Raw genomic sequence first — 105,497 nt, 5'->3', positions numbered from 1 at the left:
AAACAGGTTATATCCCTGGGGTCTATCAATTAGGCTGTACTTCCCTGGATTATGGTAACTCCTCTTCCTTCCCTGACTGTACAGTCAGCTGCAGATCAAGGTTATAGTTTTTGCAGCCTTAGGGAAGGAAAAATGCCTCTCACATCAAAAAGGGCTCTGAGAGAGCTATGCTCCCTAGCCCCACAACAAAGGCAGCAGAACAGGGTGGGTTTTTGTGCCCCTGCCAGTCCAGTTCATGGTCCTGTGCAGTAACACAGTAACGGTTTACCCTAATACACCCAACTGCGAACTGGGGTAATGGTGTCAGCAAGGCATTTTTACCTCCCGTGCTGGCTGCTGCCTGTTCCCTGCTGGCACCTGAACAAGTGCTGTTCTACCAAGTACATGCATCGGCTCTCCCCAGGGTTTACTGCTTTTCACGACTGAAGCTCCCTACCCCAGGCCAAAAGCTGACTGCTCACGTTTAGACTTGCGCTTGTTTCTGCCACGTGCTGAGCAACAGTAAATTTGTGCTGAACGCGGTGGGAAATATGAGTGAGCAGAGCCTCCAGCGCCTACTTCTGCACACTGACCACACAAGTAAGCAAGGGTGACTGGCTCAGAGGGAGCTGCTTCTGCTGGACACACCTGAACTCAGGTGAGATGAATCCTGCCCCAGGCGGTGCTCTTAGAGCCTAAAGTTTGAAAATGGCTGTCAGTAAAACGTGGTCTAAAGCTTGATTCCCCTCCCCACCTGCCACGCACGTATGCTTTGCGTTAGCTTTTATTGCAGATGGTAGTTTCACTTGAGTTTCCACAAATTGTTTGTGGTATAAAATGTTATTCCGTATATGTATGGGAATAATAGTGACATGTATGAAGGGGAGAAAAAGAAGAAGAAGAAGAAAAAAAAAAGCTGCTATATTCACCTTGTATGTCAGGCAGGTCTACATTCTCCAGTCTTGAAACTATGGAAAAGATAAAGCTGTAAGTGGGAAAAAATAGTATTGGAGGACTATAATTTCTGCTGCTTTTAAAGTACATTTATATTAACTATACTCTTTTTTTGTCACTGTTTTCTTAAACTTTTCTCAAGAAGATTGTTGGGCATCCTGTCACTTTGTATTTGATAAGGCATTCAGTCCTCCCAATCAAAATTAGCAGAAAGGGGTGCCTCTTCTTTGAAAATTGGGGTAGTGTGGTGTGTATGTGGGGGAGGGGGGGTGATGCCATCTGTATTTAGGGTTGTGAGCTTCCCAGCACTAATCTGATTAGGGGCAATCGGCTCCCTCCAGCTGCTTAGCGGCAGCCTGTTCAGGCAGGAGGTGGGTACGTATACATGCAGGAGTGGAAACAGCCCGTAAGCAGGGGTCGGAGGCAGCTTGTTGTTAAGGCAATGGCAAAACAAGCAAGTGGGGTAATTTAGGTCAGAGAAAGTTATGACGTTCTGTTTTCTTTCTGTTTGCCAGACAAGTTTCAGTGAAGTATCCTCAGCTCATCAAAAGCAAGATGCTTATTATTTATGACTTTTTCTGCATTTGACTGCAGCATCTTTGATAACTTTACAAGGTCGTTACTATTCAAGGTTGCTGATCTAGAAAACATAGACAAGGTACCGCTAACCAAGGCTGAGAAACATACCAAGGAAGAGTAGATGCACCTTCTTGCCTGATGCCACCAGTCCCTCTCTTCCTTCTGTTGTTAAAGTTTTCTGAATTCCTGGCTTCCCGCAAAGCTTCAGATTCTAAAGCAACTTCTACAACAACTTAAATTCTGAGCATGTGATTCTGCGGTGTGATTAAAAAAAAAACCTAGAAGAGTATCAATAACAAGACTTTCCACAAATGTACTCCATACTGTTTACTATTTAAAAAGAAGAAAGTGAGTGCTTAAAATTGGTTTAGTCCCCAAAAGAGTCTTTGCTTTTCTTCATATCTTTTTTCCTTTTTGTTGAGCAGTAGCATTTCAATTAAGAGATCCAGTACTCCAAGAGCCACTGGCAGGATAACAAGCGGGCCTTATATGCAGATTTTTGTTGTCAAGTATTACATCTAAGTCAATAAAATAACTGATATGAATTAACTTTGAAAGTGCTCCAGAACTATCAAGGTCCTAGGAAGGCTAATGACTCTCCTGGACCTCACTTCATCTCCTTTGCCAGGTCAAAAAAAGGCCAGTTTCAACACTTCCTTTGTGTTGAACGCTCCCCTGAATTGAACTCCAGACCTACTCTCATTGTGGGGTATTCTGGGCTTTTGCCCATTCTTTTGATTCTACTTGGAAAATCCCAGTCAGACTTATTTCACTGAATTCCCCCACCCCTCGTTCTCAAACACCTTTCAACCACTCACATCTCCTACCTCGTGTACCGTTGCTTAGGGGAAGATATATGCACAACACTATTTAAAGGACCATCACGATTTGTACAATTCAATAGGATTACTGATATGTTTAAAGCTAAGAGTCTTTGTAAGGATCTGGGCCTTATTAAGTAACTGTGATTTCATTATTGTCATCCTCATTATTCTCCCATCCCTCTATTTTCTGATGTATACTGTGATGCTGAATTTGGGGTGTGAATTTTCAAAGTGCTGAGCTGCTCGAGCTTCAGCTGATTTGCATCTGCTCAAGGCATCTGAAAACTAGTTCTTTAAATGTAAGCTCTTTGGAGAAGAAAACATGCCCTTGCTTGTTTTGCAGAATGCCTAGGACATATTTATGCTGAAAACTGCATGAATAAACTGTCTAACAGTATTCCAATGTTTTGTATGTTATAAGTGCTACTTTTCTCACTTTTGACCTGGTTTACAAAATTGCATATGAAGTCCTCGTTAGATCCATCAGCACATTTTACCATGGAACTTAGAAATAACTCAAAATTGTTTCTAAGATCCAAAAGACTTCTTTTTACTTTTAATAATGTGTCTGGATTTTTGAATCCCTCTGTCCTTTTATTCCTATTATATTAAACTGTCATTTATTCTGTATTAGTCTGTTAATTACTGTGCCTATAACATCTTGAAATAATTTCTTAAAATGTAATCCCTACACAGTTCATTTGATCTGTTTATACTCTTGATTGTGTTTTAAATTTCAGTTAACTCTTTACAACTCCTACGGTTTTCTTCCTTTCTAAGACAGGATCGCTCTGCACTATTTCTTCTTGAACTTAGCCTCTAATAGAATTCTTATTTGTAACTTTCTGTGTACTTTTCAAATTATTATAGCTTTCAAAATAACTATAGCTTCAGGAATAAAACAATACTACAAAATAGTCATAAAATTATTTGAATAATTGCATAGGTAATCTAAAAGTAGATTACCTGTGCAATTGAGAGATACGTTGATCATTAGTACTTGATTATCAGTGTGTGATAATTACAGATTGACTTGTATGCTTACTATTAAATCATACAATCTGTTAGAAAATGGATCACTTCTATATGTAGTTCTCTGTAAATGAAGATATAGTTTGAAAAAGTTCTGAAGTGAAAGCTATTTCATACACTGTAAAAATAACTTTGGAAATAACTTTTCATATCATCAATTTAAAAAAAAACTTATGCTTTTGCAACCCTACAGTGAGAGGCTGGAACAGCTAATCCTCAGAGGTCTCTTCAGCCCTATTTTTCTTTTGCTTAATTCCAGTGTGAAATTCCCATGAAATCTATGCAGCTGAGTAATTCTTTTTTGAGTGCGTTTAACGAAGCTAGTTTTTGGTACATAGTGCTCTAAAAGCGATGACAAAGGGGAGGAAAAGCAGGTGCAATATCCCTTGGGATAGGGTTACACACAGTTTGTTCTGTATGAACCCAGGTCCATTTCCCCCCAATGTTCATTTTATTGGCATGAAAGACGTACAGCAGTTTCTCTTCTTGTGTGTGTGGTTTCCTCTCTTTCCCAGGATTAGGAGCCCAACCTTACCCCTTCTATTAACAGTTTTCATGCTAACAGTTTTCTTGCAGTTTTTGTTGTTATTGCATTATATTTGTTGCTCCTTTTCAAAAGCGCTTACCCACAAAACCTGTTTGTTCTCTGGCCCTTGTAAAGGAGCTCTACAGTAAATCAGTAACCAGACATCTTATTACTGATTGCTCCTAAAATAAATGGCTCATTTACCTCTGCTATGCATAACTCTTTCTACTTAATTGAGGAGCTGACTTACCAGAGCATAGTTTAAAAGTCAGTAAGAGGTACATGGTAACCTGCTCTCTTGCTATAACGAAGAACGTATCATTGTTAAGTCTGGGGTAGTATCCAAAGGTGGCAGTGACCTTTGGAGTCCAATTGTGCCAGGCACAGTGCAAACATAGGAAGACACATTCCAGAGTGACTTAGCATCTGACTGGGGACGAGCCGCAGTAAAGGGGCATAATGAACAATGGGAGAAGAGGGAGATAAGCAGAAAAGGGAAGAGATTGTGCTGATAGACATTTAACAAAGCAACCGATCTGAATCAGTTATGTGAGCTTTGTACGTTACCTACCACTTTTAAAAGACGCTTTAGCGAGCCTTAGCTGTTTTGGCACCTCAAACTCGTTGTCAGCCTCCTACTAATATTAGGGTGAAGAAACCTGAACTTCACTACATATAAGTACAGTATTTTATTTGCATGTTTCTTCCCTGCCCTGGGAGAATTTCTACTCTTTCAAATACCAGCAGACCTCTGAAGAACAGTCCAGCTAATTCTACTGCTCCTTCAGACGGCAGGTCCTTCTACAAAAAACACATTATGGGACAGGGAGGCTATCTGTACCTTAATGATTTCTTATTCTCTCTATTGCGGATCCAAGGCAAAGAAGGATAGGTCTCTACCAGTGACAGAAAGACAGAAAAACAAAAAAATGAAAAAAGGATACTGAAAGTGCAATGAATGGTGTAATGTTACATCATTTGGTGCTTAAAAAGTACTGGTAAATGCAGTGAAGCAATCTGTTCAATTTTCTGTTAGATGCAGCTCTCTAGGTTGTGCTATTCAAGACTTCTTGCTATGGGAGTCAGAATCGTGAGATATTTTTAGTCCGTTGAACTGGAAATTGCTAACGTAGGTGGTTGATGACACAGGCCATTGCAATTCATTGTATGCTATTGGCTGCAAAAGCTGAAAAATACATAGAAAAGTGATCCACACAAAATGTTCTAAGTCAACAAAAAACAAAACTACGGTAATGGTCTTATAAGATGTATGTTTGCCCTGGTAAGGGCTTGGGGAAGGGTACCAAACTGAAGCATGTATGCCAAGGACACTTGGTTACTGTGGCTGCTGTGGCTATGGATGCCCAGAGTCTGACAGGGAGGCAGCTGTGAAGACTAGAGGTTTCAGGAAGGAAAGCCAGGGTGAGGGCTTGGCGCTACAGAGGTGCGAGGGGCTTAGCAAGCAGCACTGTACAGCCTCTGGCCTTCAGGGGCACAGAGGGAGGCTTGGGAAAGGAAATCTCACAGGGTGTCTGGGGTAATTCAAGGGATGGAAGGGGAGCGAGCTGGAGAGAAGCATGGCCCAGGCATGAAACCACTTTCAACAGCTCTAAAAGGGAAAACGCCCTACTTCTTGAGAGGTTTGCGGGAGTTCATCTGCTCAACTGAACAAAAAGAACAGGGAGGAGGGACTCCAGTAGAAAACACTAAGTGCTGAGAGATTTCTCCATAAAGTGGAGATAAACTTAACAAGAACAAATGGCTGTCAGTGCGAATCAGGCAAATTTAAGCTAGAAATAAAACATACCTTAAATAGCATCTAGTATCAGAACAAACTGTTAAATAAGGCTAAGGATTTTCTTTATACCTGTTTTCTTTTTGGGTACAGGCTTTGCTCAAATTGAGTTTAAAGCAAAAGTAGCAAGGTAATGTGTACTTTATATGGTCATTTTGAGATGACTGGCTTGCTTTAAAGACAGTCAGATCTCTATCTCAGGGAGGCTTTTTTAAGGAGAATGTATCTACGTACAAATAGTTAACCTAGGCAGGCTGCTTGGCAGATAGCAAGCACTTGAAAGAGGTACATTGAAGAGGATTTCTAGAGAAACCTGCTGGAGACTCACACGACCTCCAAGGCTATAGGACATGCAGGAGTTAAAGCTCTTTGGACAGCTGGTGAAGGAGCCACCAGTGACTGAAAAAGTCCTAGCTTTGGGAATAAATCAGCAATGAGTCTTTCCCCCCTGCCAAAAGAACTGGATTTGGAGCAGAAGGACTGAAAAGTAACTGGCATACTTAAGGTATGTCCTCCTACTTAGTTTGAGAATCCCTTCCGCGTTCCTGTAGACCCCAAGGCTGTGTTGTTGGACCATCATGACCTAACCAGCAAAATGAAGAAAATATCCAAAATATTATGCCATATACCTGGTGTCCATGCTCCATGGCAGGGAAAGAATAAACATGAATCAAGTTCTTTTTAATTATGTTTTAGATTCAGATGGAGTTTCTCTGAAAGTCTGTGAATATGTTGGACATGTTTTCTGTAAACCTAAGGAGCTATTTGGTTATGGTTTAAGAGGCTGAAATTTGCAGTTACAAATATAAGCAAATAACAGGTAGCACAAATGTTTCAATGTAAGGAAGTAGCTGAGGATATGTGTTTTTGTACTTGCAGGATATAGGACTAATTAAGGTATTTATTTAGTAGCTGAAATTAATATAGATTGTCACTAAATGCATGTATGAAATATTCATAGCTTTTGTTAAAGTCTGCAGTCTAAGAATGATTGCGGTGCTACCTTGCCAAAAGGCTTCTATGAAGGAAAAAAGCGCTCCGTCTCCTGAAGTATTGTCACTGACAGCAGCACCATGTGTTTAAACTGCTAGGTACATTCACCCATGTGTGGCAGCTACAGAGGTGCATTGAAAATCTATTCTGAGGAACATTAAATAAAGTAAGACAGTGGTTTAAATAAGTATTTTGGATATAAAGTCTGCCCACAGGGCAGCCTGTTCTGCCTTTCTCTAAACATTTTGCATTTAGATTCTGTGCACTTAAAATTTCTTTTCAGCAGGTTTTTTGATGCGGGTTCGGGATAGCTAATTTTCATTTGAAGTGAGGATTTTTGCGTGCAGGTACATGCAATAAAGGTAGCCCTTTTGAGATGCTCTGTGCTTTTCCTTCTACCACTAGATGGCAGTGTGTGATGTTTAAAGTGCACGCTGGGTAAACAGTGTTATTTCAGCAATTCATTCACCTATTTTCACCTATGAATCTGACACTTGATTTACAGCCACTAGCTGGAGGGTGGCTCATGCCATTACACCCGTAGCAAGTAGATGAATGTTTTCCACTGGCAAGCATAACAGCAAGATGGCAGACTGAAATTAGAGGAATTTGCTGCTGGTGGGATTTGCTTCTTGTTTGCACGTTTTTAAATATATGTAATAGTAGATCTCCATTCAGATTCCTCAGGTGACGTTTTTGTAGAGGGCTGGAACATCCAATGCAGAGAATGCAGGTAGCCTCTCTTTGAAGAGGTGAATGTCACCACTCACGTCAGGAAGCAAATTTGAGATTAAAGAATGAGCTTAAAAATGCACTAGCTTGTCTAGAGGTTGGAGTAACTTAGCACGTTTTAGGTTTTTGTGTTGCTATTTTTCCAAACTACTGTGAAAACTGGCACGAGAATGTATGCAGACTTAGGGCAATTACAGCAATTAGTCATGAAAATACCCTGATTCTAAGACGACAGCTTATCTCCCTGAGAAAGGCTTACCTGGTTCAAAACAGATAGATTACAGAGTCTGAAAAAACTTCTAAGAGAAGAAGAGGGGGGAAGGCAAATGACTATCTCTTCACTTAGCATTTTTCTCCTTCTTGCTGTATCCTCAAAGATCCCATTAGATCAGTAACCCATCAGTTTGACGCCTTTGATCTGTTGGGAAAAAAAAGGTCAGCGCTAACTCTAAGATGCGATAACAGTGGTATCTCAAGTCGTGGGGTTGTCATCTCTGCTGCAAACTTTGCACAATACAGACTGTTAAGTGGGACAGCGTTTCCAGCTCTCAGTAGTTTTTCAGAAGTTCTTTTCTTTACCAGAAGTGTTTTGTTCTATGCTACGTTTTGGAAGAGATGATTTGTAAGAATATCTTAGTTTGAACACCATTGAAAGTATTTGCCGTATCGTATTTTAAACAACTTATTAACACTCCTGAACAAGTGACCCATTATAGCCTGTATGAATATGTTTATAGTCTGGTTGCAAAGTCTAATGCTGTGTTTGGAACAGTATTTTTTTTTTCCCTAAGAGCATGCTAATATGTGTTGTCTTAAAAAAAAAAAAAAGTAGTTTAGAAATTCATGATCTACAATATTAGACATTCTGAACTGAAATAACTTCTTTTAGTTTGGCTAGATGGTGCCTGATGATACTACAGTATGTGCAGTGAAGTGTTGTGTTCTAAAAAACTTGGGACTCCGTGGTATGTTATTAAATGCCAATTGTCTCCTCGCTTGTGTATATGAGAAGTTTCTTGTAGCCTGGAAATGAGACCTAGGATTTGCCTCTCAGCTGGCTAAGAGTGACTATCCCATAAGAAGAAGGAACTCTAATGTTCTACCACCGGTTATATCTAGTCCATTACAGGAGCTCAAGTACATTCAGCTAGTAGCCGTGCTTTGGCTCTTGAACAGGTGTCTGAGATAAGAAAACCATTTCTTGATTGATGGTTCTTTCCACTTTTCAGACCTCATTCTTTCTTGTGCAACCCTGCAAAGGTAGAATATTAGCCTAGTATTTTGCTAGCTATTATCCAGCACTTTCTCACTTACCACCTTTTAGTATCCTGTATATAGGATGCTTAGGGGAAAATATCAAGTGTCACAGTAACTTTATAAAGCTGTGATCTCTGAAGTTCACTTCTGGGTGAACTAGTCCCCTACTAGCTGAATGTACTTGAGTATACGTGTCCATTTTGTAAGAAATGTGTTTGTCTAGGTCAGTCATGTTGGACTAACCAGCTGTCTAGGAGGAAAGGCTAAGCACATTAGGTAAGCTTTATCGTCCTGTGTAGGAATGTCTGATACAAGCAGCTCCTTGAGCCTAGCTGGGAAAGGATAGTCCATCTTTCATAGACTTTTGACATATGGGAAGAGAGAAGGGTTGTAAGATGGTGCCTCCTCCAACTCTAAGGTAAGGAGGTATGGAGACAGACATACGTGGCTTTTCACCATCTTTGCACGTCTTTCACAACTGTATAAAATCAAAGCATATTTGGTTTGGCCCAGCAGTGACACCTCTGATGAAGATGGGTTGCATCATTCCTTGGCAAAAGATGATGCAACTGTCTGAACAAAGTTATCACAACTTTTTCCTTTCTTTTCCCCAGGCTTCCTTTCAGAAGCGTTGTGCTCTGTGAGCTGTTTGCAGAACAGGACGGTTGGTTGGCTTGCTCTTGATGCAGGTAAGAGAAATACGATGTACGTGATTGCAATTTGATGCAGACTTGTAAGTGTCGGGGGGAAGGTTTTTTTATTATTATTATTCATCTGTTTCTTACATAACATTTTTTTGTCCTCTGAATCAAGATACTCTGTTCTGTGCTCCTGTTGCGGTGCAAAGCACAACTGCCTGACAGACAGTGCAACTGAAGCAGGCCTTTGGAGCTAAACCTGGCCCTAGGTTACTTGTGGTTACCCGTGACCCGACGAAACACACCGACGCCCACGTTCACCAGGCCTGTGCCCAGCCAGGTCCCTGCTGGCCTGCCTCAGCTCGTGGGTCAGGGAGGGGATGACCTGCCTTGACCCCCCCCACCTCTCACACCCCCTGCCCTGACTGATCGTCCGCCCTAGGCTCGTGCTTGTCGTGTGTGTGCAGCTGCCACGAGTTTCAGCGGCCCACCACACGAGGAGGGGGGCCCTGCGGCTCCCCCGCACCACGCCGCAGGGCGAGGACGGCTCGCCCAGTGCCCTCACTCAAGATGGCGGAAGCGGCGCCTCGCTCGGGTCCGCCACCTGTTGCCGTGGCGGCGGCGGCCTCCCATTGGCTCCCCGGGTGCGCGCGCGAGGAGGGGGGGTGGCGGGGGGGATAAGAAGGAGACGGTTAAACCCGCGCGGGCGTTAAAGAAAGAAAAGCGAGCGGGGTGGGGGGGGGGGGGGGCAGCGGAATACAACGGCCGCCGTCGCCAGGCGCTCAACGGCGTCTCAACCGCGGCCGCGCGCGCGCGCCTCCGCCGGGCCCCGCCCCGCCCCGCGGGGGCTCCGCTCGCCCCCGGCCATGGAGAGCGGCGGCGGGAGGGGCCCGGCGGGGCAGGAGGAGCCGCCGCGCCAGCAGCAGCAGGCGCCGCCGCCGCCGCTTGGGGAAGGAAGCGAGGAGGAGGAGGACGGGGAGGCGGAGGCGCTGCCGTCCGCGGCCGAGTCGGACTGGAGCTTCCTTGACCGCGAGATGGAGGCGGTGGCGCTGCAGGACCTGCCCACCGCCACCATCGCCTGCAACCTGGACCCGCGCGTCTTCCAGGACGGCCCGTGCCGGGTGAGAGCGGCGAGCGGGGCGGCGGCAGGGGCAGGGGCAGGGGCAGGGTCCGCCCCACGCGGGGGGACCGCTCTGGGCCGTGGCTCGGCTCCCTCTGCTGGCGAGCAGCCGCCGACGCTGTTCCCCCGGGCTCGGCTCGGCCGGTTCTCACCCGCCCGGGCCGCTGCTTCGTCGCCGCCGCCGTCTCCTCGGGCTCCTGTGGCGGGGGCTGGCGCTGCGGGCCGGCGCCGTGCGGCTCGGCACGCCCTCGCCTCAGGCTCGGCGGGCGCCTCGGCCTCCCCCAGCGCCCCCTCCGTCAGCAGGGGGGAGGCCGAGGGGAGGGCAGGGGCTCTGCCTCCCCGCCCGCTGCCCTGAGGTGAAGCGAGTGCGGAGGGGACGGTGGTTTTATGCCTGTCGGCTGGCCCAAGTCTTTCTGCAGCTGCCGGGCCTCTCGTTTGATCCCAGGGGCCCGGTCTGAGGTTAACCCGCAGGTTAGGGCAATTAAGCCCCTAGAGGAGAAGGGGGAAAAAACCTGCCTCTGACCTGTTTGTATTCTGCTTAGAGCATTGCAGTTACTGCAGAAGTTTGGGCATGCACCTGAAGGCATTTGGCAGGGTACAAGGCAGAAGGCAGCGTTTGGAGACCTGGGAGCATGCAAGGCAGACAGCTAGTAGGCAGGGAGCTGACAGGGTGCAGAACCTTTCTGTGTGCAAGCAAATGAGGTGCCATTGGCGTGAGTTCCCACCGTTTGTTTGGATACCCTAGAGACTGTCTTATTGACAGTAGCGATAACTTCCAGTTCCTTGCTGGTACAGATAGGAGCACAGGGAGGCATTTACATGCCAATTTAAAGTGGCTGAGTATTACACAGGTCTGTAGTGCTTCTCTGAGGGGAGAGGCTCTTCGTTTAAAATACTGTTCCAGAGCAGAGAAAGGTGATAGTGGCTGTCAGAGGAATTAAATAATTCTATAAATTGAAGTAAGTTGCAGCTGTAGATGCAATAAATGAATATTTCAGAATTACTCCTCTTAATGTTATTTTTTGGCTGTCTTGAGGTGAGAGGAATTCAAATCAAGCTTAATTTTGTACTCTTCACTTCCTTGTCTTACCCTAGTCAACAAATAAAAGAATGAATGAAATTTAATTTTTCCCTTGGTTTTATGTTTGGTTTTGCTCTCAGGCTCTTATTTTTCTAATGAGTTTGGTACTGAAGGGGATATTCTGTTTTTAAACAGATTTAGATTAATGAAATGGACTTGAAAAAATAGGCAATACTCGTTTAGAATCCTATTAAATAATTGGCTATCTCCTTGTGAAAAACAATTTGGAATTGTTACAGAAGTAGTCCAACAGCTGAACTATGCTAACAGTCCATTATAGTGCTTTCAGAATGAGCTGGATATTTGAATACAATGTAGCCGCATCTTGTGTTACTTTTTAAGGTTACGTCATTTTTTAAGAGCAATATACTCTTGTATCACTCTTGTGTGATACTCTTGTATCACACGGGGTACCTGCTGGTGTGGTGGGATTGGCACCTTTACTAGCATTTACCCTCTTTACTTTAATTCAAGATCATTCCAAATGTTCTCAGGGTTGGTTTGTTTGTTTGTTTTTTGAGGAAAATATCTAAAATCACTTCTATGTAAAATCATCAATAGCATGTAGAGGTAGTATTTTCTCAGATGGATTCTGCAAGGTTGAAGTGTGTGTTCTGAAACAGCAATTAGATGGATGACAAACTAGAGGCATAATCCCTTGCATGACTAGGGAGTATCTAAAGCCTTGAACCATTTTGTGTCTTTCTAGCCTTCATTCCAAGGAATCTTTGTCTCCAGACTCCTAATTTAGATCAAAGCAAACTCTTACTTATATTTCTTAAAACTTTTTTTTTTTTCATTGTAGTTTTAAACTGCTTATTTTTCTTACCAAGAGTGGCATCAGGAAGGAATACAGATTGCTTAAAATAATAAAATAACTGGAGATTCAGCATAAACTGTCTCATTCTAACCATGGATAACAGTATATATAGTTTTCAGAGCATCGTTTTTGCTTTTAAAATGGTGTTTTATAAATGTGCTGGGTATGCATGGACTTTTAATAGATTTGAAAAATGCTTAGATCTTGCTATTATCGGTCTCGGCCGTTTAAATAAATAACTTAGCTTCAATTAATGCAGTTAAAGAGATGGCAACAGCAAACTCCTTAAAACTGAAAATGTACCCCTGCTCTGCAGGAAAACAGTAGATTTCTTGGACTGGATACAATTTTAACATGTTCTGTTAACATGTCAAGCAGTTGTAAAGAGACAGAAATGTGCTGTGTATTCAATGAAACAAAGGAAGAAGTTCCACTTAAAACATGCAGAAAATACGCAAAGCTTCAATAAAGCAATAGTTTTCATGCAGCGGGAGTTAGAGAATATTTAATTTTGCTTTCAGATGGAGATCAGGATTATACAGAACAGACATTTCAAACTCTGGAACGCAAACTACTCTTAACTGTATTTGTGAAGATACTTACCTCAGTTCTGGTGTGTAGAGTTGTTTACCACTGTTCAGTTGCGGGAGGTGGGATGAGGCACTAAGGCGGGGTCTCAGTCTGTTTGCATGTGTGAAACATGGGTTCGGGTAATGTTGTTGGACTGTATGAAAAGAATAAAGTTGTATTAAAAAGAGGAAGCAATTTCATTGCTTTCCATGCATGCATCTTGTCTTACTTTAGCAGTCACTGATTCTGGTATCCAAGAAAATTGAGGTGTCTTGATCTTGAGTGACAGCTTACTATCTTGAAATCATTTTCAGATGCTACTAACTTCACAAATCTATACTTGGAATTTTTAAAAATTAATTCTTTAATGCTTGCTTATTTTACTCTAGAGCAGATACAGAAGATCAAGCTTGCTCTTTAATTAGAGTAGCAAACACTTGTGCTTAGCTTTGTTTTTGTGATGATGCGGGAACAGTAAAGGCGTCATAAAATATAACATCACTAGATTTAAGAAAGTATGTATAAATACGCTGTGAGTTTTGATCTGTGCAATGTGTTTCCTTTTGTTTTTGGAACTTCCTAGTTTTTCCAGTATATGTAACACTCTTAAAATACCTGGTCTCCATAGCTGGGTTTTTTCTCTGTAATAGGCCCCTTAATAATCCTGGATTGCCCTATTTGAGGACAGTTGATCCAATCAAAGGTGAGATAGAAGGGCAGCTAAGAGAAAACTGACAACTATTTCTGTTTTGCCCTCCCCCTTCTCAAAAAACAATTTGAATATGTGTGAAACTCCCTTCCTCTGTACCTGGATTTAGGTAGGTATCTAGCTCCAGCACTTCTTTAGATTACTGTTGTCACCAAACTGCATGGGAAGAGATGTTTTTGGAAATTAGAAAACAGCTAGTGTAAGCTCTGTGAGTGGGCAGGTTGTCTTTATAGAATGTGAGAACATTATGTTTTACTGTTCTGCTGGATTTTCAGCTCCCAATTCTCCCAAGTTTCATATGCCATCAATTGGAACAGTCATTTGACCTAGAAGTAGCAGGCAGTGCCACAGTTGATATTTTGAAAGGATAGGTGGCTGGTCCCTGAACAGATGGATGTTTAACATGAAAGCTTATTCGTGTAGGATAGGCACCTATATAGCTTGGAAATAGTTCCAGGGGCTTAACAAAATAGAAAATGATTTCAAATGCACTATTTATTCAGTAAGCATTGTTGTGTTTAAAAAAAAAAGTTTAAATGTGAAGTAGAAATGGCTAAAGCAGATGGTGGAAGTCAAGATGTTGGACTTGAGACTACCTGATGCCTCTGGCTGCAGTATTCTCTCAAAGAGTTATGGTCCCTGCCGTAAGGGTGCTTTCTGTTCTGTTTGCATTGGTCGTTGCTCTTTGTTTAACTCCTTATCTCTGAGTAAGTTTGCCTAGGAGCCATTCAGTATTGTCTCTCACAGCAACAATTATGAATGCATATCTTCCATGCACCAGAAAGTTATCAGGAAAATGTGAGAGATAAATATGGAAATATTTGTTATTTAAGGTCTTAAGAATGTCCTGGATCTTAAAGTCCCAGTGAAGTCACTGGGAATACATGCTGAGGTTAGATATCTAAGATAGAACATCTCAAGAAATTTTATTGGGTTTAGCTGCCACCTTTCCTGAAAGATTTGCACTTATTCTTGTTCCTTTTGTTATCACTACTTGTCCTTGCTGTGAGAAATTTTATCTGCAGAATAAGAAGCTAACGCTTCACAACTGCTAGTTTGGTTATGCTAATATAGTGTGCCCTGCTGACCTCTGTTGACTGACTATATGTACTGTTTTGAATAGAGAATTGCAGGCTAGGGTCTGCTGTCTCACATCAGAATTCATATGAAAGAATTCAAGTATGTGATGACAAAAAGCAATTTCTGCTGAGTTTTGTTGATGGTACAAACCAAGCTGACGCCTCTGGAATCAGCATCAAGTTCAAGTCAGGAACAATAATTTTCTTCTTCCAGTAGGTTCTTTGAAGTCAGCATTTTGACTTCAGAATACATCTTTGAGAAAGTGATTAATCTTTTGTTTTTGCCTTGTTAGACTTCCCCTGTTCTTCTGACAGGGAAACTATTGAAATAAGCACTTATCCAATGAGATTCTTTTTGTGATACTGGTGATACTACAAAGGTGAATTTATATGATCTTAACAATCTCAAAATGAAACATTGGTTGCATGTTCTTCCTCTTTTTTTTTATTGAGATATGCTGATGTTGTAGTTTAGAAATCTGATTTTTTTTTTGACCAGGTTTGCAATAAATTTATTGAAAACAGACCATCCTCTCAAGTAAAATAATAGACCTAGTAAATGAGAGTTTCTCCTCTCCTTTATTCTCAATAATTTCTCCTCTGACTGACTTAAATGCCTCCCAGCTGGCTTTTCAATGTTAATTTTAAAATCTTTCTGAGAATGCTTAAACATTTGTTCTCCCTCTCTCTCTCTCTCTCTCTCTCTGTGTCTCTCTGTCTCTCCCCCTCCCCAAAATACAGTTGGAGGAATTCCTGTAGGTTCTGCATCCTCTTCCCTGTCTTTTCACAACAGTACAAGAAAAGCTGTCTCAGATCTAACAGAAGCTTTATCTGGTCTTCACAGTTGGCTAATTGCCTCGGAAAAGCGTTGTTCCGATTTCCTGAAATGTGTTGTCGTCTTCCCCCAGTTTTTTGGTCATTGTGCTGTTGACTTTGTGCAGGAAGAATCATAATGCTTACTTAGGAAAGCAGTATTTCTTTATACAGCATGCAGATGAGTTTGATCTGTTGCAACTGTATTCCTGCGTACTCATTTTAAAAAAAGTACCTGATTACCAGAGGTAGCAATCACATGTTTGCACACCTCTGTCCTCCTCAATTGGTATTCCATTTTTAATAGACTTTTTTTATGTCAGTAGAGGACACTTTTTTTTTTTTTCTTTTTTTAATAGAACTTACACTGTCAAATGGCAGGTACAGTAGATAATAGGCTTGGTTGTATCTTGTAATCCTGGAGGGATGTGGCATACTTCAGTAATGATTTTAAAGTTCTGAGTGCAGCCACAGGGGGGCTAAATAACTTCATTTATGTCCTGGTAGTCTCCTGCTAAGTAGGTTACCTAGGCCTGTTTTAACTGTCAGGTTTCCATTTCACCTTAACTGTAGACAAGAATACCACTTCTTTCATTTGTGGGGAGCAGAAAAGGAACATAAACCATATCTAGGAAGAATTCAACTGTGGGAGACTGAGGAAAGAAGAAGAGGTGTTGTTTTGGAAAGACTTTTACAATACAGCTGTTCTCCTTAGAATGGTTTGAGTTCCTTAAATTACTTTAAACTGCCTGTAATTGCATTAATCTGCTAAATCTTCTTGCAAGTTACTGCAAACTAATGAACGTAGCATAAAGTTTCTCCTGATTAAGCAAAACTTACATTTGTAGATAGCAGCCTATCGTCAAAAGATATATCACAGTGATAATTTTCCTCCAGAGCTTACTAGCAAAAACTTCATTGAAAGCTGAATTTTTAAAGACATTTAGCTTGATTGTTTTTAAGTGTGTTAGAAGTGTTAGGAGAGTGCCTCACTCATGCTTCTATGTAGTCTTATGTCCTCACATAACCTCCCCTGACGTGCACAAGTAGAACTGCCTTTGAAAGTGTCTGTGATAAAAATCATGAAGGATCATGCTTGTGTTTGAATATTAGGCCTGAAGAAGGTCAGAAATCTCTGTAGTAGTGGTAGCTTTTAATGGCAAATATATTGCATCTTGTTAATGATTATCATAGCTTTAAAAGTCTACCCTTCCTTTACCTGTAGATAGTTTTAATATGGAAAAACTTGTTTGTGAATTGATCTGAAAATAGAGTCATTGTTAAATGACCCATGCTTTCGGAAATTTTTAATTGACTTGCAGCCTCCTGAAATAGTCATGAGATGTTGAATGTATTTTGTATGCCATTAAATATTCAGAGAATTACTTCTACTTTACAGGAAGCTTGTCATACCTCTCATGAGTATTTACAAAACTTTCTTTAAAAATAGTACTTGGGTTTTCTGGTAATCTCTTCCTGTTTCAGTCGCATGTCTCATTAATCTTTTTAATCACACATTTGGTAATCCTCTTATGTCACATGTTTAAAAAATATTATAGAAGCAAACCTCAAGAAAGTGAGTGTTTGTACCTGGTTGTATTTGACCAAAACACTGTTGTCAGTGAAATGTTCCCTTAATGGGAATTTAAACATTCCTTAACAGAATGTTGACTCTTCTATATATATTCTAAGAGTTTCAGTTTTCTCCCCTAACATTTGTCCAAACCATTTTTTGGTGCCAGTTTTTATAATTCTTTCTATGCTACTGCTTTCCAAAAAGGCCAAGGGTTTGATTCTGTTCAAAACCAGATCCCAATGACCGGTTTAATATGTTGAATAGTAAAATGTTTTAAAAAAAAAACAGCCTTCCACTATGAAAATTTTGCCATAGACTAAAATTTCCCAAAGTATTAAGCTCCTGTCCTTTCAGATGATGATGTAAGTGTATTCTGTAACTATTAAAAGGTTAAGGCAGACATCTGAGCGGCTTGAAATCTGGAAGCCATATTAATACAGTACTATGTATGATGTCATCTTCGTTACAGTAGAGCACGATACCATGCTAATGCAGTTTTATGGCTCCTGGGTTGCATCCAGTCTGTAAAGCATACAAGCAACACTTGTTCATATCTCTGCATGTGATAGCAGGTGTGAACTGTTGAGAGTCGCCAGGAGGCAACCTTCTCAGCTTTTTTAGGGACCTTGGAAAAACTTGCGTGTTATGTTCTTAGAAAAAAAGACAGCCTGCTTTATGAAAGATGTGAAGAGTTTTAACATTTTATACTGTATATAGAGTCTATATGAAAACTTCAGCAATAATCCTAAAGATACGAAGTATCCAGGAGTGAAGTGAGAGTATTCCTCACTCTGAAGTCAAGAGCTATACACTGTGCAGACTTAAAGTAAGTAGGAATTATGATACCTGTAGTTTGCTTGGTGACAGTGCTGTCCTCTTTTGTGTGTGTGTGTGTCTTCATTCTTTCTATCCTCCTATATCTTTAACAAGAAAATGGAGTTAAAATATGATTGTTGTTATATGCTTTAGCAAGTACTAAAACTGTATTCAATCTTAAGTTGTCTATTTAGTTTAAGGGTAGTGCCCTCAGTCTTCTCATCTGAGTGATGTTTTCTTGTCTGTGAGCCCAGAACAGGTTTTCTAGTTGGTCTTGCCAGTTTCCATGTAGGACATTGCTTTGGTCCCCATCACAAAGGTGTGATTTGGATAAGTGATCTTTTGAGCTGAATATTCCATTTCTGGAGTAGAAAGGTCCGAAAAAGCTGTACAGCATAAAGATGTTTAATCAAGCATTGCATGGCCACTTTTTTCATACGCTTTTTGGGGGCCCTAAATAGTGATTTGGATGGCTTCCTTTATCTGTCTTTTTCACAGGAAGGATAACCAACACAGGGATAACAGATAATGTCATTAAACAGTAGTAAAAAGCCTGATTCCATGAGGGGATAGAGACTTATTTTCACTTCTGTAGCTCTTTATGCTCAAGGCATTTCAGAGTGCTTTTATTACAAGTATTTGAATATCAGTTGATGTGTTGATAAAACAAGTAAGCTATTAACAGAGAACCCTGATGCTTACCCTCATGCTTTGATTATCTTGTGCGGAGGAGGTATCTGGGGACCTGTTCAGGTTTATAACATGCTTGGATCCTCTCTAGGTCTCCTACTACGTCAGTTGAAAAGAGTGAAATCCTTATTTCTGTGTCCAAAATCCTAGTGCTGGGTAAATCCTTTAAAAAAAAAAAAAAAAAAAAGTACACGGCTAATTCTGTTCCTCAAGAACAAAAAAATCTAAATACTTTCATACTTACATAAATATGATGCAATTTTATTTCTAATATGCTAAGAAAAGTCATACATGGGGTGAAAATAAGAGTTAAAACATTCAGATTTGGCATAGTTGGTTATAAACGGAAACAATGTCAGTAATGCTGCACAGGATAGTTGTTAGGTGGTGTAAAAATGCTTTTTCCAAAATGAATATTGTAAAATGATCGTTAATAACATAGATGATGTAGGTATTAACATAAAGTATTCTCATATGAGCTCATGCTCTAATCGTTAGCCTCAAGTCACTGCAAAAGACCATAAGCAAGATCTATGCTAACAGAGGATTTAGAGCTTTAATCTACCTAGAGAATCCAGTCGAAACTTGGAAGAACTTTGTCTTGTTTCAATTGCTGTTTTCTGGTCACAGCAGCAAGTCCAGGATACATTAAGACAGTGTGGAGTTTCTAGTTCCGGACTCCCTGGTACAAGAGAGAGGATGGAGGTACTGGAGTGAGCCCAGCAAAGGGCCGCAAAGATGATGAAGGGACTGAAGCATCTCATGAGGAGGGGCCGAGAGAGCTAGAACTCTTCAGCCTGGAGAAGAGAAGGCTCGAGGGGGATCTAATCTATGTGTATGAATATCTGATAGGAGAGTGCAAAGAGGATGGGGCCAGACTCTTCTCAGTAGTGCCGCATGACGGGATGAGAGTCAACCTGCAACATGGGAAGTTCTGTCTGAATATAAGAAAACCCTTTTTCACTGTGAGGGTGACTGAGCACTGGAACAGGTTGTCCAGGGGGACTGTGGAGTCTCCTTCCTTGGGGACACTCAAAAGCCATTTGGGTGCAATCCTGGGCAACATATTCTGGGTGACTCAGCTTGAGCAGGGGGGTTGGACTAGATGATATCCAGAGGTGCCTTCCAATCTCAACCATTTGGTGATTCTGTGAGTACCTTTCCTTATGTCTTTTGATGTCTTTTGTAGGAACAAATTGACCTGTTTCCCAGGTGCAGACATGTACATGCCCATGTAAAAAGAAAATATGAAAATAAGAAGTAGAGAGGGTTAGATGTGATACTAATCTGAAACTTATCCCAAACACCTCTCAATAAGATGTTTTAGTATTTGATAGTATAAGCACGAATACTTATGTTCATCAGTAATGACTAAATTTTCCTATGTAGAATAGGTTTAAAATTTAAAAGACTCTTTTCAACAGCAGTCATGCAAAAAGCTGCAGTGTCCAACAGTTTGTCACTGAAAATCTTTATCCAATTGAGCAAGCTTCAGTAAATAATATGTCTATATTCATATTTCTATAAATTTATTTCTATAAATTTATAAATTACATTTATATGTGCAAATGGATAATATTGGGCTTAAATAATATGTTTTTTAGTGTAATAAGTGAAACTTCAAATGAACTGAAAATGTGTTGGTACCCAAAATTTCAAGTTCAGTATGGTACATTGAATAAAAATGTGATCATAATTTGGAGGTTTTTAGAGGTACATATAAATACGTAAAATGTATTTTTAAATGGAAATAAATAATGGCTTGTAATCTTTGTCAGCAGATGGATAGAGAGATTGTTTTTTCGGTTGTTTGGGGGTCTGTTTTGCTTTTTGTTTTAAACGGTATTCTGTCAAAGGTATGGCACCCTCCTCAGATGGGATGTTAAGTAGTTTTAGTTGGGGTTTGTTTTTTTCCCCGCTTGTTCTAAGTACAGCTTGATCCAAAGCCTCACTATACATGCTTCCAAAAAAATATTTTTTAATAGAGGTGCTTCTCAAGTTATTGAGGATAAAGCTTTTGTTGTTGTTGTTGCTATTACTGCAACTAATAGATAATCCAAGAGCTCTTATTCAGATGAGTTGATTTGACACCAATATAACAGGTAAAACTGAAAGCAAAAGAACAGTTTGCAAAGCTTTTAATGTCATCTTCATATTTTTTTTTTAAATGTAAAATATTAGAGAATTCAGAAGCTCTATTTTTCACTGAGTCTTCAGCTTGGTGAAACAAAACTCCCACAACCATGTCATGATGATGTGTGTGTGTGTTTTTTTTTTTTTTGTTTTTTGACTTGATGCAGCTTGAGCAACCTGACTGAGACCCTTTTAAGTAACATAAGGACTTTATCTTGACTACGATAAAAGCCTTCCAGATGCTTCTGGCATAAAATCAACTAGGAATGGCTTTATAATTTGTTATAGGTTTTTCCATTTAGATAGCCAGGAACACCTCCCCCCCTCCCCCCGGAAAGTGTATTTTTAAGTCTGAAGGGATTAATAATACAGTAGAAATTATTATAACCTAGTATTTATGAAGGATTTTCAGACTTGTATAAAAAATACTTGGGCTCCATCAAATCCTGCAAAAAGACTTTGAAGAGTAAAGGACTGTGATACTCTTTGGGAGAGGGAGCAGTGTGGGAGTGAGCTACCTCATGGAATATTTCTAGTCTTATATTTCTCGTAGAACACGTGCTGGAAAAGCATTAGGGAAGCTGAAATCTTCAGCTGTCTTCAGTGAACCTGAAATTGAGTATGAGATCTGAAATATAAATGATTCCCCCCTCCCCCAAAGTAATGCATAATTAAATAGTGGAACTCATTGCCCTAGCACGTTATGGAGGCCAGAAGCCTAATATTAAAAAAAAAAAAAAAAAAAAAAGGTGGGGCTGATTCATGAGTAGTAGTTATCAAACATAGTGGTTGGGGTAACTTGATCTTTCTCAAAATCCATGAAGTGCCATTGCCAGAATATGACGGGAGAAGAGTAGTGTGTTTTTGCCTGGCTTTATTCCTTTTGTCTCTTCCTCCAAGTATTTGCTACTGATTACTGCCAGAGATACTAGAATGATAGTTGTCTTACACACAGTTAATGAAAAAGTCATTTATTACTGCTGCTACTCAAAAGCTGAGCTATCAATAAGCATAATATCTGCACTGAATTTTCTTGATTTAAAAAAAACCCACAAAACAAAAACAAAATTCATTATCCCAAATAAGCTTGATTCTTCACACTGGCATAGAAGACTTTTCAGATAGTTCAGACAGCTATATCTGACCCTTTGATAATTGAATCATTTTAATTGTTTTGAGATTTTCTCTTTTGGAGTTTTATCCTGTTGGCATAGTTCTTGAAAGGGAAATACATCGTTACCTGTTGAGCTAAGAGTGCATTACAAACTTGATGAGTTGGATTTTAGTTAGTTGCGTTGTTTCTGTAGTACCAAATATATTACAAAACTGCAAAACAAACAAACAAATCTAAACTGTGAGACAGTGCATCTTTTTGATGAAACAGTGTGTGGGTTTTTTTGTTTGTTTGTTTTTTTAAGGGGTTGTAAGTGCGACTGAACTGCCCTACTACAACAGTGAACTAGGAGAAAGTTTGAAGTACTGCGATTACTTCTTCCTGTCTGTACTCAGCCTGGCCAAAGGTTGTTTCTGACTGGAGAAATCTGAGTCAATTGGCAGAAGACTGACAATGAGAAGAAGGTGCTTTTGGCACTTCTGTTCTGGAGATTACACTGCAGTTCCCATATTAGGAAGCTGCAGAGAGCTTTTTTGAAGCATACATGGGAACTGCCATAAAGCTGAATGCTGTAATAGGTTTGTCTCTAGTCTTTTAGCAGCAAATAGCTTGTTACTGTGCTGTATCCTATCTTGGCTTTGAGTGAAGATTATGGTGAGTTAAGGAGCGTTTGACAAATGGAGATATATATATGTGTGTGTGTGTCATGCATATGCTTTATATATATATATATATATATAAAATATTTATAAATATATTCTGTATGTACGCACATATACAAAAAAGTCTTGATATTCACAAGAAAAGTCAGACTTTGACAGAGATTCCCCTTTTAAACACTGTACAGGATAGCCAAATCACTTTATTTTCTTTCATTGGCTGAATACCGTTCTGGAAGCTTGCGTGAATGTTTGGGCCTGCTTTCAAATCAAGGGACTGTATTGATGAAAAAACTTAAAAATCAGGATGCTTTCCAAACACACGCTGACTCAAAGCCATGGAGAATTGTTCCTTTTTTCCCAGAGGTGCTGCTTTCTTTCTGTGTAGAGATTGAAAGCTAGCAGAAGTGAGCTAGAGAACTGCTGGAAGACTCAAGTCCTATTTTTATGAAAAATTAGTTTTATCCTATTTCCAGTTTATGTAGGTGAAGAAGCCAGTCAGAATCCACATATTTAAATAAAATACATCTTCTGTGAGACTTCCAGTGAAAATATGAGAAAAGGAGGGCAATCTAACAATTGTAGACTGTTATATTATGGAATGTATTATGAAGAACTCAATCTCTATTACTTCTTTATGGAGTACTGATAGTTTATTCAGTGCCGATGGCCTTGCTAGGAAGCCGCAGTACTAATGTGTCAAGTCCCACAGCAGGCTGTTTCTTTTAGTCCTGCTTGTTGGCCAAAAGTGGGAATACGTATGTTGCAATCTGGTTTGCTCTGTTTGCAGAGAAGGATGGAATTAAATAAGGGCAACAGAAAGAAGGAGTAGATAAGAATTAGAATGTATATTTCCTGCAGATTATGAAATTATTTAATAGGAGATGGTTTCTTGTGTCAAGCAGGCCAATATACTTGTCAAGTATTGTGCAGAAAGCTTGTGTACCTGGCTTGTTTAAGCAAGAGGGAGTTCACGGGAACCAACTAGCAGTATTAGTCCAACTTTTGAAGTATGTGGGCACCTTTTTACAGGATAGATTTTTAATCAATTTCCTGTAGTTAGGCTTCTTGGCACTTTGGCCATATCACTTCAAGCTGGTAGCAAAGATCTGTTGGCTAATGGAAACAGTGATTAAGGGCTTGAATTTTCCTGAGGCTCCAGAGTGATAGTGAAACAGCTGCTGTTGCAGGCAATGGAAAGTATGAATAACTCTTGCCCGGAGTTGTATAACCAAAAGAATAGTTGGATCAGAGACTAGGTTAAATTATCATGACTTCTGACTATTAAAAACACTGTTAGTCCATGTGTTCACGCCTCATTACAACAGATAATTTAAAGGCACTAAAGAGCCCCCCTATTAGATGTAAATAGATAAAGATCTCGCATCAGGAGTCAGATATTTTTCTCTTTAAGAAGGGAGGGGGGGGGGAAGGTCATTTGCCTGAGAGGTGTATAGCTTTAAACAACTTCATGAAGTTTGTTCTTTGATATACACCAAGTGAACTTTAGAAGTAATATTAGTAACGTAGCCCACAGCAGATTAAGTGCAATAATTCTTCACAGGAGACAATTCCAGGAGAGATTGTTCCTTAATTAACCACTTGAGATGTGGCTATGTCTCTTGTTTCTTCCTTGGTAAGTTGCCAAAATAAAACCCTGCTCTTATCTATGAGTGCAATGATGATCTCCCCTGCTGAAAAAGGCAAACCCCAAAAAATCATAAAGGTGGGAGAGAAAGCAGAAGATGGAATGACATGTTGAACTGTATTTCGTTTTCAGCCATGGTAATTGAAGTATAAGTTTATAAGGAAAAACTGTTGCCCTAAATATTCAGGAAGCTGTAATGCTTTCAGGAGTTATTTTCTAATAGTGAAGAGGATTTTTTTGGTTGGTTGGTTGAGTTCCCCCCCCCCCCCCCCAATCATAGCAGATGACTTTTCACCAAATAAGCAAAGAAAGAAATTAGAAGTATCCCTAAAGTTACACTGTTAAGTACAGCAGAAGCTTTAAAGGTCAAAGTGTGTGTTGTACGTGCATGTGTTTTCTTGTGGTGTTTCAACAGCAGAATTATCCTGAGGCGTCTCTGCTTGGATCAGAGGGTAATGTGTCTGTTTTCCTGTTTGGGGGTTGGTTTTTGTTTGTTTGCTTTTTGTTTTTTAATGCCAGAAAAATTCCACTAGCCCTTGAAGTAGTTCAGCCTTTGCGATGCTAGCAGGTGGCTGCTGAAACAAAAGGGTTAGTTACACTGAAAGCTTCACAAACTTTGCAGAGAGTTGGGCTATTTGGTTGTCAGAAGGCTTTAATTGGTATTATTTTAGTATGTTCCCAAATAAAGGATATATAATTTGTTATTTAGCATGTCACTAATTTAACATGCCTGAGAACGTTGCGGTACACCAGACACTAACCGTACCAAAAATGCATGTGATTTAGGATAAAATGCAGCCTCTTCTGCAACCCCTTTTTATTAACTTTATTAGCATATTTTAAAAATACACTTGAAATTTCCAGGTGCACTTAGTGTGTCCTTAAAAATACAGTAACTAACTGCAGTTATCTCCATCCCCCCTCCACCCCCCCCCCCCCCCCCGGCCACCCAAAGCATTCTTTGAAAATATTTTGATACCATCTTGCCAGTCTTCCTTCCTTAACTTCAGTGGAAAATTTCATTCTCTAAAGTTCACAAAAATACAGACCTGCTTCTTAATATTTGCTGTGGTTTTCTAAAGACTCTTGAGTTGCAGAGTATAATTTTTTTTCCTTGACTTATTTTTCCCTTAGTTACAGAAAACGTAGAGGAAGAGTGGTCAGAAGAGAAACACTGTAAAGTGCATTGCTTGTACTTAGCTATGATAATATCTGTCTTTCATTCAATTAAATATGGCTATGTTGTTATAAAGAAAAAATCCCTTTAAAAAAATGAGGGGGGGGAGTGTTTTGGGGGAGGGGGGAAAGACTTTCAGACAGTTCAGTCCTCATCTTTCCCCTACCCTTCCGCTCCCTCAAAAAGCTTTTTGATATACAGTTGCATTCTTTTTATGATAATAAAAGTAGTGAGGTAATTGCAGAAGTATGTTCAATTAAATTGCATTAGGAATATAACCATATCTTTGCTCAACATTAGGCAGTTCATGTGTTTGTTGCAGTTGGGGAAGAAAAAACACGTAACAATTTAGAGAAACATTTTTTGGGGCAAGTCCTGTTTCCCTTTTCAGAAGGGACAGCTACAAACTGAAAGAAAAACAACTAAAATCCCTGCTGCAAGCTAAAAAAAAAAAAAATCTAGACTTACTTTCACCTGTTACCATTTCCCAGTTTTTAAAGGATTATCTGGGTAACTTAGGTAAAATCTGGCACCTTACATATACGCACACCAAATTTTAAATACATGTTAAACGCATCAGAATGACAGTTGACAACATGCAGCAGAGAGCAGTTGTAGAACTGGCCCAGGCTCCCAGTTTGCTTCTAGAAAACAGAGGCAGCAAAGGTGCCTCTCAAAGGGGAGAGGAGAAAGTTATTGCTGTCTTATGATGACTACTGAGAGCAGAGAGAGACGTGCTGATGAGCTAGGCCACTGCAGAGGCATCCTGGCACGTGGGCCTTTCCATCTCGGAGGAGGCCATTCTTTCCAAGCAGTAGCTGCCAATCTGCACCCTCCTGCCCTTAACACTAAGCTAGGGACTTACAGGACTTTTGGAGGCTCCAAAATGGGCAAAGTAGATAAAGGGGCCACAGCTGATGCTGCTGACACTTTCTAATAGCACAGTTCGGAGTTTACATGAAATGCACCTTAGAGTTGTCTTAAAATTTTCAGCGTTCCTGGCATTGGGTTGGATCTGTGTGCAAGCTTGTCCAGTGCTGCTCAGTTACCATCTCATTCTGGCCTAAATGAACTAGCCCTGCCTGAGAGCTTTTCCCGTTTGTCTTTCATGTTTTTTCCATCCCTTCTGAAAAAGCCAAACATACTCTTAAAGCTCTTGACAATTCTGAGATCCGTGCATGTTCACTGGGAACAGAATTGAAAATGCCAAGTTTTCATGGGAACCTCTGAAGAGCTAATAGCTTCCAGATACCACAAACATTAGGTAATCTTAGTTTGCTACCTGCAAAATTATTAGAAGCCTCTAACCCCTTGCATGAGGCCTTCTTGAAGGTATATTCAGGGCCTAAAAGATGTGCATAATATTTGCTAGTCCAAGTGGATTAACCAGATTAAAATTCTGTGCTGCTACATATCCTGAGTAATCCTGCATGCAATTCTAGATCCCAGTCATGCTTAGTCCCATGGAGCTGCTTAGTTTTTATGCACTGGTGAGTCCATTTTTTCCCTTTCGTAATGTACAAGAGTTCAGGTGTTGTTACATGATAAAGGTTGAAAATCAGTGTGATAGCTCTCTGAATACATTTGGCACTAGCTTTTTATCTAAATGGTGGGTTTTTGTCAAACTTGAGAGTGTTTTTGTGGCCACCTTTTGCTAGATTCCTACAGAAGTCAGTGCAGGAAGTAAACAGAAATATTGAGCAATCAAGCCCCATTGCAGCCCGCAGTACATGCGGAGGCCATGAAGATGAGTCTTGTATGATGTATCTGGGGCCTGAAGTGATGCTGTTTAAAAAGTCCCTTGCTAGTCTGGAAATGAGATGATTACACTGCTCTCTGTTTTGTGGGGTATTTCTTTTTCTCAGTTAATCAGTTGTTAAAGTTATTTGTAGTAGATCCATTCTCTTAAATGCCATACTGAGTAATGGACCAGAAGGCGTGTGATGCTTTAAAAAGTAAAGTCTAATATCACTTCTAAATACATAAATAAAAATCCTAGATCATAGGAAAGCAAGGCTGAATGATCAGAAATAATTTGTGATTACGTAGTAGTGGTTAGTCATAAAGTTGCTTAACTTGATGAATCTATGCTGTGTTTGCTTCCATACCTCCCTCTCCTAGTATATCTGAAAAAACTCCTGAAGCTCTGTGTTTGGGACCTACGGTTTAACCGTAATTACTAGGAGTGTCAGTTGCTCCATCATCTCAGCCTTAAAAATTGCCCAGGTATTTGTATAGCAAGTATAAGCTTTAAATAGGAGGCGAAGGATCCTATGAAAGCCAACCAAAAGGAGAACAACAAAGCAGCTGCCAAGCTTGTGTTTCTAAACCACAATGCAGTACGGCCACCCTCCAGATAAGCTATCAGCAGTTTGCTCTGACTTAGTCCAAAAGCTGAGGTTGCAGCAGCAGAGCAGCTTCGGCCCGTGCCAGGGCACGTGTGCCCAGCAGGTGCGGGTGCCCTGGCCACTCTGCGCGACCAGCAGCTGCCTGTGCCCTGGGGGAGCACTCTAGTGGCCCAGCCTTCTGCATGTGGCCCCCTGGAACCGGCACGGTGCCGGGTGACAACGGTGATGTTATTTTGGAAAGTCTACCGTGTTGTTTATAAATTATTGACTGTACCTAATGGGAGGGAAGGATAGGAAGACAGAAGTTAGCTGTGTCACAGACCATGAAGGTTTGGGGGGAAATACTGTTTGGATCTGTAAATCTAAAACCACAGTCTGACAGTAGGCAAATAAATACTATAAAAATCTTGACCTGACAATCTGTCCAGCTCTCTCCCTTCTTGAAATGAAAAATCTTTTTTTTTTTTTTTTTTTTTTTGCATAGGCTGGACGTGAGACACCAAACTTAAATACAGTAAAATCTGTCACTTCATTATTAATGTTAAAGTATATTGCAGCCCTATCCATATCGGACTGAAAAGGGATTCTTGTAATTGTTATGTACTGCAGTTGCATCTAATTAAAAGCTTTTAAAGTTTAGTTTTGTTTCATTTTTAAACTGCATTAGAGCAATTTAAAAGAAAAATTCGCTTACTTTAGCAATGTGGAATTTTTTTTCCTGTAAGGAAAAACATACCTTGGAAGGCTTTGTAATTGCAAGCTGATCTATCTTTAACGTAACTAGTAGTTTCTGAGCCTCAAAATAGGCAGCTGACTTCCTGTAACCGTTGACAATATAGCTCTTGTAGGTACTCAGGAGCACGGTTTAAGAGAACTGCTGCTAGCATTCTTTTTCCCCTCTTGTCCCCTTTTTCCAGGCCTCTTAATCTTTTCCTGTCTTTGCACATTGTTGCTGGGCGGTATGCCCTCTCCATGCTTTAGGTCTAGCTCTTTTGCTGGCTGTTGCTGTTAGTACTTTGCATTGTGCGTATTGTCTTATCTGAAGACTGTAATTACTTTGCGTTTAAAGCTGCAAAAACCCTGTTGTATGTTTAGGTTGCATAATGTAGAACTAGAAACGCTTGTAAGCTCCTTTTTGCTCTGCTTGAAAGGTTTGAAGTGTCAGCTAAAAAGTTTTTTGATTGGCTCTAGAAACAACTAAAGCATTGCTTTCCTTAACAGGCTGTCAAAATTAAGTTTGAGAGGAAGTGTGTCCAGTCTCTGGTGCTTAAAAGTAGTGTTTATGAAACGCTGACTCCTAAAAGTATATATTAATCTTGCGTAAAGTGTTTTTTATAATGAACACCTGGGCTCATTAGGGTTTTTTTTTTCTTCAGTCAAATTTTGTGAAATAGACCATTTGATCTCTGAGCTTTTCACAGTAGTAGTTCAGTCGAAACATAATTCATCTGGAAAAATGGTAAGCCTTAAGTGTTCTCATGGGAAAGAAGTATTTTTCCGTATTTACTTAAAGGCTAGGTATACAATGATAATCTTGCCTTTGACTAGGACTTTATTGTTGCAATAACTTAATGAAGTTCCTCAGAAATACCTTGGAGAGTGGCATGAATAGCAAGCAGACTAAGAATAGCTTAGGGCAGCGCCCTGAAGGGAGCCGTCTGCCTTACTTCCTTGGCCTGAGGAAAGCCATCAGGGCTATGTTTTCCATAAAAGGGTTTGGGGGACTGTGAAAGCAAATAAACATGAAACTTCAAAGTAATGTGGAAACCTAGGAAATTACATCCATGCTTAACATCCATATTTAATATCCAATTGACATTTCATTTTTGTTTAAACTTCACGGGGAAGTAGGAACAATTTTACAACACTGAAAACCTATTTTTATAGTACTCTTATTTATACGTTTATGTTTCTAAAATTAATAAATGTGAACAGAGAGGAGAACTTAAACGCTTTAAATGATTTGAAGTGGGGACTTAATGGAAGTCCAACAAAACCTGTTTGAAACAAGAACTTTGAAGTTCTCAGCAAAATAAAATTCGTAGGTCATGTTCAGGCTGTGAGAAATGCCACAGTACTATGGCAGACTGTCTGGGAAGGGAGGATTTGGGTAATCAATTGACTTTTTAAGTGGGAAGCAACCTCTGGTCAGGGAAATGAACCTATTAGCCGTTGAGCTATACAGACAGGGCAAGCCAGATATAAACCATGTACGACAATGTTGCTTATAGTTTCGCTAATACCCAGAGGTTATCTGCATAGTAAATACAATTAAGTTCCCTTAACTTTCTTAATGAAAATGGGAGGAAATGAGGGTCCTGGAAACTCCTTTGAAAAGACTCATTTGTTTAAGTAATACCCTCCTGACTGAGGCGTGACAGGGAGAGGGAAACCAGAACTTTGATCAAGTACTGAAGTCAGCCCTGCTGGTGTGTGCTGCGTTGAACAGATTCCAGAAGGGATTTTAGAAACCAGTCTGGCAAGTAGATTTCAGAGAACAGATAATTACTTTACAGTCCGTCTATGGAAACAAAACTCTTTGTAATGTTGTGACTTCCAAGAACAGGAGAAACTTTAGAGGATGTAAGTATTCAGAGAGGCTCTTTCTAAATTTCCTTACCCCCCAAAAAAAAAAGGTTTCTTAGGACATCTGAGAATGGAGTGGTAAATGACTTTATATAGGAAATTGAGGGAAAATATGTATCTTTATTTCTTTTGTGATGTATTTTTGGGAGACTGATCTTGAAAATAAGGGTTCAGATTCTTTTTGGAAAAGAATCTCAATTCCCACCCTACCTCCCCCAACACCTTCCCTCTTTCCCGGTTTTCCCAGACTTCCATCTTGGACAATTTGGCAGAGATCGTTTCTTCAATGATATTGCTCTTAAGGGACCGAGACAGTGCTTGTAATTGTCACACTTCTATAAGGCAGCAAGAATGAATTGGGAATCTCCTGTCTGTATGAGTATGCGTCTATAGATTTGGGATTCAAATACGTAACACATACTCACTGATACTAGATACTGTGTCCTGCTATTCAAACGCAGTAGCCCTTACTGGGTTAATGGAGTGGGCATTGTGTCTGCTGACAGCTCTGCTCTTTGAGGCTTCTTTTGCGGGAACTGTTTGTACTTTCATGGGAATTTAGCAGCCTCTGGTTTTTGAGGTTTCCATATAAACAAATTGACATAACCTGACCATATAGTCTTACTTTCAGTTGTATTAAACAGATAAATTCCTATTTAATGTTAGTTTCAGGTTTTTCTATCATTTCAGCATTGACATCTAAACAGTACTAAACTCCTGTTAAGAGGAGCTTACAACTTGATCCTGCTTTCATTTAGGAAAGTGGCAATGTTATCGCATTGACTTTAAACGGGAGCAGAATTAAGCCATAAAATAAACTATGACATCAGGACCAAGATGGGCAGGAGAGGGAAAAAACAGGCTATTAAGGGGTGGACTAGGTCTAATTACATATCTAAGTAGAAATGTGTGTAAGCACAGTGTAAGTTGTTTTTTCTAAACAAGTGCATGCATGTTTGCCATGGTAATTATTTTGGGTATGGGACTGCTTGAGTTACCCAAAGGGTTATCTGATAGAATAAGCTCATTTACGTGCTTTTTGCTTTTAGAGATAGTCTTGAAGATTCACAGTTAGAAACTGGACAATGGATGTATACTGTTTTACATACTGTACAGACTTTGTGAAATGTTTTCCAGGAAAATAGAGTACAGCTGTGAATCACTTGTGGAAAACCCAGTGGAATGAATTAGTCAGATATTTGAGTGACCACCCTTTGCCTTCTGGTATCAGGAAATAGTGCGACTTTCCATGATTTTATACAGATCATGTGGCATAAATAAGAAAAGCTATAGTTAGAGTAGCAAGCAATTGCAGTTGCTGCTTTTTGACTTTGTCATGGCTCTCTAAAAATGCTTATTTTGGAATAAATATGAAATTTAATTTTGGACAAAAGGTATATTTTCTTTCTCTTGGAAAACTTCATGTTTTTAAGATGTTCAAAGAATTTCTTCACTTTCTCCCTAATCTTTCCACTTCTGCCTCTGTTTCCCTGTTGACATGATTCAAAATAGTTGTCCATTTTCCCCATCTCTTCCAAAACTGTCACTTGTATTCTCTCCTTTGACTTCCAGGCTTTTCATTTCAGGGTCACAACTGAGCAAAGTCAAAGACTGCACAGTTAAAACAACTGTAAGTGTAGAAAGGAAGGCTTCTGCATCAGTATTCCACAAGCTGTGTATTAGATAGTGTACATACATGGCAGTATTGGTTTCTCTTTTTATTGTTCTAAGAACTGACTAAACACAGCATCCTTAAATTCAGTAAATTGGCCAAATATTTCTTTATTGCACAGTAATGGCTGCTTCTTTTGATGTTATCAGCATAATTGACAACTAGGTACTACAGTGCGGCTTCTTTGTTTCTCCTATGCCAATACACTGAAGTGAGTGGATTGTCATGCTTCTTGCACTGGCAGGCAAGTTTGGTCTGAACAGTGTTGCCGATTTTGATATTGGAATGCTAAAATGGTATATCAGAAATGCCAGAACAAGTGTGTGGCGTGAGGGAGTGTGGCTTGCATATTTCCTTGGAATAAATCCTACGGTAGTTTTTGTGGCTTTACCTGTTGATCCAAAAACCCAGGGAGGCTACTGATGTGAAAAGGGGTTGCTGGACTCCTTGACATCTTTACATAGGTGGGAAGCTCTGAGCATTAACTGATGACAAATCTCACTTTTTGATACTTCTTCTACCTTAACAATGAGCTGATTCTGCTAAAGATGATTGCACCTAAGTTCTAGGAAGCTGTGTAGGAAGGATTTTTTGTGAGCTATGCAGCTTGTGCGTGGATATGCTTTGAGAAATTCTTGATTAGACCAGTTTGGTCTACAGGAATGGATTAAATGATTTGTAACTCAATAAGTAAAAGTTGCCACATGTACTTTTTCTGTTCAGTTGTACTGAAGTTTGTCTTGCTTACTTACTGTGCTATTTCTCAAAGATGGCAGTGTAGAGGAATGGGGCTTAGGCAGCCTTAATTCTGGATTCCTTTGAAAAGGAGAGAAATGCCTTGTTTTTAGCTGAACACATCCTAAGAAACTTAACGACAACAAAAGCCTTTGAAAACAGTTAATTCCAAGTAGTATAAGATGCCATTGAATTGAACACTGACTTAAAATAACTGGAAATGAAGTCCTGTCCTCTCCCCCTCTCCGTACCCTGAACCAAGCTTGAGCCTCTTGCTGCACTCGCCATCCATTTGGATTCTTTCTTTTCCATTTTTTTTCCACTTTAGGCATGCCCCAGGTAGCTGTTCTGATACTTTGTCACTTCTGACTTTTGTTCTCTTTTTCTTAAACAAACCCAAAAGCGTGCATATTATGCCAAATATAGTTTTCAGATTCACATTGTTTACTCACTATGAGTTTCTCTGTGTGTGTCTGTGTATATGAGGCAGTTAGGTGGTCTTTCTAAGTCATCTTCATCACATAAAAAGATCAGCAACATCCTGAGCCCCTGACTCATTCTTAGCTCATATTTTGAGCTCTGGAAAATCCTGGAAAATCAAGACAATCTTCTTCCTAAATCACTGAAGTGATTTTACTTATTTATTTATTTTATTGTAGTGAGTGGCTTAAACAAACCCCTAAAAGTTAAAAATTGCTTTGCATAGTAAGCATATTTCATGGCTTGTGGAACTAATTCCTGGCTTACTCGGCATTTGTGTGCTTTGCCACCTGCTTCTACGAGGTTCTGAATTTGTCTGTCTTTGTATCATGTGGCATACACCGGTACTTGCTCTAGCTTCTCTGTAGGCTCGTGTAAGCTGACTGACTGGCTTCTACCAAGCAGAATAGCTGACAACTGAGTTTTGCATGCCTCTTCCTTGGTCTTCCTACTCTGCCCAGCCCCCGATATTTTCGGGCAACTTTTTGTCGCAAACACTATCCTTTAGGCCTTTATCGCTGTGTTGTATTTAATTGAAACTTGTTAAGAAGCTCAAGAATAACCCATTCGTTGCCTGCTTTCTGATGACTTTGAGAAAACTCCCCGTCACTTTAAGGGACACTTTTCTTCTGTGAATTTGCCTTTACATGAAGGAAGTCTTTCAAAGTACAGAACAGTAAACAGTGCCTTTTTCCAGATAATTCTTTAAAGGATTAAGTGATGTCCTGAGGAGATTATCCCTAAATGGAGTCTGAACATAGGGTTATAGGCTCTTAGTAATCCTCCCCTCAAATGAACAAAGAGTGCTCCTCTGAAATTTGTAACCTTTTAAGACACTGTTTGCCAATGACTGTTTTCTGCTTTCCAGGTGAGAGTGTTTTGTGAACTTTCTTACATGCTTCATAAGGATACAGCAGCCGTAAATGTTCTTTGCTGTGTTGCTATGTTTCCCAAAGAGACACCAGCTACTCTAGACTGGGTAGTTCCTAGCACCCATCCCCAGGCCTTTGAGGTCTAGATGAGTAGGATGCAATTCTGGTGCTGATCAGGCTTTCAGGCACCATGAATTTAATTGATGATAACTGAGCATCAAGGTTGCTCAGTTTAGGTTAACACCTTCCAAAATGCCTCTTATTGAACAAAGCACAGGGGTTGCTTGGAGATTTCTCTGCAGAAGGTTCTGTTATCCTCTGAACAGGTTTATTGATGATTAATTTGAGGCACTGGTGTTGCATGGGTGTTAGAGCATTTGAATAGCTTCTTTTTGTATAATCTGTCCATATGGACTGACAGAATGCTATGCACATCTTTTTACTTGTTCTGGTTTTGTCGTTAATTCATTAAAAATATTTTCCTATACCGAACAAATTTAATTTAGCATAAGTTGTTTATCTCTTCTAAAGTACTCCTAACATTTGAAGATCCTAAAATACTTTTTCCCTGAAGTCCACTGTTCCACTTGGTTGCTGCAATTTTTCAAACTTCTGGATGCTAGCTTTTAGCACAGAGAAATTGTTTTTCTGAGTGGAATAATGTTTAAATATGATTAGAAAAGTGATTGCCAGTAAATATACTGCATGAAAAATACTTATTTCATTCCAGGGTACTTGCATGAGGGCAACATTGCAGTTAAATTTAATATGAATTGCTTGAGTGAATTCTTTGCCAGGGTAGAAACAGTGTTGAAGAAATATTTTAAATTTTGGAATATTGGAATATATTTGCTATATTAAAAGAGTTTGCTAAATGTGTCTAGCCAATTACTCAGATACTCTGTAGTGGAATTTCCAAATTACTAGTTTAATATTACCAATCGGTGAACAGGAATTTAGTGTTTAATGCTTGGAAATGGAAGTGTAAGTCATGGATTTTTCCAAGGAAGGAATAAGCACGCTGTAGGTATTTATTTTTCTGATGATTGATTGGAAAACTGTCATGCATTCAATCTGTAAATAGCCTTTTTGTGCCAGAGCACAACTTTTTATATTCTGTTTGGATGCCTGTAGCCTACATAATTCAAGTGTAACAACAATTCATATACTTTAAGCTTTTAAAAAAAAAAATTTGTAAGAGTCTATTCAGAATAAACAGCTACTTTCCTTCTTGGCAGTGCTGTTGGAATCTGTGTTTAAAAAAAATTGTCAGTGGGTTACTGGGTTTTTTTTTCTTCTTTCCTTTCCCCCCCCCCCATCCCTTTCAGTGGAGTAATTGTGGAGAGGATAGCTTCTGTGGTGTGCTGACAGTGGGCTGAGTTCAATACATGGCTTCATAGAAACCTCACCAACATCCATAGGTGAAACACACTTTGGTCAAAATTTTGGAACCCTTGGCATTATGGATTTCTGCTGAAAGGACATATGGCTTCAGGGTACAATCTGTAGTTTCAGATTCTTCAAATAAGTGTTTTTAATTCCATTAAGGACTCATTTGAGTAGGGTTACTTCTGTTTTTGAAAGAATAGCAATACACGAAAAAAATTCCAAAGAAGGTTGCCTACATCTATCTTGTGAAAAGCTCTTGAATTGAGATCAAGGAAAACAGTTAGGTAACTGGCATTCACTAGAGCCAGGTTGTACTGCAGTTCACATGTCTTCAATAGGTGAAATTTTTAAGTGGAAGGAGAAAAAACAGAGTCAGAAATTTTAAGGGTTATTGATTAACCAGTAAACAAAATTGTCTTACAGTTTGTGGATATCTCTTGAGGAAATGCTGTTTGACTTTTCCAAACCATTCTCCATTTTATTTTTTTTCTTTTTTTTCCAAAGGAAAACACTCCAAAGTTTATGTAAAGTAGTCAGACTGCAGGCAATTCACTGTTACTTTCCCAAATGTCATCAAAGAGTAATAATAGCTCTTGCAGCTTTCAAATCATCTGTATTCCATCTGTGAGGGGGAGTAACCTACACACTGACACCTGTGTATTATCTTTGGGTGTAAGACTACACTCAAATTCTCAAAAGTCCACCAGAGTAATGCTGAGAAACAGCTTTGGAAGGAGGGACTCCCAAGACCACTGGTTTTGAGTTAATGTCAACATAGGTGCTACCCTATGTTGGGAGATAGGGGAGTAAACGAAATGCTGCTTTCAGAAATTACCCAAGCTGCCTTTTTTATTTTCATTAGCCTTAGGGAGCATGCATCTATTCTAGAGAAACTCCACTTTGCAGAATTTCAAGACCTTCAAATAAGAAAGTACAGGTGAAACTGATGAGAGACTGTTGAATCCATCCCTACTAATTCCTGTCTATCTAACTAGGCATGGTGAACTGATTTGGTTTCCCAAATATGATCATGGAAGATTCATTGCAGCTCAAAAGCTGCAATTCTGTTTGAGTAGAATTATATAGGAATGACTGGGTTTTGTTTTCCACCACCAAATGTCACTTATTTGTGTTGAAATTTTCATTTAAGTTATTATAGGCTATGTTGTATTGCAGTACACTCGGTGAAATGGAGGAGTAGGGATAATGGTGCAAGTCTTACCAAAAGTGGATGACATGACCCTAGGAGCCTCCAAAGTCGTCAGTAGAAATGACTGTTGGCTTCTGAGTTTTCTTGCAGTTAAGAGCTTTGGAACACTTTGTCTAACCTTCTGAGAAATCCTTGCTTATAACAAAAGTAAAGGTGAGGCTCAGAAACTGCTAAAATACTATCTGACTGTGTCAGAATGGATTTGAAAGCTATATTCAAGCTTTGTTACTCAAAGAAAAGTAGTAGTTATGTTTCTTGGTATAGCTGAAGCTTTGATATGCAGTCATTCATGCTTTACAATGGTAACTCTTGTTTTAAGCTTTGACTGGGGAATCAAGGTAAGCTGATACAGGTTCTTTACTTCTGCTTGTTCTCCTCAGTCTTGACCTTATATGATATACCTCATTATCTAGAATGTGTAATGAAAAACATGAGAGTTAAGAATATCTTGGCTGTTTGGTCTTTCCAGAGAAGCTTCAATGGATATGGTAGGAAAAAACAGAAATGTCACCTACCTCTTTATCCTGCTGTGGTGGTGTGTGCCTCATAAAGCCACAGAACTGAACAAATATTTTCTTTCTCAAACAATATTTAAAAGACTAGAATGCTAGGATGAAGCTTTTGCTGTGACTAAGGTGTTATACCCCCAAAAATGAAATTTCTGTTTAAAAGATATAGCCTTTAATTATTTGAATCTGGATCATAACCCACCCACTCATCTCGGAATTCAGTTTTTGAAAGCTCCTGTTTTGTAAAATATAACATGTCGTCATCAATGTATTTGTAAGAGTACATATCGAAATAGACACCAATTTAACAGATTTTTATTTAATCATAAATCAAATTTAGGTTCAGTGTTCTGTTGACATTCTTCATTTATATTGTTCATCCTTCTTTTAGCTCCAGGGTGGAAGGCAGGTATTTTACAGTTGTATGAGTCCTACTAGAACATCTGAATGTTGTATAGCTTTCATCACCCTAGCTTCATTTTTATAGGGTTTGAATAAAACACTCTGGGTTGTGGGACTGAAGTTTGATGAACTGCTGAGTCCCTTACTTTTCCTCTTACCATGGGAGATATTTGGAGAACTTAGTTCTCGTCTCTTTCTTTCAGTCTGCATCCTTCTGTTCTTGCTGTGTTGTAAGCTGTCATGGCTTGATCACCTTTATTCAAGAACTTCCGTTCCTTATCGCTTCTGGTTCTAGTAGTAGAAGATACTTCTATTTACCTCACCACCAAAATATAAATATATTATGCCCAACACTGAAGGCCCATTTCTTTGAAATACGGTCCCTGTTCAGTCTTCAGACATGATATCTTTTAGATCAGTGTGCAAGCCCAGCGCACACATTTCCTCAGTGCCCTTTAGCTCACCCCTTTGTTGGGGTGATGTGCAGAGGCAGTGCCAGTGCTGCGCTCCAGCTGTGCGAAGAGTCACAGTATGAATGACATGCTTAAAGAATGCATGAATCCAACTCTAAGCATGTGCCCTATCCCCTGACCTCCTCCTCTGCTGAATCTGATTTATAAATAACTTTACAGCTGTTCCCTCTCTACGAAACAAAGCGTTCTTTATCCTGAGAAGGTGCCCCCTCACTTGAGAAATAATTAACTGAAGGGCCATTTTTGTTTTAATAGCTGATGTGTGTAGCATGAACCTTCTTCCTTTCTTAGGTGGATTTGCAAGATGAAGCAATTTATCAGTTAAGTACTGGCTAGATTTTTTTCCCTGCACTAGTACTCAAATAACCTTGAAAAAGCCAGACTGCTGATGTTTTTTACCAGTTACAGTGGTAGGAGGAATACCTCATACTTCCTTTATTTCACAGTTACGCAGTGCTTAAAAGAGATATAACTTTATATCTCGGGGTTGGGGGTGGGTATTTTTATAAATAACTTCCTTCAATTCTGCTACAAGTAGTTTACAGATTCTTTTTATTTATTGTGCAGAAAAAATGGCCTTGTAAGGCATTTTGGTTTAAAACCCCGTATACTTTTTTAGTTGATAACATAAGTATAGAAGAACTATGGAAATTTTTAATTTTTTGAAAAATCTCTGCTCTGAAGAAAGGATTTATATAGGTATTTATATTTATGTAAGTCCTCAACAAGTTTAAGTAAAAAGGAAGAGGGTTGTTTAAGGGTTTCCAGCCCTTCCCTTTCCATAGTTAGCGTTTTTTAGTATGGCATGTGCCCTGTTTCCATGATGAGTTTGAGACTGCACTATTGTCTCCATCACCTTTTCTTTCCCTTTTCCCCCGAACATAAATAAAAATCAACAATGCCACTGTTTCTAGCCGTGGGAACAATCTTAGTTACATTTTTCCTGGAGAAAGATTGTCATTGTGATCTGTGGCTTTTGTTCTTTGCGTGCTTTTTTTTTTTTTCCACCCCCCCCCGGACCTCACATCCCCAAATATGTAATGGATCAAATTATAATATGGCTGGAGAGTGTTTTCCAGGTATTTTCATCCACTTTCAACAAGCAGCTTATCTTCATGAAGGTTGTTCTGATTATATGAAGCCAAACTGTATCACTTTGAGGAATTCTTTGGGGTGGGAGGAAGAGAAACCTCACAAGAACTTTCTCCCTCCCTTTTCAGTACTCCTCCCTCCCCCAATTAATCTGAAGGGATATGCTCTTCCTGCTGTGCTTATGTTACCTGAAGATAAAGTAACTAAAATTAAAAGCTAAGTTAGTGAATTTAAACAGAAATATAAGACAAAAATGGAGTTTGGGTTGTTGGTGAGGTTTGTTTTTTTTGTTTTGTTTTGTTTCATTGGGTTTTTTGTTTGGTTTTGTTTTGGAAAAACTTGTTTTGATTGACGTTTATCTCTTATATACCTTTATATACGTAAAGTTATGTCAGAGTCTTGAGGTTTAAGCACGTGTACCCACTTTAGTAACCATGCAGAATCTTCATAGCTGTTCTGCTTGCTTTGACATGTTTTGCTTAAACCTTTAGAAAATTGTTACTCATGTTCTTCTGCTATGTTTTGTGATTGGAAGAGCAACAGCGTTTCCTGGAACAGTTAAGCCTGAAACATAGGTGATATCGCACCCCAGATGTGTGGCCTTGACTTTTTTCGTGTGCTTAGTCTATCCCTGTCCATCTCCACTAAGTAACTACATCAACATCCAAAAGTATGTTAGTGGTAACTGTGCTGAACTAGTGCTCTGATAAATATTTCTGTGACAAGTATTCTAGCTTCATTTCTGAAAAGTTGTTTTTAATATATGAAAATACTGTCCAATAGTTCATGATTTTATAGCAGTTGAAGACTCTTTTTTTCAAAAGGCGTTTGTATATAGTGTTTTATATAACTTGGTGTAGTACACCTAAATAAGCCTTTGTTGTGTACCTAACTATTATACGGAATCAGATGCTTAAGTTTTATTAAAATTGAACAAATATTTATCTTTTTTTCCCCCTCCCTCTGGTTGGAAATTCAGTGGCTATAATACTTACATGCATCTGAAAGAGTGAACGATCATGTTTTCTGTCCCTGCCACAAACAAAGTTAATGAAAGCAGTTGATGATGACAGTCTTAACTCCATTTCAACACCCCGTTTCCATTTTGTAATCGTGTGGGCGTTACCTTACTCAATATACTGCACGTTGGTCTGCGTAATTTGGAAAACCAGTTTGTCTACTTGTATTGATGTTTTGTACAATTCCTGTAAATACAGTTGCAAATGTCCTTTGTGCAGTTTACTCCCTGATTCTAGAGACTCTTCTTTCACTTTTTAAAAGTTTTTTGCTGCCAAATATTTCTTTGCTGGCGTACTAAGCGTATATGCTTCTTTTGCAATTTCTCTCTGACAATCTTACAAATGAGTAGAGCGTAAGTTCATATGGGCACAGCTTTTTGAAAAACTTAAGATCTTTCATAACCCCTAAACCAAGGAAACTCTCCATTAGAACTTTCAGTTATGTGGTGATTCTGGCCCCTTCCCCTGCCTTACTCTCACATTGCGCTTCCGTTTCTGATACGGATTTGCCTGACATGGGAGAAATTTGTATAGCTACATTAAGGGCTGCATAGTTGCCTGACTGCATCACTCGGTGCGCAGCCGTTTCAGTGTTCCGGATTAGAGATCAGGGTCGTCTCAGTCTCCCAATGTTCAGTGTAACGTAAAGATTTTGAGGAGAAAAATATATTCACGCATGACTGGTTTGCCAGGTGTTTTTTACTTCACAACAAATCCTGTCAGACTTGCGCAAGGAAGTCATGTCCAGATTCCCTTTCGGTATTAGACATTGAAAAACGCTCTCTGCCACTTTCCTCTCTTATTTATTTATTTATTTTAGAGGAGTAGAATGAGGCTAAGAGCTCCATACAAACATTTTAAGGCAAGTGATTTTTGGGTGAGCCAACTGACGATGGTATGACTTCTTTTGCTCGTTAAGTAGACAAAATAATAATTTAAAAACCCCAGACTCCACAAAAAACAACCCACCTTTTGAGTCTTAAGGGCAGGAAGGTTTTCCAAAGATGTAGAATGCTGCCATTTCCTGACTGCAGTGCCCATTTTCAGAGCACCCTCAAAGGCAGTTGAGGAAAAATTCACTGTCAGGGGCAAGTGTTCATTACCCCTGCACATGTTAAATTTTCTTACTTCTCCAGTAGATCTAAGTTCTGGGGATTTTTTCCAGAATGCATTTTCCAGAATGCCAAGCTCTTACCTAGTATTAAGTTATAGAAAGGAACATCCATTGCTTTTTTACCTTCTCTCCCTCAGAGCTTCTGTCACATACAGATATGTAACATTCCTGTTCCTGCATTGACATGGAGGTTAGAAGGTCACTTAAATTCAGATGCATGCAGTGTGCACGGAGTTTAAGTAACTGATCCGAGACATGCATAGATAGGTCTGGAAGTTGAGTTCATAACTAATTGTCTTCTCCTCCCTCTCCTTTCCCAGCTACTAGGAAGATGAAACCAGTAAGTAAGATTATCCTTTCTAGATCACTTCAAGACATTTACCTGTGTCCTAAGAGTTGAGGTAAGATAATTAGCACAAAGACAGAAATGGAAACTGTATGCTGATGACAAAATATCATCAAGCAAATACAGTAGGAGTACAGGGACTGCATAAAGAGCACCCTGCAAGGGTGTTTGTAAAGGTCTGCCAGTGATGAAAGAAAGGAATGGACCATGCTGTTCTGATTTATGGGTTGTTAAGGTGATTGTTTTGTTCACTTATGGAATTGACAATGCATTTCTTTCCGTGCTATGTTAGTTTTCTTCCTTGGATCCTTAATTTTGCTAACATAGATATCCACAAGGAATAGTCATTTTTGTGACTTGCTTAATCTACGACTTTTTTCTACTTTTATCTTATGTGGTCTCATTTCCTCCTCTTACCTCCCTCCCTCACTTATTTTACTGCATGTGGAGATTAAATTATAGGGCTATTTATGGTCTTTGATGTTATATTCCCGCTGTTCCATGGGCCTATTTGTGAAACCTTGTTTCCCTTCCCCCCCCCCCCCCCCCCCAAGAAAGCAACCCCAAAATTGTCTGTTAATCTTTGCCTGGGAACTGCTACCAGTGGAGCATGTACCAGAAGCAGTTGATGTTATGGAGTATTTTAGGTCTTCAGTGAGCCTCTTGTCTGCAGTCTTTAGAGACAAAACTCAACTTGCAAAACTTGATCTCCAGAAGCTGTACCCCTGAATTCGAAAGGAAAACACTGAGAAAGCAGGCTGTCCAAGTTATCATTTCAAACTGTTCTTATACGTTTGGCATTTGTGATTCTCATTGACCAGGATCCTGTTGCACTGGTGAGGTTTATGTTGTTTGTTCTCAGGCACCTGCATTGCAGGACATATTTTTAGGCAGGTGATCAGCTTGCCCTTCTTACTCTGGTTTTCTGTATTATAGTCATGGGGTCAGTAGGGAGTCTAAAAGAGAAGACAGCAGCAATAACCTCTCTGAAGAGTAAGGAAGAAGAAAGACAGGATTCTGATAGTATCAGAATTACAGGTCCTGAAATTCTGATAGTCTTGCAGTTCTTTCCAGATGGTTCATTAGCATGTGGCTGATAAATGTCATAGGATGTGAACACTACAGAAGAAATGTTGCAACACTGTGTCAGGATTTTGTAATGTGTTTTGTAACTTTGACTGTTGGCTTCTAAAACAGATTTCAGGGTTCTCAATGTTGGGCTGCTGCGTTAATTAGCATTTCATTAAGTGAAACAGGAGCTCTAGCAATGAACTTTTTTTTTTTTTTGGGGGGGGGGAGGATGAGAGAGAGAAACAAGTCTTCCTTTTGTTTGTTTTTAACAATTAAAGGTAGCTTATTTAATCCTGCAACTGAGATGTTGAAGGCTGCATTTTTGTTCTTGTCAAGCTTGCTAGTAAGCATATTAGATTTCATTTCACGGTGATCTTTTTTCAGGATACCATTTCTCTTTATTTTGTGTTGGAAATGGAGCTTCAGTCTGCAATCTTTTTTTTTTTTTTTTTTTAACCCAAGTTGTTTCTGTAAGAGTGACTAGTGACATAACCTTATCAAAAAATAATGATAATGGTAACACAGAGCAGACCAGGACTGTTTTTTCCCTTTATTTTTCTAAACTAATAGAAAAAAAAAAGTCAAAATGCTAGGTGCATATCTATGGAAAACTTGATATCTTTTAAATTCAGAGAATACAGTATGAGAAATCTATTGTGAGAGATGTTAAACCTCAGAAATGGTTGGTTTGTTTACAGCTAATCCAGTAATACAGCAAGCTATATAGTCCTGTTTTCGATTACAAGGTTAAATTTAAAAGATGGCAACAGTAAGACTTGTAAACTAGTTTTCCTTGGGCCTTAGCCTCAGGATTAGATGGCCTAGAAGACAGCAATCAGAAGTATTTTTAATGCCTTATTCTTCATGGGATTTGGATCTCATAAGTGTAGAGTTACAAAGCGTTATTAGTACCTAGAGTCTGCTTGTTCTACTTTAAGCTCTGAAGCCCAAAATCAGGGTATTGAAGACCTTTACAGTCGTCAGACTGCTAGGAAGTTCTGACGAGCTCAGCTGTGTAAAGGTCTGCAGCTGGGTTGCCCAAGGCTTCACTCTATTGACTAGCTTGAAAGCTGCCTTGTATAGGCCCTGTGGGGTTCTGCAGATGAAATAGTCTTTCCACTGGTCACCTGCAGAGACCCAGTCACCTAGGTAGCCTCCGAGTATGCCAAGTGACTCTGACTCAGTAGCAGCTGAAGGGAGGACCTTTACTTTCTTATCGGGAGCTATAGCGTTCACCTAGGAGGTGGAAAACCTGTCTTCAGTTTCCATTTATGCCCAAGTGATTCATGGCCATGTTTTCCAGACGAGCATCCTGACCACTGTTCTATAGAGTCATGCTTGGTGCTTCCACTTCCGAAGTCTTTAAGACACCTGACAGCGTAATTTCAGGGCAAGGACAGGATCCAAAGCATACTCTGCATGATTTTCTATGTTAGCTCAGGTGGTTTACTGCTCAGCATAATTGCTGTTTATGAATCCTGTATCTCTATTCCTGGATGCAGGGAGCTGAGCTTAGAACTCAAACCTGTTCCCACTGCGTGTGTGCCTAGACAAATCTTGAAGTGTTGAGTGGCAGGAGAGCCACTACGTCCCACAATCCTGTGAACTTAGGAAGAGTAAAGGGACTGTTCTTTCTGCCTGTCTCTCTGTGCTGCGGGCACCTGGTTTATTAGATGCTCCGGGAGCACTGGAGGCCTGTTTTCTGTCACTTTATTTCAGAGTTTGGGTTTAGTCTCACTGACAGCATCTATACCAGTCATTAACTTCCTTCAGGGGCCCTTCTCTTTTTCTGAGATGAGTATATTTTTAAGGATTGGCTTCTAAGGAAAAGTGCTAGGAAGTAGGCCAGAGTAGTTTTTTCCACTGCATTAGCTGAGAATTTGACTAATAAATAGTGATTTTTGACCTGTGGCACGGTAAACATCTTTAACTACAAGTGAGTAAGTAGAGCCCATGGAAATGAAAAGGGCTGTTCATGTGAATAGTTATAGTTGGTTAAATGTTTATGAAATAAGATTTTTCATTTATGGCTTTTTTGTTTGTATTTCGTAAAACTTGGTGATTCTGTGATGCTGTAGCCCCATTTTGTAGTAAAATTAGCTAAATGCATGTACAATTTTGACTTCGTTATACATTTTGATCTAAAGCTGCATAGCACAGTTTCAAATAGCTTGTAAAAGCTTCAGCATAAGCTTAACAAGTTACTCTAAACTGGTAATGATTTTTTCTTAATTGTTATTTTAAAAAAAAATACTGTCCCCTGTGCTGCTTTAAGGGAAATGTTCTCAAACCATAATACAAATCCATAAATCAAAAAATGTCGTAAAGGTAGATTTTTATCCCTCACCACTGCAGCGGGTAATTCAGGTTGTATCTTAAAACCTTGCTAGCAGATTACTGCTGAAGCCTCCCTGCCAAAAAAAAAAAAAAAAAAAAAAGTCAGTTTACAGGGCTCAGACTGAGCTTCTAATAAAGTGGGAATGGGAGTTGATCCATAAAGCTGAAGTGAAGAAAGCTTGAAAATGAATTTTCCCAGCAAAGGAAAAAGTATTTTCCAGAATCAGTTCCTCCTAATCTCTATACTTCAGTCCTTTTGTATTTTTCCAAAAAGTTAACAAAGGCTGTTGACCTCGGGGACTTGTTTTCCATTCCAAAGCCTTACAATTTTCCTCTTGGCTAATTACAGCTTATTACTGTAGACTTTGGTCCTTTAGCAAGTAACATTTTCCATCTTAAGATGGGTCGTCCCATTCCAGCGAAGAGCATGTTGTCTGAGCGCTGAATGGAATTACTACCAGTGGAAACTATGCTGTGAGAGGGCTTGATAAAGCAGCTGCCGTGCAAACCTCAGCTGTTTTTTCCATCCTCCCCAGCACGGGTAATTAGCATAGGGAAGCTGACTAACGTGCTGACGTCACCTCTTGCCAGCCAGAGCTTACACTTTGTTCCTGCCTGCCTCCAAGCATGCAGGACTTGGGTCAGGAATTCGCTGTCACACACAGGATGCTCTGAAACTCTTCCCCCCCCCCCCCCCCCCGGAGGGGCTGGACTTGATTCCTTTATAAACTCTCTCTGCAGCACCGGCAGCTTCCTTAAAAGTAATCGGTTTCTGCCGAGGTGCAAGTATTCCTTCAGAGAAGCACAGCATGCATTTTAGAAATTTTAACTACAGTTTTAGTTCTCTGATTGCCTGTGTGGCTGACAGTGATGTCTTCAATCAAGCAGAAACAAGGGTATGCTTTGGTTCTTGTGTTTTTGTTCGAGTGAATGACTGTGCATAGGCTGTTGTGAAACGGTTTGAAGTACGGTATAGCTTTCTCGCTTTTTGACCTGTAAGAAGCTTTCAGTTTGACGTAAGGGTCTTGGGTCTCGCAAGTCTGCAATGGTATGCTCTGCTCTGAATGAATCTTACTCTGGAAATGGCAAGATCTTGAGCTCCGTGTATTTGAAAAAGATCAGAAATTCGCCTGCAAACATTCTTTGTTGCCAGTATAGTATATTCTTCACTTTCGTACGTGTTTGCAGCGATGTTTTGATTCGGACTTTGGTAGTAAGATTCAGGTAACTTACAGTACACTCTACACTTTTTCAGGCTTTTGGGGTCTGGCACTTTAAAGGTTAATAGTTTCATGCAAAAACAGTAATAGTTCTTCTCTGATTTGTACTTAACTGATTAGAATTATCATAATGTAAGTAATCCAGTACTGATACCGTGAGTTGTTGACTACTAAGTACTTAAAGGGCAAAATAACATATAATTTTGTTTAATGTCGTATTGCAAACCAGTGACCTATGTAATTCACACATGCTTCAAAAAATTACACATACTGCACAAGTCTTGCAGACAATCTCTGAATTCAAAGTAGAACATGAACACTGAAATACAATTCAGCCTCTCCTTCCTTCCCCCTTTTTCCACATAGCATGTGACTAACATCTTGGAAATGTAGGCTTAGTTTTCATGGTTGCATCCAGCTCACTTTCCAGTACAGGAAGCTAACAAACAAGGACTTGTTGTGCTGAGGGTTCTGTTCTTGTCTCAGATCTCATTTTGAAGAAGCTTAAATGTGACTTAAGAAGCAGGACAACTCTGATTTTAAAATCTTTTCGAAATATAGTGGTTATGTACCTAGCAAGTAGGTGAGACAGAGCTCTTCAGAAAGGCAAATGAAATTTCGAAGTAATTACTGCATTCAGATCTTTGCTTTTTCTACTAATTCAAAATGTAATTGGAAAAAAAAAGGGGGGGGGGAAGAGGCAGTGCAGTTTTATGCGTTTCTTTATTTCAGCCTCGTGCTTAACTCTTTGTAAACTTTTATGAAGAGAAAACACCCAAAATGCAAACAATGCGTAATCTATCGCTATTGCTGAAGTAAGGCTTGTGACTGTTTACTGTGTTCTTAATGTGAGCCTGAAACACTTCACAAGCATGTGCCAGCTTCAGAACTTCTTGCTGCTTTCTCCTCCTGTGGTCTGGCACCGTGAAGTAAGAATAGAAGCATTCTTTATTTAAAAAACAGACAAACAAAAACAAAAAACGTCTAGTTTGCATAAATGCCTTAGGAGCACTCTGGATGCACAAATACTAAATGCTGAATGGGGGTCCCCAGCTGCTGGTAAGTGTGCTGTAGTCCCTTCCCCCCGATGCAACACTTAAGTAACTCATCCACAGATTCTATAAAGATATGAGGTTTTGGTCCAGTTCCTACTCTTACCACAGAATCAAAATAGAAAGTGTGTCAAAGGCCCTTCAGGATCTGTAGGGTTAGTGCTCCAGACTTTTTAGAGAAGGTGATGAGAGCCTTTTTAGAATTTGGTTCCAGAAATAGAGGCTGTTTAATTAGAATTCAGTCATAGGATACCTTCTTAAGGTTCATTTTCCTACATGAAAGCAGCAGATATTAGAAAAGGTGATGATTATGAACTTTATTATGGGTGCTTATTCACTGAAGAGAATTACAATTAGCTTGCAAATACACTTTTTCATTTTTCTCTATTAAAACAGCTAAGTATTGATTACCTTGAAAATTGCACACTTAAAAAAATCTAACTCTGCCATTGTCTAAGGTCTTTGGATATTAATTTTATAAATAAGTATTCATCTTCAATATCTTGTCAACACTGCTATTTTTCTTGTGCCACTAAATCAAAGTATCACGTCCAGCACTTTTCAGTGATAATAAACTATATTATGTAATAAGAAAGAAAAAAGATGCTATACAGAAAATAAGTGATACATTAGAAAATAAGAAAACAAAACCAAGCCATTACATGTAAACTGATAATAAAAAATATTAGTATGCCACTAGTAATAACTGCGATTCACTTCTGTATTTCTTTGGAATGTTGCATGTTCACTTTCTTGTTTGGTCTTTACTTTTCAGGCCAAATTTGAATCGCTCTTTAGAGCATACGACAGAGATACCACGTTTCAGTATTTTAAGAGCTTCAAAAGAGTACGAATAAACTTCAGTAACCCTTTATCTGCAGCAGATGCTAGAATCCAGTTGCACAAAACAGAGTTCCTTGGGAAGGAAATAAAACTGTATTTTGCTCAGGTGGGTCTTTGTGTGATTTCTCTACAAGGTGATAAAGCTTAACGCTCTTAGCGGTAAGCTTCCACAGGTCTTGAGTCTTGCTAATGAATACCGTGAATTTTCCAGTTTGATTAGAGAATGACAAGTTGTTCCAAAGCTAGAAGTGTTTGGAGGCTGTTACATGTTTTGCATTTATGCCTACCTGTTTATTGCTTAGAGATCCTTGAGGAAAGGGAATAGATGATGATAATCAGCACAGTCAAAGACAGTTTGATGGGGTGAGGGAAGAGCCAAGTGTCTTTTGCCAACCAGACAGACAAACACACGCACGCGCGCACGTGCACACAGTGGGAGGACTCAAACGGGATCTAAGGGAATCGAAAGTGTAGAACTAAAACGTTCAGGAGTCTGTAGCCCTTGATCTTACACTTAGTACTGCAGATCATTTGTTTAGCACGCATTGCTACTAGGAGAACACCATCAATGCAGCTGCAGAGCTAGCTACTGCCTGCTAAAGGTGTGAAACTGTTTCGGGTTCTGGTAATCTGGGTGCCTTTTGGTGGCTGCTCTGTGTTTGCCTCTGTAAATTTAATGGGAAAATTAATCTGTATGTATCTGTTTCAGATGTCCCTAGGGAGCCAATATATTTATATACCTTCTAGAATTCTCACCACTCTCACTTGTGGTAATAAGTTTCAACACCATTTGTCATTAGGCCTTAAAGCCCATATCCAGCTTCCTCCTATGTTAGTATTTTAAGGGCAGATATTTTCTGGTGAAATTTTTGTCAAACTCCATAATGAGAAGATGCAGATATGCACACTTCATTGCATGTTTCATCAGAGTTATGAATGTGGTGGCTTGTCTGTATTTTGTATACTGGGTCTTTCATACAGCTCTCTCTAGTGATATTGTTACATGCTGCCACCTTGAGTGCTTGTTACAGCATAACATCTATGCAAACCTTAAAATTCCTCATGAATGATGAATTCATTGATCATAATGAAATAGCTTTGTGTTGTGTGTGTGTGTTTTTTTTCCTAGACTTTGCACATTGGAAGCTCACATTTGGCACCACCAAATCCAGACAAACAGTTTTTGATTTCACCTCCTGCCTCTCCACCTGTTGGTTGGAAGCAAGTAGAAGATGCTACTCCAGTCATAAACTATGACCTTTTATATGCTATCTCCAAGTTAGGGCCAGGTAAGAAGGATTAGGAGCGCTAGAATTTTGCTGATATAGCTTCTAAACTTTTCCAATTTCTAGAATTTTTCAAATTAAATGGTATCTATCAATTTATATTTACATTTTCAGAAAAAGTATTAGTTGGCTTCTTATTCATTGATACATTTTTTTTTTCCCTTCACCCTGTGTCTTGCCTCAAAGTGAAACATGCATTTAGGGGGGCCCAGACTGCAATAATGCAGCTTCCTAAAAGTGAAGAGGCACAGTTGTGTAGTTGCATATCTTTTGCAGGGATGGGAAAGTCTTGTTTCTGATGAGGACAATAAAGCAGTTAACAGTTGTGTAGCATTGCAGCTAAAATTACCTCTTTGCTCATCTGAGACAGTAGCATGAGTAGGAGGGAAACTACCAGTTTCAGCCTCTGCTTTGAGGCATTAATTTTCTTTTGGAATTAAGAGGGAGAAGTTTCTGCCACTCCCAGCTCCTCCGTGTTTTGATCTGCTGCAGTTTATTCTTTTATCAGAAGCTCTGAGATGGCTTTGCCATTTTTGTTTATTTACGGGTTCCTTCCTGCCCTCCCCACCCCACCCCCCCCAGCAGCTTTTAACAATGAACCATGTTTTTGGGAAGTGCTTTGTAAAATGCACTTCCCCTTTATTTCTAGTGCTATCCCATAAGCTAGTTGTCATTTCAGCTAACCCTACTGTGTAGGGCTGCTTATGCATTTATTTATAAAAAAATATATAGCATCAGAGAGATGAGAAACAGTTCTAGCTGATATCTATTTTTTAAACCAAGTATTACTTTCAGAAGTAGATGTAAAATTCCACTAAACTGAACTAACTGCTATTTTAAACATGATTCTGATTTTCAGAGATTAATAGGATCACATCCCTTGATGTCATTTTATATTTCAGTTAAAACTGCCTTCTTAATGAGAGCTGGTGCAAATTTTATTTCCCAAAATCTACAATTGATTGAATCAGTCTGCAACTGTTCTATTACATTTAGGAAAGAGAGGAAATGACTACATGTAGCATTATCAAAGAGGATATAAATTGTAGTCTGAATCATGTTATTGTAATTTTGATATATCTGTTTACCTACCAGCTTTGGAAGCAAGGCTTATGTCAGTAGTATGGGATGGAGAAGAGAGTAGAGAGAGAGCTTCTAGCTCCTTGTGCGTTGGCTTTCTGTGTATTAGGTGATGGTTGATTGTATGCTAGTGGTATCCATAGATGCTAGTGGAAATGATTATGTACCCCATATACCACTAGGGATTTCTTTTTGTCTGTGAAGATTCAACCTCCTGCTGTTTGTGGAGGGGCAAGAATCTATGCTTATGGTGGGATAAGAACTGGGGGAGGTCACTGTCAATTTTAAATAAATGCCATATTTTAAATAGTATGTGAATTCCATCGCTTAAAAACTAACAGCAAGAACAATTTACAGCAAAAATGTAGCAGTTAGAAGTGAAAAGGGGTAAAATGGTACAGCAAATCATTTGTTTATCCAGACGTATGTGAAGTAAGCAGGCAAGCCTGCATGTAGTTATTTGAAACGATCTGTCAAGAATAACACCGACATACTAGAAGTCTTTATCAAAGATTTTGTTTTCCTGAAATAAGTTTTTGAAATAGAAATTCGGTAAGAGTATACTTGTCAGAATGAAAGTAATTTTTTACTGAAGCACATGGAACAAATAAATTGGATTGCGGCTTGCTGATCTTATGGAAGTTCAGAACTTGCCCAGAGGTTGCTGCTTACCTCACTACAAGGTTTCCTTTTAAGTTTTAGCAAAGCCAAAATTATTTAAACTGAAATTCGTATCTTTTAAAGCAAATATTAAAAAGGTTACTAAGCAGTAAAAGCTACTCTTCTCTCCTCTGCAAGTTCTCTTATCAAGATACGCTGCAATAAGCTCACTGGCAGATCTGTGATCCCTTTCCCTATGGTGTTTTTTTTTCATATGTATTGCAGACAGTAAATCCTACAAAGCTGTACCTATTGATGTTTAGGCTTATTAGAAATTGGAGTAAATGGAGCTAGTTGCAAGCAGGGTTACTCTAGCACAATAACTTGCATGTTTCTGAAGACCTGGAGGCCCTTTCCTCTGTGGAACCTGCTGCTCTTGCCAACTCCCCCAACAAGGCCTTAGGGAAACTTAGCAGAGGATACTTCAGAGCCTTGGTGCACTGGGGAGCGCAGCTTGTCGCAGCCATCAGCTATCTAGGATGGCTGACATCCAGATCACTACAGCGGCCTCAACAAAAGGAGAGAACAGTCTCTATTAAGGTAAAGAGCTTGAAGTAAGAAGAAGAAAAAAAAATTAAGGAGAGCTGGTCAGAGAAGTGCTGGAAAAAAGTCATCTACTCTTTCTTTCTCTGGTCTAATGTAAGATTAAAATTATCTAAAACCTAGTTAGATTTAAAAACAATCATTTATATCATGGGGAAAGCAGGTCTCAAATCAGTGGTCAACCAAATGCATATCATAACATTTCTACATGCTGGCCCTATTATATCTGAATGTTTCACATTACATATGCATGAAGCTGGCTGTCTAGCCCTGTTGCTCCACGGAGTGCCTGAGCAGTATTGGAGCACTTACGTGTGAGGTGGGAAAAACTGCATTCAGCTTTCTTAACATAGAAAGCTTTATGGGAGAAGGAAGGTCCTGTGGTTTTATGTCATCATTCAGGAAAATCATTTCTCCATGGTTCAGTGGATGGCTAGTGATGACTGTATGCTTGAAAACTACAGCTATGTTTAATATAACAAAAAACAACCATGAAGACTCATGAATGCCCATGCTGAACTCTTACTTTAATACCTAGGATAATTTATATAAACTTGCATGTAAGAAAGCACCTCAGTGGTTCCAGATGTAGACATGAGTGTTAGCAATGCACCTGCCTGTGCCATCTAATGCATTGTGGCATCAGGCTTTTGTCATTAATGTTCTACTTACAAATTTTTACTGAGTCTTTCCTTTTTAGTCATTTCTTCCATACTTTTCCATAAAATGGATCCTTTTTAACCAGTTTTGCTAATATTTTAACTTTTAGGAGAGAAGTATGAGCTCCATGCTGCAACTGACACTACTCCTAGTGTTGTTGTCCACGTGTGCGAGAGTGACCAAGAAAGTGACATGGAAGAAGAAGCGAAGAAGCCCAAACCAAAAATTATTCAGACAAGAAGGCCAGATTATACTCCTACCCATTTAAGTTGAACTGCTCTAGTTTTTGAAGGATTACAAGCAGACATATGCAAGGGAAACATTTACTATGGAAATAGCTGGTCACAAATTTGGTGGCGACAGCAGCAGTTGTAGTAGGAGAAATTCCAGTGTAAGGTTTGCTCAGAAAAAATATAGGAAGTTTCCTCCTTGTTTCTAATGTTGCCTGTTGGTTGATGTTACGAGCGTATTCCCAGATTGCTGGGAATGAAGATAGTCAGAAAAAGACATTTTTGAGAAGTGACAAAACTGAAACTGATATGGGATTATTTGGGGAGGTACTATTCCATTAGGAAGCAACTGGGGAAAGCTTTCTTCATTCTGTCTCACATAAATCCTCAAACATATAGGCTAGTCATTTTGTGAAGTACATAGTGGTGGTTTTAAAGATTAAGGTATGGGAATTATAAACCTTTTTCTTATGATAGATTTTGTGCATGTATATTCTTGCTCTTCTAAAACAACTTTGCATTATTTTCTAAAATTTCTCACTTCACGTTTTTGGAAATCTGGGAATTTGTTTAAAGTATTTATTATCTAAACATCCCGGAGTTATTACTAGATGTGTATATACATATATATTTATATTTGTTTTTATTGGCACTCCTTTTCCAGCAGGCATACAATTTATTTGGCACCTTACTTTGGTGCTATTTAACTTGTGCTTTTAAATTTTTAATCTTTTAAATGCTTGTATAGGGTTTTGTCTGGCCAAGTTATGGAAAAAATGTGCAATAGGAAAGTTATTTGAATAAGTTGGTTTTAAATTATTTAAGTTTAAATAATTTATACTTTCAATAACATTTGTTCAGTAACTGACTTTCTCCTTTGGAAAAAATAATATTCTTAAATGTATAAATAAAGCTAATATTGTATATTCACAGCAATGTACTTTTTCAGTGAAAAGAATGGCAATGGAAAGAAACAGATGAACTCTGCTCAGTATGTGATCTACAATGTTGCAAACAAATGTTTTAATAGTGACTGAAAAATTGCACACAGTAGGTAGAACAGTGAAGAGAGATGGAGTGCCTTTTCCTCATTCATTCCTGATGTGAACTGTTCTATGAGCTGCACATTGTATCTTTTTCTAAATGGCTTTGTGTGTCCATAACTATATACTTTCTTAGCATTGTTTCCAAAACAAGCTAGTATTTAGAAATGCTTAATGATAAGTGATGATGCATACCTAAGTAACGGTAGACATGGGAAAAGCTTTAGAGTTTTTTATATGTTACTGTTTAAAGTCAGTGTTTGTGACATACAAATTTTGAGGAAGAAACAGCTCAGAAGTGTGTTATCTTACTTGTTTTTAAAATGGAGATCCTCACTTTGAAATAGACTACGGTATTTTTTTGTAAAGATGGTACTTGATATCTTTGGGAAAACACCACTTACATTTTTAGAAAGGGGATGTTTGAAGCCTCTCATTGTGTTTTTAGAAGTGAAGAGCCTGGTTCTCTCCTGGTTGAGTATTTCCAGAGTTGATCTGAAAATGAGTTTTGTAGATGAAGATAATATTTAAGAAAAAAATCATTCTATGCCGTTGGAAACAAACATTAACTTGGATGCCCGGGTTCACACCACTTGTTAAAAATACATAGTGTAGCAAGATGTGTAATGAAGCTATTCCAAGCTATGGTGCAGTGTTAAATGCAGCGTTACTGAAAGCTGGTCAATATGCTAAGCAAAATATGACCTAATATCTCATGACTGAAGAGAACAGGAATATATTTAACTTAATAATACCTGCAGTAATGGCCTTATTCTCATTGTTTTGATCTACAGGGCATACCAAACACTAATACTTGGCGTGCATCTTGAATCTGACTCATGTGGCACTCTCTCCTTGTTAAGCTGTAGCTCAGGATGTCTGTAGGTGAAGAGTCAGTGCAATATTGCTGAATCCATGTTGCATGGAAATGGAGGTGCATAAGCTTTTTTGTGTTAGTAAGGTGTAACCATCAGCTGGACATGTCTACTGCTTAATCAGCACACATACACAAAAAAAGTCGGAGGGGGGAATCTCAGATGTTTACCACAACTGCCTTTAAACTGTTCCAAGACTTTCTTGTACGTTTCTCAAGTTACTACTAGACTTACAGTATTTTACTTCATTCAATTAAAAATTGTTGGACTAATTTCTGCTCTGTCCTTTTCCCATCTATTCACAACTACCAATCAAAGCATTAGTTAAGCATTAGTTTTGCATTAGCAACTTAGCTTGCTGCTCTTGTGCTTCCTAGCAATCCTGAGAAAGCAGTACTAATCTTTGATTAAAAAGAAAAGTGTTAAATATTGATGTGATTTTCCATTTTGATACACTGGTACCTGCCCAATAAAGGCAGGCAACTAGAAACCACGGAAGACACGGATGGCTGCAATGTATTCCCCTTCTGATCTTAATTTTGAACAGAGATTTGTGAGATAGTAACTTTTCCTGTCTTTCTGGTTGTGCATCTTGGCTTGTGCTACCTTCTATTAGCATTGCTACAGTGTATTGCTTGCTCTTTCTGGTTGTTTTTTTAAAATGTTCAAATGGATGCTTAGTTGACATTTTATACAATTGTATAGTATGGGGCATATTTAAATTAAAATATTTTGTTGTCTTCTTATAAATGTCATGGTGGTATTTATGCGTGGAACTAAAGGTCAGATTTTGATCTAAAATCTTCAGCTACAAGTATCCAAGCACTTCTGATTTGAAAAAGATTAGTGTCCCACATCACATATTTACCAACCAAATGAATGTATCTAGAGAGAAAAACTTTGCAGCCCCTATCCAAGAGACCTGCATGATCTCAATTCAAGTACGAGAATCTTCTAGGGGATAAAATACAGTACAAAAGACTGATTTAAAAACTGATTCTTCTGTGCCTGAAGTTGACCTGGTACCTAATAATGGTAGCACCTTTTTAAAAATAATCTCTGAGCATTCCTAGTATCTTTACCAGTCTTCTACAACATTAGTAATTCTATTTTTAGGCCTCTTTAAATATGAAAAATATGTTTATGGCAGCATTCAGATGGCTTCACCTAGTAACTGTAAGTCTTTGGGTTGAAAAAATTGCCATGCAGAAATGCTATGACCGTTTCACTCTGAGTTTAAATATGAGTAGAAATTCTTTTGTGGCACAAAGGAGTTACTGATATTAACGCTGGTTATTCTTCTCAATACTTAAGGCTGGTGAATTTGTAAGAAAATTTGTAAGAAATTGTCCTATACACAGAAGTGGCTTGAAATAGCAAAGTTCTGCTGCTCGTGATATCAAGCCCATCCACTGGGAATTCTTGTGTTGAGTAACAGGAGTAATTTGGTCCTGAAGTGATGAAATAAAAGGTACAAATTGAAATACCAATTTTAATTGAACTATCATGCCTTAAAAAGAGTAAACCTCCTTTATCTTCTTTCTGGAAGTGTAGGTCCCTCCGTTTTATTATTTGCTGTCTGCGTAAGGGTAGCATCCATGACCTCATACATCTGGAAATGATCACAGGTATTCGCCATTTTGCAAGACTTGTTGCCAGTTGATACACATAAAGTGTGTATCATTGGTTGTGTGTGTGTGTGTGTGCTGCCAAATTAAGGACCTTGTTACCAAGGCTGATTCCAAAATATATGACTAAAGTTTGTTTGCAATTGGGATGTTGTTTTTCAGAGCAGCAAGTGTAATAACTTTGATACTTAAAATACTGGACAAGTACGTTAGCTGTTGTTGTGTAGTCCAGACTTGTCAAGGGTGGGGAGAGGAATGAACTCCAGCAACTCTCTTCCATGCCACTTTTCACAGTTACAGCGTGGATTTTGCCTTTGGCATAAATCACCTGTCTAATCAAGTCTTGTTTTGTCACACTAGAAGAGATGTCTTGAGGAAGGCAAGTTCTTTAACTTGAAACTGTGATTCCTATCTATAAAGCTTGTTTGTGTTTAATGTCCCGAACCCTCTCCCACTTCTCACTATCATTTCATGCATTTGGAAGTAGACTGTTACTGTAGACATAGACTGAGCTTGGGAATTCACTCACTAGCTCTCGTTTTTAGCTCTTGCACTTCCTCTTTCATCTTTGCTCTAATCCTGGATTAAGTTCAACAGACTTTAGAAACATTTTACAGAAAATCATACCTGCTTAACACTTTCAGTAATTCACGTCTGGATGTTTAGAAAGACAAACATAGAGCAACCGATAGTAACAAAGATTTGGCACCTTGTATGAGATAGTGATAAAGCAAGACCAGAAAGGTGACTCAGTTGATGAGCAGATGACAGGATGGATCTAGCAGGACTAAATTTATCTTCTCTGGCAAAATTTCAAATGATAAGGTAATAACTATCGTATTTCAAACCTTTTGTCACTTACATAACTAATATTTAAATATTTAACGTTACAGCATTTCTATAATCTTTTTTTTTTTTTGAGTAACTGGCAATTGGTTTCTCCTGTGGCACACTCCATCTGAGGCATAAAAAGAAAATAACAGAAGTTTAAGTAAGGAATATGCAGGAGGAAGAAGAGACAGAGGCACCTGAGGTGGCACTCTTTCACTTGTTGCAGCTGTGTTGTCACTCGCTCTGTTTTGGACTCCCTGGTTCTCAAAAGCCGGTCCTCGAAGCTGCTGTTCTTCCTAATACTACTTTCTGCTCCTACGCCTTCCTCAGGGTGGTATTCCATGTGTTTCCAACAGACTGAGGTTCTCTGAGGCTCAGAAGCATTTCTCGGGTCTCTTTCTGAAATCACTTTTCCCCTTACTAAAGGGTAGGCATAGCTCAATATCTGGCTTCAGACCTACGTTACAGGCCTTTGCCTAGTATGCTGGCAGCATAGCATGGGGGGGAGCAGCAGCAGGAAGTCTTTCAGTACTCTTCAGGCTGGTGCTGCTTTTGCTACCAGCTTCTGAGCCTGTCAATAATCACTTTCTTTCATGTTTCAGGTGATTTTGAAGACTTTTATAGCTTGCATTTGTTAGCCTCAGTCCTTTTCCTAGAGCATGAATTTGGTTTTTTGATTTGTAACTTTGTTCCATCTTGAACTCTTTCTTCCACTTTACCTTTTTTTTTCCTTCCCCCTCCTTTTTCCTACATATTGGATTCCATTGTGTTCCATCTACCAGGCAGGGCCTTTACTTCTTTGGGTTTTATTTTTTATTTGTGTGAATCTGCATACATTTGGAGTGTGCACGTATCTTCTTGCTGCTGAAGTATGCCATTCATTCTGTTTGTGGTTTTGTCAGAACCACATCCCACTGCATGAAACTTTTAAGTGCTGGTAAGAGCTTTTCCTCTATGCACCAAATGCTCAATGTGTCATGCCCCTTATTAATCCTAATGAAACGATATCTGGCTTGCTGTTTGCTCTGTGTTATGTGTCTGCTACTGTCATCTGTCCATGCCTGTCCTTTTATTTCTCTTACTGGCCCAGGATGTAGTACTGTGCTCTGATGCTATGCACCCATAACTCTGGCCGAGCCATAATCAGTTCCCTATTTCTCAGCATGTACCATGCATTGTGATATCCTCAATACTTCTGTAGGCCTGGGGAGAAGTCCGATTCTCATGGGTGCAACACTGGCTGCTAGTACCATCACCCTAGTATCTGGAAATCTTGAAGTTGTTTGTCCTTTGCTACCACCTTTCAAGTCCGGTGAAGAGATCCTTTTTCAAGGATAAAGAAATGTACAAAGAGCCTTACAGGAGTTTGACTCATCTCTTTTTGTTCTTTAGTGTAACATCTTTTAATTGCTTTTTGATTTGTTATACTAGTGACTGTAACAAGTTAGTCGATATAGGATCTTTATATATTTCTCTCATCTAGTCCTTGATTCTGATATTGAGGGGTTCTGCAGGTAGCCAGTGTTTTGATCACATACTCCATTGTTTACAAGTCTATTTTGTTCAGTTTCATGCCTGGAGCCTTCCCACTTTGAAAGTGTGTGGAATGGGGCTCACTGAGGCATTCCAGAGCTCTGGAGAAAGAGGCAGAAAATATCTGTTTGAGTCTTTTTGTGCTACCTAGGGTTATGCCTTGAGTGAACTGCCAAAGATGGGAACTGACTGTGTGTGTGGAGTTACTCCAATATCAAGCAGTCACCTAAGCCTGTGGGAGTGCCAAAGAGGAAAAGCTATCCTTTAAGAGCCATTCAGGTAGACAACACAATTATTTGGTTTGGATTTCCCTTGTGGGGAATATGTTGTGCTTTTTAAGGTGCCCAGGGAAGTCACTAGATCTAGGCATGTAGTTCTTCCTATAGCTCCTCTTCCAGCTTTCTCCGTCCGTGCATTTAAGCAGTTGAAAGTTTATCCTATGGTGTCTGCCAAAATGCCGTTGTTTTCCCATCTTCCTCACATTGTGAACTTACATCCCCTGATTCTTAAAATCATTTAATTTTTTTAGTAATAGTAATGTAATAGTTCTTATAAATGTAGTAGAATGTAATACTTCTTATGAAATTTTGTTTAAGATGCATCTTTCAAAACCTGATGGGCTTAAATAGATTTTGGTGAAACCATCGCAGTGTTGTTTCCTTATAGAGTCTGTTTCTTGTAAGGAAAAGTAAATAAAATACACTTCATGAGGAAATTAGACTATCTGCGGTGTTCAATAGCTGAATAGAGGGTAACCTACTTGTAAAAAGTAGCCATTTCTGGTTACGGTGTTACCAGTGTTTGAGTTACTTCTGAGGGAACTGAAAATTTAAGTTTTATAGAAGTTTTATGCTTCTATTTTGTGACCTAGTGTGCAAATGAAATTAAGAATGGCTTTCAGTGAACTGCTAGTTCATATCAGGTTGTTTGAAGAGATCCAAATAAGTTTTACAATAAAACTAGAGATCTTGAGTTAGGTTGTAGCTTGCAAGTCAGCTTTTGTTTCAGAAAGCTATCAGAATTATTTTTAAATATTTTTTTTACAATAAATCTTAAAAGCTCAGTGTTTAGTGTACTAGATCTTGGCTTAAGAGGGATAACTATTGGGAGTGACTTGGAAAACAGGTTATCTTTCTTTATTCTCTAAAAAGAGATACTGAACAATTTTTTGTTTTCATTTTAAAGATGCTGTTATATCTAGGTTGCTTCCTTCTCCCCCTTTATATTAAGTGCTCTACATGCTGCATGATTTAAATAAGAAATTAGATCCTAACCTGAATGTAGTTCTCAGCAGAATTTTACATCTGCTTTTCTTTTCTTTTCTGTCTTTTTTTCTTTTCTTTTTTTTTTTTTTCCCTCCTGGAAAAACTTGTACAGTAGAGCCTTAAAACAGAACTAAATTGTTTAATCTCAATGACTTGAAAGAGGTACATGTAGGTGCCCAATAGGTGGAGCTAAATATCAAGCAATGTCACGTTGCATACTGAGTAGAACTAAAGGTTCAACCTGCCGCCTGCTAAGGCTCCTGTCAAAATAGCAGACGTGGAAGAGAAATAATTTTACTATTAGATTATGAAAGCAGTCTTTTGTGTCTCTGATCACTTTGAGTATAGTTGATTAAAATATTTCTGTGGTATATAGTAAATTTTGTAGTGAAATACACTTTAAAGGTTGAAATTAAGCATTTAATCGTGGGCAGTTTCAGCAGTATGTTGCAGAATGAGTGTGCCCAGCACACTGGTGTCACTTATGAGAAAAACTTTGCATATGCAAAGTGTTTGAATCAGCTAATAAATCTTCATTTTTCAGATGAGTGGAGGTTATCTACAAGAAGCTGGGTAGCCATTGGGTTCACATCTGAACTTGTTGAAGGCCACAGGGACGTAGTACAGGTTTTCAAGACTTTCGTTTCTTGTTGAACAGTTTGTGCTTTATAACCTCTAAAGAATGCATCTTCTGTGCACACCGTGAGGGTGTGATATGTTACAGCAAGGCTGCTTCCAATACTTGAATAATTTTGTGTATCCCTGTATGGTATCCTCGTGTGCAAGGTAGGCGTGCATACTGTAAAATGGGATTAATTCTGATGATATAGCATATGCTATGGGGGATCTTCATGCTGCAGTGTAGCGTGGTTCACCTGGAGAGAGATTTTTCTGTGCTGGGAAAGAGAGTAGAAATAATCGCTATGATGCTTATGTAACAGGAAAAGAGAGTTATAAAAGGCTGGCGCACACTGCAGGCTTAGAGCGATGGTTAATGCTTTTAATTTTGATAATGCCTTTAGATTATACTTTTTCAAACTGGTGTTAATCCAAATCCCACATTTCAGTGAACCAGCCCAAAGGAAATGTAACCAGCAGTGAAACTACCCGTTAAAAACGGGGTGTGATTTTATGCTAGAGGAAAGAAACTGCTATCTGGAATATAATTCTGTTTGTATAGCATTATCATCTACAATATTCTCTCCGCTAGCTTCCTTGGCTCTCAATATGGATTTGTGCCACATAAATGGGAGTAAAAATTGCTAGTGGTATGTAAAAATTAGACATATTTAAATTATTATGAGAAAAATTTCAAAGGGTTTTTAAACTTTCCTTCTTAAAACTGTGTGCTTTAAATGGACATGTAGAACATTTATGGTGAAAACTGGCTGATTGCAAACTTAAAAGGTGAAGTGGAAATGTCCTGCTTTTTGTGGCCACAAATGAAATAATGATGATGATTCACGAGGGGTATTTAACTTAAAGCAGCAAGGTAGGTCATGGCATGTAGTTCATCCAAAAAGATTTCTTAATGTGAGTTGCTGTCAGACTAATGCACAGAGAAATAGCTGCATGAAGTGCTTTTAACAGCCTTGTGAGTGTTTTGTTTATTGTTGGCCTTTTCCAGGGTTGCAGTTCAATGATGTAGGATTGGGCCTTTGTTATGATAAGTAACTAATGATCAATTTAATCATTTTATTTGGGCCAAGAAAACACATGACTTGGTGTAAAAAGCAGTTGCACAGCCCAGCCCTTTACACCTCTTGCTTTCCAGGTCTTAAGGTTTTGCCCACACAGTAATGTGGAGTTTGATCCTGATGGCCTGGTGTGGTCTGAAAAAGCAAAGTGCTGAGGTGCTCCTTAAATTGAGAAGTGACAGGAATGGTTCAGGTGTCAGGTGCTAATGTACTTCAGTGTATTAGGCCAAGGGTATTCAACACTGTTTTAGTTGATCCCTTGCTCGGTAAGGACAAGTGTGTATCAACAGTCATCTGGTATTTAGCTGGCACTTTATACAGAGCAAATCTGTGGGGACTTTGTGTACATTTATTCCTTAGAAAGTGCCAAATATTTCAGTGCTTTTATGGTGCAAGTCCATCAGGTACCTGATGACCCATTCAAATGGTTTTTAAAAAAAAAAAAAAAAGTTGGTTCTGGTCTCTTTAGTATCGCAAAAATGGACAGCTGGTGAATGATTTCTCTCTATACAATCATCTCTCAGACAATTTGTGAGTGCTGTGTACTGTATTTGAAGGAGGGATAGTATACAAAGAAAGCATATATATATGCTAATTCATTTGTTATGAGAAGGAATTACTGTATCTTCCTTCTTCTGATATAGAAGGTCAAAACTATTGCATGTCATAACATGCAGTACTCTGGCTGGGGAAATATAGGCTAATTTGTGATGGACACCTAGAAGGAGTTTTATGTCTTGTAAGGGGAGGGAGGAGGAATAAAAATGCTTCAGGGAAAAAAATCTTGCCTGTAATTGTTTTTGCATTCTGCACAAGGTAGCTGTTTCTGAAACAAGGTAGCTACCCAAGCTCTCTTAAAATGTGCTTCTTAGATATACTCAAGGGTCAAGGTCAGGCCTGTTTTTCCTCACCCAGACACAGGATTTCATTTAATGAATCAGAGAAGTCTTTCAAGAAAACTCTTTGCATACTTAAGTCCAATGCAACAGACGTTCTTTTTCTTTCTTCCACCTGCTCCCCACCATGAAATTTCCCAAGTTGAGATTTTTAAGGAAGAGCAAGGGACAGTCAGACCGAGACAGAGGGAAGAAAGGGAGCATAGTGTGGTAGAAAAGGTGGTAGGAGGTGGAAGAGGAACAGAAGAAAATACTTGGGAGCAGGTGAAGTGCTTTGGAATTAGGAGACTGGGAGGAAACCCGTACATAGAGCAGCCCTCACTTATGTTTCTTGCTGTTTTCCTGCTGCATATTGAGATGGTATAAGAGCTGGTGACCTGATCCAAGACTAGATCCAAACCACTTCAACAATTGCAAGGCAGGCGCATAGGGAAAGAAGTGAGCACAGTTGAGGCACCGACCACTTGTCTAATCTGTGATTCCTGCTGGTAGGGAGCTGCGTGAGAGATAGGCAGCCTCATCAGTCCTTACCTGAGACTCTGCTACCCTTGTTTCTCCTCTCTGGGTAGCCATCAGGGTGGACAAGTGTCAAGCATCTGAGGTTATGCAGTGACATCTGTCACTCTCACTTCTGCCTGTGTCCCAGCTGGGATGGCCAGCAGCAGCTGCAGTTGTTCTTAGTTGCGGGAGGGTGTGAGGCAGCTGGATAGTTGCTCTGTCGTCTTGGCTAGTGCCAGGCCTGCATGAAACCACTGAGCAAAAGGAGAGGCAGAAGAGGTTCCTCAGGCTGAGGTGAGAAGTCTGGGTAGGAAAGAACCAAAACAGGGAGAGTCTGGCATGGATATTGGAGGAAGCTCAGCTCAGATTTCTTCCTCCACTATTTCTCAGTTCCCCCAAGTATGGCTCCTTGCTGCAGATGCAGCAGTCCTTTGGGTTCTTCCTACCCACTGACAATACTACCTCTGCAGACACTGTGACACAATCCTCTTTGTTATAGCTCCAGTTCCAGCACCCAGACCTTGCTGGCATAAGAGCGCTTCACCTTACACACGCTCCACAGCCCCAGGTTCCTCTCAGACAACACAAGTTACCTCTCAACTCCCCACCTTCCTCATTACTTTTGAAGTGCATCGAGAACAAGCCTGAATTTCCTTGTACTCCCATTGCATATCCATAGTTCTCTGACCTTCCTAACCACTGAGCTTGAGCCACATGGGAAGTTCTAATGGCCTCACTGGTCATGGTGCTGATCAGGATCTGTGTTTTTCAGGATTCAACCAAGCACAACCATGGTATTCATTTTAAAAGTACAAACAAATACCATTTTCTTAGCTTATTTTTAAAGCTAAGAACTTCAGTGTTTTCTGTTTGTTTATTTGCTTATTTTAAGGATAATACATGATTCAGTCTGATGGCAAGTGTGCATGCAAACATGATCTGTGTTACATAGCTGAGCTCATCGTGTAAAGGACCGGATCAGAGAAAACCCAAACTGCATCGCTGCCTGGGAAGAAGTGTGCTTAAATGCAGTGTGCTCACAGTAAAGAGGGGAAAGCTAACTGGCTTATGCTGGAGGAAAAGATGGTAAAGTAAGTGGAGACTTCTGCCTTAGAAGATCAGTTGAGGAAAGGCAAGATGAAAAACTTTGCTGTTATGAAAATAATGCAATCTGTGCTGTATGAAATCTTCAAAGAAGGACAAGGGGCTCTTGTATCTGGCAGTGAGGTTTCGAATGTGTCTGGGTGACTAACTGTTAAGTATTCAGTTTGAAGCCTCACCTGTACTAAACAATACTCCAAGCAATTTGTGTTTAACCATGAGTTCCCTAGGTAACCTTCAGCTCTGTATAGTCTCTCCTTCTAGGGCAACATTAGAGAATGGAAACTTTGACACAACATTAATTATAGGCTAGTGCTGCTATAACATAGCTCCTGTAGGTAGGTCAAAAAGTTTCCTGACCGTGGTGTGATGTTACAGCATGTACTTGCTGTAAGGTAGCTCTCATAGCTGGCTACTGATGAAGGAGAGTGTTCTAGCAGTCAAAAATTTTACACGAGATCGAGAAGAAGGTGTGTTCATGATACTATTAATCTCTCTGCCAAATTGTATTGTGTAGGAGAGGTGTTTATCAAGAACTCTTCCATCCTTTGTCGGTCTGTGGAACCATCCAGGGAAGGAATAGCACTAATGTTTTGGGAGTTCATGTGTGCTATGCTGGTTAGTAAAGACCCAGTCCTTCTCCACATATCATAACAATGAATGAATGGAGGTGCAGCCTCATCCATGTGTCTTAGCTTCTATTTCCAAAGGTTTCCAAAATACATTTGAGTAATAACACAGCTCTGTATTCCATCTCTCTGCACTTGCTTCCTTTACACGTCTGCTGCATTGCCAGAGCCATTCTGGGGCTCGTTTTAAGCATAGTCTAGTTTCTATGTCAGGGAATGTCAATAAGAAAGCAAGGTGTTGCTGTGTTGTTTTAGGGGTACGTTGCTCATCAGATATCAGGATTATTGAGAGCTGTGGCAGATGCGTGGGCTGTGTGGAGGAGGGAAGAAGAATTGCTAAGGTTAAAAGCTATGATTAATTGTTGTTCACTGAAGTTCACAATGACGCACGTGCTTTGCAAACACCAGACTCGAGAAGGTCTCTGTCTTGAACAGCTTTGAGCTACAGTGAGCAGGGAGGATCAAACACCCAGGCATGTGAAAAGAGATGCTAAAGAGGCCAGAACGCATAAGTCATTGATCATAAGTGGGGTTTCAGTAGAAATGGCCCAATCTATGACCCAGCTTCCAAAATCCCCAATATGGAAGAAGCTCTTACGGCTATTTATGAGAACACTTAAAAATGAAGTCCTACTGGAAATCAAGGGATGAAGCACGTATTTTAAGCACATGAGCAGAGGCCTCTTATGAATGGTGCTGGACATAGCAGTGCTTACATAGGCTTTCTTGGGAGGAGGAGGAGGAAAACTACAATCTTGTTTTTCCTCCAGGGTTATGATGCAGCTACTATATGGATGGGAGTAGAGACACCTATACTATTTTTCATTTGTCCTGTAATCTGGGGAACACATACAATCTTCAGTAATGATAATAGTAAAGAATGCGTGTGTCTGTCTCTCATTTTTGGGGGCGTGGAGAACAGGGCTTTTACAGCCTCTTTGAGTCCTTGTCCGCTGACTATCACATTAATGAACAGAGCTTCTGACTAGGCCTGTCATAAATATGTGTTTGAAAAGTTTTCCAGATTCAGACTCAAGTGAAAAAGCTGGGTCCCTTTCTTTCTAAGACAGCCTTGATTTGAATATCTTGTATGCTAAGGGAGATTAGAATTGATCTGAACTTCCCTGCTGGGCCCCTTTTGCCAGCTGGGCTGCATGAGGTGGTGGAAAACAGGAGTACAGTACAGGCAGCAGACTCTAGAGAGCTCTTTGTATCACTTACAGTAGATATCTTCATTTGGTCAGCCAAGTCGTGCAGAACAGCTTGGGTATCTTAAGTAGATGCTGACTTGATGGAAAAGGAAATGCACTGAAGAGGCTCATTTGCCGGGTTACCCAAGGGGTAAGTCATATAGCCCAAGGATACGCTAGTGGTGCTGTCACCTTCTGCCTAAGGTGAGTGGGAAGTGAGAAGGTTGCCATTTTGCTATTGTTAGTCAATTAGAACAGCGGTGCAGTCCTCAGACATCTTGAAAACAAGTACTTCCTCAGCTGATGTCACAACATCAGCGAGGCTGGTTGTGGAACTGGAACTGGCAGACTTCTGCTGATGACACTGCAGCTTGGCTGGCTATGATGCTGCTTGGTAGCTGCAGATGCTAGCTATTTTGGTTCCAAACTCCTCAATTTCCCTGTGCTCCACTTGATTACATAATGCCAGATGGCGCAGCAAATTCTGCACCAACTCCACAGACTCCCCAGAGAGGGATTCAAACAGAAACTGTGCAGAGAATTTATACTGCAGATAATCTTGAGGTCTAGCTGGGTATTATCTTCTGATGGAAGTTTCACGTAAGTAGCTGGGTTCAGGAGAGAGACCCATTAGCACCTCTAATGAGGACAAAGGAATAGAGGAATCTTTTCTTTATCAGAGTAGAAAGTTGACATGGAGCTGTGAAACAAAATAAGGGAGGGAAATGCACACAACAAACGTCCTACCTTTCTGGAATGCTTCAATCACTTTGTGATTTTTTGGAGCATCAAAAAATCCAACTGCAGGACAGATATCCATAAGGATGCAAGTTTCTTTGATCCTCCTGCTTATGGAACAATTTTTTCAAAATACCATATTTACCCACAATAGATATTTTCCAGTGATGTTTCTCTTAAAGTGCTTTTAAATGTAGTCAGGAGGATGACATTTTGAGGTATGGTCCATTCACAGAGGTCCAGATTTTTTTCTAGCTGTGTCCCAGCCTGTCCAACGTGGCAGCAATATTGTCAGGGTATTATCAGAGCACCATAAGCACATTAGAAGACTGACTGCATTAAACACCTGAGCTCATCTACTGTGCTATAACGTCAGCAGTAACTGACTTGGAGCCAGTTAAGTGTGTCACCAGCTTAGGCCTGCCTTCGCATGTGGCTGAAGTCCACACTTGCAAGAGTATGAAAATTCAGCCTCTTGTGATCACTGCCTTATCAGCAAATCAGACACCCATGTTGTGCATCTTAAAATGGGCTTAAAAGCTCTAGGTGGGGCAACAGATGAATGCTCAAGCACAAACAGTTGCTCTCAAATTTTCTTTTCCCATTATTTCCTAAGCAGGAACATAACTTTCCCATTGGGAGGGTTGGAGGAAGGAGGGGGGAAAATCTGTATGCTTATCCAGTCCCCCAGCATGCTGGATTCCCCAGGTAGCACTTCTAACCCAGCAGCCATCAAGCTCTTACAGCTAGAAGCCACACTCACAGCTGCTGACAAAAATTTTTCAGGTAGTAAAAGCTGAATTTGGTTGCTTGAATGTGTTTTAACTGTAACTAGCAGATTTGGGACTGTAAAGTGTTACTCCCTGCCCCTCTCACCAGCTCAGATCCAGTTCTATGAATATTAAAAATGGAATTAAAAAATATTTGGATAATTTGATCCAAATATATTTGGGAATAGGAATTCTTTTTTCCTTTGTTTCTTAGCATATCTAAGTGTCAGGGCTAGATCCAGAAAACCGAGAGGGAGGATTCATCCTCCCCTTTAGCCTCTGGCTGCAGTGACTTGACTGCCAAGTCAAGAAATATATTGGGAGCATCTTAATGGAAATTACCCCATATCTTTTTTTCTCTCTCTTTTTTTTTTTTCTCTCTTTACAAGCAATTGGTGGCACAGAGAATAGAGGAGAAGAGATGTCCCTGTGCATGTGCTACCACTGAAAATGGTGATAGACACATGCTTAGAGTCCTTGTATCACAAATCAACATACTCCCAATATTTCAACCTCAGTTAACAGGATATCGTCAAATAAAATGAAACTCCAGGGGATTTTTCCTTCGGTAAGAGAAGGCTTTTCTGTTTGATTTGTTCTGGGTGGAGAGGGAAAAAAAAACATTCTTTTCCTCTTTCAGTTGCTGATCTGAAAAAAAATTATTTGCACTAGTCTGACTCTAAATCCTGGTTGCTTTGTTGGCTAATTGCTGTTTGAGCAGGTAGGTAAATTCTGACCAACCTTAAAAGAAAGCTCTGGTTTAACATATCTGACCAGCATCAGCTGCTGGAAAGTTGTCCTGACAGACACAACCGCATAGTACTTGACAGAGAAACGTATCGGGATGCTAGTCCCTGAGCTGCCTGGAGGCTGGCCAGTGACTTTGTGCAAGACTTGCACCTCCCGAGGGCACAAGTGCCCTCTGGCGGGTGGCAGCTTTCTCCCAGGAGCGCAGGTACCCAGCTTGGAGTTTTGAAAGAAACCACTGATTTTTATCTTTACAGACACCTGGATTAGTTTGTGCAAGTCTGTTTATATAAAGGGCCCTTGTGGTTGTTTGGAGGTACTTTAGTGCCTGGTGTCCTGTTCCTCTTGTACGAGCAGAGCTAACAATTGCTGCTGCCCAAAGATTTTGGTCTGTAATGTTTCCTTGACTGAGTCATGCCCAGTGGTAGCAAGGTAGCTGTAATGGAGCCTAAGCTGAATTCAGCAAGTCGTAAATGAAGTTCATATAAACATCTGTTCCTTAAATGAACTTTTATGATCTGTAAAATTTGATGATTGTAGTGCATTGGGAGGAAAAACTTTAAGCAGAAAGACTAAGTCACATGGAAGCACCAGAGCAGAAATGCAGAGCTCTTGGAACTGAATTATCTCAGCTCTGAGACCAGCGTGTCTCTCTGAAACCAGCCCAGTGGGAAATGTTTCAGGGTGAGACTCCCTGGGCATCACAAGCCATCTCAGATGTGAAACACCTATTGTAAAGAGAGCTTTTATAGCCTGGCTAGTGTGTGTGAATTTGGTCTTAGGGTTTTCGTCATTGCCCTAATCAGGGGTTAACTAAGACCTATATACTTCTTTTCAATATAAAGTGATTCAGTTTTAAAAACAAAGCCTGCAGAAAGGTGAATAAACATGAAGTATCAATTTTGTACTACTGCAACATCTAAATAACAACTTGTGGTATTAGCCAGCCTCTTTCCTCAGCAGAGGACTGATCCAGCGAAGTGGTTGTTGAGTCACTGGGAAGGATGCTGAACATAACAGGCCATCTCCCCCAGCATCAGTGAAGGCAGCTGCACCCTGCCCTGGCTGGGTGCAAAAGAGGGAGGGGAGCACCCAGCAGGGCTGAGACGGACCCAGCCTTGGGGTAGACAATACCCTAATAGAAACCAGTGCATACCATTAGGACAAATCAAGGCCTTGATCTTGTCAAGGTTTCATGCGTTATGAATTGTGCCAGCCAATGCAGGTATTTAAACATGCTTCAAAGCTTTGGTAGTGAAGCCTGAGAACTTACAGAGAGCCTTCTCAGATACTTTTCTGGTACATAGCTTTTCAGATTTTAGTTATGAGAACTTTTTTTTCCCTCAGCTGTTATTTTTAGTGATGGGGTTTCCTACAGATATAAATGCTTGCAAGATGATCTTAGTTTAAAAGAAAGTCATGAAGAAAAGCACACAAATAACAAAAATGCTGCCTTTGAAGAAATACATAAAAAGTTGGAGTCATCACTTTTTCCTCTGACTTTTGTATGTTCCTCCTTTCAGTGAAGATGCAGTAGCAAGTCATTGTGGTGCTATTCTGGTGCAGCTTGAGAACAGCAATGATGGCAGCAGGTAACAGAGGGGTTGCTGGGCTTGGCAGACTCAGGGGTGCACCCAACTCCCTGATGCATCGGGGACGCAGTGACCTGGCAGCCCCTCTCCTCCCACTCCCATTTGAAGCCCTGCACGCACAGGAGAGGAGGGAGGCAGAGCAGATCTGCCTCCCTGCGCATCTGCAGCCCAACAGCTATCAGGATGGCCCATCTCATAAAGATGAAGCCATCTCTGTTATGGTTCATCTGGGCTGCTGTACTGTAAGGAGCAGACCAAGTCCTTCAGGCCTTCCCTTACATTTCTGCATGCAGCTCTGCAGGCAGAAGTGTAGGAAGGAAGCCAGGGAGCTGTTTTGGGCAACTCCTGCTCATTGAGGACATATTTTGCAGGGAGAAGGGAATCACGTGTGTGAATAGAGAGGCTCGGCGGGGAGGCAGGAGAGGCGAGGCTGAGGCCGAGGAGCACCGCTGCTTCCCCCACTGGGTCTTTGGAGAAGCAGCCAGGGATTGCATTCACAGGGCAGCCAGCCCAAGGGAACGCCAGTCCCACTTGACTGTTTGGTTGTTACAGTGTTCGATGATAATTCATTATGGACCACTTTTCAGTTTCCCATCAGGAAGATCATACGTAGGTGACTCCACCATTTCCACTGAGGGGAAAGTCTGCACTTGACTGGGCTTGGTGTCCAGCTCCCTCCTGGTCTGCTCTGAGTTACTGAGCCGGGATTTTGCCACGGACAAGGAAGGGAAGGACATTCCTCCACCTCCAGGGTGAAAGAGCAGCCACAGCTATCATTTCAGGGACCAGCTGCCATGTCAAGATATTCTCTTTTTGAGGGGGAAATGAAGCTATAGTTTAAAAAGGTAAACACTTTATTATGTCTTCTAGCTACTGAAAAGCAAATCTATATAGCCTTCATGTATTTAATGGACATCCCATTTGTTTGTTAAAATGGAAAGTATTGCTATCTTTGCTGTTTTTCCATTTACCATACATGTGTCTACTTTGTCATTATTATCAAAAGGGGCCAAATAATTTTCAGTTTTGCTTCTTGTTAGTTTTAATCAATTCTGATTTCCTGATGTGACAGAGCAGCATTCAGATCTCAAGCACACATTGATATTATGCATATAACTTTTTTTTAAATGAGATTAAAAGAAAACAAATCATGGAAACACTTTGCTCTTCTATGGGAACATGAGTGGGTAATTTTGACCTGGAGATGTAGCTTTAAGATGAAATCACAGATACGGTAATATAGTAAGCAAAAATATTTTTTTGTGTTATTGTTTAATTCTAGAAAGGTTTACTTTAAGGCAGACTTTTCTCTTTGCCTTTTTTCAGTAGCTTGTCTCATCTCCAGCAATTAAGTCATGGCTGTCAACGTATTCAATTTATTTGCCATCAAGAGCATTATTACATTTTGTGAAGGATGAGAGAGAAACATCTAAGATATTAAAGATCAGACTTACAAGAGCAGAGCTGAGTGGAGGAGAGCTATAAACAAACAGTATCTTCAGTGAAAAGGATTTAAATGTTCATTCATCTCCCAGCCGTTGTCATGGCAAACCCGTCATAATTTCTGCTGCTGCTGCAGTGTGGGTACTGGATTAAGCACAGAAAGGGGGTAAGGTGCAATAAATGTCTTTCCTGCCCTTCCTTGTGCCACTTGGTGAGACCTATTGTGTCTGTTGCCACCACGTCTTTGCCCTTATGCCTTCCCTTCCTGCTTCCTGAGGGTGCTGGGTTGCTGCCTTTCCTTCTACTTGCCCCTAAAACAGTTGCTGTGCTGGGACTGTAGTGCTGATCTGGCTGCAGTGACAGGAATCAGAAATGGGGGAGCCTTTAGAGAAGCTGTGAGTGTTGGTCCTGGAGAGGGCAAAGGAAACCACCGGTCCACTTGCCTCGGGGTGCACAACCGCCCTGCCTGGGGCTGATGGGCTCCAGCTTCAGGGCAGGAGTGCGCCAGCCCCAACCTGGCTGGTTTCTCTGAAGACGGTGGGCTCCCTGGCCCAGGGGAGCAGCCTGTGGGATGAGGCTGCTCCAATCTGTGGGTCTTGGGAAAAGTGACCCCTGTTTCTCTCCAGGAATCCAGCAGGTATTTTCATGTAACCCTGCCTTTGGGTGAGTCCGTGTCCCATGTAGGGAGTGTGGTGGCTGAGCTGCCAAGAGCGGAGCTCCCTGCAGAAATGCAAATGGGGTGGCTGCACCGTGCTGCACTGCACCTCAGCTGATGGCACAGCCTGCTCAGCCCCAAGGAGCCGGGAGTAAATGGTGCTTTCCGCACGTACACAGGGGGATCCCAAATCGCTTTGGTTTTCCCACAAATGCGGCTTTGTGGAAAAACCTACCAGAGAAGTCGACTGACTGCTGGGGTGGTGTAGGAAGGGGTAGATGGAAGTATTCAGGTGCCTGGGCACTCAGCCTGCAGTACTCCAAGACGTGTGATTATCTAAGTTGTTGGTTCAGATAGTATACCCAAGGCTACGACCCTCAAACCTTTGAGTAGTTCCCTGTTGTCCTTATTGGCTCAGATGATACTTGCAGGTTGTCAATCGCTCCTGCTTGTAACTTTTGAACAAACAAGAATCTCACTTACTCTTCTAAAAAGCATTTAGAATAAAAGATGACACAAAGTGGAGCTTTTTGACATGCGTATAGCTGGTCAGAACATCAGGAAAAACATCCTTTTCATGAGATCTACTGGAAACTATTTGGATGGTAAATCTGTTACATGAATACAGTTTGAGTAATGGATGGTGTTTGGAAACTAAACTTTCCAAATAAAAGGAATAATGTCCTATATCTGGTGCAAGAGCTGAGCAACAGGAATTCACATTTTCCGTATCCTAGTGCAGAACAAACAACGTAGGCTTAAAATTAGTAAATCTATTAGTCACCGTGTTACGAATGGCATGGTAGAATAATGCCACCAGTTAGGGAAAATGCTTTGTTAGAGCTATATGCAGTTTTCTAAATAACTGGCCTGCTGCTTCAGGTAGGTATGGGCCTCACCTTAGTAAGATGGAACACCTGACACCTCATATCCAGGTAGAGCATCTTTATTTGTATGTGATGGAGGGATGTGGGCTCAGGTGGTGGACAGGGTCCAGCAGCCAGAAGTCCCTGGGCTGGGCTGGGGGCATCCACGAAGCACTCTGCAGGCTGAGCCCTGCAGCTACCTGGTCCTGCCCAGAATGGCTGGACAGGAGGCTAATGGAGCACAGCACCTGAGCATTTTGACAGTGCTGATGCTTCTGTCATGGTGACCTTCTCAAAACTCATGCCTTTTGTAGCAGTTTTGGATTTCAGTAAAAAACCTGCTCTTCCACAGTATGTCTGTGTCTTCTAAAGCAATTTTGTCTTGATCTGAAACTTATTTTTAGCTAGAAGCTTTTCATTTAATGGTGATGTGTTCTCTGAGGACATTTGCTTTTCAGTAATGAGAAAGCATATGTTCAGTCAGGGATTTGTAAAAGCAGAAGAATAGATTAGTTTGTTAAAATGTCTCAGTGATGGATTCCAGCCATTTTTCCAGGCACAGTGATTAAGCTCACCTTACCATTTGCTTGTGGTTGGGTTATCTCCAGACTGTGGCTCAGTATAGCTTCTCCCAGACAATAAATCGAGTATGGGCAATAGAGAGGTTGCTTTTCACAGTGCTGTTTCAGAACCAGACTGCACTTCAGCCTCGCTGATGACTAAGCAAGAATGAAAATTATGAGTTTAGCAACAGTCCCTTACTGAAATGCACAGCAAGAGGAATGGGTTAAGCCTAAGTTAAGGAGGGACAGCTTCATTCCATGTCTAGCCCATTCTTACGAGTGGGAAGGAATTAAAAAAAAAAAATTGTTTGCTTGGAAGGAAAAGAAATGGCTAAAGCAATGAAAATATGTGGTGCTTGGAGAAAATGTTCATGTACGCACATTTAAAGTGTATGTGTGTGTGTAAACATGTATATGTAAAATCCAGGATAGAGGAGGAGTACAGAGCAAGGCACCTGAGCTAGTATTTCCATGAGATGCTGTGGCACCTCCAGGCAAGGCTGGTGAACACGGACCAAAACGGGCAGGAGGCAGTGCTTTGGGCTCTGATCAACAGCATCAGCACAAAGCCGTCTGGTGTTTTGGAGCTGCACAGTCTCAGTTTCCCACACGCTCACTTTTTACTGGGATTTACCAGAATTTCTTAAAGATGAAAATTCTGGCAAAAGCAGGACAGAGTTTTTATTAACTAATAATTCCTGTCTTCAGGGATGGTAGAAGAAATAGATTTCTGTTTTCCTGCCAGTCTAAGAACTAAGAGTGTAGAGCAAAAATGTTTCAGTGCCTCATAGAAACCCATTAGATTATGCGGGTGTGCCTTTTATGATCCTAATTCTTGGCCGGAGGTTTCTGAAAAAATGAGTTGAAAGGACCGGTTCCTCTTCCTGAACCTTCGGCCGAACTTGCATTTCTAATGCATTTCTGTCTCTCTACCTCTTTTATATCTGCACAAAAAACAGTCCAGTATGCTGAGGGCTGGCTTTTAAGGCTGATAGTATAGATATTTTAAATCCTCAAGCCAGTATTTCAGTGGACTGGCCTGAAACTCTTGGGCTACACTTGAACCTCACTTTATCCATCACTGCCTTTGACTACCAGCCGTGCGAGCCATTAGCTTATATGTTCTCCAGCTGTCTTTTTCAATAGCTTTGGGCTTATGTCTCCAGATCACTGACAATAAAAGTTCGACTGGAGCGCTGACAGCCTATCTACCCCAATTAATCTCTCTCAGCACGCATTCGAGGTTAGTTTTGCGGTGTCATTAGGTGGAGCTACAGCCTCTGGCACTTCTGGGAAGCTGTCTCTGTCATTCATTACATGAACTAAAGATAAATGATAACTTCAAAATCAATTAATTATCATCATCATTAATTCTAATTATATCATGCCCAAACTCTGTGAAAGGTTTTCGAGGCAAATGAAGGATGAGGTCTCTGCCATCAGGAAGCTACAATTCAAACATACAGTGCTGATATAGAAAAGGAAGAGAATGAATTGTCTTGAAAAATAGAGAAGCCTAGTAGCGGAGTTTGCCTGCATTAGGCTTTGTTTCACAGTTCTTCTCATCAACTCTGTAGCATGGGTCCTGCTCTAAGAGTTTTAGTGCTGATTAATTGAAATTGCATAATGTAAACCCATAGCAATTCTAGTTAAGTCTCATGCTCGCAGGTGGTCTTTTTCCACCGTCACGGCCAGCACAACCGGTTCCTAGCTCCCATCCTTCACTGTATTCCACATGGGCAGATTGCAGGCAGCTTGGGACACTAATTTGAGGTAGGTATTAAACAAAAGCCAATTTTATTTGAAAGGGATGAGAACTAGCTGGCTATTTTGGTAAAACGGGAATTTCTTGTCCGTCAGTTCTGAGGCCCGCTCAACTGTTTCTGCAGCAGATATTTCTCTTCCAGATCAGAGAACAAAGTAGTAACAGCCATGTGGTTAAAGCACCAAAAGATGCTGCAGGGATGGGCATGGTATAATAGGGTGTATAGAATGAAACAGAGCTCAACACCAACTGCAACGATGGTGGTGTTATAGAAAAATCTGTGATCGCTTCTTTATTTTCAATGCCTTTATGGGCTAGAGGTATTGCATTATACTGAATCAGTGGGCTCAGGGCCATAGCAAAGTTGAAACTTCCAGGCAGTATTATGCTTATTCAATGCTACTTCTGTGTTTCTTTTTCTACACCTTTTTTGTTCTAGGAAAACCCCTGATTTTTTAAATGCGATCTTAATTTATAAAGGTCACTATTGTCCCCAATTTCAATAAGACACAGGGAACTATCTAACAATAGGCAGTTCTGGTCAAGTGCCATCTACTACAGCAGTGGCTGCTGGTAGCTGAGAGGCTAGAGTGGGGCATAACTGGAAACTGGTTGCTTATCTTTTCCCTAAACATTTGCATATCGGACTTGATGGAATTGACCAGCTATGGCTGTTTATAGGATCCGGTCATGTTGCCTGGAAAAATGAATCATAGCATGTGCCTTTGCTTAAAGGCATTTCAGATGCTGAGTGCCCTTGTCTTGTCCTCGTGTCTTCTGGGTCAGTCCACACCCTTTTGCTTTTTCTCCTGTGAAACATGTCAAAGTGAAGAGGAAGCTGGCAGAAAACACTGGCTTCAGTGAGGAGTAAAACTAGTCTGGCGCTTACTTTTCTGCACTTTCTGTTCCCCAGCCCCAGGATTTCATTTTCTTCTACTTGATTCTGATCATAAAAGAAAGAGATCCTATGTATGCTCATGCACTAACTAAAAAATGATGCAGCAGCAGGCAGCTTTCTTGCTCACCGTTGCTAAATTTATCACTTCAAGGCATGGGGGAGCTCTGTATCTCTGCCTATCTGCCACCACGTCACCTACAAACTGCTGGCTGCCTTCGTGCTCCTATTTCTGATGAAGATCTTGGCCAGGCTCATCAAGCCTCGTTGTATGCCCGCCTTCATGCAGCCCATTCCCCAGGGACCAGCGCGACAGCAAGACCTACTCGCCCTCCAGCCGCTCACGAGATTTCCAAGGAGGCAGCTCAGCACCTGCAGGGACGGTGGTACGTTGCTTCCCTGGTAGGACCGAGACCTTGCGGCAAACAGGACCATGGCCAAGACCAGTGAGGAGCCAAGCAGCCTTGCAGGCAGTTGCTGGGACCAAGGCCCCGAAGCTGCGCCAAGAGGTGAAGCGAGAGGCGCTGCCAGCTGCGGGGTCCCAGGACAGCCGGAGCATCTGGGAAGCACTCCCAGCGGCTTCCCCAGGGGCGAAGGACAAATGCCGGAGAGCAGGCCTTACAGTCTTTCATTGTGCAGACTCTTGTTAGGACGACAGCAGCTGTGTTTTGCGGTGGCCAAAACGTCCAGGTCGCATGATGGAAAGACTGGCTGGTTGCCGTGTCCTTGACTGGCAGCTCTGAAGGTGCTTCCTCCTTGGCACAGGAGAAGGAAGTAACTGCAAAAGTTCTGGCTGCGCTTACGGGGCAATACGCCTGACTTTCCTCACTCCAGATTGGGAGAAAATCTACTAATGTAGTTAGATCTGTGCAAAATTGGGGTAAGGACAGATTGGATGCTCTCATCTTCACCAGCGTTTTGGAGAAGGCTGAGGGGGTGTGGGCTGCGAGTTCAGAAAGAGCACGTCCCGGAGGCAGAGCTGGCCTGCTCACACCACTGCGGGTCAGTGAACCACAAACATAAAGAATCTCAGATTTCTGAAGGATGGTAATTTATTTGTACCACTCACATCTAGTGTTCGCTCAAGGGGAAAAAAAACATAGCAGGAAGATATGCGTGGCTGATGCTGGAGAAAAGCTTTTCTATGTCTTACTGTAAAAGACAGGGTATATATTTAAAAAAACGAAATCCTTGATTATGCAGCCAAGGTTGGACTTGACTTTACATGCAAGCACTGCAAGTGTGGGTTGGATGTGCTAGAGTACAAGAGTATAGTTTTAGTTATTTTATCTAAATTGGTGTAAAGGTATTTTTTGTTTTTGCTTCTCAGGATGGTGTGTTTGGACAGGTTTCCCTTCCCCCAGAAGATGGCCCCTTTTCTGAATAGATGCATGTCTGAGAATGTACTTCCTGGATCATGAACGACCCTCCTCTCACAGCCTTAACATAGTAATTTAGCACAAATTCTTAGGAGACTAGGGGGAGCGTTTTGGGATCCATTTCATTGTGCCATTAGGCGATCTTTTATCCTGCTTTCTTCTGGCAACGCTGCCAGAGAAATTGGTTTCTAAGCATATAACATCTCTGCTTCTTGGAGTCCTGGGAGAGTAGTTGGTAAAAATGTGGGTATAAAATACCCTCTGAGGTGGCTAGATTCAGTTAAGGAAAAGGTGAGGTTTCAATATCATTTTTTGCTTAAGTAATACGTTGCCAAAGGAGAACAATGAAAACCTGTCAAGTTTTTGATACTCTGGATGTTAGAAGAATGAATAAGCCTCCAATAATGCAGCGATACTGTTGTGAGTTCAGAAAGCCCAGCCTACCTGATACTGCAGCTCTTCACCAGTCACTGGGAGTGCAAACCCTGCTCTGCCCATGGGTTTGGGGTTTGAGGACAGGGTTTCTTGTTTTGTTTTTTGATATCCTATCATTTAATGGCTGTGGACACTTGAACGTTAGAGGATCTTTCTTGATTAGCTGCACTTTGTGAAAATAACCTTTGAATTTCGTCACCTGATCGGGTCAGGGCTGTGGTTTGCCAGGGTGTCTGTGACTCTGCATCTGCCTGGTGCTTTGCATCTGCCGTTGGGAATGACATGAGGGGAGGGAGGGAGGGAGCGATTTGGCAGCACGTGTCTCAGGCTGGGGCGCTATCCCAAGCGTGGATCTGAATTTCATGTGCCCCAGCATAGGCAAAGGCTCTGGCTTTTTTACATAGAAAATGGAGGGTAAATCTTCCAAAATACAAGAGAGACCTAAATGTAATGCTTAGTGAGCGCAGAGAAAGCTCTGCTTTGTGTATAAGGTGGCCACAGCCCTAAACTGATTTAAGTCCAGAGGTCAAGTCAGGTTATGTCCCTCTGAGCATGGTGAGAAGTAGGAAGCTTCCCAGAAGTGAGGCTGGCTTGGGAGCCCTTGGGGTCCCCCATCTCCCCTTAGGGGAGGCAAGGGACGGGTGCACTGTGGAGGGATAGGACAGTGAAGGGGAGCACGTTCAGGGAACCCCCTCGCTGAATAAGGGTGCTGCAGCCCCTCAGGGAGGGAGGGAATTACAACCCAAAGCGCAGATTTGCTGCATGCTTTTAAGCTCTAAGCTCAGACCCTGACGGGAATCCCAGGGTATCTGGTAACCTCTCACTCAGCGCTGCAGCAGCAGTCGTTGTGTGGTGAGTTGCAGATATAACCTCAGAGTTAACCAGGGAGCAGGTTTTTTTGTACTCTCCTTATTTTATAACAAGCCAGGGTATTAAGTGACAATGGCTGCTCAGTCACATGCTCATATTTGGTACCTCCTATAGCCTGCATCCAACGTGTGTGCTGACTTTGGAAAAAGTGTCATTTTGCTTTTTAATGGAGCCTAACAGGATCTTAGATTCCTGTATATGGCAAAAGAGGAGAGGAAAAAAAGTTAAGGGTTTACCTCTCAGTAGCTCCTGAGTGTGAGTGTGAATGCAGCATTAAAGTATGGATGTTTATGGTGCTTTTTTACTGCATTCTTTTTATAGACTCTTTGCTTGTAGCTCTTTATTTTTAAGAGTATATAACTTTTGTAATTCCACCTGGTTTATGCAATAACTTCATGTAGCATCTTTAAATCCTCCTCTCCCTAGCTGTGCTTTGATCATGATTCCTTCTGACTTTTTTTTTTTTTGGATGCACATATCCACACCCTTTCTAGACCCTGACAGGAAAAATCATGCGATACAGACCTCCAAGCTGGTTGTCTGGACCTTCCCTCATAGCAGTAGATGAGAACAAGGCCTTCCAGTTCAAGCATGTGAACCAAGCATGACTGCTCAGCCCCTGCTGAGCCCTTGAGGCACCTAATCTTGCTTGGCGGTTTCCTGAGGAGATCAGCTGAAGACCATCCCTGAGCAGGCCCAGACTTGTTCCTGGGGAGAACAAGTCTGAGCTTTGGATCTAGAGTCTAGTTTTGGCTTAGCTAAATCTTGGAGGGCCCAGTACAGCGGGCACGTGCAGAATACATCTAACAGCCCTGATAGGATTGAACATCTTATAAAATATATTTTTGGTTTACATTTAACTTGTTAATGGTGGCATTGGGAGGTCACAGCACTTACACGGAAAAGGAAAGATAAGGATTTGATTGCATCTTCAAAAAAGTTGTTAACCATGCCACCTATTTCCAAGGGCAGTGCCTTGCCGGTTGATCAGGGTGTACCTTAGCTCCAGGGCAGTTTAAATTTATATAACTGTGTTAAATGCAGAAATTGAGACAAACGCAAGAATTCAGACTGGTTCCCTCCTAGGACAGGGTCCTAATCCACAAGTTCCTTTTCACTCCCCTTTCGACCCAGGGTGACAACATGGCATGCCCTCAAGAGGAGGGAGTCCCCCACATGTACAGACGCATGCATAGCTAAGGCTGCAGGACAGCCTCCTGGGAGGTTTGAAATCCTTTAGGCCAAGGGTGTAGGCAGGGGGACACCTGGTTTGTGGTGAGCGGATGGGGGTTGGCAGGAGCCCCAGCAGGGCCCATGCAAACCCAGCGTGAATGGGTAGGTTAGAGGGACACCTCGCTGGTGAAGCAGCAGCTAACCTGTTTTCTAATTGGAATTTTGGATGGGCTTGGGCAGCATGCCAGGATTACCTAGGAAACCTTTGAAGGATGAAGGGGCTTTCGGTCCCAGTCCAGTATTTCCATGAGCAGAATATTTTGCAGGAGAGCGAACTGAGTAATTCCTGCAGAGGAATTGCATATTTATCGCCACCTCAGTGCATGCCAAACGGAGCAGAGAAATCCTTGCCTGCCTGAGCATGTTTCAGCCAAAGGGGACTGTCTGGGTGGCAGGATGGGGTCCCCTCACAAGGCCAGGTCAAAACGGGGCAGCGTGCAGCAGGCTGAGGGAGGGAATGGAAAAGAGGCCATCTGCAAAGGGGACCCCCAATATCTCCTCTGATGGGGATGTGCATAGGGCAGTTGGGCAGACGGGCAATATTGCCCCCCCTCAGACATTTTTGGTGTCCAAGGGTGTCCCAGTAAGGGCAGCCCCAGGGCTGTGCCTGTGGCTGGCTTCAGAGGAACGGGGAGATGCTTCAAAGTGGGCCCAGCCCCTGGCTTGTACCAGTGCAGCATGAAACCAGGCAAGAGTGGAAAAATCAGTATAAGCATCCTCAAAGCAAAATGGCCCGGTGTATCGCTTCTCCAGGGTGCGCAATATAGTTATTCTTCCTGTTTGTTAATGTGGCCTTTTAATCTGCAGAGACAAGGGCAGCAATGCGCATAGACAGGCTCTTTTCTCCCAGGAGCAGGACAGAAGAAATATGGTGGGATCTGTCATAAACTGCTACAAATGGTCCGGACTCCTCTACTACTGCTTAAGGCAAAACTTGCCTTCCTTTCTCTGAGCTGGCCTTGGGTGAGGGGGGATTTGGGGACGGTTACCAACTCAAACAGTTTTTTTTTTTTTTGATGTTTCATGGGACTGAGTGTTAGTAGGAGAGTGTGCTAAGTAAAGAAGAAAAATCTTCTGCTTCACTTACCAAACTCTACTGTTTGAGGGGAAAAAAAAATAGTTAAAAAAGGGATCCGAATGTTTCGTAAGTAATGTGTCCCTGCTGCTGAATGCACAGGGCCAGCACCACGGGTGGCTGCTGTGATGTGGCTACCTGTTTACCCAGAGCCAAGCAGAGACCATTTAGTCAATTACTGTGTTCTTGTCCCAGGAAGTGCTCATTCCCTGGCAGGATTTGGGCAACATACTGCTGTGAAATGATTTTGCTAGTCAGTAGAAACACGTCTGGGAATCTTATGGTGGTCTCTGTGTACCCACATAGTGTGACGATTAAGTTTGTTTTTTTTTTTTTTGAATCAGGTTCTGCTTATCATTAGGTAGCCATACTCATTTTTGTGTGCATTTGCCACAGTGCCTTGGGGACTGATCAGCGGCGATGGTGGAGCTGAGCTGTGTAGCAGCACAGGAGCGCACCAGTACTTGCCCCACAGACAACAAGCTGCAGATCTCTAGAAATGCTGCTATTGAAAAGATGTAGGAACCAAGCAAAGGTGCTGCACGAGCCAATAACTGCAGTTGCTCTCAGGAGGTGTGATTTTGAATGAATTTCTAGCTGATGCTATAGCCTTCGCATGACACTTGGTGAGTGGTCAGAAGAATAAACTGCAGTACAGGTCACCGCTAAACCAAATTTCCCCTCTCTGGTCATTAAAGCAATAAGTGCTTGCTGATTGGGGATGACTCATCTGAATCACCATCATAAAAATATAACACTCTAGCCTTTGTGCTTTTACCAGCACGTATGAATTACTGTCCAGAAAGGGAATTGCATTTAACCTTGTTATGGGGGTTGGAAGCTTCTCCATCCACTGTTTTTTCCAAATGCTGCAGATGTCAGCACATTTTTAATTTAACAATGTGTTTTTTACAGTCTAAATTGTGTTTCATTATCAGGCTGCAAACTGCAAGCCAATTTCCCCAGCTGGTGTAAATCCACACAGCTCTGTTTACTTTGCTGCAGCTACTCCGATTTATACCAGCTGCAGATCTGACCTGTGATATTGCTCTTGCTTCTGCAGCCAAGTGAACTTCTGTTTTGTTGTTGTGTGATAGCAGAGGATGTGCAAAAATAGGGGAGCAGGTGGTCCATGTCCTTGTTTTTAGGAATTGGATGCACTAGAATTAGTGCTGGGAGATCAGCAATTGAATTCGTGTCACACTCTTGGCCTGAATTGTTAAATGCTATGTGTGATCCTGAGTATTTTTGTTTTTGACTATCCAGTACAAGACATGTGGTGGAGCTTGATTTGCAGAAAGCCAGCGCTGTCGTCTTCCTGAAAAGCAGTCCGCTCCAAGGTGACTTGGATAACCCTCACTGAGAAGTCACTTCTACAGGGTTTGTGCTGAATAGCAGGCCACGTCCCAAAGAAGCTTACTGAAGCCTTTAGCAGTGAGGCAGTTTCATCCAAAGTCATCCTTGGGATTTGGGACTGAGCTGGAGAAGCACTTGAAGCACAAGCTGTCCCACCCAAGCCCGCAGGGAGGGTGGCAGAGGCGAACAGGTGGCTGCGACCTGCAGCCGAGGCATCTGCCATGGGCTGTGCCCAGGTGAGGCAGCATGGGAGCAGAGGCGACCAAAGGCACCATCTGAGTTGCTTCTGCACCTGCCCCAGGGTGCACTGAGTGCTCCTTGGTTTCTGTTCAGCGCCTTGAGCTGGAGACCAACAAAACTCTACAAATAAGGGTTTGCATAGCTTCTTCCTGATTTCCCCTGATTCTGAGGGATTAAAATGATACTCATGGGAAACTGCCAAATATAACAATCTCCTAGAGAGAAATATGTTAGACCTTATTTCTTTATGCACAAGAGCCACAGCAACGTTTTTTCTAAGACTGAACAAAGACCAACTGAAAGAGTATAAAATATTCTTTACTCCTTAGTTTGATGTCTCTTTTAGCAAAATGAAGACCAATTTAAGAAAAAGACCTCCACTCCACCACCAGGAATACGGTTACAAAAGACATGCAAACTCCTGTGTTTGTGAAATGTCCCTTATCACCTTCCAAAGATAATCTACATTTGTTTTCTGATGGATCCAGTCACTCTACACGTTGTCAGTGTACCGAAGAAAATGAAACCATCAGCTGCTGACAGATCTGGGAGGGCAAAGAAACTTTTTGCCCGGAGTCGTTTTGTAGCTTTGTGTCTAGCCTTTGTATACTGCCATTGTTATAATAAATTAATCTCCCTGTCAGGTCCCACCAAAGTCAAATAAAAGTTACATGAGTGCTTCTAAAAAGATGAATTTGGTCTTGCATAATGAAGACATAACTCCAGTCTCAGTTGCAATGGGGCCATGCTCGCTTGCTAGCAGTGGAAGTAAGATCACATAGAGATCTTGAAATCTTCTTAAGAGTCCTTGCTTTGGTTTGTTCAGCCCCACAGCTCATCACCTCTGGAGCTGGGTAAACTGGAACGGTTTCACTGGAGGTTACTCCAGCGCTTGGTGGCGTGAGGAGGCTGTCAGGCATTGGGAAGTGCAGCTTAGTCATTGGACTCACTTTTATTTTTCCACCATCACAGGATGTGAGTTAGTGGGATCCCGTTCCCAGATTTCACGCTGATTTTAGGAATATAATTGCAAGTACCAACGTGCAGTGAAATAACAAGAGTAAAGCAAACCCCAGACTTACCCCTTGCCTGTGGATCTTGCTTTAGTGCTGTGAGTGCTGTGATCTTGCTTTAGTGCAGAAGGTGTTCGTGGGCTGCAGGAGGGCTGTAAGAGGTGATGGTGTCAAACGCATGCCAGCTGCATATATGTGCCCCTCCACCTGTTTATCTGACTGGGATCTGGCCAGCCCATGTAGCTGCGGAGGCAGTGGCCCAGTTCAGGATGAAGGGCCGGTGGGCCAGGAGGCACTGGCGGGGACATGCCAGCACCAGTATGCTGCTCTTCACGATGTGCTGCCACCCAGGACCACAGAAGGCAGCAGGAAAACACAAAGACGGTGCCTTTCTGTGTGAGTGTTTAGGGTGTGTTTGGCAAAAGCTGCCCAAAACCCAAGGATGAACTATCACAATTCATGGTTATTGGCGTCTGAGGGGTTTTGGTCTGTGGTCTTGTCTTTTTGCCTTGGTAGTTTGGTCTCAGGTGAAAGATGCTCTCAGCAGCCTCTCATCGGTCGTGCCAGCTGAGAGCCCTGCCTTGCAGAAAGGAAACACGAAATCAGGCCACTGTCATTAAGCCTTTGCTCAAAAACACCTTCCTTGGATGCCAGTGTCCAGCCTGCGTCATGTCCTCACGGCTCCAGCCCTGCACCTGCCCCTCTCCAAGAGGAAGGGCATGGCCACCAGGCCTTCACAAGGGAAATATTCCTCTTTCCAAACACATTCCCACGTACTGAGCCATAGGAAGAAGGAGGACACACCAGGAAGTGAAATGACCTAATTTGTTACCAGATTTCTCCTGCGAAGAGGAAGCAGGACCTGACTGTTTGCTCTGTCCTGTCACTGACCACGTAAGCACTCCTCCAGTCCTTTTCCCCCTTTCTCACCTCCTTTCAAACTCTCCCCTGGTTTGATGCTCAGCTTTTAGCATGCTAAAGCCAGCCAGAAGTGGAGTGGGAGGCAAGCAGATCACCATCTTCGCTACCTGCAGACACGGCACTCTAACCTCATTTTTGATCTATCTGCGTTATCAGAAGATTTATCAATTTGTTCATCAAGCAGTGCATTGCTCTCCTAATTAGCCACAGCTGTTCATTATAACATCTTTTCCTCTTGGAAATTTCTTAAGCGTTCCATTAAACTCACAGCAGATCCTTCTGTGTTTTGGATTAGATGACACACAGGCACGTTTCCTTTTTTGCCTCTAGTTTTTGGTGGCTGTACTTGGCCTGGAGTTGGTGTTGCTCATCGCTTAGAGGACAGAAATCACTACCTGAGTGCTGGGGGGACAGTCTCACTCTGGTACTGACTTGTTCTTTGCATTTGGGCCTCCATTTACCTTTTTTTTCTTCTTTAGCTCTACAAACATTATGCTTCATGGCATGCATTACAATGTGCTTAAAAGATCTCAAAAGGGGAACGGTCTATGAAGGCTGGGGGTTGCATTAAAATAAGAACTATTAGGTCTGGCTCAAGACTTTTCAAAAATGAAATTAAACTTAGTTTTGCTGCCCCGGTGTGACCAACGAAGATACCCCTACAATGGAAGCAGGCTGAGAGGAGATGGGCAAGGGCGATGTGCCCGTGGAGCTCAAAAATAACGCAGGGTGTGACTGACCGCAGCTGCTGCACAGAGCGCTGACTTTATCTCAACACAAAGGGGACGGGAGGGTAGCCTTTGTTTTAGATAAACTGCTATGTCAGTTGAATGGATCAATGGCTGATATAAATGTTTCTCCTTAAGTTCATCAAAAGAGTATAACTGTCTCCCTGAGTTAGCCAGACCAGCAAGGGAGGGAACGTATACATGGCTCAGCCCAGAAACAGAGTGTAAAAACTGAACAACTAACAGAAGGATTTTGAAGAGAGCAAGGGGCTTGAGCTGGTTTCAACCCACCTACTCCTTCCTGGTGAGTGGGGATGCCCAGCATCATGACGGTGAGCACACCGTAGAGACCGGCAAATGGGATTGCGTTTGTATTGTAATTGAACTGTATATTGCAATAGCTATACTTTGTTAAGTGTAACTTACACTTGTACTGGGATTTTAATACATTGCTGTATCACTCTGCTAATTCAAAAATCCCAAGTAACATCAAATTTCTTCAAGTGAGTAAATTTTAATATGAAACATGATATCCTCCTCGTGCAGAAAATCTCAAAGAAGCTGGTTAGAAAGTGTTGGACCCTGACACCTGGAGGGGAGAAACTGAGGCCCTTGGCAAGGGGCAGGGGCTTGCCCTCAAATCTCAAAGAAGCAAGCATGGTTTTTCCAGGGCTTGGGCAAAGCAAAACAGCTCTAGCACAGTTACCGGCATTGTCCACCACCTCGTTCAGTGAAGTCTGCCGCTACAGGTTTCTCCTGTAGTGATACCTTTGCCGTGTATGTAGAGCCAGCCTGGGAAATTAGCCTGTCTTTTTAATAGCCTATTCCCTCCCTGGAAAGCAGCAATATCACAGGCAATGAAAACATAGGCTACCTCCCCCACCTCACTGAAAACAGGCTAAACTCCTGCAAACAGATATGCGAGAAAATATACTGTTTTCATCCATTCATGTTACTACCTCAGTTATCTTCCACATTCTCCTCGGTGACAGTCATCCTAGCAACAGCCTTCAGTAAAGCCAAAAGCATCAAACACAAGGGACTGGCTGTGGCTCTGTTTTCTGTGGGCTCTTGAGAGTCTCAGGTCAGGGAATGGTCCACAGGAGCCACAAGCTGCATGATGCACCAGTGTAGATCCACCAAGGGTAAAAAGGGCACATTACTCCCCATCCCTGGCATTCTCTGAATGTATTTAAGTGCAGTTGTCCTGGAAAGATAATAAATTAATTTTATACATTTCAGGTGGGCGTTAATGAGCACTGCCTTTGGCTCACTGGTGACTACAGACACCTCTTTTTTGAGAATGGAAAATAGCTCTTTTTAGGTGACAAATAGGCATCAACTAATGTGCCCCCATAGCAAGCTTTGTGTGTAGGATTCAAGGGGCAGCCCCTGGAAGTGATTCCCCCCGCCCTTCCTGCTCGCACGCAAAGAGCTAACGCCGCTGGAAGATGGACTTCACCTTACAAATGTGTCATAACAGCCCTTAATCCCAGGGAATTTTTCTGCCACTGTTCCTCCTTATAAAAATGCCTCCCTGGGTGCCTGTGTGCACGTTTTTGCATACCTGCACAAGCAACAGAGGAGCGGTACTCGGCGTGCAGCAGTGACGGCTGTGAGAGGGCCCGCTCTCTAGTCCCCTGCCTAGGTCTGAAGCCACACGGGGCATGGGGTGGGTGGGGGTGGGTGAGTGGGTGGGTGGGTGTGCACGAGTGTGTGCATGTGTGCAGGGAAGCGGGGAGGCTCCCACGCCAGATGCCAGCTTGGGACGCGGGCGCTGGGCCTGGGTGACAGGGCGCGAGGACAGCTGGCGCAGGGGGTGCCGGCCAGGCGTCCACCCCGAGGCTTGGGCAGCAGGGTTGGCAATGCCCCAGTGCGAAGGCCAACGGGCTCCGGGCCCAGCCGTCACACCAAGCATCCTCCTCCCACGCGGGCTGTGCCCCTGCGGCAGTGTCCTGCGGTGCCAGAGCCCGCTGGGGCGCCGCCGAGGCTGGGCAGCCCCCCGGCTGCTCCCGGGGGTGCTCGGCCGGGGCTGCCCCGTGCCAGCCTCCCGCTCCTGCATCCGCAAGCAGCGGTGCGTGCACTCTGCAGCGGGAGGCTGGCTCACAGCACCCACGCCACGGGCTCCTGCCCTCCCCCAGCCTGGTGAGGCCAGGTGTTTTCCTGTTCACCTCTTACCTTATGCACTGATCCAGGGGACAGTGAGCAGCCAGGCTGCTGTCCCTGCCGGAGCCAGGAGCCAGGAGCCAGGAGCCAGGAGCCAGGAGCCAGGAGCCAGCTTTCCTCTGCTCACACCCGGGCAGGCACTAGCCCCTGGGGGATTCCCACAGCTCCTGTCTTTTCTAATTCTGTTTTCCCCAGGAGCGGTTGGAGCCCTGCGTCCGACTGTGGTCTGCTGCCAGGTCTGTACCGATGTTCAGCGCAGGGGAACTGTGGAAGAGAGTTGGGGGGTGGTGGAAAATTGAGAGACTGCCGGAGCCATGGTGCTGCTAAGCGTCTCAGAGCCGAACTGATGGAGAAGAGGCAGCAGCAGGGTTTCTGCCTGCCAGTTGTTGTTTGCTGTTGCAGCTGTGCCAGTGTTTGCCTGCTCTTTTGGGCTGGGTGTGAGCCCAAGGCAGCTGCATCTGGGAGGATAAACTTTGCTGCATGGTGTTTGGGGGATTGCTGGGTTTTCCACTTCAAAACAGTACAACATGCTTAGAGTGTGTGTAAGGGGACTAGATTTATATCCTGTGATCAGATAAAGCTAGTGCTTTTGAAGAAAAATGAGTGTACCCACTGCATGAGTGTCACTCTTTAAAGTGGAACAAGGACCTGAAGTATTGCTGCTGTGGGTAGAAGTGAATGATCTGAGGACTGACTGGAATATCCCCCCTCATCTCCAGAGGCTAAAGATCTGCTGGAGAAAGTTGGGGACTGCAGAAGATTTGTGCATTACTGCAAATCTCTCTGCATAACCCTGCTTGCTTTTGGGCCATTCTGTTGTCCCGTCTCTGGTGGGATCACGACATCCCGGATGCTGCACTGTTGCACAATTTTCCAGGTGCTGGAGGGAGGAGGGTCTGTCCTGCGCAATGCTCTGGCCTCCAGAAAGTTGTCTGACCTACCCACCTCTGTAATGAACAGCCAGGGAAAAAAAACAGGGAGGTCAGTAGGTCCATTGCTTTGTAATACTGGAGAAGCAAATCGTCAGCAGAAATTGTGGGGAGTTGGGCAAAGTGCTGTGCTAGCTATTGCCACTGGGTTAGCATAGGCTTCTTGTGTCTGTCATCAGCTCACGAGAAGTCACTGCTGTGCTGTATTTTCTAAAGGTACGTATTGCTCTAGCTTCCCCGAGGCTCTAGTGCTTGGTTGCTACCGATGCTCACGGCAGCGATGTGAGGGAGAGATTGCTGGAGAGCTTTGCTTCGTGTAAATCAGTAAAGAGCTTCTTTGATTTATGAGAGCTGAGAAAATTGTAACAGGAGAGGAGCATCTATCGTTTAACATCCACCTCTATCTACAACATAAATATTACATTTTAACCTCAGTAGGGAAGAAAATTACAACTAGCCAAAGCAAATCAATTCGCCCACTTAATGTTCAAGAACAAAATTCCCATTGAGCTCCAAAGCTGAGTCTCACATCCTCTAGCAATATTACATGACAGAAAATCAAATCTTTTCTTTTAAACCCTAACAGTCAGTTGTGGCCCAGCATCTCACAGCATGTGCTCCATTGAAGCTCTGCTGTCAGAAATCAGCCTAGTTCAGATACTCAGTCATCAACAGGATGGACCGGGCTGGAGGTGATTGCTCCAGCTGGACTGGATGCACTCTCCTTGCACGAGTCCCAGGCAGAGGCATCCAGGTTTCTAGAGCAGCCTTCAGCCTGCCTTTGAGCAGACAGACCCGTTTTGTTTTGCCTTTTTGGGAACCAGCCAGACGTAAGTCAGTTCAGACATTTTCTGTGTAGACAGAAGTAAATATTAAATGATGCCAGATGCTCTGCAGCTGCAAATTGCTCTACTTGAATTCAAATGTCACTTTACAGCAAATGAGGCTCATCAGTGATACACAGCCGTACACCCCAGCAGCAGCAGCAGATATGACTACCCCGATATGAAGCCAGGCTCAGACTGCTCTCCAGCTGCTCAACCTGGCCTCTCTGTAGCCCCAAAACAGAGTCAGACAGAGCCTGAATGATGCTGGCAGTCTTGTTGACTTCCGTTTCACAGCTCTAGCCATCCATAACTGTAAGCACTTGGATGTTTTAAAGAAGAGATTGTGAGATGTGAGAGAAGGTCTGTCATAACATGGTCATACAAGAGAAACGTGGCTTCAGCCATGCTCACAGATAGTCTCTGAGCTGGCCAAAAGCCACTGCATGTGTGGGAACTACTCACACTCACTCCGTCTCTGTCTTCTAGCCCTATAGTGTTTGCTGCCTCATGGCTTCGGGAGCAACTGGGTCCTCCCTGGGCATGGCCATCACACCCCTCCAGCACTATCGGTCTTCTTAACAGGGGGGTTTGGTGGCTTAGAGTTTTCTTCTCTAGCTACCTGTGTTAACTGTTAAAGTGCAATCTGAACAGACGTCTGCTGCGAGAGGTCCCTCATCCCCCTCTGCAGGAGGCCGTTCTCAGGGTGGGTGCCAGGCCAGTTCTTACACCTCAGAGCTCTGCAGGCAGAAGGAAGATACAACCAGAAGCCAAGAGGCCAGCAGGGATTTATTTTGAATTTTTCACTCTAGAGGATAGCTTTCCATCACCAAGAGGTGCCCCTTCCCTTCTCTCAGCTGTGCCCCGTAGCTCTTGACCAAGCCGTGGAGAACTGGGTAAGCAGCAGGTACTCCTAAAGGGATGGTGTTGAGGAGTTGGGCAGTGTGAACAGACCTTGACGTGCTTGGGCGTAAGTGGAGTAGGACTTTTCTTCCTTACATTTGGGCCTTTGGAGGCATGTGAGGGATGGCAGTGGCAATTTGCGGGGGGGTGTTCACACCAGTGAAATCACATCATTGCAAGTAACAGTTAGCACCAGCCCAGCTGCCTAAGCATATCCCTGTGGAAACATTTGCATAGAATAACTTCCAGGTTAAAACATCTCAAACACCACCAGCCAGAAAACAGCAAAAGGAAATGCTGGCCAAGATCCTCCGATCTGCCCTGAAATTAGATGGAATTGCATTGTTTTACACTTGCTGAGAATCTGCTCATTCGAGTAATGTTTTAAAATGCTTTGGAAGAGGTGGTAAAGCTGCCTTCAGATGTGTTTCCTTCCTCCATCTGGCCAAATATAGACACTTGCAGCATAGGTCTGTCTCCCAGAGTCCTGCTCTTGGCCATTTTCCAACTCCAGACCCTGCCCGTGGCATCTTGCCTGTTATGCTAAACTCACCTCCTCCATGAAGATGTCAGCCAAGGGAGATCCCTCTGTGGCTTGAGGAAGAGGGCAAATGGCACTTGGCAGAGAGAAGAGGGACAACGTTCAGGTGGTGAGGCCAGTCCCAGTGGTGTCAGTCCGTGGCACAGACCACCACCGGTGGAGCAGTGGTTCAGACCTTCATCATTTAATGGAGGATAATCTTGGACTATGCTGGCAGTACATCAGCACTGCCAGTAAACTCACACGCAGCTCCCATCACAGCGTGTTGGGAAGAAACTGAGCGTTCCTTCTGCTTTGGAGATATGTGATCTGCTTTTAGTGTAATGGGCAGAGGAGCAGCAATACAGCTGAGAGCAGAGTATGGCTCAAGCTGCTATCAGCCTTAGGGAATTCCCTCTAAATTACTGGCAAGTCAAAATGTTGCTGACGTATTTAGAGTTTTGTTGGAGGTCATTTTTCAACACGGGCAGTGAACTGCTGCTGCTCAGTGCTTGACCCCAGGAGTGGTAGGACAGGTCATCCCAGCACGGACTGAAACCTGCTGTTGGGCACTGTGGGACAAGGACACCTGCCCCAGGCAAGGTCCCTGCTTGCAGGCATGAGACCTGGGTCCCGCTGATTTCAGAGTGGGCAATTTCACTTGTTGCTCCTCAGGGGTACACAACTTGGGGACGGGGGCAGTGATCTCAATTTGCGGTCGATCAGCCGATGTCTGGCAAGAGCAGTGGAGAGCAGCAAGCCACTTCAGTTCTGGTAAAAACTGAGATTGCTTGAGATAGTGAGATGTGACTATCTGTCATGGACTAGACCACTAGAGCGCAGGTGGCTTTTTCCAATCCCATGTACTCCAGCTCTGAACTAGTAGCTGTATGGATTTCAGTGGAGTTGAACAGAGCTTGTGCAGTGGTGAAGGAGCCCTTTAGGCTCGCTGAGATCTCAGGAGCAGGTTTCCTGGGGTACAAGAGCTTGTCTCTTCCCTCTCTTAACCTCTCCAGTTATCGCTGTCTGATGTGGTTATGGAGAGGGGGGCTGCTCTGACAACAGCCCAGCCAGTGCACAAGCAACCTTGCAACCTTCAGAAACCTCCCAAAAGTCTTCAGTCTCCTCATGTGCACCCGAGATGTGGCTGATCTGTTCAGTTTAGCTTTGAAAACTGTTTCGGCACCAGCTCAGCTTTTGATCAGCACTGGAAAGGTGGGCACAGTTAAACATAACAAGTGGAGTTTGTGTTCACCTGTACCTTTTTCTTTTCCTCCTTTTTTTTTCACTTGCATGTAGTTAAGGAAACAAATTCTGGGTTTACTAAAGAAAGTTCATGCAGGCATTGTAAATCATGAGACTAAAGGGAGGTAGCTGAGGATTTCCAGCCTCAAGATGTCAACTCATAAGCACATGAAGAGTCTTCAGTGCTACTGATAATTATCATGAGCAAATATTTGCCTGTCTTTCCAGAATAAGGTGAGAGATCCAGTGACATTCTTCCTTGTTTTGCTTTAAAGTTATTGTGGTGATTTGTTAGCAGTTTTACATTTTACAGTGTTGACGTGCTCCCCACACTTAGGAGGAGTAGTCTCAGATAAAGGTTTAGATTTCATTTTCTCTTCCTTTCCTTTTAAAAGGATATGAAAACAGCTGTGCACTGTGAATAGATTTTAACTATTAAGCTCAAGCTGCCAAGATGTTATTTCCTGTAGCTTTGACTCATGCAACTAAAGAAATAAGCTGGATCAGAATATTGTTTTGTATAGGGGATTTTGTCCCCCTCTTCCACCCCCAGCCTCAGCTCTGTTTAAAACCAAAACACCAAGGCTCACACTCATGCGAGTGCTCATTTTTTCCTGCTGGCAGGGCACCCCTGAGCTCCTCGCCATATGAACCAACTGGTGCAGCATGAATCTGAGCGCACAGGAGCCTTTCCTGAACTCCCAACAGTTACCCGCTTGCCAAGTGAATGAGTCTGATTTCACTTGGTGTAGGCTGATGCCTCTCATGTCCCCTGAGATTGTCTGGTGAGGGGAAGAGCACTGCTTTCTCTGCAGAATTTATATCCTGCACTGAGTGTCTGACTTTTAAGTAAACCCAGCTCCATGACTGCAAAGCTTGGAGGTCTAGTAAAATAGTTCAGACAATTCTGGAGTTAAAATCATCAAATACAGTTGTATTAGCAACTAATTTATGACTATATGTTTGGTTGTATTCGTGTCTGCATTTTTCATGTATTTCATTCAGCTGTAATGGCACCTGCTAGCACAGAACACACTGGGTAAATAATTGCTGTTCATATGAGGAACAGAAGGTGATAAGATCAATTTTCTTTTCTCACTTCTTCTATCTCTCAGCATCTCCTTTTACAGTGTTTATACTATAACTAGGCATAGACAATTCAAAGAAGCCTCCAGACATATCACATCTACTGCAGTGTCATTACTGGCAGCTGGAGGCTGTGTGCACAGTTAAACTCTCTCCTGTGCAGAGGTCCTGCAGAACATCGATGCATCATTAATGTCACTCTCACGGAGGGCTATAATTGCTGTCTAGGCCTTTCAGTGGCTTTCTGCCCAAGGGTTCATTTCATCCTTGATGTAGTATAAATGAATATAATATAGTACCTCTTAAAAAAAAAAAGTAAATATGCTGGAAAAGCTTTTGGCAATACACTGGCCTGCTCTCACAGATTTAAAACTGTAGAAAGCACTGACAGCCATCTTATGTTATCACAAGATTGCTCTCAGAGAAGTGACCTTGAATAATAGTACCTTATTCAGGTGTGCTAAGGGCAAAAAAGAGAAAAATTGTGGTCTTAATTTTCTAGAGAAGTTTTAATTAGGCATTGTAATGAGATTGTCAGTCATTACCTGGTTGCAGAGGCTTTGGGAATGCAGTGCTGATGGGATTGCTCTTATGAAGTTATTTACAACTGACATTGGAAAGTGTAAAAGGACCCTTCAACTTCTGTAATCCAGGGAGTGCCATGACTCAGACACCCTGGATGTTCAGATGCTCCTTGGTGGTGCCATCTCCTGCCCTATTCCTGATTTGCAGCGAATCCAGTGAAAGTCCTTTAACTCAGACAATAAAACACAGGTTGTATAGCAATTTAGTTGGAAGAGAAAGCGATGAACTAGCTGGGGAAGGGCTGCTATCTTATAGGAGGGAGGACAAAGGGAATTTCATTTCCAGTGTGTAACAGCCACTGCTGGGTAGGCAGTTACTATCTATCTCTCTGTTCATCTACTCCTTGGACACCCTCTGCGTGCCGCCACACATTGGGAAGCTGTATTAAATTAGCTTAGCATAAATTTATGTAGGATGTTTGGTTGCTTGGTTTTCCATGGTGTATATTATTATGACAGTTAGAGAAGAAAGGCAAAACTCATCATCAGAAGGGAAAATGAGGAGCTTGCTGCAGAGCTTAAGAGTTGTTTCCACACACTGAGCCTCAGATACAAAAGTTTTATTTCCAAATTCAATCTTTAAGCTGAATTTAGAGAGGACAGAGGGAAGTCATGATAGCAATCTTCAAAACTGGAAACAGTTGCTGCAGAGCGGGAGTAAGATATTCCTCATACCTGTCGGGGACCAGAGAAGAAGTCAAGGGCGTTAAACAGCAGCATAAGAAGCCCGGGTTAGGTATCTGAGTGAGTTGGCCGAAAGCTGGGATAGTTGAGCATGGCAGCAAGTGAAGACTGAGGATATTGTGTTGTAGAGAGTTTTTGAGATAAACATTTCAAGAGGAGGGACTCAGCCTTACTGACCTTGTCTTGAAACAGGAGATGAAGAGGATGACCTTTCCAGGCCCTTTCAGCTATATTACTTCTGCCCCTGCCCTGAAATAGTTTCCTTGTTGAGGAAGGAAGACAGTAAAGAGAGAAAGAGAGAACATGAATATTTATCTGATGGATATCCCTGTTTTTTATACTTTTCTAGGAAAACCCAGTTAAGGAAGAAAGAAGTGCAAGAGACAGAAAAAAAAAGATGTTAGTGCTGTCTAACAACACTGCACTGAATTTACTCCTCTCCAAGCTATTTCAAGACTACCTGGAGCGGACAAATAGCTCTGCATCTTCTCAGGTCCAAAGTGGTGGCGACAGCCTCGAAATCATCTATGTGCTGCTGCTGATCGGCCTCTTTGGCTTCTTCACGGTGGGAGTCATGCTGACCAACATCCGCGCCAGGAAGTTGGAGGACGACCACGACCCCTACAACATGTATATTGCCTCAGACATCTGGCCCAAAAAGGACAGGGCATATTTTCAGGCCAAGCTCATAGAAAATTATAAATTGTGCTGTGTGTTCGAAAACCCACTGACTGTGGAGCAACCAAACACACAGATTCCTGAGGTGAAGTGCTCCTAGCAAAGTGGGAGAAAGGATGAACTTTACAGAGCGACAACTTGAACATCACCTGGTATGAACCAGGCTAGCTTTTTGCCTGGCCTGCCCAAGCAGAGCCACCCACACTGGCCTTGGCCAGCCTGAAAAACTGTGAATTAATAGTGAAGCTGATGGGTTTATGATGGCCTTAGTGTTGCAAAAGTGCCTGATCACAAGCACCTTGTTGCAATCACCCTGAGATCAAGAGGGGGCACACATAGTCGTAGGGAGCATCAGGGACTCATCAGCTTCACGCAGTGAAAAATGCAAATGTTAGCATTGCCAGTGTGCAGTAGTCAGAGTAATTAAAACCAAAATGGATCAAGCATAGGCTGGAAATATTAACAGTCAAGGACAATTTAGAAAATGCTATTTTCAAGTAAGATCAGCTTCTTCCAAGAAAAAGTAGCTGAAATATTTTGTTTGTACTTTTTCCCACTATGAAATAATCATTTTATAGAATGTGCAGTGTTGTAAGATGACCTATTTCTTTCTGAATCATTCAACTTCTTGAGATAAAATTTTAGAAAAAGGTTTCCATGTTTCACTGAAAAGAATTTCTATGGAAAAATGCAAACTTTTGAGGGAAATTTTTTAGTGACTGAGCCTAATTCCCAGCAGGTCCCACAGACCAGTCTTACTGAGTGCTTTTATTGCTCCTTCTCAAGGATCAAGTTTTAAACTGGCAGTGATATCCACCCTTGTGTGAAGACTCAGTGGCACACAGGGTCTATGCCATGCAAGTGTGTAATATTTTGAGAGTTTAAATCACATTTAATTGTCATGCTAGCCCTTGGCTGAGAAGTGGATTTCCACACTGGTGAGTTGTCTCATGAAATGTCTGATATTAAATCAGTGATTCAGCTTATGCCTGTGCTTAACTTTACGCCTGTGAACAGTTCCTTCAGCTCCCAAGAGTAGTCTCACTCAGTCTGGGTCTTTATTACAGTATCTGAAGTGAGGTCCATGCCGGTAACGTTTTCCCGTCCTTGGCCTCCTGACAGTCTCCTGTGGACCACCTCTGCTGAGCTGCTGGGGGAAAGGCAGCAGCCGAACTTGGCTTCCGTGGCAAGAAGTATCAGCTGTCTGTGTGAAAACAGAAAAATACAGCTCCCTTGGACATTGCATTACTCAGAATAGCAACCCAGCCAGCTTGAAGCCTGTTTTCTTGTTCGGGATCAAAGCAGCAATCATCTTGGCAGAAGGGGGTTTTCCTTTCTGCCCTGCAGATACACATCCCATTTTTAGCTGCTGGATAGTAAGGTGAAGTGGGAAAAGCCTGGAAGCAAGCCATGCAGAGCAGCTGCTTCAAAGGCAAAGCGAGGGTAGAGCGGGGGCAGATAGCTACCCAAGTGTTTGGAAAGGCAAGGGATACGAGTCACAGCATATTCCCTTTCCATGCCTAGGTACTTCCTTAGCATTGCACTTTCATTAAAGCAATACTCCAGCCATGACTGTGTTCCCAGAATACTTGAACTTAGGACAATTAAAATACAGGGTGATTTTTTCAAAGCCATTTATATGGCACCTACCATTAAGCTGAGGGCAAGGTACGTGTTTTAAGTGTCTTGAACAGCTTGGAAAATCTCCGTTGGTTTAATTATCTGAGTCACTTTTTCCTTTAGAGGAATTTAAACCAAAGCCAGTCTTTGGAAAAATGTTGACTTCCTAGCTTGGGCACTGCTCTTCTGGGTTCTCACTGTGCAGTCTACTTATTACTTGCATTTCTCTCCCTCTCTGGGAGTACAATGATCTTGCTTTCTGGTTCTCCAGAGTCAGGCCCCTGCAGGATTGCTGAGAATGTTTAAATTTGCATTAAAAAAACACCTTTAATTACATTAAAATCTTTAAACATTAAGCTTGTCAAAATGGCTCCCTCCTGCAACTCCCCTTCCACACCAGGTATTTTCAGGTATTTTGGGTCTCGGCACTAGCTGACCACCTTGTTTTAATGGCTCCAATGTAATTATTTGTGACAAAGGTGATTGTCAGCATTAGTCAACACTAGTTAACTTCCTTTTTTTTTTGAGCTCTTCCTTTTTATTTATTTAAAAAAAAAGAAACCCTGTCATAAAGCTTTCCTGTGTAGCCTTTCAATGGCAGTTGGAGTCTCCCACCATGGACTTTGACATTACCTTTTAATCTTGTAGTTCTCCTTTTTCCCATATTTTTTCACTTGTACAAAATCAATAAAATATTAATTACAACCTGTGCTTGTGGCCTCAGATGTTTTTCCTCAGAAACTGTTTCCCAGGCTCACAGAAAGAGTGTTGGTGCTGTCTGATGGGCACTCACTCACCCTCTCCCTTTCTACACCCTATCGACCAGGGTCGAACCTGGGCAGTGCGATATCTCTCAGCACACCTCAATCTGGAGAAATATCAAAATGCCAGGGATGGATTCCTCAGGTAAACTTTTACGGTTTGCAATACCTGGGGCTCAGAGGGGCACACCTGCTCCTGGCGTGTCCTTGTTTGGGCGCACACCCCAGAGGTGACAAAAGAAGAGAAGGTAAAAGAAGGAGAAGGAGCCAGGGGGCAGGAGCACCCCAGCAAGGGATGGAGGTGCTGCACCGCGCGGTGCCCCACTGCTCTGCACAAAGTGCCACTCAGGCAGGGAGCCTGGCTGGAGCTGGGTAGGATGCCCTGCTGTCACAGGTTTTTTAAGGCTAGAAAGGACCATTTTGATCACCTGAGAGGTAGGGATACATACCATCAGATCTTTACAGTTCAGGTCAGCCAGGCTGTTCTGTTTGTGCGCACTCCTGCAAAAAGACTCTGAAATCCCTTTCTGTGTAGCTCTGGATAGTATAATAATAGTTCTGGAGCTATAATGTGTGCACCAAGCCGCTGCCTGCATTGCAAAGCATCCTCCAGGGCCTGTAAACACAATCCCTGCTTCCTCTGTCATTACAACTGACTAATGCAGGATGGCTGACACGAGACCCACCTCGGACTGTGTTTGAGAGGAGAGAGAGCATTGGCTGGCCAAGGAGTGCCTAGAGATGTGTGATGAGTTCTCTTGCTCGTCATGTTTGCCACAGACAAAAGGCCAGCAACAAAAGCTGTCCTGTAATTATCACTAACCAGCGCTCACATTTTCCGATTTCCTGCTTGTTGGGGAGACTGAAGAAGCTTAAAGTCATTAGGCAAATGTGTTGTACTTTCTTTGGTCCACTGTTTAAAAGTTTTTGCTCAGGAGGTATAGACTAGCCAGGGAGACTACCAGGGATTTATTTTTCTCTGTTCCCCAGTAACTGAAGTCTGTGGTCTCACCAGCTGTGCCTTACTCTAGTAGGTAGCCTTGCTGCTGGCTGGTCATAGTGAGTGTACCTCCAGGCACAGTCATCGCTCTGTGGTTGCTTATGCTTTATGGAACAGGAATGGCATTTATAATTTAAGCCCTGCTTTGTTAACAACGGTGTGATAGTAGTGTACAACGGCCTCAGCCAAAATCAAAGTCTTGATATAATAGGCTCTCTGCTGTATATGTTTTGAGAGGTTCTGTTTTGTAGGGCTGCAGACTAACCCTGAAGTTGTGTGGTATGAAACCATACATATAAAAGGTATAAATGCAGCACATGGACAAGACTCTGTGTCATACCTCTTGGAGGGAAAGATCAGTCCTCACACCCAGGGGAAGAAGCTCCAGGGTGTTTCTTAGACAGGTTATTTGGCCTCCATATCATGGGTGGCCGAGGTCTCCCTCTTCTGCCCTTTTCTGCCTGCCCTGGAAACCCATCTGGCGTCCCCAATGCCCTGGCGTCTGGGTGATGCTACGCAGCCCCCTCAAACCCCAAGCATACTTCTTTGGGCAAAGCTTGCAAAGCTGCTGCAGGAAGGTCCCCTGCAATGCCTCTACCAGTGGTCTCCTTCCCCAACCATGTGCAGAGCGGTGCGTAGTATATGGCAGGGCGCAGTCAGCCTGCTGTGGCAGTGTGCAGTATTTACTGGAGCGGGGTTAAGTTTTCTGGAGGCTATGTCGGCATGGGTCCACGCAGACGTTGTGTGGGTGGACCAAGTTCAGCTTTAAGACAGCCAGATGTCAGCTCTGGCCATAAGCAAGCAGAGGTGCAGGGCTGTGGCTGAGGCCTACAGGCTCTGGATCTAAGCAACAGCAAGAAGCGGTTTACATCCAGGCAACGCAGAGCCCAGGGAAGCAAGTCTGGGCATGTAACCTCATGTGCACAACCTTCCCACAGGAAGCCCAGACTGAGAGTGTGTCCTCCACCTTCGCTGCAAAACCTGCCTTCCCCTCCTGCAAGCCTGGATAGCTTCAGGCCCTGGTTCTTATTTTCCAACACACTGAGAACTTGCATTTGCAGCAGCCGGCTTTTGATTATAGCCAGCAGAAATCCCTTCTGCTGCAGGTATAAAAAGATCAAACCTCTGGTATTAAGAATTCCATCTGCAAAATACTTCAGAGACACAAGCAGTCTGAGTGGGCAAGTTTGAAGTGAGTTCTCCCCCCACCCTTTTATTCTTTTGAACTCACTTTATAGTTATCAGCATTATCTTTATTTGCAGTTAGTTAGGTTAGACTTGCTACACAGGGAAACCATGCACAAGGACAAGCAGGAGGAAACCGATAAAAATAGAAGATATGAGCAATCAGAAGTAAGCAGAACATTCTTTACAGTAGATAACTGGAGTAGTAATTATCTTATACAATATTTCTATGGCATCCTGGCTTCATTTTTACACTTTGTTATTGCTGTGCCAAATTCACTCCCTAATCTCCTTATCCAGCTGGAGCCATCAGCTACGCGTGTGAAACCTCCATGAAGCCTTTCTCAAGCAATTGCTCAAGGGACCAGCACAAATGTGATTGCTTGGCAGAGGAGGCTGCAAAAGGTCATTCTGCATTTCACTGGGGACGTGGGCAGCAGGCTGCTTCTTGAGACCAGAACTGTCTGCTGAGCTGGGTTCATGGACAGGTTCGAGTAGAGAAACTATCCTAGTCAACTGCCTTCAAATGACGAGAAGCAAAAGCCCATACCCTGCCAAAATGCTCCATCAGAGTACTTATTCTTGCCAGTTCTAGGGCAGAGCTTGCAAGCATCGTTGTTCTTAAAAGGCAGCTTTCAGTAACGTTTATTAATGTCCTTCAGATCAAAGAAAAGAGAAGATGTACATAAATACAGATGGAAAATGCATAGGTGCTAAATCTAGAAGTGAATATTACTACCATCTGATCTGATGCAGCAGAAGAAGGACCAAAGTCTCTAATGCAATACTTTCTCCAGCGGGTCCAGAATTTCTGGTTGGGCTACAGCATGTTATTTTTAGGGGAACTCCCAGGCTTGCTGAAAAAATTCCTCCTCTCCACCCCCAGAATTAAAACACTGGGCCAGGGGCCACCAACCTTCCACAATGAAGAGCCAAGCAAAATAAAATGTGACACTTTAATGTAAGAGCAATTGCTCTAAAAATGCTTAATTAAATATTTATCTCATGAGTTGTAATAGTAGTTTTACAGCAGGTACACCACACACCACTAAAGACAGTTGACCTTTACAGAAATACATTGTTTGATATTGCCTAACGTCCCACAGATGGATTCTTGGTATATTATAGTTCTGGTTTTCTTTCTAAATGCAGTAGCTTTCATACTTTTATGAGAAAAACACAACATATCAGCCCAGCTGCAGGCATTCAGCCTGGTTTAATCCTGAGGATGAGGTCACAGCTGCTGATCAGCAGAGCATGGTTACCCAACGAGGGGGTAATGCTCATCTGCTCAGTACCTGCCCTTCAGCGGTGTCTCTCCTGCCTCCCTCTACTGCAACATCCTCCCCTAAATCTCCTTCCCTGCCCCAGTCCTGGCCACTCCCCCTACCTTCCTGGCCACAGTACCTCACCCCACCGGCCCCTACCAGTCACTCCCACCCCAAACTCCGCAGGCCTTCAGTGAGCAGAAGTGAGCATAACCCCTTGGCTAAGCAGGCACGTATCAGTGGAGGATCTACCCCATTGTTCCCAGAGCCTTAGCTCCTATTTCCTTTTTCCTTATGACCTCTAATTGCAAGTGGCAGGGTAATTTGTCAGGGAAACTGTTGATTCAGCAACTGTTCTGGTTCATTGTTGTGCACATAAGCCTCAAACCTGTGGTCTCTATTCAGGCCCATGGCAACAGCAGGCTTAGGGACCTCCAATCTGATGGAACTTTTTGCCCTGGCAATTTTTTGTTCATTATCAGCATCTCACCTAACAATGCAAAATGATTCTGGGAAAAAAAGTACAAACAGTAACCTCATACCAACCGTGCACGTGCAGGCTAGATTCCTTTTCCAGGCTGTTCAAGACAAGCTCGCCCCGCAGGTGCCTGCGCAGCTTTACTCCTAGCAGCTTAGTTCCCTGGACCTGAGAGGTGAATCTGAGGTGAATCTTAGCTGGATCCAGAGAGGGGAGAAAAAAAAGTCAACTCTCTCCATCTTTCTTTTATCATTTTTCACTTTAACATGCAAGAGTTACAGTGCAGAAGTAGACAACCTAGCACCACACGTAAGTTAGGTACCTTCTGCAAACCAGGTAGCCACGGAGATTCACCTTCAGGCAGCCTGTGGCAGGACTGAGACATGAAATTAACTGTCTGCTGTGCTTCTATTTATTTTCTCCTCCACAAAAGTGAAATCTCTCTTTAACACCAACAATCCAGCAGTCCTTCCACCTAAATCCTGACCTAGGGATTGTAACAGAATAAACTGCAACTTGAATAAAAGCAAGCAGATGAGAAACATACTGTTTCATGCTAATCAAAGTTTCCAGTGGTGTCAGCTAGCTCACTGCAAAATACAGGCAATAGAGAGAGGACCTTCTTTGCTTCCAATAGATTATTTCATCTGATATACGCACATCAAACAGCCTTTTCTGGATTTCCTTACATGTATGTTGCTCCTTAATTCTTTTCCTAGAATTCACCAAAACACAGAACCTGCTATACCTCTTGGAGTTACTAGCAGGGCTCAGAGAATATCAAATAACCAAGATGAGTTTGCTAGGAACTCAGGGAGACCAAAGAGGAACACTGTTAGCATTCAAATGAGACTTCCTCTGTGCTCTCTGACAAAGAAAAATATACAGAAAATGTACTTTCAGGTACTGTGCCATAAGACCAAAACTCTGCCTTTATAGATCTTGTCCTGGATATCCATTTATAAGCCATACTTCAAGAAGCATTGCCATGAAAGGACGCCTCTCTGCGCATCTGGAACAAACTGCTGAGTACCAGAGGCTGTGGTGGAAATTCATGACACTTCCCTTCCTATTTGCTCTCTAAGCATGCACTAATAGCTACTGTGTGTGAGAGGACAGGGCTAGGTAGACATTTGGTCTGACTGTCAGGGCAGTTCTGAATTGAAACGATGATACTCGTTTCTCTGCCATCTTATCTTTACGGCATATGGTTCCCAGCCTTCCCACAGCCTGCAAGGGAACTGGCCTAGTCGGAAGAAGGGTATTATATGGTGAAAACTGATATATTATGTTCCCATACACAGGGAAGCTCCCTCGCCTCAGTGTCTGTTCAGTGTTTTGTGACACAGCATGTGGGTGCCAAGGCATGACCGCAAAAAACACAGAGATGACTGTCAAACACATTAAATGGCAATGAAGCCTCTTGCCCCTCCCAGGGACCAGCAGCCCCTGCTCTCCTGCTAAGACTCCAGGGACCTGGGAGTAACTGGAGGCATCACAGCCACACCGGCAGCACTGGCTCTTCCTTCCTTCCTCCTTTCCCTCCTCCAGCACTGGGCAGCTTTCCTCTTCCTTCTCTAACTTCCTTTGGTGAGAAAGGAAACGGGCAGTGCCACCTGCATGTGGGTTTTCCTCTTTATTTTTCCACTGCAGCAGCTGGCAGAGAATTAAGTACTCTGTGAAAATTAAAAAAGGGAAAAAAGCAGTACTGCAACCTGGTCGTGGTTTTATCAGGCATGTTTGTGGTTTTCATACACGCTATGGTTTTCATTCAGCGAAGGGGGCAAACACACACCTGTTGCAGGGACCTGACCAGTGTGTACCACTAGGTACTCTACTGCTTGGGTGCATACTCCTAGCCTGCTCCGAGGAAACATGTTAAACCCCAGTGCAGATGGTTCAGACTAACACATTTTATCTGGAAATCTTCAGAAGAGGAAACAGGCAATTACAGTGCCTGGGACAACACAGGGCAACCTGTTAAACTGCCTGGCTCACTGCCATCGTGTGAGTCTTCACCCAGAGTGCCTCCCTAGATCATGGCCCCACACAAATACTCTTACTTTGCTAACATCTCTTCCTTCCATTTTTTGACAATATCGGCAGATCCTGGGTGGTTGCCCCCATCTGCCCAACTAACGGTTTTAGAAGCGTCCGAGCTAAGATCAATAACCTAGAAGTTTACCATAGTGAACTCCACTCCTCTCCCACTTCAGTGGTCTTCAGTGGACCACCGTACTTGGTGCTTGTGCTCCGGATCTCCTCCTCCTCTGGGGTGGCCACTGCTTGTTCTCTGGTGTGGCCACCAGGCAGTGGCCACTGCTGCAGGCCACACTTAGGCTGCCCCAGGTGACGTTGTCCTGAGCAAGAGCTCCTTAATGTGTAGCCAGTGGTGGAAACAGGAAGTGAAGCACAGGATGGGAGTGGCAATTGCTTTTATTGCTGTCCTGAAGGTGATACTACTCAAATTGTATTGCCATGTGTTCTGGAGAGGAGCCAAAAACGTGAACGTTGGACCACAGTAAATGCAGATCTTTTTGCTTCCCAGGCACAATTAAAAGACTATACCCAGAGTTCTACTGCTAGTAGGTGAGTCAGAAAAAACAAAACCTGCTGTGGCTCAGAGACAACACTCCTGAAGTGGTTACATCTGCACAAAGACCGCACTTGAAGTGAATCAAGTGACAGAGCTTGGATAAGTCAGCAGTACTTTTTCTGAAGCACCCTCTGCTGTGAGAAGATGGGTTCCAGCTGCCCTGGCTGCAACAGCTGCTGCTCAGTGATGTGGTGTCAGATAGCATTAGAAAATAAAATCTCCTGGCAAAGGGAGAGTCTGAGAATGGTGGGAGAACAGCAAAGCGTGTGGAGGTCTGGTACAGTGGAATATGAAAGCGTTTAGAAGGATCAATCACTAAATGTGGAAAAACCAAAAAAAAGATATAGGAAGACAGTAAAGAAACAAAGAGGAGATGAAGCTTAACTGCCCGGGACTCTTGTCACGAGAATCACTCTTAAGACAATATAATAACATTGTTTTACAATCTGACTCACTTTGCATGTCCCACGGAAGGCAGAGACCTTTCATCTGATGGGTTCTGGATGCAGGCAGCCCTCTAGCTATTGCTGAGGATGCATATTGGGACATCTAAAGGTCCTGTTGGAATAACCAGATAAAAGGAGTGTAGGCACCTCGAGGCGCTGCCAAGTGGGGAGCAGAGCAGAAACTCCTGAGCGGCTGCGTGAGCACCATGCTGTTTCCAGTTAGACCTACAGAGATGTCAGTTCATGATCGAGACTGCAGTAGTGTTTCACATAAATACCCAAGCATTCAAATGCGTTTTTTCTCACACCTGCACTTGGGCATGGGGAGAGACAAAGAGGTCACCAGATAACCAGGACTAGCCCAAAGGCCTGCTATTGCAATAGCAAAATGAAAGCTCTGCCTCATCCTCAGCCGCAGAAATCCAGGCAATGCGATTCATGACATGCACTGACCTGTGCAAGAGACCATGTGCACTGCCTTGCGCTGGCACCATTACTTGCAATCCTCACAGTCAGCCACTGTGAGTGCCTCTTCTCAGCCTCTTCCAGGAAAATGACTCAAGCTGCCACTGAGAGGAAGCTGGGAGAAGGACACCACAGGTTGTCACCCTGCCCAGCCAGGGCCCTTTTTCTGCATAAAATAACTCAGTGCTCTAAAAAATCCTCCCAGCTTATGCCTAACTTTCTGCAAAAGGGCACAGTTCTCCTCTAGCGTTGGCTACTCCAGCTCCTTGCAGGGCAGGTCTCCTCTCGGCACTGCAGCAGCATGCCAGCCTTCCTGGGTGTTGTGCCCCTGCCTCCCAGGTGAGCCAGGCCTGCCTTTAAGACATCTCAGGGCGCTCTGGACAACAGAAACCCCCAGGAGGATTGGTGGGGAAGGGGTACCCTTCAGTCTCTCTGTCTGAGGGGATGGTTCATTTAACCCGCATTCCTAGAGAAAAATGCCTCCCAGTGCATGACCTAGTTTTTTGAGGAAGTCATGTGGCTTGCTTGCAAGGTACCACATGGGGTTCTGGTCCTCTGTACTTCTGCCCCTGATGACCAGTGTGGTCTGCCTCAAGGACTCGTCTGCATGAGGAATGCTCCATTGCTCATTTTAGATCCAGACATTCCTTCATTCCACTTCCTCCGAGGTGGTCAGGTCGCCCTGGCTCAACAGGAAATACTATTTGAAGACGTGATCCACCTTATATCCCACAGGGGTGAGAGCATGGAAAACAAGCCAGCACACTACAGAAGAAAGTGTGCATGGGAAATGCTTAAAGTCTGAAGCTCATCTGGGCTTGTCCTGGCTCTTCAATAGCACAATGAATCTTCCATTCCTGGCTCATTTCCACCCACCGGATTTTAAATACAAGTCTGCCTGTCTTGATAATGCTCTGTATGTGCTTCCTGGTGTCCTTAGCCCCTGGGAGGTGGGAGCATGAAGACTAGTACAATTTCCACTGGCCCTCATATCCCCCACTACAGTTTTGATTCTTGCTGTAGTGTTGGTGACAGTCTAAAATCCT

At 42.1% G+C, this 105,497-nt stretch overlaps 2 protein-coding genes and 1 long non-coding RNA gene across 6 annotated transcripts; 2 read left to right on the top strand and 1 right to left on the bottom strand.

Annotated features, from left to right (window-relative positions):
• Positions 1-10,155: 10,155 nt before the first annotated feature.
• On the top strand, positions 10,156-55,211 carry RCAN1 (regulator of calcineurin 1). The gene is made up of 4 exons (XM_068913314.1): positions 10,156-10,430; positions 48,017-48,190; positions 49,214-49,373; positions 52,423-55,211. Exons 1-4 carry the CDS (start codon positions 10,176-10,178, stop codon positions 52,584-52,586), a joined length of 753 nt encoding a protein of 250 aa, XP_068769415.1. The 5' UTR covers positions 10,156-10,175; the 3' UTR covers positions 52,587-55,211.
• Positions 55,212-71,088: 15,877 nt separating this feature from the next.
• Positions 71,089-96,955, top strand: KCNE1 (potassium voltage-gated channel subfamily E regulatory subunit 1). Of its 3 annotated transcripts, XM_068913284.1 has the most exons (3): positions 87,192-87,415; positions 94,304-94,717; positions 95,700-96,955. In XM_068913284.1, the coding sequence occupies exons 2-3, from the start codon at positions 94,352-94,354 to the stop codon at positions 95,709-95,711; spliced, it is 378 nt and encodes a 125-aa protein (XP_068769385.1). In that variant the 5' UTR covers positions 87,192-87,415; positions 94,304-94,351; the 3' UTR covers positions 95,712-96,955. The 3 variants fall into 3 exon arrangements, with proteins under 3 accessions (XP_068769374.1, XP_068769385.1, XP_068769393.1); XM_068913273.1 differs by lacking the exon at positions 87,192-87,415 and adding an exon at positions 71,089-71,185 and having other exon boundaries at positions 94,304-96,955; XM_068913292.1 differs by having other exon boundaries at positions 87,197-87,415; positions 94,304-96,955.
• LOC138061580 (uncharacterized) lies at positions 78,326-87,280 on the bottom strand. 2 transcript variants are annotated; one of them, XR_011135423.1, is made up of 3 exons: positions 87,192-87,280; positions 85,973-86,220; positions 78,326-83,944 (listed from the first exon to the last, which is right to left on the bottom strand). It is a non-coding gene; the product is annotated as an uncharacterized lncRNA (long non-coding RNA). The 2 variants fall into 2 exon arrangements; XR_011135421.1 differs by having other exon boundaries at positions 78,327-83,940.
• Positions 96,956-105,497: the final 8,542 nt, after the last annotated feature.

The sequence above is a fragment of the Struthio camelus genome, chromosome 1 (genome assembly GCF_040807025.1).
Source record: "Struthio camelus isolate bStrCam1 chromosome 1, bStrCam1.hap1, whole genome shotgun sequence".
Lineage (NCBI taxonomy): Eukaryota > Metazoa > Chordata > Aves > Struthioniformes > Struthionidae > Struthio > Struthio camelus.
This window is presented reverse-complemented; position numbering and strand designations above follow the sequence as displayed.

Excerpts from the sequence above, each read along its gene's own strand:
- KCNE1 (XM_068913273.1), top strand. The coding sequence starts at position 94,352 with ATGTTAGTGCTGTCTAACAACACTGCACTGAATTTACTCCTCTCCAAG.
- RCAN1 (XM_068913314.1), top strand. The coding sequence starts at position 10,176 with ATGGAGAGCGGCGGCGGGAGGGGCCCGGCGGGGCAGGAGGAGCCGCCG. Across the intron at positions 10,431-48,016 it reads TCCAGGACGGCCCGTGCCGG|GCCAAATTTGAATCGCTCTT; the intron begins GTGAGAGCGGCG and ends TTTACTTTTCAG. Across the intron at positions 48,191-49,213 it reads TAAAACTGTATTTTGCTCAG|ACTTTGCACATTGGAAGCTC; the intron begins GTGGGTCTTTGT and ends TTTTTTTCCTAG.